At 41.8% G+C, this 144179-nt stretch overlaps 2 protein-coding genes across 6 annotated transcripts; one reads left to right on the top strand and one right to left on the bottom strand.

Moving 5' to 3' along the window:
* Window positions 1-68357: 68357 nt before the first annotated feature.
* MFAP3 (microfibril associated protein 3) lies at window positions 68358-88798 on the bottom strand. Of its 3 annotated transcripts, none has more exons than XM_023550896.2 (3): window positions 88715-88798; window positions 75751-76214; window positions 68358-71077 (listed from the first exon to the last, which is right to left on the bottom strand). In XM_023550896.2, exons 2-3 carry the CDS (start codon window positions 76043-76045, stop codon window positions 70284-70286), a joined length of 1089 nt encoding a protein of 362 aa, XP_023406664.1. In that variant the 5' UTR covers window positions 76046-76214; window positions 88715-88798; the 3' UTR covers window positions 68358-70283. The 3 variants fall into 3 exon arrangements, with proteins under 3 accessions (XP_023406664.1, XP_064134685.1, XP_064134688.1); XM_064278615.1 differs by lacking the exon at window positions 88715-88798 and adding an exon at window positions 88423-88708; XM_064278618.1 differs by lacking the exons at window positions 75751-76214; window positions 88715-88798 and adding an exon at window positions 73066-75734.
* A 3-nt stretch (window positions 88799-88801) lies between these two features.
* FAM114A2 (family with sequence similarity 114 member A2) lies at window positions 88802-129815 on the top strand. Of its 3 annotated transcripts, XM_064278594.1 has the most exons (14): window positions 88802-88848; window positions 94663-94907; window positions 95240-95339; window positions 95948-96040; window positions 106791-106882; window positions 108225-108359; window positions 108856-109014; window positions 109625-109748; window positions 117796-117875; window positions 122173-122295; window positions 123038-123177; window positions 124707-124779; window positions 125536-125589; window positions 128530-129815. In XM_064278594.1, exons 2-14 carry the CDS (start codon window positions 94677-94679, stop codon window positions 128629-128631), a joined length of 1506 nt encoding a protein of 501 aa, XP_064134664.1. In that variant the 5' UTR covers window positions 88802-88848; window positions 94663-94676; the 3' UTR covers window positions 128632-129815. The 3 variants fall into 3 exon arrangements, with proteins under 3 accessions (XP_064134664.1, XP_064134669.1, XP_064134677.1); XM_064278599.1 differs by lacking the exon at window positions 108225-108359; XM_064278607.1 differs by lacking the exons at window positions 88802-88848; window positions 94663-94907; window positions 95240-95339; window positions 95948-96040 and adding an exon at window positions 98337-100500.
* Window positions 129816-144179: the final 14364 nt, after the last annotated feature.

The following is a 144179-nucleotide window of genomic DNA, read 5'->3' as shown; positions in this document are numbered from 1 at the left end:
AACTGGTTTTTCACCGGTATATGCCAGGCATTGTGTCAAGAGCTCTACACAGTCCTACGGGGCTTAAGCACTTCTGTCTTTTGACTGCAGTCCAATGATCTTCCTACTGCCCCACTGGCTTCTCTACACTCCCATTCCTGATGCCTGCTGACCTGTGTGAAGCTGGTGGTCTCCTGCCCAGAGGATTGAACCTGGTTTGGGCAGGCCCTGTAGTGGGGGACCTGGGAGTGGTGTGAATCTTTGGGAAAGGAGAAGGGGGCTAGAAGCAGAGTATATGACTTTTCTCCCAGTCCCAGCTCATATCACCTGCTGCTGTGAGAGAAGGCGCTGACAGTTCAAAGGATGATTAATATCTCATTGTCTATAAATAAGTGAATAAGGTGTGCGCCGCATGCACTGCTCTGGTCTTTTCTTTCTGCTCTTTATTGATCCCACCGCTTGGGACTGCACTGGCCTCAGGACTTAAAGCTTCAAATTTTCAGCCACAGAGACTCTGCCAAACTACTTAGTTTGGCGCTCTTCCCTCTGCCCTCGGCTCATGCTGTGTAGACAACTGGACTCACCAGTTGTCTACACAGCCCTGCTTCCCAGTCGATCCACTACAACCACGTGATTAAGAGCATGGGTTCTGCAGTTAGCCACGTGTAGGTTCAAACCCCAGCTCTGCCACTTTGTTGGCTTTGTGACCATGGATAAGTTACTTCTTCCTGATCTTTAATCCCACACAGAATGGGAATGATGAAAACAGTGTATATCCTGCAATTTATATCCTGGTTGGGAAGACAGACAGTAAACAAGTAAGCAGTCACAGATGTAAGAATTTCGGTCAGTGATGATGAGTAATGCAAGAAGTGTAAAGGAGAGTAATTATGATGGAGAGTGATTGAGGGTGATCAAGGAGGTTTCTCTGAGGCGGTGACACTTGAGTTGAGAAGTTAATGACAACAAAGAGCTGGTCTAAAGAGGATATAAGAGCATCTGATGGAAACAGAGAGAGGGAACAGGGAGTGCAAACACGGCCCAGTGAGGAGTGGAGGTAACAGGTCCTGCGATCCTCACAGGTTCCTCATCTGCTCTCCCTCTAGCGCTGTGTGATTAACACACACAACATTAGGTCAGTAAGTACTCACGGGGCACCTACCACCTGTGAGGCAGTGGCACGGTGCTGAGTGCCACTCCTGAGAGGGTCCGTTTCAACCATTTATGCAGTGGAACGCTGGCAAGTGTTTAACAGCTAATTCTCAAAAAAAAAAAAAAGGTGCTGATTTGTAGGGTTTTTTTTTTTTTTGTCAGTTGCTGTGGTGTAAATACTCCCACCTTGGCCAACTTCAAGCTACCAATGTGATGTCTCTAATTGTGGAATTGGGAAGAGGGGCACCCAATCAGCTCTCATGATCTAGTAGGCACTGGCTCCAGCACCCCCTGATGACCCCTGAGTAATAATGACTAATATTTTTGAAGCACTTACTATGTGTCAGGTATTGCTGTAAGTACTTTTCACGTACTAACTCTCAACAACTCTATGAGGTAAGAACCTTTTATATCCCCATTTTACAGGTAAGAAATGCAGTCTCAGACAAGTTCAATTAAGTTGCCCAAGGTCATGCAGCTAGGAAATGGTGCAACTGAGATTAAACTCAGGGAGTGTGGCTCTAGAGTCTGGGCTCTTTTATTTTGCTTACTTTTAAAATTTTTAAAATATTTTTTATTAATATTTTATTGTATTTTTTGGTGAAAGTATATATAGCAAAACGGGTTTCCATTTCAACAATTTCTACACATAATGTTCAGTGACATTGGTTACATTCTTCAGTTTGTGTCGACATTCTCATTATTTCCATTCTAATTGTTCCACTCCCATTAATTTAGTCTCATGGTCCCAACCTTCTCATCTATGCTTTAGAGTAACTGTTGTCCATTTGGTCTCAGAGTGCAGTTTTCAAGCATAACTTTCTTTACTTTTTGGGCTCACCTGCTGTTTAGTTAAAAGGTAATTTCATGGGATAATTTCTGTTGAGATTTAATGAGTATCTCAGGGCAATAGTCTCAGGGATTCCTCCAGTCTCAATGGATTCAGTAAGCCTGGATTCTTTGAGAATTTGAAGTTCTGTTCCACATTTTTCCCCCTTTCTATCAGGATCCATCTATTGTGAACCTGATTAGAATGTTTGGTAATGGTAGCCAGGCACTACCTAGTTCTTCTGGTCTCAAGGTACAGAAGGTCATGGTTTATAGAGACAATTAGTTCTGTATTTTAGTTCCTTCTCTGATTCTTGGATTTTCTTCATTCTCTTCTACTCCAGATGAATACAGCCCAATAGTTGTATCTTAGATGGCCACTTTCAAGCTTTTAAGACCCTAGATGCTACTCACCAAACTAAAACATAGAACATGAAATTTTTGAACTATGTTATGCCAATTGACTGAACTGACCCATGAAGCTATGACCCTAAGTCTTCAAAGCAAGAAAACGAATCCCATGAGGTGATTTGTGATGTCCAGAAGTATCTGTAGCTATAGCTCCTATTTGATTCATTATATATAAATACATAAATTTGGTTGTTGTGAAATTATATATAACATAGCACTTACCAACACACCTTTTTCTTATGGACAACTTAGTGGCATCAACTACACTAGTCAAGTTATGCAAATTTCATCAATGCCACCTTTCCTATCGCCACACACAAAAAGTGACTATTACCTAGAGAATGATTACCCCTCCTTCTCCCCTCCTCCCCTGGTAACCACCAATGAACAGTGGTCTCTGTATATATACCTATTCTTGCCATTTGATGGAAGTAGGATCATACAATATTTGTCCTTTTGTGATTGACTTATTGTGCTCAGCATAATGTCTTCCAGGTTCATCCATGTTGCAAGATGATTTGGAAACTCATTTTTCTTTACGGCTGAGTAGTAGTCCATTGTACGTATGTACCACATTTTGTCTATCCATTCATCTGTTCATGGGCACTTAGGTTGTTTCCATCTTTTTGCTATTGTGAATAGTAGGTGTGCATGTTCGTGTCACTTCTATTAGGTCCCTAGGGTATATTCCTAGGAGTGGAGTTGCTGGGGCAATGAGTTTGGTTTTTGGTTTATGATAGATCTATTTTTAATTTTTTTGAAGAATTGTCATACTGTTTTCCATAGCAGTTGTACCATTTTACATTTCCATCGGCTGTGGATAAGTGTTCCAGTCTTCCCATATCCTCTCCAACATTCGTTGCTTTCTGTTTTTTTTCTTTAATCAATGGCATTTTAGCAGGGGTGAGGTGTTATCTAACTGTAGTTTTGATTTGCATCTCTCTAATGGCTAATGGAAGGAGCCCTGGTGGTGTAGTGGTTAAAGTGGTTGGCTGCTAACTGAAAGGTCAGTAGTTGGAACCCACCAGCTGCTCCCTGGGAGAAAGGTGTGACAGTCTGCTGCCATAAAGATTTACAGCCTTGGAAACCCTATGGGGCAGTTCTCCTCTGCCCTATAGGGTTCCTATGAGTCAGAATCAACTCCATGGCAACAGATTTGGGTTTTTTTTGGGGGGGGGGGTTTAATGGCTAATGGAAGGAGCCCTGGTGGTGCAGTGGTTAAGTGCATGACTGCTAACCAAAAGGTTGGCAGTTTGAACTCACGAGCCACTCAGCGAGAGATAGATATGTCAGTCTGCTTCCATAAAAAGTACAGCCTTGGAAACCCTCTGGCTTATATATAGTGTCACTATAAGTCAGAATCGACTTGATGGCAACAACAACAACAGTTAATCACAGTGAGCATCTTTTCATGTGTTTGTTGGCTGCTTGAATGTACTCTTTGGTGATTCATTTACTTTTTAAATTTTTTACTGTTTAAACTTTTTTTTATTGAGGCGTAACTTACATAGAGTGAACAAATCCTACATATACAGCTGGATGAATTTTTACCTATGCATATATCCATGTAACGAGATCAAGATATAGACATTTCAGGCCCCAGCCAGATCTTCGTGCCCCCTTTCTTTGCTACTCCCCCAAAGGTAACCACCATTCTGAGCTTTATCACCATAGATTCTTTTTGTTTGTGCGTGAATTTTGTGTTGATGGAATCATTTAGTACATAATTTGTGTCTGGCTTCATTCTCTTCCATGGTATGTCTGTGAGATTCATACATGCCATCGCACATAGCAGAAGTTTGTTCTTTTGCACTTTCATTTAGTATTTCTTTGGATGAATACACCACGTTTTTGTACACTCTCCTGTGGATGGGCGTTGAGCGTGAGCGTAATCACTATGATATACTGCCACTCAAGTATGAATGGGACTCCCTGAATCTTCCTGTCTCTGGGGTTTTGTATCCTTAGCATGGAGGGTGGGGGCGGTCAATGGTATCACTGGATGTATTAGTTTCCAATTGCTGTTGTAACAGATTACCACAAATTTGTTGGCTTAAAGCAACACAAAATTTATTATCTTTAAAGTTCTGGGGGTCGGAATTCTAAAAAATTGGAGGCACAAGGCTCAGAATGAGAGATATGAGAACGACACAGGATGAAAGGATTTGGGCAGCTTCTAGAAGCTGGAAAAGGCAAGGAGAGGGATTTTCCTTGGAGTGAGGCTCTTAAAAGGATCCTTGGGCCCACCCATTTATTTCTGGATAATCTTCTCATCTCGAAACCTGTAATTCAATCATATCTGCAAAGTCTCGTTTGCCATGTAAGGTCATATATCCATAGGTTCTAGGGATTAGGGTGTGGACATCTTTGGGGGAGAGGGCAAGGAAGGTATAATAATACCTTTCTTGCAGGGTGCTTTATTCTCCTGTCACGCTGAACCTTGTACTGAGTAAGGAACCTTGATATAATGAAATGAGCCCTGGGGTGCGAATCAGGGGACCCAGGTCCTAGTCTGGGCCCTGCATTGATTCCTTGTGGGACTTTGGACTGATGCTTTCCCTCTCTGGGCTTTGGTTAGACATATAATGAAGGGCTGGACCAAATCATTCCTCTTTTAGGTCTTTTTTAGTCTCCATTTTATATGATTCTAGAGACAAAGCTTTAAACTTGGGGTTTTAGTTCAGCTACATTTTTAATCTGCATTTACCCATTTTGCCCCACCCCCAAAATGATCATATCTTCTGAGAACAAATGGCCTGGGAGGCCTGCGGGGATGCCTCATGGTCCTGGCCCTTCCTCCTCCCTTCCACCATATGGCCTCTGGGCCTTTCATCCAGAATGACTTTGAAACCCTGCTATTGATTTCGCTGTCACCTCAGGCCATACTCTTCCACTCTCCAACTTCCTTTAAGTGGAAGTTTGAAAATCCAATTTGAAAAAAAAAAAAAAAATGATTGCCCACATGATTTCACGGGATGGGCTGATAAGAGTAGTTCTTCCAGGAGGCTGAGCTCAAAGTGCTGGGGAAGAAGTAATAGAAATGCCCTTAATTACTCATTTCTGCTAAGAGCTGATCTGCAGTTTTATTCGCATTTGATGGTGTTTAAGCCATGGGCTTCCAGTAGCTACTGAAAAGAGAAAGTGGGAAACCAAATTATCTTCTTTCTTGCCAAACAGGAAGCCTGCTTTGTTGGAAAGTGAGCCAGCAGTGTGTTGGTCTTTCCAGCTGACATCTTGTGGCTGATCCTCTCTTTTGTCTATTCTCTCATTGATGTAACCACTTATTAACATTTACTTTTCAGAGTTGCATGGCAGTTAGAGCATGTGCTTTGAAGTCAGGCATTTATTCATTCAATAAGTGCTTACTGGATGCCTACTGTGTGTTGAGGAGCCCTGGTGGTGCAGTGGTTAAGTGCTTATCTGCTAACCAAAAGGTCTGTGGTTCAAACCCACCAGCTCTTCCACGAGAGAAAGATGTGGCAGTCTGCTTCTGTAAAAATTACAGCCTTAGAAACCCTATAGGACAGTTCTACTCTGTCCTGCTGGGTGCCTATAAGTTGAAATTGACTCATTGGAAACGGGTTTGGGTTTTGGACTGCAAGTTGAGTGCTGTGCCAGGCATTGGGGACTGAGAAAAATAGATGAGGTGCTGGTCCTCACAGAGCTTATATTGGTTGAGGAGATAGATAGTAATCAAATAATCCCCCAACAACATTGAATGTAATTGTCATGAAGGAAAATTTGGGGAAGCTGTGGGAGCTTATTATGAGAGAGTATGACCTAGTTTGACGGTTAGGAGAGGCTGCCCTGAGGGAAAACTTTTGAGCCAAGATCTGAAGTGTGAACTGTGGGGGTGTGATGCAGGCAGAGGAAGTTGCTCAGAGAAAGGCCCTGAGGCAGGAGAAAGTGGGACAGGTTTGAGGGTCTTGGAAAAATTCAGAGGGTGAAGGGAGGTGGGAGGGAGAAGCAACACCTTGGGGTGTTTCGAATTTCTTGTTCTGTGGTTAAGTTTGTGAGCAGGTTAATTCTCATTGACTTTATCCACAAAAATGGGCATAATAATACCTTCCTTGCAGGGTGGTTTTCAAGATTGATTGAAATAAAGTATGCAAGTGAATAGCCCAGAACTTGGCATATGACAATCCTTGAATAAATGATAACAACTACTTATATGACTTTGTGTAAGACACTACAACGTGGAGCTTGGGGAAGATGAAGGTGAAGCAAATTAGGCCCTTGGGGATACCCGCTAAGGTCGGCAGTAGCTGGTCCACCACCACAGCACTGGTTGCTGTAGAATGGATTCTAACTCAGGGTGACCTCGCGTGTCAGAGGAGAACTGTACATCACGGGGTTTTCAGTGGCTGATTCTTCAGAAGTAGACCACTAGGCCTTTCTTCTGAGGCACCTCTGAGTGGACTTGAACCTCCAGCTTTAGTTTAGCAGTTGAGCTCTTAAGAGTTTGCACCACTCAGGGCCCCCATTCTATGTGTTATATAAGAGCCTCGACTTAATTCAACCCAACGTCTGAAATACCTGCTATACCTAAGGTCTAAGGGGAAGTTTATTAGGGGAAAGAGCATAGACTGGGATCATATACCCAAATCCTAAGCCTGCCTCATCCACCACCTGTAACCTGGTTTTCTGCAGGCCCCTTCCCCTCTGGACCTCTTCTGTGAAATAAGATGATGTCTGAGGGGCCACCAGGAGTCCCTGGGCGGCAACGTCCTTAGTTAAGCACTTGACTACTAATTGAAAGGCAGGCAGTTCAAACCTATCCGGAGGAGCCTCCGAAGAAAGGCCTGAGATCTGTTCTGAAAGGTCACAACCTTGAAAAAAGTTCTACTCTGCACGCATAGAGCTGCCGTGGTCAGAACCGACTGAACGGCAGCAGGTTTACTTTACAGGAAGAGGCCGCCACCGCAAGCTAATCCACAGGTGGGCCCTAAAAGTTTCTCTGCCGAGGACGCGCGGCAGTAAGTTCAGAGGAAGGCTGATGACTCCTGTGGGGAGCTGGGGAGGGCTGCTGGGAGGGGAGGCGCGGGCCACGCTCTGTCGATGTGAACCACATATCATTGTATCAGGCAGGAGAGCAAGGAACATCTTCCCCTCCCCGGAAGCATCTGGGTGCAGAGAGAGAAAACAGCTGCGTTCCCTGCCCTCCTGCCGAAGTGAAGGAACTCGGAGGTGTTGCTTCTCCTATTAATCCAGCTGTGAGCATTTTTTAGACCAGCTGTCCTCCCATCCCTGAGCCCCTGAGGATTGAGAAGCGCTGCCTCCGAATAACATCATTAAAATGCTTCCCAGGAAGAGACTCAAGCTGAACAGGTGAGAAAGGTAACAGGGAGGTGGGTGGGCACAAAGTAGCCTGGGCAGGCAGAGGACACAGAGACGCTGGAGGGGAGGCAGGGAATGGTCCCAGTCCATTCCTCACCAGCTGGTGGGGCAGTTTTAGACAAATTCTCTCACCTCTGGGCCTTGGTTTTCTCACCCACAAAGTGAAAAGATTGGCCTAGAGGACTTCTGAGACGGTTGTTTGACGTCCCATGCTCCTGAAAGGAAATCATGTGAATGGGCTACATTACCCTCTTGCTAAGATTTTGGGGACAACTTCACCGCTAGAGCAAAGGAGAAAATGGAGGTGACTCCCCAGATAATTCCGACACCTCCAAAACCATTTAAAAATATTTACTGTGATAAAATATATATAACATAAAATTAGCCATTTTAACCATTTTAAGTATACAATTTGGTGACATTAATTACACTCACCATGTGCAACCATCACCATTATCTATTTCCAAAAGATTTTCATCATTCCATACAGGAACTTAGTACCCTAAGCAATAACTCCCCATTCTCCCCTGCCTCCAGCCCCTGGTAACTACTAATAACCTTTTGTCTCTATGCATTTTCCTATCCTAGATTTTTCACACAAGTGGGATCATACAAGATTTGTCCTTTTGTGTTGGACAAAAAACCTCTTTACATGTAAAATCTACACAATTGCAACTTAAGTGAGTTTGTGGGCCTACAATACACCTGGCTAGTCATTAACTTCTTCACTTCATTTTCCTAACCTTGGTGCCTTTGCACTGATATTTCTAAGAAAGATGTGATCATAAGCAAGTCACTTAACCTTTCTGAGTCTCTGTTTTCCTGTCTAAAATTGAAGATGTTGGACAGAATCATCTCTTTGGGGCCCCTTCGGCTCTCATTTTCTCTGCTCCTGTTTATTCATGGCTTTGATCTTTGTGCAGGTCTCTTATCTCCACAAATGAGTTAGATGTGGAAAAAGCAACCCAGGCAGGCTACTATCTCCTCAAAGCTCAGTGTCATGATTTGAATAAAGCCACGTGTTTCATGGTGCTTTTCACAGACCAGCAGAACAGCAGGGTAGTTTTAAGCATGGGCTTTGAGGCAGACAGCCGGGGATTGAATCTGATCTCTGCCACTTACTAGCAGTGTGACCTTGAGCAAATGTCAGTCAATGTGACCCGTGTATAATTCTTTTTAGGCAGAAAAGCAAAAAGACTCAGTTTCCTTATCTGTAAAATGAGAGTGAGGATATTATCTATTGCTTAGAGTTCTTATGTGGATTAAATATATGGTGTGTTCCAGGAAATTTCTATCTATTCTAAGATAAAAGATATTTTCTCTGATAAACAAGCAACTGACCCTTGGTCTTAGGGTTAGGGAAGTAGGAAGTAGTGGGGATTGTGACCGAGTAGACAGTGTATATTTGCTCTAAATGGGGCAGCTCTACTCCAGCTGACTGCAGCATTGTAGGTCCCAGTGTTGCCAGATATTCCGATTTTTTTTTTTTTTTAAAGAGAAGCCAGAAATCTAGATTTTATGTGGAAATTGCCAGATTATAAAATTTTGGCTCACTAGTGTTTTATAATATTGCGAAGAATGAGAATTCAAGAACACTTAATTGCGCTCATGAGGTACCTGTACATAGACCAAGAGGCAGTCATTCGAACAGAACAACGGGATACTGCATGGTTTAAAGTCAGGAAAGGTGTGTGTCAGGGTTGTATCTTTTCACCATGCCTATCCAATCTGTAAGCTGAGCAAACAATCCAAGAAGCTGGACTATGTGAAGAAGAACGCAGCATCAGGATTGGAGGAAGACTCATTAACAGCCTGTTATGTGGATGACACAACTTTGCTTGCAGAAAGTGAAGAGTACTTGAAGCACTTACTGACGAAGAGCAAGGATCACAACCTTCAGTATGGATTACACCTCAACATAAAGAAAACAAAAACCCACACAACTGGACCAATAAGCAACATCGTGATAAATGGGGATAAGATTGAAGTTGACAGATTTCATTTTACTTGGATCCACAATCAACGCCCATGGAAGCAGCAATCAAGAAATCAAAAGACGCATTGCGTTGGGCAAATCTGCTGCAAAAGACCTCTTTAAAGTGTTGAAAAGCAAAGATGTCACCTTGAAGACTAAGGTGCACCTGACCCAAGCCGTGGTGTTTTCAATTGCCTCCTATGCATGTGAAAGCTGGACAATGAATAAAGAAGACCAAAGAAGAATTGATGCCTTTGAATTGTGGTGCTGGAGAAGAATATTGAATATACCATGGACTGCCAAAAGAACAAACAAATCTGTCTTGGAAGAGGTACAACCAGAATGTTCCTTAGAAGCAAGGATGGAGAGTCTATGTCTCACGTACTTTGGACATGTTGTCAGGAGGGATCAGTCCTTGAAGAAGGACATCATGCCTGGCAGAGTACAGGGTCAGCGGAAAAGAGGAAGATCCTCAAGAAATGGATTGATGCAGTGGGTGCAACAATGGGTTTAAACATAACAATGATTATGAGGACGGCAGAGGACCAGGTAGTGTTTCTTTCTCTTGTACATAGGGTTGCTATGAGTAGGAACCGACTTGAGGGCACCTAACAATAACAACAGTGTTTTACAACAGTGTGAAGGCCAAACATGACTTCAGGTAGGACACAACCCACAGTTTGCCAGTTTGTAACCTCTATTAAGTGCTCAGTGAATAGAATTAAAAATCCTGGTCATCTACCTTAGCTCTCTCAGTAACCCCATTTTATAGGTGTGGCAACTGAGGCAAAGGCAAACAGTTAAAATGACTTCCCCAGCATTATATGGCTAGATCATATTAGAGCCAGAACTCTAACTCAGGTCTTTTGACTCCTTGTCTGGTGTTCTTTTCTGCCAAGCCAGAAGAATCCTTCTAGAGGCTCACAGTATCTAAATTAAGCTGCTTGGGTCTGACTAGAAGCCTGTGAGAGCTCAGGGACTGTAAACACAGTGCCCTTCCCCGCTCTTATCTTTTTCTGGAGTGCTTGCTAATAACAGCGGTTTACGGTTATCCACAGGCCCTGGGACCCTGTAGCCTGCATGTAACACCTGCAGCCCAGTGGTGGCTCAAGGCAGGGGCTTGGGGCGTGAGTCAAACCTTCCAGGCACCAGAATCGTCTCAGTTATTCCCACTCACCCTAAACTTCCCAGGCGTGCTCACTTCCTCTGAGATTGGAACCTGGAAATATCTTTTAGTTGCAGGCTGTTTTAAAAGGTCATAGACAAAATAATCCTCAATACAATAGAGTTATTAGATATAATCTCTTGTGGTTAAATACTTGAGCTTTAGCAAATTTTAAGTTAAAAATGGATGATTGTTTATTTTTAACAAAACAAGATTAGCATGATGAAAATCTATTATCATTCTTACTAGAAAGAGCTAAAGCCTCTAATTGAGCTTTCCAAACCACCTTTCCCAACTCCTGCCTTTGGGGAGCCCAATTGATGGATCTATATGGCCTTCTAAAATCTCCCACTTGGGCCCCAATGTTCAACCTTCATTTCCAACATTTTAAATTCTAGTGCAAACCATCTCAGCCCTCCAATCAGCTCCCTCAGCTTCTACAGGCTCTCTGCCCATCAGGCAGTCTGCTCTGCTCCATTCTAAGAAGCTTGTTAGGGGTGACTAGGATGTGTAACCATCAGCAAATTGCTTCTGGAAACTGATTTTCCACTTTGGCAGGAGATGGAGCAGGGACAGTCCTGCTGGGGGAACTGAGTAGGTTATCAGGCTTAGCCCTAACTCTGTGTTCTTTACTGGGGTTTTTATAATTTCTTTTCCCTCAATTGCTTCCTCTCAAAGGTATTTGCATTTAAACAAGAGTTTGCTCCCCTGCTGGTTATTTTCCCCCTCTTTGATTCCATTGCAAAGGCAGGCAAAGCTGCTAGCACGTTGGTGTCTGGGTGGGTTCCATGGCAACAGCCTGGGAGTTGAATGGTGAGAACTTCACCTTTCTCCTTTCGCAGATACAGTTGGCAGAATAGGCAGGTTTGGAAAAAAATTCAAGGAAGTGAAAACGGAACTATTTGTCACCTCTGGGTCCCCTGGGCCTGCGTTGACAACCTCTGGCTTGATTGCAATGAGTAAGGTGTCTTAGAGAGGAGGAGTAACCTCCTTGGGTGATGTTTTAACGCCAAGGGTACAGGGTCTATCAAGGGAGAATGCTGCAAGAAGCGGGGAGAGCAAGGTTCCACGGTCTGCCCTGACACTAACCCATGTCATGACTCTGGGCAGACAGGTGGCCTCTGAGTAACTTGGGTGCTTTGTACACTGCCAGGTGGGTGAGGAGCCCCTGAAGGCTGAACTCTAGGACCCCCAGCCCTTACACAGAGGAGTTAAGTGTAGTAAGCATACAAGCTCTGGTGTCAGACAAAACTGAGTCCAAAACCGAGCAGCATCACATACAAGCCTTGTGAGTACAAGCAAATAGGCCAACAGGTTTCAACCTTAGCTTCCTCATGGAGTAAAATGGAGTTGTAGTAGGTGGGATTGTTGTTCCCAATTCTTCACGCCCTCTCTCTTCCACATGACCCCGTAGGGTACACACGAGTGAGCAGGAGTATATTTCTCATCCTATAGATGGTGGACTTGGTCGTGTGACTTACTTGGGCCAATGCAATATTATGGATTTGGTGAGAGCAGGGGCCATAAATGTGCTCCCAAGGTTTGGTTCAGTTCTTATGCACCTATTGTCCATCCTCAGAAGAATATGCACCTCGTAGTGTCTACTCTAAGAAGAATGAAGACACATATGGAATAGATTGGAACCCACTCATTAGCCTGGAGCCAATCTACGACTTGAAGCTAACTAAACTGCCCCAGACTGACAGGCAGACCTGTTAGCTAGAAAATGAAATGCTTTTTATTATAAGCTACTGAGTTTTGGGAGTGATTTGTTATGCAGAATTATTGTGGCTATAGCTGACTAATACAGAGAAGCTAAATATTGAGAATTAGATGACAATATGCATGTGGTCTACTCTGTCCTGTAGAGTGTCTATGAGCCAGAATTGACTCGATGGCACACAACACACACATGCATGTAGTATCCCATTGTTGGCTGTCTCCGTGTCACTGCTTTGTTCAGTCTGCACCAGCCCCAAAGTAGGACTCTGAGCTTTATCAATTCTCCCTGCCTTTCCCCTCACCAACTCCACCCCTGTGCCCAAATCCAGTACATGACCTCGAGAAGAAACATACATTTTACTAAAAATTTTGTTGGGCAGATGAAGAGGATGGCTTACACTATGCAACACACAGCAGTTTACATCAAATCCTCTACAGATACCTCTTTTTCCATTCAAAGATTGTCCTGAACTACTAATTGTCTGGTCATCACTCTCTATCTTCCCCCAAGCCGCATGTTCCCTGGGAGGCTCTTGTCCTTACCCCCTGTATTCTGCAGACAGATGAAGTTAACTTTAGCCCACCTCCTCTAGTCTTGTACCCTATGCCCATCACTCAATGATGTCTTCATGTATACCCAAGGTCAGCAGCAACTGAGACTTCAGTTGCCAAGATTCACCCCCTTAGATGGTGGGGCAGATACTATCATTGCTCTGTTTATATTCCTTTGGCACTCATTGTCCCAAACCTGCCACTTCTGCTTCTTCATGAAAGTGCATGTGGCTTTGTCTGAAGACATTGCTCAGCCTACACATGGGCAAGCCAGAAATGCCAGGGAGTTGACTCTATTGGGTCAAGAACTGGAGTTAGTTGATAAATATATCAGCTTCCTTACCCCTTGGGTGGGTCAACTGTGAGGCATGTTCTACGCTGTCTCCCAGCAGACTTGAGCCAAGTTGTCACAGCAGTAACTCTCTCAGTATTAAACCCTCTATTGATTTCTGTCCATTCCCTATCTTTCTTAACCTACTCCCTTACCATTGCTTCCTGGAATCACCTCCCAAATACATTACTTGCACCCTGGCCTTTGTCTCAGTGTCTGCTGAGACAACCTCAGATAGATGGTGTGTGTGTATGTGCATACACCATTGCAAGGGTACATTCATATGCATGTGTAGATGATATAAAGAGTAATAAATATTTTTATTGTTGTAAATAATTTTTTCCTTCTTTTAATGAAGTGCCAGGCAGACAGTTCGCATTCAATAAATGGTAAAAATGATGATTACTCTGGCAAGGACAAAACTCTGTTAACTTTAGCTGGGTATACTTGGCACTACTCCCTGCCCCCCAATTTTCTTGGTAGAGTCTTCTTGCTTATTCCTGAAACACGTGAACTCATGGGTACTTGTTCTATTGGCAGCTCTTGGTTTGGCTATAATAGTATCAGTAACCCATAACTTTTATGTTAGTTACCAAGTGCTGATGTAACAGAAATATCACAAGTGGGTGGCTTTAAAGAACAGAAATTTATTTTCTCACAGTTCTGGAGGCTACAGTCCAAATCAGGGTCTTGGCCATGTTGATTCCTTCCGTGAGCCTCTCTCCTAGTTTCTGGTGTCTGCTGGTGATCCTTGGCATCTGTCTTTCCCTGTGTGTGTCTCTGTGTCTATTCTGCTCTTTTGATAACTCAGAGGTAATTAGGTTTAGGACCTACCCTACTCTGGTAGGAAACCCTGGTGGCGTAGTGGTTAAGTGCTATGGCTGCTAACCAAAGTGTCGGGAGTTAGAATCTGCCAGGCGCTCCTTGGAAACTCTATGGGGCAGTTCTAGTCTGTCCTATAGGGTCGCTGTGAGTTGGAATTGACTCGACGGCACTGGGTTTGGTTTTGGTTTGGTCTACTCTGGTATGACCTCATTAACATAACAAAAGAAAATCCTTATTTCCAACAGGGTCATATTTATAGGTACAGGGGTTAAGATTTCAACACATATTTTTAGGGGACACGATTTAATCCCTAACAACTTCTAAGGAGCATTTTAAAGTTTATAAAATTATTTAATATTCATTCATTCATTCGGTCATTCAACCATAATTTTTTAAATACTCACTATGGAGCCCTGGTGGAACAGTAGTTAAGCGCTCAGCTGCTAACCAAAAGTTGGGAGTTTGAATTAACCAGCCGCTCCTTGGAAAACCTGTGGGGGGAGTTTTACTCTGTCATTATGAGTCAGAATCTACTCGATGGCAAGGGGTCAAAAGGTATATGCCAGAAGTTGTCAAGAATTTCATTTTACTTGGATCCACAATCAATACTCATGGAAGCAGTAGTCAAGAAATCAAATGACATATTGCACTGGGCAAATCTGCTCCAAAAGATCTCTTTCAAGTGTTAAAAAGCAAAGATGTCACTTTGAGAACTAAGGCGCACCTGACCCAAGCCATGGTATTTTCAGTTGTCTCATATACATGTGAAAGCTGGACAATGAATAAGGAAGACTGAAGAAGAATTGATGCCTTTAAATTATGATGTTGACAAATAATATTGAATATACCACAGACTGCCAAAAGAACAAAAAAATCTGTCTTGGAAGAAGTATGTTCCTTAGAAGTGAGGATGGTGAGACTTTTTGTCGCACGTACTTTGGACATGTTATTAGGAGGGACCAGTCCCTGGAGAAGGACATCATGCTTGGTAAAGTAGAAGGTCAGCAAAAAAGAGGTACATCCCCACGAGATGGATTGGCACAGTGGCTGCAATGATGGGCTCAAACATAGCAACATTTGTGAGCGTGGTACAGGACTGGGCAGAGTTTCATTCCTTTGTACATAGGGTTGCTATGAGTCAGAACCAACTCAACGACACCTAACAACGACAACAACAACAACTATATGCCAGGCATTGCCCAAGGTACTGGAAGACAGCAGGGGCCAAGACTGGCAAGGTCTGTACCCTCACAGAATTTATGCTCTAATCAGGGGGAGGCACACATTTAACACTTAATTACTTAATACTCTAAACAAATATTTTAAAATATAAAATTGTATAAACAAATCATTAATATAATAAGAGCTTAATTAAATAGACTAGGGTAAGTAATACACAGAAAATAGAACAAGACAGTGTGATAGGAAGAGATTTAGGGGGCACTTTATTTTTATTTTTATTTTTAGATGGAGTAATCAGGGCCAGTGACTGCAGAGAGAACAGGTACTGAGGAGTTCAGGTGTTTAGCTAGAATATGGAGATGATACACTCCATCCTGATTTCTTAAAGCAACTTTAAACCCACTGCCATCGAGCTGATTCTGACTCATAGCCACCCTACAGGACAGAGTAGAACTGCCCCATAGGGTTTCCAAGGCTGTAATCTTTATGGAAGCTGATTGCCACATCTTTCTCCCATGGAGTGGCTGGCAGGTTCGAACTGCCAGCTTTTCGGTTAGTAGCCAAGCACTTAATCACTGCACCACCAGGGCTCCTCTAAAGCAACTTTACCAGGTATCTATTCTTGTCCCCCCCTCCTTTTTTTTCCTGTGTGGAAACCCATGGCTAAGAGAAATCAGGTATCTTGCCTTAGGTCACACAGGAACTGGGATTGAAGCCAGTTTTTTGGAGGTTACCCAGAGGGAACTGAGCAGCAGAAAACTGCACAAAACAGGCAACAGGGATCCAGATGACTGCCCCCCCATCCTATCCCCCAACTCCTGAGTCGTAAACATGATCAGCTTTAAGACAAGTGGCATTGATGACCGCCCCCCCCCCCCCCGCGCCGCCTTCTCAGGATTACTGGCCAAGACACCCAGCAGGAACAAGGCAGCCCTTTTCCAACAGAGTCAGCTGGGTGCCTGGAGCAACAGATGCTGCCTGGTCCACTGTGGCAGCCAAAGATGCCAGCTGCCACCTGGCAGCTTTTGGATGATGCTAACTCAATCACACCTCCCCACTGCATGTGGCAGCCACAGAACCACAGCATGGGCACTGAGGACAGGCTTTCACTTCCAGACGCTGCCCACAGTGGGCAGGGGATGGGGCAGGCTCCTTCCTGCATGCATCTTAGCATGCATCCTAGCACGCATGCCTTTACTTCCTGGGGTATGAGACTGGGGTTCCGTAGATCAACCTTTTCTGAGTTTACCACTACTCTGACAACTAACCAGTGATGCCTGCTGTCTAAGTTTTCCTTTTTGGGGAAACAGAGGCACAGATAAGGCAGTGACTTGCTCATAATTATTGTGAGTATGAGCTCTGGCTAGAGCTTAAGGACTTTTCTAAGGCTTGGTTTTCAACCAAGTGTTGAGCGGCTGCCATGTGCTGGCGTTCTGCTAGGTGCCGACAAGCTCACTTCCACTGAGGAAGACAGAAATGTGAAGTTATGAGAATTACATTAGGAGTGATGTGATAGAGATAGGTGTGGGGCATCTCCATGGGGATCCCAACGTAGGGAGTCAACACTTCTCCAGTGGTGGGGAGAACTGGCAGGGTGTGTGTGATAGTACTCCAGCTGTTTCCTGCTCTTTCCAATAAGATTTCTTGGAGTTTTCCATTTGTTTAAACTCATTTTATTGAAAATAAAAAATATGCACTAATTTTCAACTTCAGTTTTATTTAAGTTTGAGCATTTAATCATGCAAAAAAAAAAAGCAGTACAGTTTCTGATATAGGATTCTAATTTTGCTTTGGAGTTATCACAAAAGGGACAAATAACACCATCTCTGTTGGAGTTCAGAGACTGGGTCTGGCACTTAATACCCATGTGACCTTGGGTGGCTTCACCTCTCTAAGCATCAGTTTCATCATCGGTAAACGTGGGAGTTGTATTAGCATGAACCTTATATAGGGTTGTTGCAAGCATTAAATGAGATAGTACAGGAAAAATGCTGTGAACAGGAAGTGCCCAGTCCATGTTAGCAAAGCTGCTGCTGCTTCTGATGAAGATGGAAGCTTCTAAGAATCGTTATTAAAAAAAAAAAAAAAGTACCAGAACGCAAATGCCTGGGTTGAAATCATGGCTCTTTCACCATAGGCTGTGTGAGCTTTTCAGTAGGCCCCTAAACCTCTCTGTGTATCTGTTTCTTCAAAGGGTCCTTGGGAAGATTGAATGAGTTAAACCACATGAAGTGCTTAGAACAAGGCCTGGCATTCACTATATTCCACCCATGAAGGCACCATCAGATGGAAATTGGGCATGAATGAGCCTCTGTAGCCACGCAGACACTTGCAAGCTTCCATCCCTGCCCTTGGAAGCTACAAGTGTCACCTTCCACCTCCGTGAGCAGGGGCCTGTGGGTGAACTCTACAACACCGTGAACTCTGCAGAACTGCTGTGAAGATTGTTGCAAGCTATCATTTTGGTGTATGAACATGATGCTTATTGTTTCTCATAAGGCAACCATGTGGCCTGTGGGCTTGCTTTTGTTTGCCACAGGCCAGCATCTGTCTCATTTGCTGAAACATACATATAAACAAACCAACAAAGAAGACTACACTGCGAAGTATTCCTATTGAGAGGCGAGACACATGCAGAAGAAAATCAGGGGAAAAAAATTTCCATCACATCAATTTTCAAAGCCTGCTGGGCTTGTGGCTGGGCTTGGAGAGGTTCTGCACAAAGAAATAACGCCCCTGTGCAGTCATCTGCCCTTTGTTATTTGCTGGGAAACTTGCAGAACAAACTACTACCTAGCATCATATGGGAACAGTAAAAATCAGTTGCTGTCAACTTGACCCTGACTCATGGTGACACCATGTGTGTCAGAGGAGAACTGTGCTCCTTAGGAGTTTCAATGGCTAATTTTTCAGAAGTAGATCGCCAGGCCTTTCTTGCAAGGTATCTTTGGGTAGACTTGATACTCCAATCTTTTAGTTAGCAGCCAAGCACGTTAACTGTTTACATCACTCAGAGACTTGATAGGAGACATTTGCAGAGGCAAGGACAGGTTAGCTATGTGAGGAAGTTTGTATTTCAGAACAGAGCAACAGATGAGAACTTACAGGAGAAACTTCACTCCCAAGGAGGCTCCAGCACAATTGGAGACCAACAAAGAAACATCTAGGGTGCTGGGACCAACAACCAGCTAGTCCTAGGTGTTGGGGGAGGGTGCATACAAGCTGACAAGGAAAACAAGCGGCATTTTTCTGGCGTTCAGGATACAGGAGTCTCCAAGCCCTCACAGCCTGGGGGAGGCAGGAGAAAGCTCAGTGTCTGGGACATGCCAAGTCAAAGGTGAGTTCAAAACTCCACTTTGGTGTCCACTGGAACACAGTAGACTCTGCAGTTGCTCTGACTTTGTGTCTTCAAGGATGCCACGGTAGCAACCTGATTTTATATTGGTAAGCATCCTCCACCATTCTCAGTCTACCCTCTATGCTTCTGGTGAAGCTGATCCTACCTGTTGCCTCGGACTCCAGGGATGGCCAGTCAGTGTACCTCTGGCCACCAGGATGGGCATATGACTCAAGACAGCCAAGATGGGATTTTTGTTGGAAGTCTTAGAAAAATGATGCCCTCTTTCCACTGAGGTTGCTAAAATGTTAGTCTTGAATGGCTGGTAGTAATCTTGCCACGCTGAGGGAAAGCCTGCCTGAGAATACAGAAGAGAGAAGAACTGAGAGACAAAAAGTGAGTCCTACAGACATCACATAACCCACTTTTGCAGACATCACATGTGCCCATGGATTTACCCATGCCTGCACTCCTCTCTCTCCCTGGAATTTTCAGTTATAGAAGAAAAAAAATTCTGTATTTCTGCTTAAGTCAGTATGAATTGGGTTTCTGTAATTTACAACCAAAAATTTCTGACTGATACAACACTCCAATTCTACTTTCTCCAAGAAAACTTTCCTTGTCTTCCAGTAAGAATGGAGGTTCCCATAGGTTTTTGGTCAACAACACCAATTTTGAATCAGAGAAACCCTGGGTTTGCCATATTTACAGCCCCGGGAAAGCAACTTAACATCTCCAAGCCTGGATTACATGGCTGCTTTAATATTACATGGCTTACAGGGTTTTTGTAAAATATTACAAGACCTAAGTGTATAAACTACTTCATACATTAGTAATTGCTATTATTTAAAAATATATATATTTTATTGTTCCCTATTCCTGATGGCAAGCATAGTGGCCCTTTATACTTTATTTAATATGTCTTATTTTTCTTTCTGTTCTCAGTGCCCTGCATAGGGCTTTAAACACAGTAGATGCATATATTTTCATATGTGGGTTTCTCAGGCAGGATGACAAGTAACCTGTCCTCTCATCAGAGCATCCCCAGTGACTTTCTTTCCGGTCATCCAATCAACCCAAGGTAGGAAAAGGACTGATTTTGAGAAGGTGTCAGGTTGGAGTCTCAATTATGTAGCATCATTTTGGAAACCAACAGGAAAATAAAATATTATTTCTGCTAGAAGTATGGCTTGGTCCCAAAGCAGCAGCCTGATAAAGCACATGGTGTGCACCAGGCACTGTGCTAAGTGATTTTCACATGTGAGAGTGGAAAGAAGGTAGACTGTGCAGTTACCCAGATCTGGTTTCAAACCCCCATTTGGACACTTGTTAGAAGTGTGACTAAAATGGACTTTGGTTTTTGTTGCCTGCCCAGCATCCTTTCTTCCCTCTTTTAAAGCTGCAAATCAAATTTCATTAAGAAATTGCCCCTGCTCTGCCTCTCAGTTCATGTGATATTGGAGGTGTGGGCCTTCCCCCAGCTCCAGCTGTGGGCCCTTGTATCAAGCCTGGTCAATAAGAGTCCACCATCTCCCCGACCACAGAGCTTCTTTGGAGATAGGACATGATCCATGCCAGTCCAGTGGGTGTCAGTCCTGTGACTTTTACTTTACTATTGAAGAGAACCTCTCTCTCCACTGGGGTTGCTAGGCTAGAAGGATGAGGCCAGGAGTTTGTGGTCCTTATGTAACAACCAAAAGATTGGGTGATGGCAACATAAAGGAAAGCCAAGACAAGAGATGGGAAGTCACAATATCTTTGAGCTCCTCTATCTAGCCATACCTGAAGACCAGCTTACTCCTAGATGTTTCAGTTACTTGAGCCAATATATTCCCTTTTTTATTTAAGGCCGTTAAAATTGGCTTTCTGTCACTGAAAGAGTCCTAAACAACTTTTTCTGAGCCTCAGTTTTGTTTTCTACTGAATGGGATTTAATGTTACCTCTCCCACACACATAAGATGTCTAACAGTACCTGGTAACTTTCCTCCTTCCTCTGAGCTCTGGGAGTGAGTGGCTGTGCCCCTCTCTTTCTTGTAAGAATTTCCTCCTCTGTTGGTCAGCTGACTGGAAATTGCCCAGAAGGCCAACACTGGGGCTGGCAGCCTTCTTTTCTTGTCTCCTTAAACAGATGCAAATAGCATCACTCCATCTGGGCAAATGGAGGAGCTCAGTGGAATATGTATTTGTCCCTGAGCTCTGGTTTTTTATTGCCACCTGGGATGTGCCCAGGAGGCAGCCTGCTGTGTTCTGTGCACCACAGCCAGATGATAACCCTTTGATTTTTGCTCTTCTCTGCTTCTTGAGAATAATGGGCCCATAATGAATTACAACCCCAAGAATAGCTGTAATTGTAACAATGCCACAGAGAGGGAGCTGGCAAATCAGCCGGTCTCATGAAATGTGCCTACCTTGTTCAAACCACTCTCCTTGAAATGGCTACCAACCTTTTTGGTTTTTTATTTCATTCCAAACTTTTAATAAGTAGTGGGCTTTCTGTGGGAAGTGGAGAATGGGAGCCGTACATCTGGAAGATTTTATTCTTGGTTTGTTTGCTTTATTCCCTTGTCCATACAATTTCCCTTGGAATTTGGTCTCAGGAAAAAATTTCTGCAACACTTCTTGCCAAATATCTTAGCTGCCACCAGCCTGGCATCATGTCAAGGAATTGATACCTCCCTGACACCTGGAAAGGCACCCTGGTGGTGCAGTGGTTAAGCGCTTGGCTGCTAACCAAAAGATTGGTGGTTTGAACCCGCCAGCCACGCCATGGGAGAAATATATGGCCATCTGCTTCCATAAAGATTCACAGACTTGGAAATCCTATGGGGGCAGTTCTCCTGTGTTCTGTACGGTTGCTGTGAGTTGGAATCTACTCCATGGCGGTGAGTTTTTTGGTCAACACCTGGAGATGAGGAATCATTGTGTGCTGTCCGAGGTGCTGATAAGTGGTAAAAAAAAAAAAAAAAAAAGCGGTAGGTTTATGGTCAAAGGTTGCACTGTGCACCATGAGGGAGATGGGCAGTTGGTGGGGGCGGGGAGGGGAGCTGCATGAGTTGGTAAGGAGAGAAGGTTCCTGGCTCCTCTGAGTTGGCATGTGTTCTTAAAGTCCATAGTCTCGGAGATTCTGGGATCCACGCAGAGTCAAATGATGAGCAAGCAGTGGAGTTGGGATGGCAAAAGTGGCTCTTTAATGTTCAAGTGGGGTTGTAGGTAAATATAGCAGGATCAATATTAATTATACTTAGTATCTACCATTATTGAGCACTTGCTATACTCTAGGCTCTGTGCCAAGTATTTGGTATCCACTTTCTCATTTAATCCCTATGACAACCCAGTGAGTTAGGTACTATTACTGTTCCTAGGTTGTAGTCAAGAAAACTGAGACTTAAAAACAACATGGCTTGACCCAGGCAAGGGCTGAGATTTGCTCTTAGGTCTGTCTGACATCATCAGAACTCACCCTTTAACCACTATGTTATGCCCAGTGAACATGCTCAGACTGGGTTCTAGAAGATCTGGAAGGTCAGCCCCTGAATTACTTGGTGACTTGGAGCAAGCCACTGCTGCCATTTAGACTTTGAATTGCCAAGCTATAAAATTAGTGGATTATCTGTAATTAGTGGAGATAGAGAGAGCTGCCTGGTTTAGTGGTGAGCTTCCTGTCAATGGAAGTAAGCTCGGATTGTAGCTGGGGAATGACATGGCACCAAAGTCACATGCGGATTCAATCATGAGATGGCAAGATTGGTCCACATGATCTTTACAGTTCCTCCTCCTATGACAGTCTGTGATGCCAATATGTTTTTTTCAGTTATTTTCAAATCTAAAAGGCCAACATTTGTCCTCCCTGGGGAATGGTCTTGTCAATTGCAAGGCAAAACCCATTGCCGTCGAGTCAACTCTGACTCATAGCGACCCTACAGGACAGAGTAGAATTGTCCCACAGAGTTTCCAAGGGGTGCCTGGTGGATTTGAACTGCTGACCTTTTGGTTAGCAGCTGTAGCACTTAACCACTACGCCACCAGGGTTTCAAGACATATATATATATATATCTTTTTTTTTTTTTTGCTGCTACTTGCTTCTGTGACTCAGTAGAAGGTGAGCACGAAGCATCCATCTCCTCAGCCTTCCTCCTGGAGATCTTGCTTGGCTGAGCACGGGGACACTGGGTGGGAGGGCACCAAGATAACTGCTTGAAATATATGTGTTGCTGATGTTCCCTTTGTCTTCTGCAGGCACCAGATTTTTCCACCCCTAGCAGGGTTCTCACTTCGTTGAACACTCAAACGCCCATTAGGGAAGCTTGTCACTTTCTTATTTGTGGGAAATGTCTGACACAGAAGGGCAGGTACCACTTAAAATGTCAAGACAGCAGTGCAGCTGACAGGTAAATTTCTGTGTAAAAATCCACTTTCTGCTTTGGAGCAGGGGAATGATGTAGGATCCTCTGATGGCAGTTGGACATGAGGACTGTCTTCAGCCAGAGAGGAAGGGGTAAACAATCCCAGTGATCCAGCTTGTTCTTTCACCAGCTTAGGACTCAGAGTGCTGGTTCCTTTTCACATTTCCGGTCTTCACTTAAGGCATCCCATCCCCCACCCAAGGCCCCCTCTCCATTCCCCACTGATCAACATCTCCTCCATCATTTCCTCCCCTCCATCTCTTCTGCCATGCCCACATTCCTCTTGGAATAATGCCCTAATTTATCATCCTGCCCTCCAATCTCTGTATGACAATCAATTCTGCAGGCAGCTGCCATGTGAAGACTATTGAAAGGAGTTCTGGGCTGCAGCTTCCCAGAATATAAAATGCCAATGGCTTCTTGAGTGTTTATAGAGAACAAATAATTAAACAAACTGAGCAGTTCAAACCTACCAGCAGTGCCACTGGAGAAAAGATCTGGCAATCTGCTCCCGTACAGAGTACAGTTTAGGAAACCTTATGGGGCAGCTCTGCTTTGTCCAGTATGGTCGACAGAATAGACTTCATGGCACACAACAACAAAAACCCTCCCTGCCACCCCCTCATCAAGTACTTGCTGCATGATGCTAGGAACTACACTAAGCATTTCATGCCTTAACTTATTTTTCTCAACAACTTAATGAGGTGGGTATTAATAACCTCAGGAACCCCTGGGTGGTACAATTGGTTAAGCAACTGACTACAAACTGAAAGATTGGTGGTGTGAACCCACCCAGAGGCACCTCAGAAGAAAGCCCTGGCAATGTGCTTCTGAAAGAGCACACCCTTGAAAACCCTATGAAGTAGTTCTACTCTGCACATATGGAGTTGCCAGGAGTCAGAATCCACTTGATGGCAACTAACAACAACAACACTAAACTATAGTCATGTGAGTCAGCAAATTCCTTTTTGTTCAAGCTGTTTGGCTTGAGTTTTCTAACATTTGCCCCTAGACAGGTAGAGAATGGTAGGCGCCACAAGGACTGCGTGGTTAAAGTTTTTCAACATATGGTCTGGGGAGTCTTTATTCATTAAGGAAATATTTGTTGTGTATCACTGTGTGTCAGGTGCTGTGCTAGGTGCTGGCCACTGGGAAGGACTAAGGGGGCTTTCTGAGGTCCCAGAGAGACTGAACAATTGCAGATCTGTTATCCAGGCACACAAGGGTCCCATCTGCACTTATCCACGTGCTCCATTAGCAAATGGCTATTATAAGACATGCAAGGGCAGTGGGAGGGGTGTTTGAGGGCAGCAGTAGCTCCGAGCATCACTCCAGAACCAGTGGCCTGAGGCCCTAGCTCCTTTGACTCCCTGGTGGAATAATGCAGGAAAGAATCTAACAAAGCCAGGCCCTTCCCTTACCCCCACTGGCAGGAAGGGGCTTCTACTGATCAGGCCTGGTTCTTATTGGGCTTGTGAACAGTGGCTGGGCTTGGGGCGATGAGACTGATGCATCCTTAGCAGAGTCAGAGACTTCAGCATAAGGAGCAGGTGGTGGGATGTGGCAGTAAAGAGCTGTCAGGTCTGGGCCTCGGGCTGTGAGGGGTGCATAATGTTTGCTGCTTCTGTCTGAGGCAAACATATCTATGACTTGATCTTCAGAATAGTGCCCCCTCCTCAACCAAGTATGTAGCTCAATGTTTTTCAAACCTGAATATGCATACAGTTGCCTGAGTATCTTGTTAAAATATGGACCCTGATGCAGTAGGTTTGGGGTAAGCCCCGAGATTCTGCATTTCTAACAAGCACCCAGGTGATGCTGAGGGTAGTAAGGGTGTAACCAGTTGTCCTTGAGTGGACACTGACTCATAGCGACCCCGTGAGTGTCAGAGTAGAGCTGTGCTCCATAGGGTTTTCAATGGCTGATTTTTTGGAAGTGGATCACCAGGCCTTTCTTCCGAGGCATCTCAGGGTGGACTCAAACCTCCAACTTTTTGGTTAGCAGCCAAGCACATTAACAGTTTGTACTACCCAGGGACTCCCAGCAAGGGGGTAGGAAACAGGAAATACTTTTCTTTTAGGCACACAATGCCCGTCTTGTCACTGGGCTTGGTGCCTAATTTCCTTAAAACCCATGATTGTTGCTTGTGTTTCAGAGAAATACTTGTACCTGGCTGGGTTCAATTCTAAATTCCACCATTACAAAGGGACATTTCAACCTGAAATATGCTCAGATGAGGACTTCCAGGATAGTGAGGCCAGTTACCCAATTATTTAGTCATTCAGTAAACATCTGCCAAGCTCCTACAATGAGCCTGATACCGTGCTCTGTCCCATGGTGACAGCCATGAATGACAGAGATGTAACACTATCCTCCGGGGACTTCCAGTCTAGAGCTAAAGGGACCTGAGCTAAGCAAACAAACAGTCAAATAAAATGATTTAAGTTGTGGTGAGGGCATGGAAGGATGCAAAAAAAGGGCTAAGTCTGAGACTAATGAGGAGTTATGGAGAATTTCAGAATAAGTGGTTGTATTAGTTTCCTACTGCTGCTGTAACAAATTACTACAAACTTAGTCCCTTAAAACAACACAGATTTATTATCATACAGTTCTGGAGGTCTGAAGTCGAAAATCAGTCTCACTAGGGTAAAGTTAAGGTGTTGGTGGGGCAGTGTTCCTTCTGGAGGCTCTAGGGGAGAATCCATTTCTTGCCTTTCCTGGCTTATAGATGCTGCCCACATTCCTTAGCTCGTGGTCCCTTTCTTGTGTCATGCCAACCTCTGTGTCTGTTTTCACATTTCCTTCTCTGACTCTACCTTCCTGCCTCCCTCTATAAGGATCCTTGGACCCACCCAGAAAATCCAAGATAATCTTCCCATTTCAAAATTCTTAACGTAATCACATCTGTGAAGTCCCCTTTGCCATGTAAGGTCACCGAATCACAGGTTCTGGGGATTAGGACGTGGACATCTTTGGGGGCTACTATTCTACCTCCCACAGTGCCTCTCCACAAGGCCTCTCTGAGGAAGTGATCCCTGAAGGTTCAGCACAAGTAAGACATGAGAAGAGTAGAGGAAACCACTTTCCCTGATCTAGAAAACAGCAAGGGCAAAAGTCCTGAGGAAGAAGAGAGCTTTGTAAGCCCAAGTGCTGGAGAGAACCCCAGCATGGTGGAGCGCAGAGAGTTAGATAAGGTGAGGGTGGAGTGGAAGGCAGGGGCCAGGCATGCGGGCCCTATGGACTATGGCTAAGACTTTGGATTTCACTTCAGGTGCAAGTAGGAGCCACTGGAAAGCTGAAACAGGTTACTGACGTGATCTGATTTGAATCCAAAGAGGCAGCCACTCCTCAGCTCCAGGCCATGCTTGCCATGTAGCAACACCAGTCCTTTGTGGCCAGGCCTTCCAACACTTCAGGGAAAGCTAGAAATTCGGATTTTTTAAATGTCATACTTCCAGTTTCAAATTATTGGCAATGTACTCAAAAATTTTAAAGCACATGTGTGGGTCAGTTTGGCCAAGAGCTGTCAGGCTACCATCTCTGAAGAGGCTTTGCTACATACTTGCTGAGTGATGGGAACTTCTGAGGCTCAGGCTCATGGTCTGCACAGCAGAAAGAAGAGTGGCTACCTCGGAGGATTGTTGTGAAGATTAAAAGTAGTATCTCAATGTGAAAATCTATTTAAAATACTTATCCCGGTGTCTGTAAGACCATACAAATGTATATATACTTTTTAATTTGAAGGGATTAGATGAAGGTTTGAAATAGATGACCTTTAAAATTGCTTCTGGCTCTGAGAGTCTAAGATGATAAAAGATTTCTCATTAATCAGACCATATATTTAATAGCAGGAGAGTTGAGTTGTCTTTCTTAGCCTGGATTTAATTTCCGTACCCCGTATGCTCTGCACAGAATGCGTCTTTGGTAAAAATGACAGTGGGCTCCAAGACAACTCTACTTGATGGCAAAAACCACTGCGGTGGAGAACAACCTGCTGTGGCTGATTGTGTACAACATCAAGGGGTCTGTGATCTAGCAATCAAGGGGTTACCAAAAACAAAAACAAACCCACTGAGTCAATTCCAAATCAGAGTGGCCCTATAGGACACACAGTAAAACTGCCCCATAGGGCTTCCCAGGCTGTAAATCTTTACGGAAGCAGGCTGCCACATCTTTCTCCCATGGAGCCGCTGGTAGGTTCGAATTGCCAACCTTCCGGTTAACCTTCCGGTTAGCAGCTGAGTGCTTAACCACTGTGCCATCAGGGCTTCTCTATCAAGGGTTAGAGACCCAGCATCTGCTTGATTTTCTCCTTTCCTCAAGGGCTTTGAAGTTGATATCTCTTATGCTTCTGGGCATCCATGTGTTGTACCTTCCTTCTTTTTACCCAGTGGAGTGAAATTTGGGGAGTGGATGGGAATGTACAGCTTGTTGCCTGGTTCTAGGCAGGTGAGCCTGAAGATTAAAGGTTTTGCTCAGGGAGGGTCTCCTCCAAGGGCCATGGTAGGTGTCTCTCCACCTCCGATACCCTGCTTGGAGAAGCCCAGAGCAGAGTTAGGCAAGCCTGATCCCAGGCAGAGCTTCCAGAAAGGACTGGTTGTGAACAGGCTTTGGGAGCATGCACTAGCTTTGGATTTTATCAATAAGAGCAGCACTCACAAATGACAACAGCAAATAAATTGCACGGCTTTTTGGATTACCATCCATGGACAGTTCAGCACAGAAACACTGATGTGCACACAGCACACAGAACTTTGATTTCTTTATCAAGCTCTGGAGGCAGTGTGGAGTTGGAAAGATAAAGAGCCTTTCTAATCACCAATACCTCTCACTAATCAAATACCCTGAAAGGAGTCTGAGGTTATAGTACTAGATTGGGTGGTCTCCAATTCTCTGAATATCAACTTTCAGCATCTCTAAGGTGGGCAGAATGCTCCACTTTGCCACCTAAGGTTGTGAGGATACTGCACAGCACCATGCAGACATAAGGCATTGATTCTAATGTTACTCTGGAAAGCCGCTCACTTAATAAGCCTCAGCCTGATGTCGAAGGCCGTCCACTAGGGCCCAAAGAAGGCCTAATGGAAGGTGGTGGGGCTGCTCACAAGATCGAAGGAAAGGCTGAGGCCTCAGGCAGGACAGGCAGAGGCAGCTCTAGGATCCAGGGCAGGACCAATTCACTCGTTGGGGACTCCAGCCAGGGAATTGATGCCAGTGGAATTCGGTTGTATGTCATTTTGCTCAGGATCGAAATCCCTGGGAGATTCTGATGGCTGGGGTTAGCTATCTCCTTGACCAGGGAGTGGCCAAGACTGACAGGCCCACCAGACTGCATGCTGAGCTCTTAACCACTTTGCCACCAGGGCTCTTATGGGGAAAGAGGTTCCCACAAAGAAATATTGATGTAGCGTTACCAGAAGAAGGCCCCTGGGTGGCGCAAGCAGGTTGAAGTTGGCTGCTAATCTAAAGATTGGTGGTTCAAACACAAGAAGTGGCTCCACAGAAGAAAGTCCTGGCAATCTGCTTCCATAAATATTACAGCCAAGAAAACCCAATGGAACACAAAGGGTCTCTCTGAGTTGCAACTGACTAGATGACAGCAGGTTTGAATTTTTCTTTGGTTACCAGAAGAAGGGTGTAAAAATAATGAGGGGGTGGCGTCTGACCGCCTCTAACTTCACAAAGTAGAAAGAGAATCAAGGTCAACAGCCCAAGGCTGGTTTCCATGAGGTGGAAGTCAGACATGCCTCTTCATTCCGCCATCTTTCAATTCTGACACCAACTGTCCCTCCCACGGCACTCTCTACTTCTCTGCTGTGTTTGATAATTCATTGCAATGGCCACACAGAGGCTACAGACAGTACTTATGATTATGGGGTTTATTAGGGAAGTAACAGGTTACAGTTCAGGCTCAGGAACACTCAGGACTCAGTTTTTCCATCAGGACAGGCTCTTCCCAGCTGTGGTGCAGGCACACCTCTCTCTGGCCCCTTGGCCTCTACTCTGCTCGGGCAAGTGTAAAACTCTTTAGCTCTGCCAGTAAGTGTACAAAGGCACCCCACTCCGCCAGTAAGCCTCAGCTGAAGGTGCACAGCTCTAGCTCCACAGGTCAGCAAACCTAGCTCTGCCAAGTGCCTGGAGACAACCTACTCCACCAGCAAGCCTCCTGCCCGACGGCACTCAGCTTTCTCACTCCCTGGGCCTGGAAGCCCACCATGCCATCTCCTGCTGCCGGTCTCTGCTGCTGCCATTTCTCTGCCACTGCTTCTCGCCATCTTTAGTGCTACAGCTCTCTCTCCCTCAGTCTCCTGGTTGCAGGAACTTCTCAGTGCAGGGATCTCAGGTCCAAAGTACACACTTCACTCTTGGCTGTTCTCTCTCGGTAGTGGTGGGATCCTCTCTTTGCTCTGGAATTAGCTCTCTTTTTAAGCCTAGTGGGATGGCAAAACTGACCATCCCCTCAGTAGTGTTCCATATATCTTATTAGCATAGCCCCACCCAATCATTTGGTGGGAGTTACAAGCCATGGCGAGAAAAGCCACACGAAAGCATTCTATCACATCACCAAGGGGGAGAAGGCAGGTCGGCAGATGCCTTCCACAAAGCCCTGCATAAAGCGGTTCCAGCTTCTCTCCTGGCCCACTTTCCATGGCTCCCCAGTGAACCCCTTCCCTCTTCTTTACTACGTTCCCCGTTTCCTCCAGTCCACACTCTGCTCACTCTGGTCTCTCCTCTGCAGATGCCCCTCCTGCTTATCTCTGCATGTTCCTCAAGCCCACGTCATGGAGATGGACACCTTCTGGGTCTCGGCCTGTCACACATCAGGGCTTGGGTTGAATTCCTCATGGGCTAAGAACTAGGCTTTATTGGGAAAAGGGAAAACTTACAAAGCTGGTGCGTCCATATCCCATGGAGAGAAGCTACTGCTGGGCCTGCAGTGAGGGTCTGATTTCCAGCAGAGACCCACTGCCTGCCACTCTTCTCCCATGCATAGGGCAAAAGTGAGAAAGCAACTTTGGTGGATGGGGAAACACACAGGCTATTTGGTTGCCATTAGTTCAGACTTGGAGTGCCAACCATTTATAGGAGTAGCCTGGGGACACCAGTTGCCCACACTTGATCTTGGGGTCTATGGAAAGTTACGGCAGATGAAGGAAGCCATCAGTTGCATAGAAAGCTGAGTTTGGGTGTAGCCCCTCTATTTGGGAGAAGGCGGTCCTGGTCCTAACTAGCTCGTTCCCAGGTATTCCAGAATGAACCCCAGGGTCACTTTTGGACAGTGCTGCTCACTGCATACTACACGTACCCAGCTCCAATACTACTCCTTTTGTAGTTCTTTTACTGGTCCATACCCCCAAGCCCCAACACACCCACAGACTAGACATCTCTCATTTCTCTCAACTCCTTCCCTTAGGACATTTGCCCTCTATTTCCTGTTTCCTTCTTTACTCATCTCTACTCAGGCTCATTATCCTTGATTTTAGACGACCATGTCCCTGTCTCCTCTATTAGATTGTAATCTCTTCAAGGGCATCACCCATGTTTCTTATCTTTACATTCCTGTCACTAATTCAGAGCTTGGCCCGAATAGGCCTACCATGCATCATAGGATTGATGAATGAATGATTTCAGCTGCAACACCGAGAACTACTCAGAGATGAAATAGGGATGGATCATCCGACGTAGTTCTCTAAGAAGCCTGAGGAGGCAGTGTGGATGAAAACAGTGCCAGGCATGGACTAGCGGGGAGACACCTTGTGTGGTGTGGGGAAGGAGGGGTAGAGATGGGGTTGTCAAACCCACCTGTAGTAGTGGTAGAGCATCTACTACTACACATCGGGCACCGAGCCAAACTGTGGAATACACCAGTGAGTAAAGCCTTTAGGGTTTCCACCCTGACAGAGGTAACTGATATTCTTTAACTTCCTCTACACCCTGGGAGTGAATTTTCTTTGCTTCACTAAATCCTTAATACTTCAAGATAAGCTGGGCCCTTCTCAGATCCAGATTTATTGGTGTCTGACATTGAATCAGAGGGAAAACTGGGCTAAAAGGTTCCTGCGTTTTTTAAGGATTCCAAAAAAATGAACTCTTCTCTCTCTTTTTCTCCCTCTCTCTCCTTTAATCCCCACATTCACATGGTCACATAAAAGTTGAGTCAAGATTTGCCCTGCTCAAACCTGTTATTATGCCTGAGACACAGCAGGAGGTGGCATTGTTTTGACAGACTTAAAAGGCATCAAAACGTAAATGGCTTAAATATAACATCCTGTCTCTCAGCTGTCACTCAGAAACTGCTCCAACTATTGATCTGTCAGGAGTGAGAACAGATCAATGGTTGGGGCATGGGGGTGTAGAGGATATCAGGCTTTCAAGTCAAGGCACAGGCTTTTGAGTGAAAATGCTCCTTTTACTTGCCAGCTCTGTGCTTGGGAAAGGGATAGGGGAGAGAAGGCATTGGGTTATTTTGAGAACCTTGGCTTAATTACAAAGAATAAACCTTGGAGACTGTAAAGTATAGGGTCCTCATTCTAGATTTATGGATGAAGAGCTGTATTAGCGACCTTCCCAATCATGCCACCGGGCTTGCCACAGCTCACTTCTTTATCCACCCCCACCTTAGTCACCCATTTGGATTAAGGAGCCCAAAGGAAAGGAAGCTCTTTTTCCTGCTGGGTCACCAACATACTGAGGAAGGAAAGTTGAGGTTCATACATATGTCAAAAACAACTCAATTAGTTGGTTTAGGAATTCTAGCTTCTGTCTGATAAATGCATGTTTAAGTCACAGCTGTTTGAATGAAGACCACGAACTACAACTGACCAAATGATTGTCGTTGTTAGGTGCGGTCAAGTCGATTCTAACTCATAGTGACCCTATAGGGCAGAGCAGAACTGCCTCCTAGGGTATCCAAGGAGTGGCTGCTGGATTCGAACTCCCGACCTTTTGGTTAGCAGCCAAGCTTAAAACCTAGACTTATCCCTCATGTTTCGGCCCAGCATCTGCTCCTCTGCAGTAGTTTATTCTGCTCCACCCAGACAGAATTTGGCACCTCTGGAATAAGCCCACTCCCCGTACTTCTAGAATGGCATTTGTAGTATCCTTCGGGAAAGCATTTGGTGAAGCATATTGTAATTGTTTGGAAGTGAGTATCTTCCATTGTTTTATTCTTTCATCTCCTTGAGAACAAGGGTCCCATCTTATTCTTTTCTAAACCCTTAACACCTAGTAAGTATGCAGTGAATGTTCCCTGCACAAAGAAGGAACAAATACTCAATTATACATGCACCGCATTATGGGATACTATGAGAGAAAGAGGTGAAAGAAGTGGCGGAAAGTTCTGAGAGCCAGAGGGGAGCAGGGAGGTAGACAATGGGAAAAGGATAGAGGAGCAGACAACAAAAGAGAAGAGGGAAGGCACCCTCCAGGAGGGAGACACAAACTTAAGAGGGAAGGAGCTCAGTAACTGAGTATAATTCGAGGAAAACTACATTGATCAGGCGCTGCTGCTGTTCCCTGGAGCTTAGTGCTGAGACTGATTTCCTGTTACACTTCTCTCTGAAGTGCTAATTAGAGGATTAGCCATTGTTCAGAGCTCTTTAGCCACTCTTTATCTTCCTCAGCTCCACTCTGAAGGGGGAAGACTTCAGGGGAACTGATTTTCTGTACTGCAACCCAAAAGAAAGACTACTACTATGAGAGCTGGATAAAACCAGATTTGGCTCCTTGAGCTTGCTACAGGGTCCTTTGTCTCTCTGGTTAAAAAGCAAGGTTTTTTTGCATCTATTCTGATCATCCATAGAACTGGATCTCATTCTCCCCTGTCAGCCACAGCTTTCAGCAAAAGAGAAAGAGGTGCAGAGAAAGAAAAGGAGGGGGAGACAAAGGGAGATTTTGGGGCACCAGAGCTAACAGTAACAACAACATCTCTCATTTATTGAGCTCTTACTGTGTGCAAGGTGCCACCATCAGCAAGTTCCACGCATTGTGTCACTTAATCCTCACCTTTGAAGCAGACATTTTTATTATTCCCATTTACATACATGAGAACTGAAGCTCAGAATAAATAATTTGCCGTGGTCACAAACTTGATTCCCATTAGAGTCCATATCTGAAACCAGGATGGTCTGACTCCACAACCCATTCCCTTCACTGTGATGTTATTTAACCACCACCCTGCAGAAGGCACAGAATCACTGGTGGGTATGGGATGATGATGATGATGGTACATGGTAGCTAACTTGCAATTGGGCCCTTGGGTGGTGCAAATGGTTAACAGCTTGGCTGCTAACTGAAAGGTTGGAGGTTCAAGTCCACTGAGAGATGTCTCAGAAGAAAGGCCTGGTAATCTACTTCTGAAAAATCAACTACTGAAAACCCTATGGAGCCCAGTTCTACTCTGACATGGGGTCACCGTAAATTGGAGTTGACTTGATGGCAACTGTTATGTTGTTGTTGTTGTTACTGAGCACTTAATTTGTGCCAGGCGCTGTACAAATACAGTTCACATACATTGTCCTATTGAAACCTCTCAATATCCTAGTGAGGTAGGTTATACAATTCATTTGTAGATGAGAAACTTGAGGCCCAAAGAGATTTAGGGTCTCAATCAAAGTTCTCCAGTGAGTTGTGCAGTGGTAGGGCTCAGAATTGAAGAAAATGTCTGTTTGGCTCTAAAGCTGATACAAAGGCTAGGAAGAGTTAAACCAAATGATTTCTTCACTGATTGGATTTTTCTCTGAAGGAAGGTGTCTCCAGGGACTTTTGATTCATTCTTCTGCCTTTGGGTAGCTAAGCCATTATTATCTCTTTTGATAGTTGCAAGGGGGTCTGAGAGGTAAAAGGGGGCATCCAAGGTTGTGCAGCTTGGACACTCAGAAATATATCTGATATCGTCACTAGTCCTTCTAAGATTATTGGGTGGGTTAGACTTGTCTAGGAGCCCTGGCTGCACAGAGGTAAAGCACTTAGCTGCTAACTGAAAGGTCAGTTGTTTGACCCCACCAGCTGCTCTGAAGGCCAAAGATGTGGTAATCTTCTTGTAAAGATTACAGCCTTGGAAACCCTATGGGGCAGCTTTCTTCCATCCTACAGGGTTTCTATGAGTTGGAATCAGCTTGATGGCAACAGGTAAGGCTTGTCTGCTCCATTTCTCCTTATTGTCTTGGCCTTCATCCATTTCATTCCCCCTCCTGGTGCCCAATGCCCATTCATTGCTTCTGGGTCCTGGGGTCCTTATTACTACTGCCTTTGCTGCCATATTATTATCATTATTTTTAAACCAATAGGCTATTTTTTAGAGCAGCTCTAGGTTTACAAAAAATTGAGCAGAAAGAACAGAGAGTTCCCATAAGCCTCCTACCACCTCCCAAGCACACATATTTTCCCCTATTATTAACATCTTGTTTTGGTGTAGTACGTTTGTTACAATTGATGAATGAATATTGATACATTATTATTAACTAGAGGGCAGTGGTGGCTCAGTTATAGAATTCTTGCCTTTCTTGAGGGAGACCTGGGTTTGATTCCCAGCCAACGTACCTCATGCTTAGCCACCATCCATCTATAAGTGGTGGCTTCTGTTTTGCTATGATGGCAAACAGGTTTCAGAGGAGCTTACAGACTAAGACAGTCTAGGAAGAAGGGCCTGGTGACCTGCTTTCAAAACTCAGCCAATGAAAGCCTTATGGATCACAACAGTCCAATCCTGTTGTGCATCGGGTTGCCATGAGTTAGGGGCTGACTTGATGGCAGTTAACAACAACGTCATTATTAACTAAAGTCCACAGTTTACAGTAGGGTTCACTCTTTGTGTTGCACAGTTCTACAGGTTTGGACAAATGCATAATGTCATGTATCCACCATTGTTTGCAGTACAGAATAGTTTTACTGCTCTAAAAATGCCTTGGTGCCTGATATCCATTTGCTGTTCCTAGGGTCCTGGGGCCCTTATTACTACTGCCTTTGCTGCCTTTTTGAACCTCTTTCCCTAACTTGTGGAACAGTGCTTAAGTGTTTGGCAGCTGACCAAAAGGATGGCAGTTTGAATCCACCAGCTGCTCCTTGGGCCAGTTCTACTCTGTCCTATAGGGTTGCTATGAGTCAGAATCAACTGGATGGCAATGAGTTTTGCTTTAGTTTTCCCTCACTAGAATTTATCTCTGTGTCCCTCCTGACCCTCAGGTGGCTGAAGTCAATTTGATCAAATTTATTTGCACTAAAGCATTAATGGCTTATTATAGCCATCCTTCCAGGTAAGTGCTGCATTTGAGAAAGTCCCATCTAAATCATGGACCAATGCTGTACACTACAGTGCAGTAGCAGGCAGCCTGAGAGAGGTCTCGGTGAGGTTGTCTTTCTGTTTAGGCAAATCACTTGATCTACACGTGAAGGCAAGTCTCCCCAGCACTTCCAGCTCAGAGAAGTCCTCCCTGGCAGAGCATGGGTTGCCTTAATCTGCAAAATGGGGGTGGGGGTTTCTGCCTGGAAGAAGGGAGTGGGTCTGCTGCTCTCTTGCAGAATTAAGATTAGTCTAATTCCAGAAATCTAATCCGGGGAGGCAGAGGCTGCTAGGCAGCCAGCAAAAATTAATGAGAAAATTGGAGTAAACACAATGTGTGTCGCGTCGGTGCAGGTTAGGAGAAGGTGACTCAGTGCTAGTCTGCAGAGCTGGGCTCTCCAGGGTATGTATACTCGGTGTACGTGCCTCTTTGGAGGTGCTGTGTGCTCTGGAGCTAATGAATTCAAAGGCACGGCTGAGGGCTTAGAAGGGAATGCCTCTACTTAGATAGCTTCTGAAGAACATTCCATTTACTTGAATCACATCTTAGATCTGCCCTCTGTGATCAAATAATGAGGAGTAGCACACGCACAAAGCCCTTCGGTGTGGGATAAAAAAGACATCATGCTCAATAGGAATGGCAAGAGGGAGGAAGCAGTAAGAGATTGAAGAGCCTCTGTGATTCACTGCCTGGGCATAAGCTTCACAAAGTGCATTTTCTTCTTTTCTCTGTACTCGGAGGTGCGAACATCAGGAACGAGAGAAAGTTGCCATTTGATTAAGTCCTTTGTTATAGGGAGATCCTATAAAGGCTGTACACAGGAGGAGCTGCTGTTTCCTGACAACCCATTTGCTTTCATCGATCAAATACTTTTATGCCTGGTTCATTCCTTTGAGGGGAAATTTGCTCGGCAGAAAACAGGTACAGGATGGGCAGTGGGGCCCCAGCTCACGGGTCTGTGCTCAGAGGATCAGAGCAGAGTCAGGGACAGGTGTAGTTCACGTTAAGAGCTGTCTGTCCAGATTGTCTTAATGACTTGAGGGTTTTTGGTGACTTGAGAAGTGAATTAGAAGGACATGGTTGCCCTTTTGATAATAAACCCATCACCTGTTGCTGTGGAGTCAATTCTGACTCACAGTGACCCTTTAGGACAGAGTAGAACTGCCCCATGGGGTTTCCAAGGCTGTGACCTTTACAGAGGCAAACTGCCACATCTTCCTCCTGCAGAGCCGCTGGTGGATTCCATTCACTGACCTTTGTGGTTAGTAGCTGAGTGCTTTAACCACTGTGCCACCAGGGCTCCTTTTTAATAACAAAGGAGAGGAATTACAGCATAGTGCAAGGTTGCAAAGGCAATGACCTCAGAGGGAAAATAGGTAATATAAATATAAATGAATAAACGTGTGTAAGAAAGTTAACGGGATAAGCCTAAAGACAAACAGCACTCATCCTCAGTGTTTGGGAGTAACGGGGTGCTGAGGACTGTGGTGAGCTGCAAAGCTCTTACACTGTCAGGGACTGACCTCTGGGTAGTGGCTGAAAGCACAAGCTGTGGAATCAGAAAGACCTGGAGTTGGATTCCAAGTTCTCTCTCTTATTGGCTTGGTGACCACGGATAAGTTATTTGACTCCATAAAGTGAAAATAGGAGGCTGAAAAAAAAAAAAAAACCTGAGAAGATCCTTGTATTGGTCAGTAAAGGCTAAAATATGCTGTTGTAACAAAAATCCACTGACTCCCAATAGCTTAAGCCAACAGTTTACTTCTTGCATGTCCATTTTGGGTCAGCAGGGGACTATCACTGTCACTCAGGTACCCAGGCTGATGGAGTAGCCACCATCTCAACTTGAGGCTTCAAGGTTCACCTCAGCAAGGGAAGAGGGTATGGAAAATGGCACAAAGAAAGAAAAAACAACCAAACCAGTTGTTGTCAAGCTGATTCTGACTCATGTGTGTCCAACTAGAACTGTGCTCCATAGCGCTTTCCATGGCTAATTTTTTGGAAGTAGATTGCCAGACCTTTCTTACAAGGCATCTCTGAGTGGATTTGAATCACCAAACTTTTGGTTAGTAGCTGAGCACTTAGTTGTTTGCATGACCTCTTCAATACACTACTCACATTTCATTGGTCAGAGCAAATCAGGTGACTATTGCTAATGTCTAGGAGGAAAAACCTCATTGTCTCATGCTCCATGGAAGAAGGAAACCAGATAAGGAACACAAGGGTTATCTATCACGGGTATTTTAAAATCTCTGCATGAAAAAAAAAATTGAGCGAAAATTTACCAAAAAGCAGTAATTGATATTAGGGTGCCTGGATTATTGTTAAAATTTTCCACAAAGAACATATATTAAGCAAAAAGAAAAACATACTTTTTCTTTGGTAAATAAAATAAAGATTAGGTTGGTTACCTAAGGCGGTGGTTGTTGTCTGCCATTGCATCCCTTCAGACTCATAGTGACGCCATGTGACAGGGCAGAAATTCCCCATAGGGTTTTCTTGGCTATAATCTTTACAGGAACAGATTGCTAGGTCTTTCTCCTGAGGAGCTGCTGGGTGGGTTCAAACTGCCAACCTTTCAGTTAGGAGCTGAGCACAACCGTTCCATCACCAGGGCTCTTTCTTGGGTGTCTAGGGTTCCAGTTTCCTAGACATTCCGTAGGTTACTCAGTTAATAGGTGGAAGGCCCAGGATAAACTCAACACTATTTTTTTTCTTCTTCCTCCTAAAGAAACGGGATAAGGTCAACATTGTGTATAGTGAAATTCTCTTACCCAGAAGGCTTTACATATAAAATGGATATGGGCACCACTATAAACTTGCTGACACGGTAGATAACTTTGAACAGTGACCTTCGCATTTTCCACATCCACGTCCATAAAACAAACTTCCATAAGGGGAACTGATTCAGGAGATGATGGGGAAGGGGGATGTATTCAAGGGAAGAGAGTCTGGAAAAGAAGGTAGCGAGTTGAGGATGAGAGGTGGTGTCTCAGGCCAGGTTCCCCAGAAGGAGCTCCTGAGATGATAATGTATTTGCATGAGATTTATTAAGGGAGGGTTCCCAGGAGAAACTGGTGAGAGACTGGGGATAAAGAACAGGATGGGGAAGAAAGCAGGCAAAGCTGTAATTTTAGGCTAAATCTCAGCCTCAGCTTGATTTCATGGGGAGCTCTAGAGTGTAAATTACACCTCAGAGTTTGCCCTGACTTGAGGCAAGACAGCTGAGCTTTTGTACGCCTGCCCCAGTCAGTCCTTGGGTCCCAGGCACCTCCAGGTCTCTGGAAGTGAGAGCAGAGCAGATCCAGTGGCCAGAGCATGAAGCTGGAGGGATGGGCAGAAGTGATAAATGGGATCTGAGGGGACATTATCCTCCACAGATGGAGACTCCCTGAAGATAGAGATTCCAGCCCCTCAGATAACTAGTGCTTCACAGACTGGATATGGGGCTAAGTAAAAGCCTGGGGGAAAGGATTTTAATCATGACAGAAAAGGAGGCTCCTTGCTTGTACTGCACCGCTGGTACTAGTGGGAGAGGCCCAGGTGGCTTTCACCACAAACACTTCCATCAGCTGTCTTTGGGAAGGACTGACAGATGGTTCCAAATCTACGTGGACGGCTGGAAAAAAAGTTCATCATATTGACAGGTAAGAATTCTTGACACACAGTGAGGAATGAAAAGTGATAATGTTGTTGAGTAGAGGTTGGTGCCATTATGAGGATTTACAGGTGCGGGAAATTCCCCTGCTCCTTCGCCACATATGCTTTATCATGTGATCTTCTTCTTTGGAATCAAGCCTGCCTGCTTCCCTCCCTCCCTCCCTCCCTTTTCTCTGCTCAGTGCTAGAAGGCATTAAGACAGAGGTTTCCTGAGGGCTGCACGAGAGGAAGCACAGGGAAAAGACTTGGAGATAGATAGAACAGGGTTCAAATCCAACACTACAATTTATGAGTTAGGTGAATTAACCTCCCTGAATCTCAAGTTTCTTACATGTAAAATAACAAAATGAAATCAAAATAACCAAACCAAACCAAAACCAATTCAGCTCCCTCACGCAATTTGAACTCATGGCAACCCCACATGCATCAGAATAGAACTGTGTTCTATAGTGCTTCCAATAGCTTTGACCCTTCAGAAGTAGATCACCAGGTTTTTCTTCCAAGGTGCCTCTGGGTGGGTTTGAACTGCCAACCTTTTGGTTAGTAGCTGAGTGCTACTAACACCACCCAGGGACTCCTACATATATAAATCTCATCATATATATAATAACCCACTAATAAAAAAAATTTTTTTTTAATAAGGAATGATAATTACAGACTAAGACAAAGAAGAAAGGCCTGGCGATCTACTTTCAAAAAATTAACCAACGAAAATCCTATGGATCACAATAGTCCAATTCCTTTGCTCATAGGTTTGCCATGAGTTGGGGGCTAACTGACACTTAACAACAACGATAACACCTACACCTATAATGATTGTATTTAGGTTAGAGGGGGCTGTAACCTTTCTGAGTCTCGATTTCTTCATGTATACCATGAAATGTAAAATTATTTTGTTGCTGACGATGGAGATGATGATAATTCCTACCTCTCAGGATTGATGTGGGGCTAAAGAACTAAATATAGCAGATTTACAGCACAGTGTGCTGTAGTAGTATACTGTACTTAGCCCATCCTGGGTTCCTCTCCACCCCTCAAGTCTCCTTAAAGGCAAAAAAAGAGTGGGTCTTTGCACTCCTGCCGCTTCTACCCAAAAAAACCAAACCCACTGCCATCGAGTTGATTCTGGCTCATAGCGACCCTAAAGGACAGAGTAGGACTGCCCCAAAGAGCTTCCAAGGAGTACCTGGTGGATTCAAACTGCCGACCTTTTGGTTAGCAGCTGAACCCTTAACCACTATGCCACCAGGGTTTCTGCCTGCCGCTTCTGATCGGGTTATTTTTCATGTAGACTTGGAACCCCTTTGGAGCACTGCATCTGGTGTTTTCTAATAAAAATTTTTATCTTTTTCTCCCAGCCAGGGTGAGTTTATGACCATGGTTGTCTCTGGGTGAGCAGACACAGAGCCCTCCAGAGAGAGAGGAACCCTATCAGGCCTGCTCAGCCAAGGTGGAAATAACTATGAATGAGAAAATGTAAGGAGCGTCTCTTTCTCCTGGCAGATGCCCTGGACCCCGCTGGACCTGTATAATTTGTAGGAGAGAAGCACAAGCTGAGTCTTACACCACGTGCATTTATCTCCTCACTTTTTTCTGCAGGAATCTAGATGGGGTTTAATAGGCTCGCTCGAAGAGGGGGCGACGCAGGGTATGCCATCGAGCCCTTTGTGTTTACAGGGTTTGAAAGGATGGACCGTTAACAAGTCTAATTTGATCTTGGCTCAAGTTAAAGAACGGTGAATTCCAAGCCAGGAAGAATAAGCTGGGATGCCACAGAATGCTAGAGATAATTTAACTCCCTCACTCAATAGATAAGGAAGCTGAGGCTCAGGAGGGGGACTGATGTGTCCACAGCCATGTACTAAACTGCTGTTGGGCTGGTCCTTCAGCCAGGCCACCTGACTCCTGGGCCAGTGCTCTGGGCACAGTTTCCCACCACTGTCATTCATTTCTATGTCACAGTCATGATTTTTTGTCATATCTATGTATCATCACTACCATTATTAACATGGTTTCCTTAATACTTCAAGCAACTCTTTTTTTTTTTAAATCCTAAATAAATTTGTTTTGAAAGGGAACTGCTGTAAAAGGAAAACAAGGATCCTTTGTCACAAATAGAAGGCAGCCATAAAAATAGATGCTATGAAACAAAACAGTACAAAAAGTTAAGTGTTAGCATCGTAGTGGTATGTGAGGAGACAGCTCATTTTTCTCTGCTAAAAGGCAGATTTGTAACATGAAAGAAGTATTAAAACAGAATTTAAAAGTGAATAGCTGGGGAGGGGTGGGGAGGGAAATATACTAACTAGACAATAAAAAAGCGGTAACTTTGGTGAAGGGTAAGACAATACACAACACTGGGGAAGCCAGCAGAACTTGTACGCGGCAAAGTCATAGAAGCTCCATAGACATATCCAAACTCTCTGAGGGATTGAGTTACTGTGCTGAGGGCTGGGGACCATGGCCTCAGGGGACATCTAGTTCAATTGGCATAGCATAGTTTATAAAGAAGATGTTCTACATCCTACTTTGGTGAGTAGTGTCTGGGGTCTTAAAAGCCTGTGAGCAGTCATCTGATATACATCTACTGGTCTCACCCCATCTGGAGCAAAGGAGAATGAAGAAAACCAAAGACACAAGGGAAAGATTAGTCCAAAGGACTCATGGACCACAACTACCACAGCCTGCACCAGACTGAGTCCAACACAACTAGATGGTGCCTGGCTACCACCACCAACTGCTCTGACAGGGATCACAATGGAGGATCCCAGACAGAGCTGGAGAAAAATGTAGAACAAAATTCAAACTCACAAAAAAAAGACCAGACTTACTAGTCTGATAGAGACTGGAAAAACCCTGAGACTATGAATACCCCCAGGGTACCCTTTTAACTAAGTATTGAAGTCACTCCTGAGGTTTACCCTCAGCCATAGGTTTTTTTTTTTTTTTTTATAGATTAGACAGGCCTATAAAACAAACAATAACATACGTAGTTCAACCATGTATACAAGACTAAATGGGCACACCTGCCCCAAAACAAAGATGAGAATAGGAAGGGACAGGAAAACTGGACAAATGGGAATGGGGAACCCTAAGTTGAGAAGGGGAGAGTGTTGATACATCGTGGAGTTGGCAACCAATGTTGCTAAACAATTTGTATATTATTTAATGAGAAATTAATTTGCTCTGTAAACTTTCACCTAAATCACAATTAAAAAAAAGAGAATAGCTTTCTCACCATAGGAGTAGATTTTTTTTTAATATAATTTTTATTCTACTTTAAGTGAAAGTTTACAAATCAAGTCAGTCTCCCACATAAAAACTTATATACACCTTGCTACATACTCCCAGTTACTCTCCGCCTAATGAGACAGCCCACTCTCTCCTTCCACTCTCTCTTTTTGTGTCTATTTCGCCAGCTTCTAACCCCCTCTACCCTCTCATCTCCCCTCCAGGCAGGAGATGCCAACATAGTCTCAAGCATCTACCTGATCCAAGAAGCTCACTCCTCACCAGCATCCCTCTCCAACCCATTGTCCAGTCCAATCCCTGTCTGATGAGTTGGCTTTGGGAATGGTTCCTGTCCTGGGCCAACAGAAGGTCTGGGGGCCATGACCACCAGGGTCCTTCCAGTCTCAGTCAGACCATTAAATCTGGTCTTTTTATGAGAATTTGGGGTCTGCATCCCACTGCTCTCCTGCTCCCTCAGGGATTCTCTGTTGTGCTCCCTGTCAGGGCAGTCATCGGTTGTAGCCGGGCACCATCTAGTTCTTCTGTTCTCAGGATGAGGTAGTCTCTAGTTCATGTGTCCCTTTCTGTCTCTTGGGCTCGTAATTACCTTGTGTCCTTGGTGGTCTTCATTCTCCTTTGATCCAGGTGGGTTGAGACCAATTGATGCATCTTAGATGGCTGCTTGCGCTAGCATTTAAGACCTCAGACGCCACTCTTCAAAGTGGGTTGCAGAATGTTTTGTTAATAGATTTTATTATGCCAATTGACTTAGATATCCCCGGAAATCACGGTCCCCAAACCCCTGCCCCTGCTACACTGGCCTTCGAAGCATTCAGTTTATTCAGGAAACTTGTTTGCTTTTGGTTTAGTCCAGTTGTGCTGACCTCCCCTGTATTGTGTGTTCTCTTTCCCTTCACCTAAAGTAGTTCTTATCTACCAACTAATTAGTGAATACCCCTCTCCCACCTTCCCACCCTCCCTCCTCTTGTAACCACAAAAGAATGTTTTCTTCTCAGTTTAAACTATTTCTCAAATTCTTATAATAGTGGTCTTATGCAATATTTGTCCTTTTGCAACTGAGTAATTTCACTTAGCATAATGCCTTCCAGGTTCCTCCATGTTATGAAATGTTTCACAGATTCCTCACTATTCTTTATTGATTCGTAGTATTCCACTGTGTGAATATACCATAATTTATTTATCCATTCATCCATTGATGGGCATCTTGGTTGCTTCCATCTTTTTACTATTGTAAACAGTTCTGCAATAAACATGGGTGTGCATTTATCTGTTCATGTAAAGGTTCTTATTTCTCTAGAATATATTCCAAGGAGTGGGATTGCTGGTTCATATGGTAGTTTTATTTCTAGCTTTTTAAGGAAGCGCCAAATAGATTTCCAGAGTGGTTGTACCATTTGACATTCCCACTAGCAGTGTATAAGTGTTCCAATCTCTCCACAGCCTCTCCAACGTTTATTATTTTGTGTTTGTTGGATTAATGCCAGCCTTGTTGGAGTGAGATGAAATCTCATTGTAGTTTTGGTCTGCATTTCTCTAATGGCTAATGATTGTGAACATTTCCTTATGTATCTGTTAGCTACCTGAATGTCTTCTTTAGTGAAGTGTCTATTCATATCTTTTGCCCATTTTTTAATTGGGTTATTTGTCTTTTTGTAGTTGAGTTTTTGCAGTATCGTGTAGATTTTAGAGATCAGACACTGATCGGAAATGTCATAGCTAAAGACTTTTTCCCAGTCTGTAGGTAATCTTTTTACTCTTTTGGTGAATTCTTTGGATGAGCATAGGTGTTTGATTTTTAGGTGCTCCCAGTTATCTAGTTTTTCTTCTGCATTCTTAATAATGTTTTATATACTATTTATGCCATGTATTAGGGCTCCTAATGTTCTCCCTATTTTTTCTTCCATGATTTTTATCGTTTTAGATTTTATATTTAGGTCTTTGATCCATTTTGAGCTCGTTTTTGTGCATGCAGTGAGGTATGGGTCTTGTTTCGTTTTTTTCCAGATGGATATCCAGTTATGCCAGCACCATTTGTTAAAAAGACTGTCTTTTCCCCATTTAACTGTTTTGGGGCCTTTGTCAAGTATCAACTGCTCATATGTGGATGGATTTATGTCTGGATTCTCACTTCTGTTCCATTGGTCTATGTATCTGTTGTTGTACCAGTACCAGGCTGTTTTGACTACTGTGGCGGTATAATAGGTTCTAAAATCAGGTAAAGTAAGACCTCCCACTTTGTTCTTCTTTCTCAGTAATGCCTTATTTATCCAGGGCCTCTTTCCCTTCCCTATGAAGCTGGCGATTTGTTTCTCCATCTCATTAAAGAATGTCGTTGGGATTTGGATCGGAATTGCATTAAATGTATGCATCGCTCTTGGTAGAATAGACATTTTTATGATGTTAAGTCTTCCTATCCATGAACAAGGTATGTTTTTCCACTAATGTAAGTCTCTTTTGCTTTGTTGCAGTAGTGTACTGTAGTTTTCTTTGTATAAGTCTTTTACATCTCTGGTAAGGTTTATTCCTAAGTATTTTACCTTCTTGGGGGCTACTGTAAATGGCATTGATTTGGTGATTTCCTCTTCAATGTCCTTTTTGTTGGTGTAGAGGAATCCAATTGGTTTTTGTATGTTTATCTTGTATCCTGATACTCTGCTGAACTCTTCTATTAGTTTCAGTAGTTTTCTGGAGGGTTCCTTAGGGTTTTCTGTGTATAAGATCATGTCATCTGCAAATAGAGATACTTTTACTTCTTCCTTGCCAATCTGGATGTCTTTTATTTCTTTATCTAGCCTAATTGCTCTGGCTAGGACTTCCAGCACAATGTTGAATAAGAGTGGTGATAAAGGGCATCCTTGTCTGGTTCCCGATCTCAATGGGAATGCTTTCAGGCTCTCTCCATTTAGGGTGATATTGGCTGTTGGCGTTGTATAAATGCTCTTTATTATGTTGAGGAATTTTCCTTCTATTCCTATTTTGCTGAGAGTTTTTGTCATGAATGTTGTTGAACTTTGTCAAATGCCTTTTCTGCATCAATTGATAAAATCATGTAATTCTTATCTTTTGTCTTATTTATGTGGTAAAAAAAAATTTTTTTTTTGCTAGATTACATTAATTGTTTTTCTAACGTTGAACCATCCTGGTATGAATCCCGCTTGGTCATGGTGAATTATTTTTTTGATATGTCATTGAATTCTTTTGGCTAGAATTTTGTTGAGGATTTTTGCATCTACGTTCATGAGGGATATAGGTCCATAATTTTCTTTTCTTGTGGTGTCTTTACCTGGTTTTGGTATCAGGGATATGGTGGCTTCATAGAATGAGTTTGGTAGTATTCCGTCCTTTTCTATGCTCTAAAATACCTTTAGTAGTAGTGGTGTTAACTCTTCTCTGAAGGTTTGGTACAACTCTGCCGTGAAGCCATCTGGACCAGGGCTTTTTTTTGTTGGGAGTTTTTTGATTACCTTTTCAATCTCTTCTTTTGTTATGGGTCTTTTTAGTTGTTCTACCTCTGTTTGTGTTAGTTTAGGTAAGTAGCGTGTTTCTAGGAATTCACCCATTTCTTCTAGGTTTTCAAATTTGTTAGAGTACAATTTTTCATAGTAATCTGATTTGATTCTTTTAATTTCAGTTGGGTCTGTTGTAATACCACCCATCTCATTTCTCATTTGGGTTGTTTGTTTCCTCTCCTGTTCTTCTTTTGTCAGTTTGGCCAGGAGTAGGTGTTTTTTAATGCTCTGTTTGTGGGCCAGGAATCTCTGGGTGGTGCAAAGAGTTAACACACTTGGCTGCGAACTGAAGGACTGGAGGTTTGAGTCCACCCTGAGGCACCTCAGAAGAAAGACCCAGCAACCTACTTCTGAAAAATCAGCCATTGAAAATCCTATGGAGCACAGTTCTACTCTGACACATATGGGGTCATCATGAGTCAGAATTGACGGCAACTGGTTTCTGGTTTATGGACCACCTAAAATCACCTCTCATACTGTGAGTGGTTAAGTCTGTCTCGGAAGCAAGGATGGCAGGACTTCATCTTACGTACTTTGGACATGTTGTCATAAGGGACCCATCGCTGGAGAAGGACATCATGCTTGGTAAAGTAGAGGGTCTGCGAATGAGAGGAAGACTGTTAACGAGATGAATTGACACAGTGGCTGCAACGATGGGCTCCAGTATAACAATGATTGTGAGGGCGGGGTAGGACCAGGCAGTGTTTTGTTCTGTTGTACATAGGGTCGCTATGAGTGGGAACTGACTTGATGGCACCTAACAACAAGAAGTTGATCAGGAAAAGAAAATGGGTGTGAAAGTTTCTAAGGAAATTAATACTTTATACCAGCTGGGTTTGAGTCCCATCTGTGCCAGTTACTAGCTATGGGACCCTGAACAAGTTAGTAAGCTCGTTCTGTCTCAGTTTCCTCCCTCATAAGATGGGAATAATAGTAGATAAAGATATACAGGCATATAGATACATGTTTCATGGGGCTACTGCAAGTATTAAATAAGATAGTACATATAAACAGCCCTTAGAACAGCACTTGGTGCAGCGTAAACACAGAGTTGCATCAGATATTATTGTAATTATCATCATTAAAATTGTAAGTGGTATTATGCCATGTAGCAGGCATTGAAAACTATTTGTAAAGGGCCACAAAGTAAATAGTTGAGTCCTTGTGGTCCATGTGGCCACTGTTGCAACTACTCCACTCTGCCATAGGAGCGAGAAGGCAGCCATGGACAACAGTAAATGAATGGGCAGGGCTGTGTTCTCATAAAACTTTATTTACAAAAATAGGCCACAAGCCAGAATTGGCCTGCAGACTGTAGTTCACCTTAAAGGGTTGTGGGCATGGAAAACAATAGCAGGCCAAATGCTTCATAAACTATTCTGCAGACTTTGTAGACTACTTATGTACACCAGGTAGGTCATATCGCATATCTAAGCGCAAATCTCAACTTTTGAATTCAATCACACACACCTGAAATGTAGGTTCTATGCCAGAAACTCTAGTCAAGTAGTAACTTGACATCATCTTATCTGTCCCCCAAATGGCCATGGGACTGAACAGCTCCAGAACTTGAGGCAGAATCGAGGCTAAAAGCATGGGCTTGGTAGTCAGAACAACGTGGGTTTGCCACTCACCCTGCAAGAGGTGATATTTCCTTTTCATGCAGGAGGAAATTGCAGCTCAGTGGGTGGGTAATTTGCCCAATGTCCCACACCCAGCAAGCTGACATCAATTCCACAAACATGAAATTTGGTTCTAATCAGGAAACCCACAGGCCAGCTGTCTGTCAGCATGACGCTTCCTTTTCCTATTACTAATTTCCATCATAAAGAAGGGGGGAGCTTGAAAACAATTGGTTTAGAGTTGGAAATGATGCTGATGGCTTAGGACACAATTTTGACCCAAGGAGGTAGTCCTTATATATAAAAAAAAAGTCCTTATAAATTATAGAGACCACAAAATAGAATGAAAAGTACACAGGACCAGAACTTCGGAGACCTGCTTCTGTCCTAAACTGGTAAACCCTACTTGTGTACCTGGGCAGGCCTTCTCACCTCTCTGCACATCACTTTTCCCAAATGTAATAAGAGGAAACACTTATTTTGTACAAAGGGCACAGTGCTTTCCAATACTTTATCTCAGTTTATCCTCACAACAGCCCTGAGATTTTTATCCCCATTGCATATATGAGGAAGGTGAGGCTCAGAAAGGTCAATTAAATTGCCCAGGTTCACAGAGCTAGTAATTGGTGTGGCTGGGATCTGAGCGCTAGTCTGTCTGGTTACAAGCCCAGGTGATAAGCCCAATGCAAAAGTACATTCCTGCCAAGGTGAGTCCACAAATGAGGAGGCTGTACATGGACGTTCTGTAATTCTAGAATGAGAGATGCCTCATGTTGCACTCTTACCCGGTGCTTGGCACTGTGCAAAGCCAGTCCTTACACAAGACTCTATGAACTAGAGGCTAATAGTTTTGGACACTGAGGTTCATAGATCTTGAGTACTTGTCCAAGGTCAGTCAGCTAGTAAGAGCAAGGCTAGGGTTTAAATCCAAGTCAGACTTACTCCAAAGCCATGGTCTTAATAGGGTGACCATAAAGTTATCGTGTAAACCAGGACACCTTGAGAGTGAAAGGGTACTATTAATAATTAAGCCAGGACAGCAGGCATAAGCCAGGATGTTATGTGACCCCAGCTTTTGACCTCTGTGCTCCTCCATACTTGGTTCTCCCCACCCCTCAGGACCACTGTCAATCATGACGCCATGGAGAGGAAATCTCTTACAGCTAGCACCACCACTATTTTTATTATTGCAATGAACACATTGATCTTAGGAAGCTTTTTAGGAAAGAGGTAAAGTCCTGTAGAAATGAGGCATTTGGGATTTGGTGCTTGGAACTTTTAGAAAGGAGTGGATTTAATTGCTTCTGGAGTTGCTACAAGAGGTAGTACAAGGGCAGCAGGCACCCTCCCCACCTCTCCTTCACCCTCTGACTGTGGGCGCTGCGTGAAAAGGAGAGATGTATTAAAGGAGTGTTCCAGGGAAATGGAGATAAATGACTTTAGACTCTGGTATGATAAGAAGACCGAGGAACTTCTTAGATTAGAAAAGAGACCAGAACATTACCAGATATTGCTTGAAACCACACATACCTCTAACTCAGGGCGAGGATCAGTATGGGTAATGTGGGTGCTATCCCCACCATATACTTGGAGTGGTCTCAGGGAGGATTTTCTGTTTCACAATTCCCAGAATTCTCCCCAAAAGACTTTATCCCTTTGGTAAAGTTTCGTCCCTCTAGGGAACCAGTTTTTTTTTTTTTAAATAATTTTTATTGTGCTTTAAGTGAGTTTACAAATCAAGTCAGTCTGTCACATATAAGCTTATATACACACCTTACTCCATACTCCCACTTACTCTCCCCTTAATGAGTCAGCCCACTCCCTCCTTCCAGTCTCTCCTTTCATGACAGTTTTGCCAGTTTCTAACCCTCTCTACCCTCCCATCTCCCCTTCAGACTGGAGATGCCAACACAGTCTCAAGTGTCCACCTGATACAAGTAGCTCACTCTTCATCAGCATCTCTCTCCAACCCATTGTCCAGTCCCTTCCATGTCTGATGAGTTGTCTTCGGGAATGCAGGAACCAGTTTTAAGAGTAAACAACTGTATAGCCATTTCAGTCTATTATCAGTCTTAAACATTGCATAGCTTATTACTTAGCAGATTTCCTCTTGAGTTTTATAGTTGGCTGAGACATAGGAAAGGTAAGGTTTGGCAGAGAAATGGGCAGAAGGGAAGCTTCAGGTTATGGGTTTTTGCCGAAGGAGGGTATCTTAGTGTGGGGTCCTAAGCAGCCAGGAGGCAGCCAAAAGTCTTCAGGGCCTAAGTGGTACCCAGTAGGGCAACAGTGCTGGTGGAGAAGATGTCCCTAGGAGGGCAAAGTCTACCACTGCAGCCTTGACCGCGCCAAGCACAAGGATCAGTACCTCTGTAGAAAGTGCTGGGTGGTGGGAGTCAGAGCACTACAATGCAAAGATGACTGGGAGCCAGGACCCTGGGGTTCTGGGCTGGTTCTGCTAACATGAGACTCTGAGCCAGCTAATCACCCTGTGGTGCCCCATCTACCAAGCATGAAGCTTGGCTGAAAATGAAATAATCTCTAAGGTCTTTTTGGCTCTGACACCAAATGTTATTCTAGACCGTGTCGCTAAGTGAATCTTGCTGTGCCTAAGTGGGTGGCTTAGAGCTAAGAGGCTCTTGACTGGAGAGCAGGCGTGACCCAAGCTACTGAGCTCTCCCCCTCCACATTATCCTTCTCCTTGTGTTCATTCTCTTGATGGCAAAGGGAGTTTTAACCCTCTCCTTGTCCCACTTCCTCTTTCAACCTACGGACAGGGTGCAGGAAAGAAGGGTCAGCAAAGGGGGAAAAGCTTTTGGAAGGCTCTGTCCTCCAGGCTCTCACTTTGGTGGAATCAGGGATTGGCTAAGAGGGAACTGTGAAGGAAAAAGTCAAGATCCTGGATTATCAGTTGCAGCAAAGATAAATCTTACCTGGGAGATGGCCTGAAACTGACCACACAAAACCTAAGTGAACACACTGGGTAGCCTTGACCAAGACATTTAGCCACTCAGAGCTTTGGTTTTTGCATCTTTAATGGGAGATTTGGGATGAATGACAGGAACTAGGTTGGCTGCTTTAAGTGCTATCTCATTTAATCCTTACAATGACCCTTCAAGGGAAATATTATCTTCATTTTACAGAGAAAGAAATACCAGCTGAGAAATGATAAATCACTTGGCCAAGTGCATGGAGCTCAGAAGTAGCAGGTCTGGGATGCGTACCCCAGGCCCATCTGACCTTAAGGCCAAGTCTGGTTCACAACTTGTGTTACCACTTTACAAAGGAATCAGATTTTCTATTCCTCTGGCTCACTCAGCAGGCTCTGATGGGGGAGGAGGAGGACTTGGGGGCAGACTAAACCAAAAAAACCAAACCCGTTGCCACTGAGTTGATTCTGACACATGGCAACCCTATACGACAGAGTAGAACTGCCCCATAGGGTTTCCAGGGAGCAGCTGGTGGATTCTAGCTGCTGACCTTTGGTTAGCAGCCCAAATCTCATCATTTATTAGGATGTCATTTGGGGCAAGTTTCTTAACTTTCTGAGCCTTAGTTTCCTCATCTGTATAACGGGGGATTAAAATAGTTTTTACCTCTTAGGATTATTTTAAGAATTAAATAACTATGGAATGGGGTTACAGGTCAAACTTTCTAGCTATTTTTTTTTTCTTTTTCAATTTTTTTTTATTGTGCTTTAAGTGAAAGTTTACAAACCAAGTCAGTCTCTCATACAAAAACTTATATACACCTTGCTATATACTCCCAGTTGTTCTTCCTCTGAGACAGCACACTCCTTCCCTCCACTCTCTATTTTTGTGTCCATTTGGCCAGCTTCTGACCACCTCTGCCCTCTCATCTCCCCTCCAGACAGGAGCTGCCACAGTCTCATGTGTCTACTTGATCCAAGATGCCCACTATCACTAGGATCATTTTATAACCCATAGTCCAGTGCAATCCCTATCTGAACAGCTGGCTTTGGGAATGGTTCCTGTCTTGGGCTAACAGAAGGTCTGGGGACCATGACCTCCGGGGCCCCTCCAGTCTCAGTCAGACCATTAAGTCTGGTCTTTTTACAAGAATTTCGGGTCTGCATCCGATTGCTCTCCTGCTCCCCCAGGGGTTCTCTGTTGTGTTTCCTGTCAGGGCAGTCATTGATTGTAGCCGAGCACCATCTAGTTCTTCTGGTCTCAGGCTGATATAGTCTCTGGTTTATGTGGCCCATTCTGTCTCTTGGGCTCATAATTACCTTGTGTTTTTGGTGTTCTTCATTTTCCTTTGCTCCAACTGGGTTGAGACCAATTGATGCATCTTAGATGGCCACTTCCTAGCGTTTAAGACCCCAGACACCACTCTCCGAGGTGGGATGCAGAATGTTTTCTTAATAGATTTTATTATGTCAATTGACTTACATGTGCCCTGGAACCATGGTCCCCAAACCCCTGCCCCTGCTACACTGGCCTTCAAAGCGTTCAGTTTATTCAGGAAACTTCTTTGCTTTTGTTTTAGTCCAGTTGTGCTGACCTCTCCTGTATTGTGTGTCATCTTTCCCTTCACCTGAAATAGTTCTTATCTACTATTTAATTAGTGAAAACCCCTCTCCCTCCCTCCTTCCCCGCTTTCATAACCAAAGAATATTTTCTTCTCTGTTTAAACTATTTCTTGAGTTCTTATAATAGTGGTCTTATACAATACTTGTCCTTTTGAAATTGACTAATTTCACTCAACGTAATGCCTTCCAGATTCCTCCATGTTATGAAATGTTTCACGGATTCATCATTGTTCTTTATTGATGTGTAGTATTCCATTGTGTGAATATACCACGATTTATTTATCCATTCAACCATTGGTGGGCACCTTGGTTGGTTCCATCTTTTTGCTATCGTAAACAATGCTGCAATGAACATGGGTGTGCATATATCTGTTCGTGTAAAGGGTATTATTTCTCTAGGATATATTCCAAGGAGTGGGATTGCTGGGTCGTTTGGTAGTTCTATTTCTAGCTTTTTGAGGCAGTGCCAAATCAATTTCTAAAGTGGTTGTACCATGTGACATTCCCACCAGCAGTGTATAAGTGTTCCAGTCTCTCCACAACCTCCCCAACATTTATTATTTTGTTTTTTTTGGATTAATGCCAGCCTTGTTAGAGTGAGATAGAATCTCATTGTAGTTTTGATTTGCATTTCTCTAATGGCTAATGACTGTGAACGTTTTCTCATGTATCTGGTAGCTACCTGAATGTCTTCTTTAGTGAAGTGCCTGTTTGTATCTTTTGCCCATTTTTTAATTGGGTTATTTGTCTTTTTGTAGTTGAGTTTTTGCAGTATCGTGTAGATTTTAGAGATCAGATGGCGACTGGAAATGTCATAGCTAAAAACTTTTTCCCAGTCTGTAGGTAATCTTTTTACTCTTTTGGTGAATTCTTTGGATGAGCATAGGTGTTTGATTTTTAGGAGCTCCCAGTTATCTAGTTTCTTTTCGGTATTGTTAGTAATGTTTTGTATACTGTTTATGCCATGTATCAGGGCTCCTAGCATTGTCTCTATTTTTCTTCCATGATTTTTATCATTTTAGATTTTATATTTAGGTCTTTGATCCATTTTGAGTTCATTTTTGTGCATGGTGTGAGGTATGGGTCTTGTTTCATTTTTTTCCAGATGGATATCCAGTTATGCCAGCACCATTTGTTAAAGAGACTGTCTTTTCCCCATTTTACTGACTGGGCCTTTGCCAAATATCAGCTGCTCATATGTGGATGGATTTATGTCTGGATTCTCACTTCTGTTCCATTGGTCTATATATCTGTTGTTGTACCAGTACCAGGCTGTTTTGACTACTGTGGTGGTATAACAGGTTCTCAAATTAGATAGAGTGAGGCCTCCTGCTTTGTTCTTTTTTCAGTATAGCTTTACTTATCTGGCATCTAGCTATTATTATTATTAATTTGTATGCAAAACACTTGCAAATAAACCTGTGGCTCCCCTGAATTCTACAGCTGGTGGTGGTGGTGGTAGTGCCTTCTGATAAATCCCTTCTGGCTTCAAGTGCCATCTGTGAAAGGTAAGAAGTCATTCTCTCCATCATCAGAACAACTGCTGACATTTGGATGGTTCACAAGAAACCTTCTCAATATCCATCATTTGATTAGCACAACTGACCCGTGAGGTAAGGAGCACAGCAAATGTGCTGCCCACTTTTTATAGGTAAGACTTGAGTGACACAGCTGAAAGTGGGACTGAGCCTTTTTTTTTTTTTTTATTCTCAAGCCTGGAGCTTTTATCTACTGTGCCATAGAGAATGAGAATGGGTGAGTTTTAAAGAGAATGGGTTCCATTCTCTTGGAGCCTACAGATGTATAAATGTGTACATGGATGGACAGATAAATGGCTATATGTGAAGGAGGGAAGCGCAAAGAGCTGGCTTTGGAGTGTGCCAGATGCAGGCAAAGAGGCACCCAAGCCTGGCTCCTGTTCTGTTGTCTCTGGAATTCTTGGGAACTCGGTTTCCAGACTAGAACTTGGAGCGACCACCCTACTCTATCTAATTCAGACCTTGTGCTCTGTCTACTTGAACCAGACAAGTTCATTCCTTCCCTTCAGCCTTACCCAAGGAGCTACATCCATCAAAGCCCTCTGGGGACTTATTGAAATGCCCACACTGTGATGTGTTCCCTTCTAAAATTTTACTGGATAAGGGCTGCAGCTGATCTCCAGGAAACTTGGCTTGGTGTCAAGGCTTTATAAAAGGGGGTGATAAACACGTTTCCCAGTTCCAGCTGGGCCTGCTTGGCCATAGAGGTGTCTCCCGCTGTTTACCACCCCAAACTCAATGTTAGGTGGCTGATTGCAGGAGGAAGAGGATCTGTGAACCCTCCGTTCAGTCTGCGATGCGTCTGCGCCCTCTGGTGGCCTTCACCAGAACTACACACACTTTTGTCTCCGTCTCTTGGCAGGTTTTAAGGTGTTTTTTTCATTCTTTCAATTTCTATTTATTGAGACCCACTGGGTGCCAGGCATGGCTATAGGTACTGGACACAGCAGTGAACAAAACAAACACCTTGCCCTTATTAAGTTTACACTTCAGCGTGTGAAGGGTGGGGGCAGAAAATATACATATTGTGTGTGTGTACCTGTAAGTTGGATGTTCATCTGCATTACGGGAAAAATAAAGCAGGGAAGAGGGACAGGGATAATGATGAAGATAATAATTTTCAATAAAGCGGTCAGAAAAGCCTCACTGATTAGGTGACATCCAAGCAGGAGCTGAGCGAGGTGGAAGCAACAGCAAGGTAAAGGCCTGGAGGTGAGAGGGTGCCCGGCCTGTATTAGGAACAATGAGGCCAGTGTGGCTGGAATGGCCTGAGTGAGGGGAAAGTAGTGGGAGATACTTTCTGAGAGGCAGTGGGGCCAGGTCATGTAAGGCTCCCTAGATATTCAAAATAAAGTGCTTTAACCACTGTGCCACCAGAGAAAGAGAGAGAGAACAAGCCCTGGTGGCACAATGGTTAAGTGCTCAGCTGCTAGCCAAAAGGTTGGTGGTTTGAACTCACTGAGTGGCTCCACAGGAGAAACTCCTGGCAATCTGCCCCTGTAAAGATTACAGTCTAGAAAACCCTACGGGGCAGCTCTGCTCTGTCACATGGGGTCACTATGAATGGAAAATTGACTTGATGGCACCTAACAACAACAACAAATATATACATATATAGTTTTTGTCTTTTTTTTTGGTTTGACAGCAACAACAAGAACAAATATATACATACATATGGAATAGACATAAATAAAACAACAGCATGTTTCTGTCTTTGTTGAGAAAGATCCTCCAGGGAAAAATCAGTAGATGTATTAACAATAACAAACATTTATTAAGCACATTTTAATGCTCTAGGCACTGTGCTAAATGTCCCATATGAGTTATTTTCCTCACATTTCCTCCTTACCACGATCCTATGAGGAGATGCTATTATTATTCCCAACTTATAGATGAGGGAGCCTGGGTTCTGAGAAATGAATTAATGTTCCCAAAGACACACAGCCCCAAAGATGAGTGAGCAGATCTTCCACCCTGGAACCACCTCCCAAGTTCAAGCCCTTAACCACTGCTCTGCACAGCCAGCCACCAGACTTCCTGCATGTGGGACATCCTTTTAAAGACTTGAATTTTTGGTACTCTGCAATGAAGGACAAAATGTCTCAAAACATCATGGAAGAACTCAACAGTCAATGAAAAGTGATCATGACTACAGCACCACATTATAAACATTGCCCAGTGTCTAGAAAAGTTCCCACAGTTATCTCACTCTTTACTCCATCACCTCCAACACGGGTGGCTGTTGTGCAGAACTGTTTGCTGCTCAGAACATCCTGGGTGCTCAACCTGACTATGCTCGTGGTGTCTTACAAGACACAGGTTTCACAAACATGTGCCCTTCCCCTGTTGCTAGCCTTGATGCTCAGCTATACTCTCTACCTCTTCCTCACAGTCATGCCTCTCTCTGTACCAGGCTGCATGACCCTATTGTGACAGTCCACATCCTCAGTAGAAGCAAAAAAAAAAAAAAAAAGTACCCATTGGTCAGAACTTGGCAGCACACCCATAAAGGGCTTTGTGGGACCCTCATGTATCATGTACATCAGTTAGTGCTGCACTGGATCGAGATCACCATGAAGGACACATCAAGGAGAGTCATAGAATGATAGAGCTGGTAGGGTCCTTGGAGATAACACAGCTCAGTCAGCTTATTTACAGACATGGAGAGTAAAGTCCAAGAAAGGCAAGGTCACAGGGCTACTTAACTGCAGGTTGTATATCTGTTTGGTTCACCTGGCATCTCCTGTACCTGGAACACTGCCTGGTACCTGGCAGGTGGTCAATCAACATTTGGTGAATAAATGAATGGATGAATGACTAGAACCCAATGCCTGATCGCAGCTCAGCGTTCTTTCCAATAATGTTCTCATGGCTTGATAAGATTGGAACCAACATTGATTTGTTTAAGTTGGTAGTTCTTTTCTCCAGGTGCTCAGGTTAACACCCACCACCTATGGACTGATTTCATGTTGTTGAAAATGTCCAGACTTGGAAGTTTAGGCAGAGAAAATTTCTAATATTGAAGCAGAATGCTTTGTAGGTTTTTTTTAACCACCTAAAAAAGGACTTTCCTGTGGCATTGGACATTCCTCTTAAACAAATGGCCGAGTTTCCTAAAAACAGGGCCACCTAAAAATCTACCATTTTTATATCAACCACTTTACTCTAGTCATATTTAACTCCAGGCCTTGGAGATGAATTCTTGGCTGATTGGTTCACAAGGATAAAGGCAAAATGACTAATAGCTACCATTGACTGGGTAACTATGGCGTGCCAGGTTATTTGTTAAGCAGTCTGCTACATTATCACCAATCTTCACAATAGAGATTAATGATACTTTTCAAGGTATTGATTGTACCGGCGTTGGCCAATAAGGCAGGCTGTAGCCTTAGAAGGAGCTCTTTTGGGAGATTTGACATTAGCAATAAGTGACATGCTGATGGCTTGATGAACATATAAACAAACAAAAACAAACCCACTGCCATTGAGTCAATTCTGACTCATAGCAACCCCATGGGGTTTCCAAGGCTATAAATCTCTATGGAAGCAGACTGACACATCTTTCTCCTGAGGAGCTGTTTGTGGTTTTGAACCACCGATCTTTTGGTTGGCAGTCCATAGCTTTAACCACTGTGCCACCAGGGCTCCCTTGATAAGCAAATAAGAGGATTTTATTTTGAGTTTTAAAACATCTGGGACTTTATCTTACAGATAGCTTACAGATGAAGTTCCTCAAGTGTGTGAAAATATATGGTCAGAGATGTTTGTTGTAGAGCTGTTTGTAAAAGCAAAAGATTGGAAAAATCTACAATGTCTATCAGTAGGGGTTGGTTAAACAGTACATTCCATTGATAGAATGTCAGAAAGCTACTAAAAAGAATGAGGTGGATCTGTAGGCACTGGTATGGAAAAGTATTCAAAACATAGCAGCTAAGTAGCATGCTCCCATTTCTGTAAAATAAATACAATTAAATAGAATATATATAGAAAGGAAGGCAGGAAAGAAAGGAAGTATAATCTTATTTGTGTAAAATAAAGACAATTATGTAGAATATATATAGAAAGAAAAGAAGGAAGGAAAGGAGGGAGAAAATTTCTGGAACAATATATAAAACAGCGGTTAAGAGCTTGACTGCTAACCAAAAGGTCAGCAGTTTGAATCCACCAGTCACTCCTTGGAAACCCTATGGGGCAGTTCTACTCGTCCTATGGGGTTGCTATGAATTGGAATTGACTCGATGCCAGTGGGTTTGGTTTTTCTTTTTTTTTGATAACCAGCAGATGGTAGGGAGGCAAAGTTTTTTTTTTTTTTTAACCTAAAACCTTCTATACTGTTTGTATTTTTAAATAATATGTATGTATTAAACTAATAACTTAAAACCCAGTCATTTAAAAATAATCAGAAAAATAGAGGGTATCTGACTGGTTATTAACACCCTTGGAGTCTGTAAAGGCACCACAAAGCTACCATGCAAGCTTTTTCTGCACTGATGCTCAGAGACTGAGAAAAAGTTGGCTCTTAGCAGAATATATACTGATACATGGAAGCTCAGGTTAATAACATGCTCAGAATAGACCAGGGATGGCAGCACCGAACATATTCAAAACAGAGTTGGGCAAGCTGTTAGAGGAAAGATATTCCAGAGCACAAATACTGGACAGGTGGATGGCGTGAGGTGCTTCCTAAAATGTTACTAAGTCTCAAAAAAATACAGAAAATTTTAATATGTCACGTGAGTTCTTAATTCAGAAGGGGCCTCTTTTTTTCTTAAGGAAACATTCATTTCCAAAGTCTGCTTTAGCCGGCTAGTATGTGCCATAAAATCACAGACCGATCCTTCCTATTTACTGATTGCTCTCTCTGTGCCAGGCATTTTAGTCCTCACAACAACTCAGCGAGGTAGGGTTTTCACAAATAGGTAAACTGATATTCAAAGAAGTTACACAACTTGCCCAAGGTCACTTGGTGAGTATGTGACGGAGCTGCCCTTTGAACCTCCTGCCTGTTAAGTGCATCTCAGCATTCTGCAGAGAGGCCCCTTAGACATCAAGTTATTCTACAGGAGAAAGAAAGCTGAGGTCTATAGGGGCAGAAATCACCCTGGGTGGCACAAACGGTTTGCACTTGACTGCTAACTGAAAGGTTAGTGGTTTGAACTCACCCAGTGGCACGTCAGAAGAAAAGCCTGGTGATCTGCTTCCATAAAGATTACAGCCAAGAGAACTCTATGGAGATCAGTTCTACTCTAACACTTGGGGTCACTATGAGTCGGAATCATTTCCACAGCAGGGGCTTGGTTTTGGTTTCTAGGAGAAGACGCCTGCCCTAGGCCAGGTTATAGGTAGTGGATGAGGCAGGCCTGGAACTCAGGTGTCTTCTCCCAGTCCCTGCTCTCTCCCTAATGAACTTCCCCTTGTGGCTTGGGTATATAGCAAGTATTTTGGACAATGCTGGGCTGAATTAAATTGGGGCACTTACACATACAGTATTGTAATAGGAATCCGATGAGCTTCCTTTCTGAAACCTGCACTTCCCAAACCTGAGTACCCGCTTCTTGATTTTTGCACAATCCCCACGCCCCTGAGCACCACCTGCCAATTCCACAGTCTGTGGAAAGTGGAAAACTGTGGCACCACCGACTTTAACTTTGTCTACAGCAAAAATGTGCATGAAAGCACAGGCTTACTGATTACTTAATTTTCTTCTAACACATATTCTGAGGTGCAACACAGACCATGTCACTTCTCTCTTTAAAGCCATTTAATTTGTTCTTAGAATGAAGACTAAATTCCTAGCCTCAGCCTATGGGGGCTCTGCAATCTGGACCCTACCAACTCTGCAGCATCATGGGGGGCCTTGCTGTTTTTCTGTCTGTTCAATTGTACCTAGGTTTTCACCTCTTACAGTCTTTGCACATGCTTTTCCATCTACTTGGAACATTCTTCCCCTGAGCATGCTTACTGCCTCAGTGCCTTGTCTTCCTCAGCATGTTGTAGGCTCCATGAGGGCAGGGACCCCATCTATCCTGTTTACCACCCTGGGGATATGTAGTCCTCAGCAGCCCGCCTGCATGTGCTAGATGTCCTACAAATCCTTGTTGATTAAATAAGTGAGGAGGAAAAAAAAAAAAAAAAAACCCTGTACAATACCCGTAAGAGATCTCGAAAAGCAGAACAGTTCTATACATTCACGATTCCAGAGCTTATCACTATTTTATATCCAAATATAATAACATATGCTTATAATGATATCCCCAAGTTATTGCCAAAGGTTCTGTTCAGTGTGCTGTCTGAGAAGGTGGCATTAAAAATTATTTAAAAACTATTTCCATTAAAATGGTCTAACTGAAAACTCTTCTTATGATGGGAACATTACTTACCTGGAAAAAAACACAACAAAACAGCTAGCAAGGTACCTATTGATGCCAGATAAAGTGTTACATTACTTTGAATTAAACTGTATTTATGAATGTTTATATTGCAAATGTGTACGTTTTGTTTTCCCCTGTCTTAGTCCCCAGGAGGTTCACCGGCAATAAAACAAATGAATTTCTTTTTCCATTAGCCTGACATTGCCACTTTCCAATGGCTCCTTGCCCATACACTCCAATATTTTTCTCATAATAAGTGGCAAAGCCTTCAAGCCTTCTCATTTATCTTAACCACCTCCTTTGTGTTCCAGAAGAGACACGTAATATAGTATCTTCGTCTATATTAGGAGAGGAGGTAAATCAAGGCAAAGATGTGAGATGATTAATTTTACACAAATAATCAGTGTTCACCCACCCATTTATATCAATGATGCAACAAGTATTTAGTGATTGCGCACTTAGTGCCAGGCTTTGCTTTAGGTGCTGAGACTATAACAGGAAGTAAGACAGACAGGTCCCTGTTTCCTTGGAGCTGATGTGCAAGGTGGGAGATAGAGATAACAGGCAAGTAATTAAATAAGTAAAATTAATATCAAATGAAATAGAGGTATTTAACCCCGGCCCTAACTCCAACCCTGGGAGCAGCTATGTTAGTTAGTGTTCAGGAAGGCCTCTCTGAGACGGTGACTGAATGGGAAGAAGCCAGTGAAGGGAACAGAGGTGAAAGATCATTCTCGGGAGAAAGAACAGAACAGCAAGAACGAAAGTTCTGAGGTGGGGTCTGGTTTGATGTGTCAGAGAACAGCAAGGAGGCCAGGGTGGCTAGGACATAGTGAGGGGAGAGTTGCGGCAACGGGCTCAGAGAAACAGGAAGGAAACAGAACACATGAGATCTTGTAGGTCAGGGTAAAAAAACAAAAACCAACTGCCGTTGAGCCAACTCCAACTCATGGTGACCCCACTTGTGTCAGAGTGGAGTTGTACTCCCTACAGTTTTCAGTGGCTGATTTTCGGAAGTAGATCATCAGGCCTTTCTTCCAAGACGCATCTGGATGGCCTCAAACCTCCAGTCTTCCGGTTAGCAGTGGGCGCAGTAACCATCTGCACCATCCAGGGACTCCAGATCAGATGAGGAGTGTGGATTTTCTTCTAGTGATGGGAAACATTGCGGATTATAAGCAGAGGGTGACACGATGTGATTTATGTTTTTAAAAGTTCATTCTGGTTGCAGCATGGAGAATGGAGGAGTGCAAGCAGGGAGCTCAGTGGGGACCATCAAACAGTACAGGTGAGAGAGAGATGACAGTGCCTTGGGTTAGTCAAGAGTAGTGGAAGAATTGAGTATATTTATTTTTAAGTGAGACAATAGGACTTGCTGATCTACTGGACATAGGGAGTAAGGCAAATAGAGGACCCAAGGATGACACAGGTTTTTGGCTTCAACAGATAAGTCATTTACTAAGAGATAATGGGGGTGGTGGTGGGGGGAACTGATAGGTTCTTTTGTCATCAGGGAAAGGATTAAAAAAATTCTGTTTTGAACACATTAGTTTCGAGATGCCTTTTTAGAGATGCCTGGCCAAGTGGAGATGTCAGGTAGAGAGGTATTAGATCCATAGTCTGGAGGGGGTAATTTGGAGCTGGAAATATACATTTGGGAGTCATCAGTGTGAGGATGGTATTGAAAACTTTGGGAGGGGGTGATGTCACCAAGGAAGAGAGTGCTGTTGGAGAAGCAGCAGCCACACTTCCCAAACCCTCATCCCTAACTCCCATACTTACCAATAAACATGGTCATCTACCACAGCACAACAATTCTGCCCCTCCATTTCCATTAAATTCAACAGACAGGCATTGGCTTTTCTATATAAAAAGCATTACCCTAAGCAATAAGGGACTACAAAGTCAGGTGACTAATACATGATGCCATCCCTCAAGTTGCTCACAAACTGATAAATAAAGATTAACTATAATAGGTAGAATATGTTAAGATATTTCCAAGAGAGTGAAGGGGATGCTCAAAAGATGAATTTGGGGAGATAGGCTAGGAGCAGATCATGGAGGGTCAAGGAACTGTTTTTTTTTTCTGCTTAGGCAACTGAGCACCATTGGAGATGTCTGAATTCCATCACCAGATGAACACCTTTCCTTCTCGATCCGTGGTCTATTTATCCTCCAGTGACTAGCTCAAATCTCACCCAATCCACAAAGTATTGCCCATCCTCTGCTCACATTCACGTTTGATCTTCAAGTTCTTCTGCATTTATTATCTAGTGCTAACTCATTTAGCACTTGACTGCACAGTCACTTTTTCAGATGGTTATTGTAGGAACATCTTATTTTTTCAACTGGTCTGTAAATTCCTTCTCAACAGGATAAAAAAAAAAAAGTAGCCCCTGGCTCAGGACTAGGAACATCATAGCCCTCAAACAACGCCTATTTCTTCAAACATCACTTCTTTAGGCACTTTTGTTCTAGGCTGTCATAGAATCATTTCCTCTAGTATACTTCTCGGCTGTTAATTACACACCCTATGTGTGACTATTTTAATTGGATCTGTCTTCCTCACAGGCTGTAAGTTCACCAAGAGCAGGGCTCACCCTCTGGTTTTCCTCATGGTAGGTCACCCCAGTCTGTGTTGAAAAATTGGATGAATAGGCATGGCCTTAGGTGTTTGATGGGTCAAGGCACTGGGAGTGGAGTGGCCTCTGAGCGGAGAGGCCTAAGGAATGGCCAGACTGCCTGCCTGCAGTTTCTGAGACAGCAATGAACTTCACTCGGCCAAACTACCCCACAGAGGGAGCCTCCTGATGAACTTCTGCTTAGGGACAAACCACCTCTCAGAGGGTGGCACTTCTCTCAGGAGGCCCCTTGGAAGCTGATTTATCATCACTCAGGACCCTTGAGTCCTCCCTTTCGCACAGCTGAGCAGGATGCAAAGCAGAGTGTTCCCAACTGTCAGGAAGAATAAGCCCGCTGGCAGCAGCCTTGGATGCTCTAGGCAGACGGAGCGACATATGCATATTTACATATATATTTCCTAATCAATAGGTTCCAGCAAAAATATGAACACTCAAGAACATGATTGGAATTTGAGAGGCCTGAAGGAGTTTAATTCCTTAAAGAAAATTAGCACAATCATTTTTCAGCTTTGGACAATTTCAGGAGAAAACTAATGGTACTGTTGAATGATCAGATGTTCCCTTAAAAACGTAAATCTCCTCTTCCAAATTAGCTACTTCTAGTATTTCTTCTAAGAAATGCATTTCTGGGGCCAGCGAAAAAACAGCTTCGAAATGTTTTCACTATCTTCTGGCCCCTGCCAGCTTCTCCGACTGTCTCCCCCCACTACCACACAGGCTTTCTATTTCTCTAGCAGGTCAACCTTGCTCTCCCCCAGGGCCTTTGCCTCTGCCTGAGCGTTCCTCGGCACCTGGGTCTCAGCACAATGCCCTTCCTGGAGAGGCCTCCCTGACCTCAATTAAAGATATACCCTGGCAGTCACTGTCTGTAACTGTGCAGTCCCTGGATCCTTGAAGAGCACTTGGCACACAGCAGGTGGTCAGTAAATACCTGTTAATGAATAAACAGGATAACATAAGCTAATCACATCTCAGCAGAATCCTGCAACTGTCTGCTGTTTGAACCAAGTATACTGGAGACATCATAAGTGACAGCTTGAAGATTTAGCCTAAGATTTATTGCTTCTGATTCATGCTTTGTTAATGCATGTGAATATCTTTGAAGAATATGGTTTGCAATTTTATCCACTACAGAACCGTAATTTATTCCCCCAGTCACATGAAGACACCCTTGTCGTACATTACCAGTTGCCCACAGCTTCCATTCTTTTCTTTTTTCTTAATAACAGAACCCAAACTTGGGGACAATACGTCCAGTTAATCTCCACAGATTTTCTTACAACTGCAGAAGGTAGCCATGTGACCTAGTTCTGGTTGCTGAGAAGCAGAAGTCAGGTGAGAGTTCAAGAAAGCTATTGCTTTCTTGATAAAAAGATAGACTCTGCCGCTATCTGTTTTTTGTCCTTTGACGTATTCTTCTCCCTGCCTGTAACACAGCCACAATGCTGGAGGCGAATGAGTTGTCCTGTGTAACAGTTAGTGCTCTGCCCATACCCCTCGACACTCATCATTCCTGTAGTCACCACAGGCTTCCTCTTGTCAGCACCTGTGAGTGTCTGCCAGAGGGCTTTCACTGGCTGCAGAAGCATGCTCTGCCCATATGCGGAAGACTGGAAGGGCCAAGGAGTTAATGGCCCTGGAAGGAGCCCTCAACTAACGACAGATGGGAATTCGTACATAAATACCCCAGTTCCTTGGCCCTTACGTGGGACAACTCTGAGGCATGAGTTACACTGCCTCCCTAAAGTCCTCAGCAGGACTGAATACCAGTTACCCACTGCCTTAGTTACCTAGTGCTGCTATAATACAAATACCACAAGTGGATGGCTTTAACAAGCAGAAATTTATTCTCTCAGTCTAGGAGGCTAGAAGTATGAATTTAGGGCACCAGCTCCAGAAGAAGGCTCTCTCTCTGTCGGTTCTAGGGGAAGGTCCTTGTCATCTATCTCCTGGTCTAGGAGATTCTCAGTGCAGAGACGTGCTCTTCTTCTGCCTCTTCCTTCCTGGGGTATAAGGCCCCTCTCTTCCTTGCTCATTTCTCTTTTATCTCAAAAGAGACTGACTTAAGATACAACCTAATCCTATAGATTGTGTCCTGCCTCATTAACATCATAGAGCTTAGGATTTACAACATATAAGACAATTACATCAGATCACAAAATGGAGGACAACCACACATTAGTGGGCATCATGGCCTAACCAAGTTGAAACACGTTTTGGGGGGACACAATTTAATCCATAATACCCACAGCAGCAACTCACTTATGAATGCATTCTATAGTGGCTTCTTTTCCCTGTCTCACTTCCCTACTCAACCATTGCTTCCTGGTATACTACATGTACAGGAATACTTGTCTCAGGAACTGTTTCTGGGGAAGCCATCTTGTGACCATGATGATGAAAGCCACATGCTAAGAATGGAGAGCAATCTAGAAGGAGCCCAAGTCCTTGATGACTGCCTGGACTTCTGTTTCTTTGATAAAAATAAAACTCTTATTTCATTAAGACACCATAATTGAGTTTCTACAGCATGAAACCAATTATAACTCTGAGAGATGTGGAGAAAAATTTTAGTTGACTATGAACACAATCCATAGTCATCAGGTGGACATGAATGCTAACAAAGCTGATGACAACTCTGGTTGCATTATTACTAGCCCCTTAAATGCTACAGCTAACATAGTTTGCTTACACACTGCCATATTTGATCCTCATGTTAATTACATGAGGTAGGTGTTATCAACTCTGTTTCACTCAAGCCCAGAGAGGTTAAGTCACTTGCCCATAGTTACAGTGGAATCAATAAAGTTCTGTGACCTTTTGCTATAGGGATGTTGTTGTTGTTAGTTGTTTTTGAGTTGGCCTCAACTCATGGCAGCTGTATGTATAAAAGAATGGAATGCTGCCTGGTCCTGGCCCATCTTTATGATCGTTGGTATGTTGAATCCATTGTTGCAGCTCCTACAGGGAGGTACAGTCTAGGTTTTCATTCGAAGGAGTCCGTGATATTCAAGTCACAGTCATACCTCTCACCTGTTCCTGTGCCTTTCTCCCAAGATCCTGTGCTTTTCCCATTTCCCATTATTACCTTTCATTCCCAGGGGACTGCAGACTTTCACTTTTACCACTGCTCCTCCCACCTGCCAAATTTCATCACAAATTTTACACACTAATCATATGATCTCCAAAACGTGCTAACTCCTCCTAACTCTAGGCCTTTTCTCAATCTGTTGCCATTGTCAAGAATGCTTTACTTTGAAGGGGTAAACTGCTGTTTTTGAGCCTAGGGAGGACAGTCTGGTAATGCAGTTTATTGTGGGCAGGGCACCCATCTTAGCATGGCCTATACCATAAAAAACTTACAGATGCTTAAGAAATATTTGTAAGTTGAAATGGGTAGCGTTGGTGGAATCCGAGCTGAATTCGTATTTACTCTTGTTTAAAATAATTAACATCAAATTCTGTTACACAAAAATGAAATATACTCCATAGAACATTCTGACAAATATACTCCATTGACTATTTATTACAGTCAAGTATGATGTTAAAAAAAAGGGCATTAAAATACAAGTATTTATTAAAATGCTGACCATTTAAACATAAATTGAACCATACCAAATTCATTTATTTTTATGAAATGTGTTAATGACAATCAAGGAGTTTACGCATAAGGCTGAACATTTTTAACATTCCTGGCCTAGATGAGAAGATTGTGCTCTCTCACTAGTGACTCAGGAAATAGAATACACTTCCATTACAGCTGCTGGTATGTGGAGACAAGGCTAGCACCAATGACTTGCTGAACTCTAGAAAACAAGCATGCAGTGCTCCTGTGCTGCTCTCGGTTCCAGGAGACAAAGCCTGATCCAGCGTGAAACTACATGCAGTGTATGGAGAGAGATGGACAGAAGGGGCTCACGGTGGCTGGAAGAGTGAAGGGACAGTAGTATGCACACATTATTCTGACCTTAAAACACAAGTGAAGTGAGGCAAAGAAGCAGGCAGGAATGCTGATCCATTCCAGGTCTGCAATTCTCAAGATATTTATCAAGGTAGTTGAAAAAAAAAAAAGTTGGTAGGAAATATAAATGCTCCCTGGGCCTTACTCAAGAATTAAGCCATCATAACAGATGCAACTTCAAGGATAATCAAACTGCGGATAAACTCAAGTCGCATATTGGCTCAAAAGATGCCTGTTTACCTGATTTCAGCTGGTAAGCAATCTATAGAGATTTTTAAATAAATATATTTCACAAAGCTACCACTTCATTTCATAAGGACAATAAGGTTCATTAAATCACAATATGAGACAAAATTTATAAATGAGATGACAGAACTATTGCAAATACATTTTGCTGGATAAAGGTATTTTTCACTAAGTATAAAATCCAGTGAGACATAAGAATAATTAAACCACAGTCATTATTAAAAGGCTTTAGGCTGTATTTTAAGTTCAAAAGGTTAAGGATTTTACAAAAAGATAATATCGGCTGTTAGTTATATATGAAGAGTATTTGATTAAATACAGAAAATATGAAGTGTGGTTTCCTTCCTCTTAAAAAGTAGCTTTAGAAAGTAATACCAACTCTGATTAAGTTTTGACTTACTAATCCTGTATCAACGGCACCATAACCCACAAAACATAGAAAAAGTAAACCGGTCATTTTGTCCCCCAAACCAAGACACGGTTGTTTTTATAATTTATCAAGGATATATAGGAGTAGGTTATATTTATTATGATATAGTACTCTGCAAACTAATTTTTTTCAGTATTTCCTATATTTTTCAAAAGTCCTATCTCCTAAGACTTTGATCATTAAATATGTCCACCTTAGAGTCCTGAACACTAATTTCCACCATGAAAATAATACGGAGTAAAACCATACTCTTTAATGTGATAAGCTACATTCTAAAAGATGATCTCAAACCTGCTATACTGAGATGGGGCTGGAGGTACCATGTGAAGATCTGAGAGATATTAAGGGGATATTGACAAATGATTTTATTCTTTTTTTAATTTTAATTTTTTCAAGAGAAATGCTGAGGGAAAGATGTATTCTGTAATCTAAGGTATGTTCAAGAACCTCTGCTCTCATAGCCCAATGTGTGAGAGAGTTTTCCTTAAAGAAACAGGTCTATGAGCCAAGCCAAGCTTTAGCTAAATGATTGGTAGCTTTTGTTTGGCTCTGGAGGTTTCCATGGAAACAGCCTGAGAGACAGAAAAGGCAGCATTATCATCTTTATCTGTTGTTATGGATTTAATTGTGTCCCCCCAAAATATGTGTTGTAAATCCTAACCTCTATGCCTGTGGTTATAATCCCATTTAGGAACGGGTTGTTTTTGTTATGTTAATGAGGTAGGATTAGGGTAGGGTGTGTTTTGAGTCAATCTTTTTTGAGATATAAAAGGTATTAAACAAGCAAGTGAGCAGAGATGGGGGAAGGCTGATGCCAAGCCACATGGCGATCTCCAAGAAACCAGGAACCAAGCTGAAGAGACAAGGACCTTCTCCCAGAGCTGTTCGGGAGAGAAAGCTTTCCCCTAGAGCCAGCATCCTGAATTCAGACTTCTAGCCTCCTAAACTGTGAGAAAATAAATTTGTTTGTTAAAGCCACCCATTTGTGGTATTTCTGTTACAGCAGCTCTAGATAACGAAGATATCTGTAAGGCCATCTGATAAAACTGCACATTGATTCATTCATGCTATCCAGAGCAGATGTATTACTTCTGATAAAAAAAAAAAAAAATTTTTTTTTTTTTATAGGCCTGGATAAAGGCAGGGATGAGTTCTCCCAGATGACACTTTGAATTTCCTGCCTTCCTCCATTTAAAACCTTAAATTAAAATCCTGATAAAATCTCCTCTGAATATTTCCCTTAGGAACCTCTAGTTCAAGTAATGCTTCAATGCTTAGAAGCCAAATGAAGAAACTTGAAGCACCAAATGTTGCTCCGTTGCCAAGTTCTTAAAATTATATGGCACCAAGCTTCCTGTAGTTGAAGAAATTATTCTGAAGAGTTACTTACAACTCCATTACACCAGATCTCAGCCAGGCAAGAAATGCTATCTTAAGTGTTTATTATACACAGTTGAACCAGGTGGCATCATCCATAATTTTCCTTCCTCTTTATGTTTAGATTATATATATGGTGGCACAGTGGTTAAAGTACTTGGTTGCTAACTGGAAGGTCAGCGGTTCAAACCCACCAGCAGCTTTGTGGGAGAAAGACACAGATGTTTGCTTCTGTAAATATCTACAGCCTTGGAAACCCTATGGGGCAAACGCTATGCTTTTATAGGGTCGCTATGAGCTGGAATCGACTTGACGCCAATGGGTTAACATGTCACATACTATTATCTAATCTTATTTCAGGTAGTGACTTCTCAGAAAGGCCACAGAAGCATCCCTACCTCAGAATCCTGAATCTGATGTACATAAAAATAACAACAAGCTCAACAACCATAAACCAAACAAGATATGGAGGCATGCAACCTTGAGCACCATATTTAAGACCACAAAGGGCAAGAGTGTAGGCAGGGGTCTAAAGAGGAATCTAGGTCTGGGTTTTTCCCTGGGATGGGATCCCAAACACACAGCCCACTAGTAGAGCCCAGTACTTTTAAAAAGGAAAAGCCTGAGAAATTGTATTAGCAGAAATGCCAAAATCCATGATTTACCAGAGACAGACTGGTTTCTTATTTGACACCATTTCTTATTCTAAAGTTATTGAAGACATTATTTCTTAGGAACAAACTACTAACTTCGGGAGGCCAGTTGGGAAATCAGTGAATGAACTTCAATGAACTAGATAAATGATGCCTCATTAAGTTAAAAAGACATGATATACCCTCAAATAGGACCAATTTACTCATGGTAAGTAGTTTACTAATGAGCAGTTAGCTCTCTGATGTGTGCACATACAACTGAATGCTCCATAAGACAAAACAGCTGAAAAACGCACATACATTTACCCATTATGGTACTGGTACGGATATCTAAATCACAGAAAAGTCTCAGCTTGGTCCCTTCTATAAAAGGGGACTTAAAGTCTCAGGCAGGGTTTACTTGAGATGTGCTGAAGAAGTTAGAGTGTCAGAAACAATTTAGATATCATCTAATGCAAATCCTCCATTTTACTGATGGGAAAATGAGGCCTCAAGAGAGCTGTCAGACCTAACCAATGAAAGAATCATGACTAGAAGAGAAGCCATGGGACTCCTAATTTGGTACTTTTCGCATCTTGTTTCTCTCTCAGGCTCCGTTAAATCTTAATGCCTATTTTATCATTTACTCTGGAAACCCTGGTGGCATAGTGGTTAAGAGCTACGGCTGCTAACCAAAAGGTTGGCAGTTTGAATCCACCAGGCTCTCCTTGGGAACTCCACGGGGCAGTTCTCCCCAGTCCTATACGGTCACTATGAGTCGGAATTGACTTGACAGCAAAGGGGTGGGGGATCATTTACTCAGCCTTGGGGGAAATGACTGAGATAGATATCAGATAGGAAAAACGCTGCATTTTTACAATGATTTTGGCAATTCATGTTCTGATGTTCTGTCAACAAGGGAGAAAACCCTAGTCATTATTTGGTAAAATTGTTATTCCCTAAAAACAAGTTCCTTTTCTGAGAGTTGTCTTTTTTGTAGGTACTGGCATGGTTCACAGCTGGCAGTTTTCATATGCTCCATCTTTGTAGTTAGAGTTAGATTCAGCAGATCCCACATTGTCAGATGGGCTGAAATGGCTGCTGTCTTGAGAATCAGTATCAATACTTTTAGTCTCTGACTGAAGATGGACAGAGACCTGAACCGCTATCTCCTGGCCTTGCTCATTCAGAGAACCATCATCTGAATCTCCTCCTGGTGAATTACTCCGCCCCATCTCTGGGTTAATGACATAGATGCCACCTTGAGCATCCAAGGCAGGTCTCTCTTTAATTCTTTCTCCCATGTCATCAGGGTCATCCACTCGCACAGCTTCAAACATCTCCTCAACAAAGGCCCGGCAGTTTAGAATAAGAGGTGGCAGAGGAACACTTCTTGCCAGTTCTTCGATGTAACGAGCAAATTCCATGGTCTTAAATTGTGTGACTTTGGCAAGCTCCAGGGTCTTGGCTGAGGTGATGATGGGAATGCGTTTTGCAATCTCAAAGGCTTTCTGAAGTTTCTCAGCTCCTTCAGTTCTGAAGAATTCATTGATGGCTTTCTCAGTCTTGCGAAGATGGCTACTCATCATGCACAGCCTTGTGACATTCAAGATGAGCGTGATTGTAAAGGCAATCAAGCAAACAATCATGTAGTAGACACTCATGTCTCCCGAGGTGAAGATAACACGTAGGGTGACAGAATAGGAGGCATGAGTTGGAGAGGTGACGAAACACGTATAGAGCCCACGGTCATCAAAGGCTACGCTGGTGATATTCAGGAAGTTATCAGAAACCAACCATTTTCCACCTGATAAGCCAACAGAAATTTAAAAAAATTATAGCATAAAGAATACTGTTACTAAAAATGCCAATTGTCTGATCAATATTCCACCTCTTCATGAAAGTACTTTAAATTTAACTCATCTGTTAGGATTTACTATTTGTTTAAATCATGTAAGAAAGGGCAGATTGTAATGTTCTGAGTCAGAATTTAACTAGCCTGGAACTTAAAAAGGAAATCAAGATCTTCCTTCCTGACACTAATGATCATCATAGCTACCTTTTTACTCCTAGATATAAAAACCCTTTCGGTGAAAATAATGACTGTAGGACTAACCTTTATAAAAATGTTTATATGTACATGTGTGTGTCTATGCCACCATCTCTACCTATATACTTTCATACACTAGCAGGACATGCATCGAAAATGAAAAACAATGGTTATTTCTGGGGTGACAGGAGTAATTTTTATTTTCTTCTTTTTATTTAGCTGTATTGGTTAACTTTCCACAATAAACTTACATTAATAAAAAACAAAAGTTATTACAAAAAAAAAAAAAACCTAGCAATTTAACGCATCTTTTCAATTACTAAGTGGCTAATCTGGCATGCCTTGCACATGTTAATTTGTTTTGCTAGGAAAGACTTGTTGATGACGATCTTGATTTTCTGGCAAGAGTAACTAAAGCAAACGCCAAAAGATGTGTCTCAGAAGTCAGGGTAAATGAACAGCTTAACAAAGAGAATAAAGTTGCCATTAAGATATCTATGCTTCTGTGTAAAGCCTAAGACATGCTGCGCCTCTCCCATTCGGGAAACACGTATACAATAGTGTACAAGGGTATAAAAAGCAAAGTGCATTGGCCACTTCCTTGACTCAACATCCTTCAATAACTTGGCTCTGTCTGCACAATTCTCTCCTTTGTGGTAATTTCCCAAAGTACTCTGTGCTTTAACATGGAATTCATTCAAAGATGAGATGGATGGGCTAACCTGGGGTGTGAGTGAGTTTTTATGACTATAGCTGGTGTCTCTGGGGAGAAAGGGTGACTGCTTGTTAAGTATCACTCCAGTGCCTAATCTTCAAAATCTCTTTCGTCCTTGAGATTCTATGGTTCTGGATTATTTCAGTGGCATGTACATTAATAACAACTCTGGATTTTCGCCATTTTTATCATCATCAAAATTCATTTAAATGCTTTATATTTAAGAACCATCACTTCGCTAATGCAAAAAAGAGAAAGATAATATGTAGTATGAATACAGCCATTATTCCATATGCTTCTGTTCTATGAACTTGGGAACTATGAAAAGGATACCCTATGATCCAAGGTATTATAAACTTCACAGGCTCCCATTATCAACCACTGTACAACTACTACCTAAACTCTCTAGCTTGCTTGCTGATAATAGCTCAAGATTTATGAACCTTATACTAGACTGACATGCTCTTTAAACTCTTCTCACTTGAGATTCATAAAATCTAATACAATTTTCCAGAGCTGCTGCTGAAAGCATCAATGATAGATGTTAGTGGTTTTCAAAGTAAAGACAAATAGGAAAATGAAACTGCCATTCCATTTGGCTGATCTCGTCCTAGCCTGCAGCTTTGTTTATATATCAGCTGTCTATACCAATCCCATTGATTGAATAATTCAAATTTTAGTTGTGTTTGGTCAAGATATTCTAGAGCCAGAGAGATGAGTCTAGATGAGTCTAGTTCAGTGGGTCCCAAATGTGGAAACCCAAATCATGTTCAAAATATACATTCTGGGCACTACTCCAGAGATTCTGATTCAATAGGTCTGTATTTTTAACTAGCTGATGGGAACCACGGATTTAGCTTGGTCTTTGCTAATCCATTTCATTCCGAGACACATATACAGATGTCAAAAACGGTATTAGAACAGTGATATAGTTAGGTGAACGAATGTCTGAGGAGAAGAGGAGGGTGCTTGAAAAGGAGGCCTGGATGAGATAAGGAAGAAAGACAGGGGTAGTCTAAGTCGACAATACCTGTTGCTGTTGAATCCATTCGACTCATGGCAACCGCATGTTTTACAGAGTAGAGTTACTCCATGGGATTTGCTTGGCTAAAATCTTCACAGAAGCAGATCATCAGGCCTTTCTTCTGAGGCACCACTGGGTGGGTTCGAACCCCCAGCCTTTAGGTTAGTAGTTGATCGCAAACTGTTTGCGCCACCCAGGGACCTCAATAGTGGTTCATCGGGTGAGTGAGTGAGTGGATGGGAAAACAGGGCTGTAAGCATTGTGGAAGGGCAAAGAGGGCAGATAGGAATAAAGGAGGAGAGGAAAAGACAAGCAAGCTGGATAGTTTTGTTCAGCCTACCTTCTCAAACTGTTTTGACAACTAGTTTGTAGATTCACTGACAAGTGCATGGAAGAAGAAACTCATTATCATTTCAATGCTGTTTCTTCAGAGCAGTGTTTCTCAAAGTGGGATCAAAGGCTAACTTCAGAAGAATTATCCAGAGCGCTTGTTATAGATATGGACTCCTGAAGCAGAAACTTTCGTGGGGTGCCTGGAAATCTGCACTGTGACTGATACTTCTTAAGCATTGTATCAATCATAAAAGTCACAAACTGTTTGAGAACCAATGCTTTGGAATGCACTTGCCTAGGGACAATGAAGAAACCCCAGCTACACAGGAGCTAGATGAACAATTCAGACTCAACCTTAACTAGTTTTGTGCAAAAGGGAAGAGGTGACGTTCTAAAATAGTGCTGTCCATTAGAAATACAATGGGAGCCAAAAAAGTAAGTCATGGACTTAACAAAATTTTCTAATAGACATATTTAGAAAAAGTAAAAAGAAACAGGTGGAATTAATTTTAATAACATATTTTATTTAACCCAATATTTAAAAAATATCATCTCAACATGTACTCAACTCACTAAAACAACATGTAGTCAATATAAAAAGATTATCAATGAGTTTTTAAAATATATTTTTTCCATACTAAAGCTTTGAATTCAGTGTGTATTTTACATACTTACTGCCCATCTCAGTTTGTACTATCAACATTTCAAGTGCTCAATAGTCGTATGTCTACTGCGTTGGGTAGCGATCCTATAGGACAGAGTAGAACTGCCCCATAGTTTCCAAGGAGCGCCTGGTGGATTCAAACTGCTATCTTTTGGTTAGCAGCTGTAGCATTTAACCACTACACCACCAGGGTTTCCCTTTATTGGACAGTGAAGTGAAAATTATCCCTAAGGAAAAAATTTCAGAAGGCTCTATCTTGGACCCAATAGCAAAATTCAGATTAAATAAGAATTTAGTATTTTAATTGAGCTTTAGAGAGATCTTTTATTTGTCTTTGGCTTCTTTATTCTGGAGTTACTTAAACTTATGCCAGTTTGCAGCAATTCTTATTCTGTTCTAACAACTCTAACTCTTCAATCTCTTGGTAACCAGTTATTCTCTTTGCAGAAGACTAAAATGTTTAGTGTATATTTCCAAAGGGAATACCATTTGCTTCCTTTTCTGTTTTCCATCCTAATAAAACAGCTAAAAATCCTTTATATTTCAGGAGGTTAGACTATCTTTCTAACAAAAAAAGATAAGGGGGCCTTTTCTGAAAGTGTAGCTTGTGGGGATCGCAGAATTTAATCTTCATCCCACTGGCTTTTCATGGTGATTTCTTTTTGAGGTGTTATAACTCAAAAGTACTCATTAAACATATCTAACAAAATACTGGGTAAGGAAATAGTGTGGGTTCATTGTGTTTACAGGTCCACAAATAGAAAAATTAAATAAAAACCTGTCAGGAAGTAGACCCTGGTCACATTACAGTTAAGTTTGTGTGACTTTGAAGAGTAGCTCTCCTGTTTTTAAATAAAGTAAGGCGTAGAATAGAAAAAAATAGCTAGAAGGGCCTATGGAGCTCCTCCTCCATGTTCTTCCAATTCTCAGAAGGGCTCAGAGTTTTCTGCATTAATCTCTCATTTTAAAAACATCCTGGATTTTCTCCAACATTTGTAGTAACGCGTTTCAGAACAAATTTTTTTTAATTATGACAATTTACCTAAGTCTAACCCAAACACTTCCCGCTGTATTGTCACAGGGCCACCATACTGCGCCATTCACACTGTGGTCTAGTGAATGGTGCTACTGCAAGTGAGCAGTGCACAGCTTGCCCTGCTGTATGCAGCAGCTCTGATGTAGTCTACCTTCAGTGAAGAAGGAAACCAACTCACAAAAAGGAGGGAAAACAGCTCACTGTCAACATGTGAATACCTTTTTTATTTATAACTATTCTTTATATTTTTCTTCTTCTGGCAAGGAATTAAAATTGTTTTGCTTTTTCTGATAGGTTTGCTACTCCATGACTTTTAAAGGTTTTAACTCTTCATCTTGGTACCTCATCTTTGAGAGTTCTTACTGAATACACCGTGAAACCAAGAAGACACCATTAGCAGGAAATGAATAACCTTGATTAATTATATCCTAGCACAGTTAACTCAAGGAGCCCTGGTACTGCAACTGTTAAGTGCTCAGCTGCTAACCAAAAGATTGGTGTCTGAACCCACCAGCCACTCCTCAGGAGAAAACATCTGGAGATCTGCTCCAGTAAAGATTTCAGCCTCGGAAACCCTGTGGGGCAGTTTTATTCTGTTCTATAGGGTCGCTATTAGTTGGAATCAACTTGATGGCACACAACAACAAAAACAAGTTACCTCTGCCTCTATCACCCAGTTGCTGTCCTCTTGAGTTGCACCAACGGACATCTTGATGATAGCTAACTGTGAGAAGACACTCGATTGAAATATTAGCTCCCTCTTTGGCTATGATGACATCATCACCTGAATGGGAACATGCTGAGAGTTCAAAGCTCGGCGGAAACGATGCGTTGGAAGAACTGTGATTTGCTTCCAGTGGGGCCGTTTGGTTGGAGCCTGCATCTTCCAAAACAAAAGCAGCTGGCACAATAACACTTACCACCAAAGTGAATAAGCAACAATGTGGCTTCATGGGAAAATGTGAGAAAATCTTGTTTGGACTTGGAAAACTCAAAAGTTTCTGTACTATAACAAGATCACAGTGGCAAATTTATTGTTTGATATTGAAGTTTTCTGAAAAAGTGGTAGATCCAGCTGTACTTTGAAGTCTCGAATATTAAAAGATGTGAGTGGAGACCAACCTAAAAGAAAGCCAGATAGAAAATTTAACCAACCAAGACTCATAATGGGGTGAAAGCGTGTATGATTTAGAAATGAACAGATGTGAAATTGATTAGGATAGTGGATGCTGACGTCAGGGAGCTGAATGAAAAGCGATATAGAGAAAATACCGCTTAAAAATCTCAAATAAGAACGGGGAAACAGCACTTAATAAGGCAATGGCAGACCTAGATCCTGGTCCTAGCTTTGCTACTAACTAGTTGTATGACCTTAGCAAGTAGCATTCTCTCTGGGCCTCTGTTTTCTCATTTGTCAAATGAGGGACTGGATGAGACAATCTCTAAGGGCTCTTCCAGTTCTGAACTGCTGTGATTCTATTTCACTCTGACAAATTCTATGCAACAGGGCGCCAACGCAGGCTAAAATATTTAGCTTAACGATCCTGTATTTCAACCTGTACCATTACCATCTGTTGTTATATCAATAATGTAAATCAACTGGTACATCATAATCATAACCGTGCAGCTCAAAATTTGAGTATTCAAGTACATGGATATATCAGATATAAATAATGCAAGGACACTGGAGATAGTTCTTTTGTTTTTGTTTCAACATTAGAAAAAAAATTGCACTTATTGCTATATATATATATATATATATATATATATAAAATTATCAACTCCTGAGACTACAGAACCCCCCTCTTGGCAAGAATGTTAGTAAAAAGAATTTTCCTTTAATAGTTTCTTCAATACCAAGAGAGAAAACACAGTATATCTAACAGTTTGTAAGAATACCAAATTCCAGCTCAAAGTCTGTAAAGTCAGCTACTGAAGGAAATGACATCTTAAGTATCTAGTTGGTAGAAATGTGATTATAAACCCACAGGGGAAGATTGTCAGACAAACTTAAAGGGGGCAAAGTATCATGAATAAAATGCAAAATAACATCCCAGTGTAAGAGTCTATGAGATTTTGACCATCTTCCTGGTGATGTGATCCCCCTTTTAAATCACTGACTCTCAAAGAAAATTTTCAACGTCTATTTCTATAAAATATGGGATGAAATGCCTAGTTTTATTTCTAATCAAGGCCCAAGATAATTAGTTTTGGAAATGGCATTTACTCTCCCTTATACTTACACGAAGGCTGCTTAATCATAGAACGTAAAAAGCAATGGATCATTATATTTTCTCATTAAGTTCCTCAAAGTCTGAATTACAATAAGTTCTAAATGTTATTTAATTTTCACTAGTCCTTGAAAGGATGTTTGAATGATGACAGTAAATAATTTTCTAAATCTTTAAAATTTAAGGATGGACTATTTAGAGTAAAACAAAGAACTCTGGTCATACATGATAAATCAAACACATATTTATCTCCATTTCTTCCCCAAACCCCACGAAAATGACACTAAAGGAAACAAAGAATTTGAGCACTGGAGGGAGTTCAGAAATGATGTTATTTAACCTACTCACTTCACAATGACTTGTTCCTTAAGAAAATGCTGTAAGTTAGTAGGAGAACCTAGTTTCTCTTTTCAGGACGGGGTAGGGGGTGGAAACAATGAAAATAACATTTGCTGAATGACTACCATAAGCCAGGCACTCTGCTACGGGCTTGATATGTGTAAGTTCCTGAGTTCCTTTTCACTATAAGATGTACAACAATTGGTGGACACGATTCTGTCCTTTATTCTAGACTAGTGGTTCTCAGTGGTGATAGGATATGAATGTGCTGGAAAAGTGCTCCAGGTTATTTTTCCTGCTTTTCCCCCTTCCCCAGGCCTTGGATAAATGGTTTATGTGGAGCCCTGGGGGTATAGCGGTTAAGAGCTATGGCTGCTAGCCAAAAGGTCAGCAGTTCATATCTACCAGCTGCTCCTTGGAAACCCCATGGGTCAGTTCTACTCTGTCCTACAGGGTCCTGTAAGTCGGAATTGACTTGATGGCAACTGGTTTGGTTTTCTTTTGGTTTGGTGGGTTCATCTAAGTCAGTGTTTCCCAAGCTTTATTTATTCCTTCTACTGTCATGTTTTGTTTTTTGCTATATTTATGTGCCATTTTAGAAGTCCTGGTTGCACAGTGGTTAAGAGCTTGGCTGCTAACCAAAAGGTTTGAATCTATTAGCTGTTCCTTAGAAGCCCTGTGGGGCAGTTCTACTCTGTCCTATAGGGTCGCTATGAGTTGGAATCAACTTGAGAGCAGTGGGGATGTACCATATTATTATTCACTTATTCTTTTTCTTTAGATCAATTTACTCACAATCATTTATTTTTAAAGATAAGCTTTATACCCCTTCATTGGATAAAGGTAACTGTACACAAAAACAAAGCAGTGTTATTAACTTCTAGAGGTACTGCTGCCTGATAAAGGCTTTGAGGTGGAGACCGGCTCTCTTTTACAGGCCAACAGCAGAATTGCAGGTGGGCTTTCAAATCAGAGTAGGAGTGTAAACTGAGTGAAGATTCTTGTTCAAAATAAAGAGGTCAAAGAAATGAGAAGCTCAGGAGTAGTACAGATCACTTGTGGGGATAGAGATGTCCCCACAGTATTGAGGGAGCAAAGGTGGAAGAAATAGGAAACAAGAGAAGAAAAGGACTTACTCTCCCTGGCAGGAGATGTAGGAGATATGGAAGCATGAACAGCCTCCACATGAGCAGTGTCCCTGGAATCCCTGCTTTATGCAGCTTCTCTGAGCCCAAGCCCACCCTCCTTTCAGGGCCTGGCTCTTTTTCCCACATGGATCCAGGGTACACCTCTGGATACTAAATGGCTTCCCCTGACCTTCCACAGCCCTCACCACCTACACTAGTCATTTGGCTCTGGTATATTGCGCTATACTGGTAGACAGTATATTCATTCTCACCTACGAGCCCCTTAAGCACAGGCACTACATTTTTATTGTTATTCCTCATAACCAGCATTTGCTTGATGTATATTTATAGATGAAGATTAGTTTAAATTTGATAAAGTATGTGATGGAGCTTTGTAAAGCGAGGAATGTTATGCAAAAGGGATCATAATTATTCAAAGCAACATGCAATTACTGAGCACCTATTATCTTCTCTGAGACAAAAAGCTCCAATGCTAACAACTTCAAAAGATCTTAAAGGTATCTACCTAAAGGCACTCTTCAAATGAGCCCCTAGCCCCCTAAGTTTCCATTTACCATATTGTCCTAGAAGATATGAATGGGAATAAAAGATCACCAATTCCAGAGCTTCCAAACCAGGTTGAATATCACAATCACCTGGACAGCTTGTTACAAATGCAGATTCCTGGGTCGCCACCTCTGATTCAGTGAATCAGAGCCTCTGGGTTTCAGCCTTGGAATTTATGGCCTTTCATTAGCTCCCTGGGTGATTCTGGAAGTGAGTCTGTGGATTGGCACCCGGGGACCACTGATACAGTTCCTAGTTTCCTTTGCAACAACTTGCCTAATGGTGGTTCAACTGTTTGACAGATCCAATAAGAGAGGACTAATCAGTTACATTCCACTGTGTATTCAGATTATTCTAGAACAGTGTCATTGTAGGCCTCTGATAAATGCATTGGCAGAGAGGTTCATAGTACCGACTCTGGAGTTAGATTTCCTGGATTCAAATCCTGATTCTGCCTCTAACCAGCCTTTTGTAAAAAATAAAAACAAAAAAACACAGCATGGGAGCAGAGTCTAAGTCCCTCCAACTTCACAGGGGGTAAGGAGACTCAAGATCAACAGTCCAGGGCTGCTTCCCGTAAGGCGGGGGTCAGACATGCCCTCTCCCTCTGCCGTCTTTACCAATTCTGACACCAACCATCCCTTCCATAGCACTCTACTTCTCTGCCGGGTTCGATAATTCATTGCAATGGCCACACAGAACTCAAAGATAATACTCTGGATTATGGGGTTTATTAGGGAAGTAACAGTTACAAGTTTGGCTGAGGAACACTCAGGATACAGTTCTTCCCTCACAGCAGCCTCTTCCCAGCTGTGGTCACAGGCATGCCTCTCCCTGGCCCTGGGCCTCTGCCCAAAGGCATTTATTCAGCTTTCTCTCTGTGGGCCAAGAAGCCCACCACGTCATCTCCTGCTGCAGGGTCTCTGCCTCGGTTTCTTACTGCCTTCAGTGTTAACAGCTTTCTGTTTGTCTCCTGGTTCCAGGAGGTTCTCAGCACAGGGATCTGGGGTCCAAAGGATGTGCTGGCTCCTGGCTGCTCTTCCTTGGTGGCGGTAGGATCCTCCCTCTCCCACCTCTGGGATGGCTCATTTCAAACCCAGCAGGATGACAAAACTGACCAATCCCTTTGGTGGGCCACAATTACCCTATCACATAGTCCCGCCCAATCACTTGGGTGGGAGTTACAAGACCATGCCTAGAAAGGCCACACAAAAGTGATCCATTGCACCACACCTTGCAACTTTTGTTAATGATTTATTCTGACTCAGTCCCCTCATCTTTAAAATGGGGGAAGTAACAGGAAGGAGCCCTGGTGGCAAAATGGTTAAGCACTCAGCTTGCTAACTGAAAGGTCAGCAGTTTGAGCCCACCAGCGGTTCCACAGGAGAAAAGACCTCGAGATCTGTTCCTATAAAGATTAAAGCCTAAGAAACCCTATGGGTCAGTTTTACTCTGTCCTGCAGTGTCACTGTGAGTCAGAATCAACTCAGTGGCACAACTCACATCCTCAGAGGATTATCTGAGGTCTGAATGAGACAGTACACGTGAAGCACAGAGTCTCGCAACAGTAATCACTGAGTACGTTGACGTTATTACTGTTGTTGATGGTTCTTTCGGATACTGTGCTAATGTCTACACCTGATAGTTAAACCACTATTTAAGATAAAAAACACTTCTACTCAGACTACCATGCAATCATTTAAAATGCTCGGGGGAGGGGAGATACCATTATGTAATTCCAATCTTTAATTTTAAATTTCACAGTTTTCTTTTTCATTGCAAATATATATTCTGTTATAATATGGATTAAATAAGTACCCATAATCTGTTACATTATTTTTCTGTGTCCTGAGTTTTTGGTAGGGAATCTTTCTTGGGATCTACCCAGCCTATGTCTGCCTTTTAGAGCCTTGCCTCTATCTTCTCGGGTCCAGGAGGAAGCCAACCCATTTGCTGTCTCAGCTAATCCGAATTGTTGTCCTTGCAATTTGGAATTGAGACACTTGTGGATTAATGGACATTTAAGAGGACATCTAGGAGGCTGAGGCAGCCAGGTGTGAGCCACATACAAGAAGCAGAAAGAAACGACAACAGAGATGGCGGTGGGGGAGAGAAAAAAGAGAGGAGGGGGAAGTGGAACAGAATAAGACAGAGACTCACACATGCTGCCCTGCCTCTTCACAACATCCTACTTCCTAGCTCCAATATAATTTTTTTGAAAAAACATAAACATCTTTACTTAATTTTATTTAAAATTAAAATCACAAAAATGAAGACTGAATGCACAAGCAAGAAAGCGGGTGGGAAGATGGCTAGGTAGGGAAAAAAAGGGCAGAAATAACTGAACTGTGGCTATCACTGTTACTACCCGGCAGTCCTTGCCAGCGATCTCCAGCTCCTCTCTTCCTTATACACTGGAATGTGGCAAGCGTACTGCCTCTGTGGCCAAGACTTGTGGCTTCTGTTCTGTGCACAGCACAGCTAACCACTAGAAGTTTAGAGAAACCTATAAGACAGGGTCTAGAAAAACACAATGAACACCCTTCAACTGCTCTTAGATCAAGGGTGGCAGAAGTAGCCTGATTTCATGCGGAAGAGCGACGCATCCTGTAGCATCCTTTTATGTCTAGTCAATTGAGGCAGGCTGAGCCCAGCCACTTCATACTCATTCCATGGGCATCCTAAACACAAAGGACTCCTGATCTGAGCTACTAAGTTACTAAGAGACAACCCCTTGTGAATAAGGCTGTTGAGCAGTTGTGAGAGAAAACGCTAGCAAAGGCCTGTGTCCAAGAAGATTAAGAGAAGCAGAGAATAGAGTGACAGAACAAACTGCTCCTGAGATCAAGGATGCCCCTGACATATCTCCTTACACTACATCTCCTTTTGCTTAAGTCAGTTTAAGTGGGTTTCTACTATTTGCAACAAAAACTATGAGGATTTTACTCTTTCTGGCCTAATGACTTTAAAACAGCTCAGGTAAATCAGGGCCCTTCATGCACAAGGTGATATACCAGGTACTGCAAGGGATGCTCAGGTGAACAGGACACTGTCCCAGATTCTCAGGAGTTTACAAACCATCCTGGAAAGCAAGGGCAGAAACATCTAAATATATATAAGACAGAGTGAGAAGTGCTGAGAAGTATAATTGTGCTGTGAATGCAAAAGAGAAATGAGAAATTTACAAATTTTTGGAACACAATTCATTTTTAAGTTTGGGACTTGCTATAATAATTTCATGCCTGCTATTTTCAATGCAGCAACTGACGTTGGTAGCAAAAGAATAGCTTTTGAGAAGGAGAATCGAAGTGCCACTTTCCTGTAAATAGTTAAAAAGGGCGATGCTATGCTTGCAGATGAAGTTACTCAGAAGAATTTCATATTACCTTTCTTTGACATTAATAACAGGTAAGTTATACTCAAGTTTAATGGAACTCCTTTTTCATCTTTTAGGGAGAATAGAATGTAAGCTTTGCTAGGATCATGAATAATCAAAAATGCAGATGATTTTACCCTAAAGAATCATTCTGAATATTGACTAAATTATTTAAAAAAAGAAAGAAAAGAGCCTATAGCTGTCATCCCTAACAGACTGCCTTACTGCCGTTCCTGCCAACTTCTGAGAGAAGGAGTATTTCCATTCTGTGCCAATTCTCAACAGAAGTAAATAAGGAAGTAATGTGGCTGACTGCAGTTCTGGTGGCTCAACATTAAGCTGGCTGAGGAAATTGCTGTTTGCAGAAATAGCTCGGGAAGAACTCAAAGAGGGGGGATGGGGGTGGGGAACTAATGCCCAGATGGTACTGTTTTTTTGCACCAATTACACTCAAATATTAATTGCTTCATTCTCCATAATTAAACGTGTTCCAGGCTGTATTTACAGCTCATCCACTTGTCTCTGCCTGTACTATCACACTTGGAAAATGGAGGCGCTCCCACACACCCAGCACATAAACGGTCAAAGTGGCATTCTGAACAGGCAAGGGGGAGAAAAGGCAAGTAGCACTCCTTCTCCTTTGCAAAGAACAAACAGAAAACTTTTCCGCTTAGATGCAAACATTATGATACAGATCTGTAATATAAAAACAGGTTAGTAATACTCAAACAGATATCACCATTTTCAGGGCCATTTTCTTAAAAGTTTCTAATTAAAATGGTCCTTATGCTCCCATCAGTATCTTGGAGCATCATGTACCTCTTAACTGGCATTTGGGCAGTCTCAGCTCAAGCTTCAGTGTATTTTCTGGCCCAGTGAAAAACATCTTCTGTATTTACCTTTATTGGAGCTTTCCTTTACTCAGGGTTATTTCAGTTATACCTGTGATTTTTATCCTACTGGATATAAATGATAAAGACATCAATGTAACAGACTTAGATTTGTGATCTCCTCACTCAAGTTTTTTTTTTTTCTTTATAATCTGAAACATCTCCGAGTATCTCAAACTCAGTATGACTAAAACAAAACTCGTCATTCTTGCCCTCAGATCTACTTGTCCAGCACCTGCATAGCTTAGATGGTAGTCAAAACCATTTTTCCTGTTTTGCAAAATCAGAATCACACAATCATCATGGTTTGGTGGTTAGGAACCTGGGCTCTGGAGCGCAGTGCCTGATCCCATTTCTGTGTGAGATCACGTGCTTGCTATGCCTTAATTTTCCTACCTGTTGAATAGTAACCACCTCACAGGGTAGATGTGAGGACTGGATGAGCCAATGGGGGTGATACAGAAATGCACGCTATTGTTATTATTAGTCTACCTCCTAGAAAACGTTTTTTAATTAAGCTCTACTAAAAAAAAAAAAATTTTTTTTTTTTATCCCTGCCTTAAGGAGCCCTAGTGATGCAATGGTTAAGTGATAGCTAACCCGAAAGGCTGGTGGTTTGACCCCGCAAGTTGTTTCATGGGAGGTAAGATCTGGCGATCAGCTCCTAAAGGTTACACCCTAGGAAACCCTATGGGGCGGTTCTACTCTGTCATATAGGGTCACTATGAGTCGGAATTGGCTCGATGGCACACAACAACAGCCCTGCCGTAAGTCACAGTCCTTTTATCTCACCTGGCTACCATCTGTTGCTGTTGTTAGGTGCCATCAAGTTCAGCTGTGACCCACAGCGACCCTATGTACAACAGAACGAAACAATGCCCAGTCTTACGCCGTCCTCATAATTGTTGCTATGCTTCAGCCCATCCTTGCAGCCATTGTGTCAATCAATTTCATTGAGGGCCTTCCTCTTTTTTGCTGACCTTCTACTTTACCAAGCATGATGTCCTTCTCCAGGGACTGGTCCCTCCTGATAATATGTCTAAAATATGCAAGACAAAGTCTCACCATCCTCGTTTCTAATGGTACCACACTATCCTTTCAATTTCTAAATGAGTCTAATTCCAATCCTACCCCTCTAACATATCACAGATATGCTCTTGGAATTGGTCCTAAATGCAAATCCAAGCACGTCACGGCAACTTTAAAATCTTTTCGTGACTTCCTACTATCCATGAGATAAATCCTCCAGGAACAGATTCAGGTGGTAGAACAGATGAACTAGATGTGCGTGAATTGCTTGCTGAGGGAGTCAAATCTGGCCTTTAGTTGCACTTCTGTAACTAATCAGCCAGGACCTCATCTGGACACTATCATTACCGTTCCTAAAGTTCTGGTTCCAGTTGCTCCTTTTGCTTGAAGCTTACTGCCTCTACCAACCAGTGTCTTCCTCTGGAAATACTACCCTCTCTACATCTTTTTTTGGTCTACAACATTCAACTTTAATTTCACTTATTCAAGAAGCCTTCTCACCTACACTCTCACCCCCACACTGTTAATTTTGGATGAGTTTCTTTGCTCTATCAGCCCCCTAGTACACTGAGGGTATTCTAGGACTTATCACAGTTTTCCTCCTGTATCAGTCATCTATCTGTTCAAAAGATTGTAAACTGACAGTGTCTAAAAATCTTCTGTCCTTGGCATAGGGCCACAGCTTGTGGCAAGTCCTCAACATTTTGAATTCAGACACTCATCAACTTGATAGGTGCCTGCTGCCAACTTTTTTCTTCTTACTAATTTAAACTTTGCAGACTGGAGTCTCAGGCAAAAGGAACAACTAGAACCAGGACTTTATGGTGAAAAGTGTAGCTGAAGCTTTGAAACTGCTGATGGAGTGATATAAAGTAATGCAACACAGCTTTTTAAATTTTAGTAGGCAGGACACTAGATTGGAGAATTTGATCTACGACTGGTTTTCTCAAACTATAAATTTTGGACTACCTACATCAAATCAATCTGTGGTGCTTGTTAAAGACACAGATTTCTTGGGTCCACTCAGACTTACTGATTTAGCATCTGTAGGAGAGAGGCCTGGGCATCTGCATTTTTATCATTCATCCAGTTTTAATGACTTACAAATCAAGTCCATATTTCTTCTGATTGTCATGACAGTATTATAGTTCAGCAATTTGCCAAGTGTGGTGCACAAAGCCCTGAGGGCTCCCTGAGACTTTTTCAAGACTATTTTCATAGTGGAAACCCTGGTGGCACAGTGGTTAAGTGCTACGGCTGCTAACTAAAGGGTCAGCAGTTCGAATCTGCCAGGCACTCCTTGGAAACTCTATGGGGCAGTTCTACTCTGTCCTGTAGGGTCGCTATGAGTCGGAATCGACTTGATGGCACTGGGTTTGGTTTGGTTTTGGTTATCTTCATAGTAATACTAGGGTATCGTTTGCCTTTTTCACGGTCATTCTCATTCAACATTTTGAAGTTTTACATCATGAGTGATAGTGCAAGAAAAAGAATATAGAAGTAGACATGAGAACATTAAGCCAGACATTAAAGAGATTTGTAAAAATGTAAAATAATGCCATTCTTCTCCAAACCAAACCTGCTGCCGCTGAGTTGATTCCAACTCATAGCAATCCTATAGGACACAGTAAAACTGTCCCATAGGGCTTCCAAGGAGCTGCTGGTGGATTTGAACTGCCGATCTTTTGGTTAGCAGTCGAGCTCTTAACCACTGTCACCAGGGCTCCACTGCCATTCTTCCCAAGAATTATTTCTGTTTTGGAAAATATTCTTCATAAAAATGTCCTCTAGGGTCGCTATGAGTTGGAATCGACTCGACGGCACTGGGTAATAAATTTGTTATAATTTATAAATGAATTAGTAATTATTTTTTAAAAGTTCTCAGTTTTGTTTTCAAAAAATGGTAAATATAATATATATAACCTACATTGGAGGTTCTCAACAAGTTTTAAAAGTGTAAAGGGATCCTAAGTTCAAAATGTTTGAGACCTGCTGCTATAATTATTGTTAGCTGCACTTTAAAAATGAGAAAATTAAGACAGTTAAGTGGCTTACCAAGATTCCATACATAAGTCCCAATTTTTATGCACCTTCCATTAAACCAAAAAAGCCCCAAGCATGTTGCCGTTGAGTCAATTCCAACTCATAGCTACCCTATAGGAGAAGGTGGAATTGCCCCATAGGATTTCCAAGGAGCAGCTGGTGGATTCAAACTGCCAACCTTTTGGTTAGCAGCTGAATGCTTAACCATTGTGCCACCGGTGCCCCACACCTTCCATTACAACAGAAATCAGAGGAAATTATCCATTTTATACTCTTAATTTTATTGCTTTTTTTTGGATTAGGCATTTTTAACAAGTTGATGCACCTAAATTTAGAGAACTACCCTTCAAAAGTAATGGAAATTCTCTGAGGGATTTTAGAAAGTGACAATTATTTTATTTGTACATCAAAATGATAATCCTGAAGGCATCATACGGCAGCATGAGAAGACCTGGGCTCTTAAAAGGATAAGTTCCCATGTTCCTTCCTCTCTCTGGGACTCAGATTTTTCACATCTGTACAACAAAGGTGTCTCTAATGCCTTTCTGGCTCTGTCAGTATGGGTTTTATGCATTCCCACTGCTCACAGACAACTGAAGAAATGCATCTTTCTGATAAGGGGTCTGGAGTTACCTTAAAATCATAAATCAGAGCATGTCATTCTTCTGCTTATTGGTGTGTGCCCTGGAGTTGACACCAGCTCATAGTAACTGTATACGACATTGCAAAACTGTCCCATAGGGTTTCCAAGGCTGTAATCTTTACAGAAGCAGATCACCAGGTCTTTTCTTCCATGGAGTGGCTGGTGGGCTCAAGTGACCCATCCTTCTGTTAGCAGCTGAGTGCTTAAACACAGCACCACCAGGGCTCCTCCTTCTTCTGCTTAGAAACTGTTATGGATTGATCTGTGTCCCCCCAAAAATATGTGTGTCAATTTGGCTTAGCCATGATTCCCAGCATGATTGTTCACCATTTTGTCATTGATATGATTTTCCAATGTGTTGTAAAATCCTATCTCTATGATGTTTGGCTTAGGGGCAGTTATGTTAATGGAGCATGACTCAACCTGCAAGATTGTGTTTTAAGCCAATCTCTTCTGAGATATAAAAGAGAGAAGCAAGCAGAGAGACAGGAGGATCTCATACTACCAAGAAACAAGAGCCAGGAGACTAGTGTGTCCTTTGGACCTGGGGTCCCTGAGCTGAGAAGCTCCTCGACCAGAGAAGATTGATGACAAAGACCTCCCCCGAGAGCTGACAGAGAGAGAAAGCCTTCCCCTGGAGCTGACACCCTGAATTCAGACATCGAGCCTCCTAAACTGTGAATAAATTTCTCTTTGTTAAAGCCATGTACCTGTGATATTTCTGTTACAGCAGCACTAGATAACTAAAACAAAATTCTTCAATGATTTTTCATTGCTTTCCAAACAAAAGTCAAACTCTTTCTCTCAGCTCATAGGGCGTACAGGATTTGGCCATTACCTAAGTCTCTTGCCTCATCTCCCTCCATTCTCACCTTGCCCTTACTGTTCCATCCATAATGGCCTTTTTCTTTTTTTCTTGATCTTTCTAAATTGTTCCCACTATATGGCTTTTGCATTGCTGTTTCCTCTGCTCGAAATGCTCTTCTACAGATCTTCCTGTGACTTACTTCCTCACTTCATTAAAAAACAAAACACTTCATTAGGTCGCATTAATTACCCTGTTTAATTTTCTCAAAAGCACTTACTACCATCTTGATAATGCTGTTTGTTTGTTGAGTTGTTTATGTTCGGCCTTGCCCCACCAGAATGTCAGCTTCTGGAGAGCAGGGTCTTTGCCTTGGTAGCTCACCAGTGTCCCCAATGCCCAGGGTACTGCCCGGCAAGTAACTGGCGCTAAGTAAACGTCCGAAGACTTAGCCCCTGCGACCCAGGCCACATCTTCAAAAGGGCAGCGGGTATCTCAGCCTTCTTCACAGCTGACCCCACCGCCGGCCTTGGAACCAAGCCTCGGTGCCAGCAGACCGAAGCCGCACTCACCTGATCGTCGCCGAGCTCCTTCCGGCTGGGTCGGAGACTCGACCCGGAAGTGCTCTCGGGCAGGCGAGGCTGCGTCTGCGCGGACGGAGTACTTCCGGGACAGTAGGAGAGGCGCGGCGGCTGTGGCTGCGACGGTGAGGATGGAGGCTTACTGGGTGCGGGGCTTCCTGGGAGAAGGGAGGAGAGGCGTGGTGGTCCCGGGCCGGCTCCGTCAGCCGAGGACACCGGGGGAGAGGCCGGAGGCGGCCTGGCAGTGGGCCTCGGGCGTCTCACATCTGGATGAGGAGGCTCTGAAAGCGCTTTGGTTATTGCCGCGCTACGTTTGTGTGAGGAATTTTCGTCATTGTCAGGGTCAGAAAACTTAGTTACTCGCGCATGTTTACGTCTGGTCTCTCTTTTGATTCTTGTTTTTGTAAGTGGGAAGAAGTGAGAGCGCGTATTTGCCGGCCTAGAGACCATGAGATAGTAAGATAACGATATTGCTGACAGTGGTAATATAAACAAACACCATCACAAACATGAGCAGGTTATATGCCAGTCAAATATCTCAGTTTTACGGACGAGGAAACATGCAAATGGGTAAACTAACTTTCCCGCAATCACTGCAGTACAGGGTTGTTAAGAAAGTCTAACTTCAGAGCCACTCTTAGCCACTAAGTTATGCCAGCTTCCATTTTGGTCACTGCAGCTGGAAGTGTGTGCATTTTTACTTTTTAAAAATATCACTCAGCCATTTAGTTTTACTTTTAATGTTCCAGTTGCCTGCATCTTTCTCCTCACTTATGAAAATGACACATGCTTACTAGAGGAAATCGGAAAGTTATAAAAAACATCAAATACAGGCATTTCCGTGTGTGTGTGTGTGTGTTTTGTCATTCCTCCTAGCTTATAAGTCCCTTGAGGACAAGGATGGTACAGCCATTCTAATAACGATGGTGATGGTAATGAGAACCTAAACAGCCGTCACCACAAAATATTCTATTCTGGCCTAGCTCAGCATCTGACACACCCTAGATGCTCATTAAATCTTTGTTGCACAGAGTACAGATAACCAATATTCAACGTTTTGGTGTGTGTCCTAGTATTTTATAAAATTATATGAATTATGTGTATATCATGTGTTGTATATCATAACCTGGAGAGAGCATAAGGAGAGTAAAAAGTTTTTTTTTTTTTTTTTTTAAATACCGTATTTATTCAACTCCACAAAACATTCATTGATCTTTGTGGGAGAACTGTGTAGTCTTTTCTGTTGATAGGCATTTGGAGTGAGAGTGGCAGAAATTGTGTCTTAAATTAGTTCTCTATTTCCAGAGCTTCGTACATAGTAAGTACTCAAAAAATGTTGGCACGCGAGTTAATAAATGAGTATTTCAGAGCTGGTTTATATGTCTATGGGTGGTTGTACCTGGATTGTTTTTCTCTATGTGCTTTAGGGATGTGTAATGTAAGTACCAGTATGTCATATACCCATATGGTCTAGGCCCCATGTTGTTTTCATTTCTAGCCTGTTGCCTCCCCACCATCCTTCTCCCTGCAATACTAACTTCTTGTTATCTGTCTGTATCCCATACTGTCACACTTAAGATCTTTGAGCCTTCCCATGTGCTCTTTCCACACTCTTGAATTCTCTCCACACTCTTGAATTCTCTCCTTGTCATCTTCATCTGTCAAAATCCTGTGTACCCTTAAAGGCAGATTGCTTAACAAACTCAGGTGCCCACAGATGCTAATTGTTGTTGGGTGCCTTAAAGTTGATTTTGACTCATAGTGACCCATGTTACAGAGTAGAACTGCCCCATAGGGTTTATTTGGCTGTAATCTTTATGGAAGCAGACTGCTTCATCTTTCTCCCAGGGAGCTGGTGGGTAGGTCGAAACCACCAAGCTTTTGGTTAGCAGCCCAGCACTTAACAATTTGTACCACCAGGGCTCCTCACAGAGACTAATCAGCTTACTAAAAGAGAGAAATGGATTTGGGTGCAGATTGTGGGGAAATGACGAGCGCTGCCCCTGTTAAAGGGCCTAGCAGCTATTTGGCACCAGCTAGGTTTGGTTTTGGTTTAGTTATTACCAGACAAGGAGCCCTGCTAGGGCACAGTGGTTAAGCGCTCGACTCCTAACTGAAAGGTTGGCGATTTGAACCCACCAGCTGCTTCGCTGGAAAATGACGTGGTAGTCTGCTCGCATAAACATTATAGCTTTGGAAATTCTATGGGGCAGTTCTGCTCTGCCCTATAAGGTTGCTAGGAGTTGGAATCAACTCGACAGCAACGGGTAGTTATTACCAGGAGTCTGTGGGCAGTGTGAAGAGTTAAGCACTGGGCTACTAACTGAAAGGTTGGTGGTTTGAATCCACCTGGCAGCACCTCAGAGGAAAATCCTTGTGATCTGCTTCTGAAAGATCACAGCCATTGAAAGCCCTATGGAGTACAATTCTACTCTGACGCATGTGGGGTTGCCATGTATCAAAATCGACTCCATGGCAACTGGTTTAGTTATTACCAAGTCAGCTATGGGCCTAGTGTTGCCAGGTCTTTATTTGTACATGAAATCTGATTTTTAAATGTTAGCAACTAATTTTTTAAAGACCTTTAAGTATAGTGTAAGCCAAATAAAAACACCTGTTGCCTAGATTCGGCATTCAGATTCCTAATTTGTGACCACTGCTCTAGGCTTATTTCATATACAGTAAAACCCGTGAAAGCCAGAAACTGTGTAAGGCAGAAACCTGTCAGAGAAGAAAAACTAAAATATTTTCCACTAATAGAGAGTGACAGGAAAATGGTAAGACTGCACCCTGTCAAAGGCAGAAAACTTGGGAGACCTGGAAAAACAAGGTAGCCTCTTTGAGTTCCGGCCCTCACAGGTTTCATTGTACTCTGTCTATGAATCTTATTCCCTGATTCTAACTGGCTCAGTGGTTGATGGGTCAGCTGCTAACCGAAAGGCTGGCGCTTTGAACACCCGGGTGTTCCGTGGAAGAAAGATGTGCAGTCTGCTTCTGTAAAGATTATAACCTAGGAAACTGTATGGGGCAGTTCTACTCTGTCCTATAGGGTCACTATGAATCAAAACCTACTTGATGGCAATGGATTTCATTCTGACTTCTCTTTCCTATATGTTGTTCCAGCAATTTATGCATACTTCAATTATAATGCCTCTTCCAGACTGCCTTAATTGTTAATATGTCTGTTTTCCAGTATGTTAGAAATACTTTGATGGCATGGATTAGGTCTAATTTCTGCTTAGATTTGTATAGTGCCTTGCACATAGTAGATATAGAGTTTGAAACATATGTGTGTGTTTATATATACCTAAGTCCTTGGTGTGTGTATGTGTGTGTGAATATGTGTGTATGTGTGAGATATATTTATTTCTCCTTTGGTAATAATTGGATTATCCTGGAAACCGGTGTCTGCTCTGTGCAGAAACACCAATAGTATTGTGACTTTAATGTATTAAAGAACTATACTTCTGGAAGGAATTGAATTGGTTACCCTTGCTCTTCAGAAGCTATTTGACTTAAATCTTATCTGATGCCTTAAATTTCCTAATCTTGTCTTTTTGAAAAATTGAAGTGAAAAACCAAACCAAACCAAACCTGTTGCCATCTAGTCGATTCTCACTCATAGTGACTTTACAGGACATAATAGAACTGCCCCATAGGGTTTCCAAGGCTGGTTAATCTTTACTGAAGCAACTCACCACATCTTTATTCTACAGAGTCACTCGTGAGTTTGAACCATTAACCTTTGGGTTAGCAGCTGAATGCTTAACCACTGCACTACCAGGGAGGAATGATTAATGATTAACAAGTTTTTTTTTTTTTTAGCTTTAATGTGGTTTTGGTGAACTTTTACAGTGCAAATTAATTTCTCATTCAAAAATTTATACACAAATTGTTTTGTGACATTGGTTGCAATCCCTGCAATATGTCAACACTGTCCTCCTTTCCACCCCTGGTTTCTCGTGTCTGTTCATCCAGTTTTCCTGTCCCTTTCTTTTTGCTTTTGGGCGGGTGTTGCCCATTTGGTCTCGTATACTTGACTGAATCAAGAGCATGTTCCTCACATGTATTATTGTTTGTTTTATATGCCTGTCTAATCTTTGGCTGAAAGGTGAACTTTGGGAGTGGCTTCATATCTGAGTTAGGGTGTCAGGGGGCCATAGTCTCGGAGGCCCCTCCGGTATCTTTCAGACTGGTAAGTCTGGTCTTTTTTTAGTGAATGTGTATCTTGTTCTACATTTTTCTCACACTCTGCCCCGGGCCCTCCATTGTGATGCCTGTGAGAGTGGTGGGGGTCAGGCTGGTGGACACTGTGGTTCATGGTGGACCATTAGGCCTTTGGGCTAATATTTTCCTTGTGTCTTTGGTTTTCTTCCTTCTCCTTTGCTCTGGATGGATGGGACCAATAGAGGAATCTTAGATGGCCACTCGCAAGCTCTTAAGACCCCAGATGCCACTCATCAAAGTAGGATGCAGAACATTTTCATTATGAACTCTGCTATGCCAATTAACCTAGATGTTCCCTGAGACCATGGTCCCCAGCCCTCAACCCCAGTAACTCGGTCCCTCAAAGTGTTTGAATGTGTCTAGGAAGCTTCTGTGGCTTTGCCTGGGTCAAGTGGTGCTGACTTCCCATATATTGTATATTGTCTTGATTAAAAAGACTCTTAAAGCAAAATTAATAAAAGAAAAAATTGATAAATTGGACCACATCAAAGTGAAAAGCTTTTGGTCTGTGGAAGACGTTGTGAAGAGCATGAAGCTACAGACTAGGAGAAAATATTTGCAAACCATGTATCTGACAAAGGACTTGTATCTAAAATATATAAAGAGCTCTTGAAACTCAACAGTAAAAAAACCAAACAACCCATTAAAAAATGAGTAAAAGAGATGATTGATACTTCTCTGAAGAGGATATATAGATGGCAAAGAAGCACATGAAAAAATGTTCAGCATCATGAACCATTAGAGAGATGTGAGTTAAAACCACAATGATATATCACTACATATGTATTATAATGGCTCAGATAAAAAATGTTAACATCAAATACTGGCCAGAATACAGAGAAACTTGATCATTCATGTGTTGCTGGTGGGAATGTAAAGGGTTACAGCCACTCTGGGAGAGTGCGAGTGTTGCAGTTCCTTACAAAACTATACATGTACTTACCATGTGACCCAGCAATTGCACTCTTAAGTGTTTATCCTAGAGAAATGGAAGCTTTGTTCACACAAAAACCTGTACATGAATGTTCCTAGCTGTTTTATTTGTAATAGCCTCCAACTGAAAACAGCTCAGATATCCGTCAATTGGTAAATAAACTATTATACATCCATACCATGGAATAGTACTCAGCAATGAAAAGGAAGGACATATTGATACATGCAACAACTTGGATAGATCTTGAGGGAGTTATACTGATTCAAAAAAGTCAATCTCAAAAGGTTATTTACTATATGGTTCTATTTATATAACATTTTTGAAGTGACAACATTACAGAGATAGAGAACAAATCAGTGGTTGCTGTGGGTTGAGGAAAAGGATGGGAGGTGGCTATGGCTCAGAGAGTAACATGAGACATCCTGTGATTGAACTGTATCTTGTCTGTGGTGATGGTCACATGAATCTATACATGTGACAAAATTGCATAGAACTAAATACGTACGTGCATATATCGCATTCACACACACAAACTTGAGTGTATGTAAAACTGGTGAAACCTGAGTAAGGTCGTTGGATTATATCATTGTCAATTTCTGGTTGTGGTATGGCATATAAGATACTACTATTGGGAAAACTATGTGAAGGGTATACGGCTTGTTTCTGTATTATTATATCTGCATGTGAATCTATGATAATCTCAAAAAAGTTTAAAAGCATGACTCATGACAAAAAAGCCTATACAAATACATTTTTTCTTTGGCATTTTTTTTACCAGGCGATGTTCTAATCATGTCGGATAAAGATGATAGTGAGACTCCAGTGACAACTGAAGTAACCCCCATTCTTGGGGATGGGAACTGTGAGCCAGCAAAGAATTCTAAGTCTTTTGACCAAAGCACTGAGCCAGGGAGTAAATCAGGACCTGTAGCTTCCACTCGGAAAAGACCAGAGGCCAGGTGTTCCAATGACCCTAAGGCTGCAGAAGTTCTCCCTGTACAGGCATCACAGGCTGCAGGCAAAGTAGAGTATCTATTAAAATATTGGGGTCAAAAAATGTTGGGGAATTTAGAATCAGTGCTAATTCAGTATTACATGTATTTCTTTCCCTTTATGATTATAAAACACAGTTTTCTCAGTTCTAATAGATGCCTTTATGAGTAGCTGCCTTTGCTACATGGTACTTAAATGCTGGTAACATATGTCTCTCAGTCAAGCAATACATTTCTTTAGCCAAATAATATTTGTTCACCCATACGTTTGACTAATAATTAGACACCATGTTTATACACTCTGATTCTCTACTAATTTTTCCATTTCCTTCCCCCCGCCGCCCGTCTATTGCTAAAAAATAGGAGCCTGTTTCCAAAGAGGTACCGCAGACTGGATGGGGCTACTGGGGCAGCTGGGGCAAGTCTTTACTGTCCTCAGCCTCAGCTACAGTAGCCACAGTAGGTAAGGTTGTTAGTCTTTTTATTAATTTTTGTGTGTATTTAGTTCCAGATCTGTGTTAAAAATGATTTTGTTATTAATTCCTCTTCCTTCCTTGCTTACTCAAAGGCTTTGTAGTTTGAGGATGCATTAGCAATGGTGGGCTGGTTTATACTGTCACTAGAGTTTGTAGCATTTCCTCATTAAAAAGCTGAAGTCTAGGAATTGTTAATGTAAAACTATGGTGATGACAAAACATGACTCAGTTTTATTGTTTTTTTATAAGGTGACAGTTTGACAGCCTAAGGGTTAGTTACATATGGTTCAAAATAACACTTCTTGTCGTTATAATGGGGAAACCCTGGTGGTGTAGTGGTTAAGAGCCACAGCTGCTAACCAAAAAAAGATCAGGAGTTTGAATCCACCAGGTACTCCTTGGACACCCTATGGGGCAGTTCTGCTCTGTTCTATAGGGTCTCTATGAGTTGGAATCAACTTGATGGCAATGGGTTTGGTTTGGTTTTTTGTTGTTACAATGATTTTAAAAATCTGCAGGTTTGATTTTTTATTAGTTTAGGCGACTAATAGCAAATAATATTCAGATATAAAAATGTTGCCATTTTTCTCATTAGGACAAGGTATTTCAAATGTCATTGAGAAGGCAGAGACTTCCTTAGGAATCCCAAGTCCCAGTGAAATTTCAACTCAAGTTCAGTACGCATCAGGTGAGTATATGGAAATATTAAGACCTAGAATTATGTATCAAAATGGAACATTTGAGCTCATTTTTCACTATATATTTATTGAGTGTCTGTGATATTCAGGGCATCATCAGGGGATTGTGGTGATAAAGAAGATTAGGAATCCTTACTGCCAGTTAGAGGACTGTGTCCTTCAACCATTCATGTTTTTGTGCTTTACTTTCCTCATCTATGAAATGGGATGACATTTTATATCTGTTTTAAACATTAAATAAATAAGGCCATGTGCCTGGCACGATTGAGTAAAAACCTAATAAGAGTTAGTTGAATTTGAAACTATTGGGGCACAAGAAAATATTTTAATGTATTGGTTTTGGGGGTGTATTTTTTTGTGTTTGGATTTTTATTAAGGTGACGTTCATTTCTGGAAGTCTACCTTGATCAAACAGGAACCTACTCTAACTTAAACCATAAAGGGCAAGATTAGAATCAGGGATCAAGAGGGCCTGACATCAGAAAATAAAATGCTTCTCAGGGCCTGGGTTTACTTTTTCCATCTCTCAGGGGCCTTGTCCCCTACTCGTGCCCCTCTCTCTGTTCATCTGTATCATTTTTCTGAGCAGGCTGACTTTCCCGCTCTTTTTTCCCCAACTCTAGCTTTATATTGAGTCCTGGTATGAGTGCCCATAAGAGACTAACTAACAAAGCAAAACAAACAACCATTGCTGTTGAGTCAATTCTGACTCATAGCGACCCTATAGGACAGAGTAGAACTACCCCATGGGGTTTCCAAGGAGTGGCTGGTGGATTCAAACACTTGACCTTTTGGTTTGCAACCATGGTTCTTAACCACTGTGCCACCAGGGCTCCAAGAGACTAACTAGCACCAGTTAGTTCCACTTTTAAATTCCCAGGACAGATCAGCCAAGCTGATCTCCTCCTCTCCCTGGGAGTTTTGAAGTGGAAATAACTGGCGCTAGTTAATGTTTGACGAGCTCTTATACCTAGACTTGGGTCAGAGTCCCTGGATATAGCAAATGGTTGACATGCTTGGCTGTTAACCAAAAGGTTGGTGGTTTGAGTACACCCAGAGATGCCTGGGAGAAAGTCACGGTGAGCTATTTCTGAAAAATCAGCCATTGAAAACCCAATAGAACACAATTTACTCTGATACACATAGGGCTGCCTTGAGTTGAAATTGACTCAGTGGCAACTTTTTGTTTTAAAACTTAGGTCATGTTCCACTCCTGAGCCAGGGAATAAAGTCATATTAGGCAAACATGGCTGCATCTGTGTGAGTTGGGACACCATTATTATTGATGCCTGCATCAATTAGTCTACATCGGTTACAAGTAATAGAATATGCCACCATTTATCTGTCAGTTTATCGTACTGTGGTGGCTTGCATGTTTGCTGTGATGCTAGAAGCTATGTGTCATGGATCGAATTATGTCCCCCCCAAAAATGTATCAACTTGATTAAGCCATGATTATGGACATATAACCTACTAGACAGAGAGAGAATAAATTTCTCTTTGTTAAAGCCATCCACTTGTGGTATTTCTGTTCTGGCTGCACTAGATGACTGAGACACTATGCCACTGGTATTTCAAATACCAGCAGGATCACTTATGGTGGACAGGTTTCAGGGGAGCTTCCAGAATAAGACAGAATAGGAAGAAGAACCTGACAATCTACTTCTGAAAAAATTGACCAGTAAAAACCTTATGGATAACAGTGGAACATTGTCTGATATAGTACTGGAAGTTGAGCCTCTTAGGTTAGAAGGCACTCAAAGTACCATTAGGAAAGAGCTGCCTCTTCAAATTAGAGTTGACCTTAATGATGTGAATGGAGTAAGCTTTCGGGATCTTCATTTGCTGATGTGGTACCACTCGAAAAGAAACAGCTACAAACATCCATTAGTAATCAAAACATGAAAAGTACAAAGTATGAATCTAGGAAAATTGGAAGTTGTCAAAAATGAAATGGAGTGCTTGTAGATCGATCCTAGGCATTAGTGAGCTGAAATGGACTGGTATTGACCATTTTGAATCAGACAGTCATATGGTCTACTATGTTGGGAATAACAAATTGGAGAGGAATGGTGTCATAGTCATTGTCAAAAAGAACATTTCAAGATCTACCCTGGAGTACAGTGCTGTCAGTGACAGGATAATGTGCATACACCTAGAAGGAAGACCAGTTAATATGACTGCTATTCAAATTTAATCACCAACTACCGATGCCAAAGACTAAGAAATTGAAGATTTTTTTCTTTTTTTACCAACTTCTGCAGTGTGAAATTGATCAGATATACAATCAAGATGCATTCATAATTACTGGTGATTGGATTGCAAAAGTTGGAAATAAAGAAGAAGGATCAGTAGTTGGAAAATATGGCCTTGGTGATAGAAATGACCCTGGCGATTACATGATAGAATTTTGCAAGACCAATGATTTATTCTTTGAAAATACCTTTTCTCAACAACATAAATGGTGACCATACACATGGATCTTGCCAGATAGCATACACACGAATCAAATTGACTATGTCTGTGGAAAGAGATGATGGAGAAACTCAGTATCATCTGTTAGAACAAGGCCAGGGGCCAATAGTGAAACAGACCATCAATTGCTCATATGCAAGCTCAAGTCGAAGCTGAAGAAAAGTAAATCAGGTCCACGAGAGCCAAAGTACGACCTTGAGCATATCCTACCTTAATTTAGAGACCATTTCAAGAAGAGATTTGACACCAGGAACACTAATGACAGAAGACCAGGTGAGTTGTGGGAAGACCTCAAGGATATCATACATGAAGAAAGCAAAAGGTCATTAAAAAGATCAGAAAGAAAAGACCAAAACAGATGTCAGAAGTGACTGTGAAACTTGCTTTTGAACGTAGAGTAGCTAAAGTGATGGAAGAATGATGAAGTAAAACAGCTGAGCAGAAGATTTCAAAGGGTAACTTGAGAAGACAAAGTAAAGTGTTACAATGAAGTGTGCAAAGAGCTGGAGTTAGAAAACCAAAAAGGAAGAACACACACGGTATTTCTCAAGCTGAAAGGACTGAAGAAAAAATTTAAACCTCGAGTTGCAATATTAAAGGATTGTATGGGCAACAAGTTAAACAGTGCAGAATGCTTCAAAAGAAGATGGAAGGAATACACAGAGTCACTGTACCAAAAAGAATTGGTCAGTGTTCAGGTATTTCAGGAAGTAGCATATGATTAAGAACTGATGGTACTGGAGGAAAAAAATTCAAGCTGCTCTGAAGGCATTGGCAAAAAACAAGGCTCCAGGAGTTGATGGAATACCAATTGAGACGTTTCATCGAATGGATGCAATTCTGGAAGCACCCACTTGTTTATGCCACGAAATTTGGAAGACAGCTACCTGGCCAAGTGACTGGAAGAGATCCATATTTGTCTCCATTCCATAGAAAGGTGATCCAGCGGAATGTGGAAATTATTGAACAATATCATTAATATCACATGCAAATGAAGTTTTGCTGAAGATCATTCAAAAATGGTTGCAGCAGTACATGGACAGGGAACTGCCAAAAATTCAAGTTGGATTCAGATGAGGGCATGGAATGAGGGGTATCGTTGCTGATATCAGATGGATCTTGGCTGAAAGCAGGGAATACCAGACAGATGTTTACCTGTGTTTTATTGACTATGATAAGGCATTCAGCTGCATGGATCATAAAATTATGGATGACATTGCAAAGGATGGGAATTCAGAACACTTAATTGTGCTAATGTGGAACCTATACATTGACCGAGAGGTAGTCATTCAAACAGAACAAGGTGATACTGCATGGTTTAAAATCTGGAAAGATGTGTGTCAGGTTTGTATCTTTTCACTATACTTATTCAATCTGTATGCTGAACAGATAATCCAAGAAGCTGGATTATATGAAGAAGAACACAGCATCAGGATTGGAGGAAGACTCATTAACAACCTGCGATATGCAGATGACAGAACCTTGCTTGGTGCAAGTGAAGAGCACTTGAAGCACTTACTGATGAAAATTAAAGACTACAGCCTTCAGTATGAATTACACCTCAACATAAAGAAAACAAAAGTCCTCACAGCTGGACCAATAAGCAACATCATGATAAATGGAGAAAAGATTGAAGTTGTTAAGGATTTCATTTTACTTGGATCCACAGTCGATGCCCATGGAAGCAGCAGTCAAGAAATCAAATGACGTATCTGCTGCAAACAACCTCTTTAAAGTGTTAAAAAGCAAAGACGTCACCTTGAGGATGAAGGTGTGCCTGACCCAAGCCATGATATTTTCAGTCACTTAATGTGCATGTGAAAGCTGGACAATGAAGAAGGAAGACTGAAGAAGAATTGATGCATTTGACTTATGTAGCTGGTGAAGAATATTGACTATACCATGGACTGCCAGAAGAATGAACAAATGTGTTGTGGAGGAAGCACAGCTAGAATGCTGCTTAGAAGCGAGGATGGTGAGACTTTGTTTCACGTACTTTGGGCGTGGTATTAGGAGGGACCAGTCCTTGGAGAGGGACATCATGCTTGGCCTCAACGAGATGACTTGACACAGTGGCTGTCACGATGGGCCCAAACATAGCAATGATTGCGAGGATGGTGCAGACTAGGCAGTGTTTTGTTCTGTGGTACGTAGGGTCACTATGAGTCAGAACTACGTGATACCTAACAACAGCAGCAGTAACTAAGAGAGAGTTGATTGGTTACAAATAATAGAACATGTGACTATGAAAAAGTTGATTTTTCTTACGTAACAAGAGCTCCGGAGATAGGTTGCTCTAGAGTTAGCTTAGTGTCTCATTGGTATTAGCATTCTTGGCTGGCTTCTGTACAATTTAGTTTGCTATCTCTTCATAGTTGCCAGATAACTGCCTCAGTTCCACTGTAGTATTTTAATACACTTGTGCTCAAAGTCAAGAAGTATGTCACTGGGAAGTGTCATTTCTTCTCATGCATCTCCCTTTAAATAGAGGAAATTTTTCCCCAGCAGTTCTTAGCATATTTGTCTTCAGATTCAATAACTAGAACAGGATCTAATGTTTATGCTATAGAAGTAAGAGATGCTGGGAGAGTGAGTTTTAGCATTATCAGCAATCTCTATATTGGAGATGGACTCAGTAGGCAGGAAGAAGAAGATTAGAAGGGCCTCGAATAGGTAAATAGCAGTGTCTTCCACAATACCTAAAAGACATACGCCATACAGAGCCATGCTTTAAGAAAGGCATTGAAAAAGTGGAGTGAATCCTGAAGAGTGACCTAGATACCAGCGAAATATCTAGAATTAATTTCTTACGAGAGAAATTTGAAGGTACCGTAAATGTTAAATCGGGAAATCTGGGGAAGGGAGATTGGGGGAATATGCCAGTTCTCTTCACATATCTGAAGACTGGCATAGGGGGGAGAGCTTAGGTTTATTCTTTGTGACTGATGAGGAGAGAACTAGTACCACTTAGTGGAAATTACAAGGACTTAGGTTTTAGTTCAATAAAGAGTTTAACAGTGAGAACCTTCCAAAATTAGAATGGAGTGCCTTATGATAATAAGCCCCCTCTCCAAAATCTCCTCAAGTTCCTGAGGGAAGGTGGAACAGAACTTGAGGTAAGCAGAGGCCTCCAGGGAAATCATTCTATTATCTTTCAGGAATGGGGCAGGAGGTAGAGTGATTCAAAGATGGCGTCTGAATATACTTTTTAATGACAGAGAAGATCAGTAATAGAGGGACTAAGAAGAAATAGCCTGGGTCAAGATTCAGACTGGTATTACACAGAAGGATTTGTTGAGGGTTTACCTTTCAAGTGCCTATCTTTTTGCTTTTATGCTGTGAGTCCCACAGTCCTTTGCAGTTTATAAAACTGAGGGAAAATGCTACGTGAGTACATTAGTAGGTTGAAGAGTAAAGCATGTTTAATGCTTGTGCTTGCATCAAATGCTCATTTCCTTCTTAAAGTAGTTATATATTGTCTCTGGCTTCAGAAATCAAAGGTAGTGTATTTTCTAAATGAAATCTTAACAGGTTAATTCCAACAAAAATTTATTGAGTGCCTACCCAGTGCCAGGCACTGTTTTAAGTGCTGGGAAGATAGCAGTGAACACAATCAAAAAGGTCTTTATCTCAACAATAAAGTGAAATGAAGAAAATAAGGTGAGAGAATAGAGTACCTACCATGGCAAAGCACAGTGCCTGGTGATATGAGAACTTTGAAATGAGTTAGACACAGAACCAACCCTCAGGGTATTTTGGATCTAGTGGGTAAAACCCTTCAGGAAAGAACTATCCAGAGCACAAAACCAGTTGCCCTTGAATTGATTCCAACTCGTTGTGACCCTGTGGGTTTTCAGTGGCTGATTTTTGGGAATATATCACCAGGCCTTTCTTCTCAGGCTCCCCTGGGTGGACTTGAACACCAGTCTTTCAGCTGCTAGCTTTTTGCTAAACTATTTGCACCACCTATGGACTAACCAGAGCACAAATCAGGTCAAACTAAATGTTGTAGTGGAGGTTCAAGCAAAGGGCTGTGGGAACTCCAAGCAGTTGTCTTTGTGAAGAAAAATGTTTAAGTTGAGTCTTGAAAACGGGTATGGTTTTGATAGATGGAGAAGCTAGGGTGCAGGGATTTTGAGGTAAGGAAACAGCATGAATAAAAAACGTAGAAGGGCATAAGGATGTTGGCAAAGAGTGAGGCTCAGGATTTGTGCAGGCACAGAGAGACAGAGAGAGAGAGCTAAGCCTGGAAAGTGGATTCCATGTCTGATTTTTTTTGTTTTTAAAATGAAAATAGCATTTTTTTTCAGATTTGGAAAATAATAATGCTTATTGTAGAAAAAAATTGACAAAAAGTAAAAGCCTATAAATAAGTAAATGAAAAATCTTCTGATTCTACCCAGAAATAACGTTTTGGTATTTTTTGTTTTTATATATTATTCCAGATATTTTTGTGGATGCACACACACACAACTGGAATCATACTTCGCATGTTTTTTGTAACATAACTTTTTTTTAATGACTTCAGACAATTCCATTTATATAGATATATTTTAAATGTATTTAAATACATTTTTTACCATTAAGAACACCACTGCATTTGACATTCTTACACATATGTCCTTGTGTCATTCTTTAGTAGAAAATATTGAACATGGAATTGCTGAGTTATAGAGCACTCACAGATAAAATTTAGATACAATTTGCCAGATTACTGTCTAAACAATTTTCTTTTAGGAGCAAAAAGGAAAAGCCTTTTTCTCATTTCTGCCCCATGAAATGTGAAAAAGGGGGTGGGGGGGCAGAAGGGACAGGAAGTCTTTTTTGTTTATTCATATTATTACCATTTTTGGTGCTCTTCATTCCTTTGTGTAGATCCAAGTTGTCATCTGGCATCATTTTCATCAACTTTAAGAATTTCTTTTAATAGTTCTTATTACTGCAGATGTGTTGGCAGTGAATTCTCTAAGCTTTAGTTTGACCAAAATGTTATTTTGCTTTCATTTTTGAAGAGTATTTTCTTACAGAATTCTAGGTTGGCGTTTTTTTTTTTTTTCCTTTTAGCGCTTTAAAAATGTCATTCCATTGTGTTGTAACTTGTATTCTTTTTGATGAGAAGTCAGAAGTTTTCTTTTCTTTCTTTCTCTGCATGTAATGAGTCTTTTTCTATGGGTGCTTTTACAGTTTTCTCTTTATCATTGCTTTTCACTCTTTCTTTGTGTTTGTCCTGCTTGAGATTTGTTGAACTTCTTAATTTGTGGTTTTATCATTTTAATCAGATTTGAAAAATTTCAGTCATTATTTCTTTAAATAATTAAAAAAAAAAATTTTGTGTACCCCACTATTTTTCTCCTGGTACTCAACTTGCATGTATCTTAGACGGCTTGATATTGTTTCACAGACCACTTAGGCTTTGTTCGTTTGTTTTTGGCCTTTTTTGTCTTTCTGTTTCAATTCGTATAGCTTTTACTGCCACTGATCCTCTGCTGTGTCTAATACTGGTAAATCTACTCCACGGCTTTTTAAATTAGATAGTGTCTTTTCAATTCCAGAAATTCCATTCTTTTTTTATATATCTTCTATTTCTCACCTCATTATATTCATGTTTTCCAGTCTCTTATCCTTGTCATTTCTGGGTCTGCTTCTGTTAACTAAGTTTTTTCCCCCTTAGTTATGGATCACATTTTTTCAGTTTCTTTGATTGAATGCTAGATATTACGAGTGTTACATAGTTGAGTTCATTTTGTTATCTTTCTTTGAAGAGTATAAATTTTGTTTCGGGAGGCAGTTAAGGTATTTGTAAGTTAGATTGATTCAAGGCTTATTTTTAAGCTTCCTTAGGGTGAGCCTCATTGACACAGTGACTGCAATAATGGGCTCAAACATAACAAAGATTGTGAGGATGGCACAGGACCAGGCAGTGTTTCTTTCTGTTGTACTAGGGTTGCTGTGAGTTGGAACCAACTGGATAGCACCTAACAACAACAACAGGGTGAGTCTAGAGTAGCCTAACTGTCAGGGCTGGTTTAGCTCTACTGCTTAGGCCTGACCCTTCTGAGGGCTCTGCCTAATCCCCTGGCCTTTAATGAGGTGACCCCACTCTGGTTAGCTGTAAGTCATATGTCTTTCAGCCTAGTATGAGCTCTGGGGATTGTTTAGCATACAGCTCTCTGGTAGTTGTTTGCCCAGCGTTGTACAGCTTCTCTGTGCATGAGCAGCTTGGTATTCAGCCAAAGACTCAAGGGCATTCCTAGGTTTCTGAACCTCTTTACCGATGTGGCTCCCTCCTCTCCAGTACTCTGATCTGCAAACTCCATCTTCCCCAGGTTTTCTGGATGTCAGTGTCTGTCTCTTCAACTCCACGAGACTGCCATGATATGCTTGGGTTTCATATCCTCTGCGATTGTCTTAGTTTTCGAGTGCTGCTGTAAAAGAAATACCACAAGTGGATGGCTTCAAAACCCCAAAACCCAGTGCTGTCGAGTTGATTTCGACTCATAGCGACCCTATAGGACAGACTAGAACTGCCCCATAGAGTTTCCAAGGAGTGCCCGGTGGATTCAAACTGCCGACCCTTTGGTTAGCAGCCGTAGCACTTAACTACTATGCCTCCAGGGTTTCCAGATGGCTTCTACAAACAGTTTATTCTCTCACAGTTTAACAGGTCAGAAGTCCAAATTCAGGGCGTCAACTCCAGGGGAAGGCTTTCTCTCTCTGTCAGCTCCAGAAGAAGGTCCTTGTCATCAGTCTTCCCCTGGACTAGGAGCTTCTCAGTGCAGGGACCCCGGGTGGTTCTCCTGGTTTTTGTTTCTTGGTGGTCTGAAGCCCTCCGTCTCTCTGCTCGATTCTCTTACATCTGAAAAGAGATTGACTCAATACACAATCCAATCTTGTAGATTGAGTCCTGCTTCATTAACATAACTGCCACTAATCCCATCTCATCAACATCACAGAGATAGGATTTATAACATAGGAAAATCACATTAGATCACAAAACGGTGGGCAATCACACAATACTGGGAATCTTGGCCTAGCAAAAAAGTAGGTACAAATTTTTGGGGAACACAATTCAATCCATAACAGCTGTTATCTGTCAAGTTCCTTTACACAGAAAGCCAGGGCTATTGTAGGATTCACCTTGTTTCTTTCTCTTCTCATATGAATCGTCCTGTACTGCCTGTTGTTCATTGCCCGAAGACGGTTGTTTCTTATCTTGTCTAGTTTTCTAGATGCTATGGCTGGAGGGTAAGTCCAGTAACAGTTAATCCATCATAGCTGGAAGTGAAAGCCCTTCCCATAACAATTAGATTCTCTGTTGATCACTTACAACACATTACAAAGTTAATAAAATAGAACAGATAATAAACATACCTTTTTATCTTTGTAATGCATATCTGTTTGATTTCTGCTAAAAATAGAATTTTCTAGAATAAAACTTAAAATAGACTGGATTTTTAAAGATCAGGTTTGTTGGCGTATAATTTACATACAGTAAAATTTACCCTTTTTAGGAGTACAGTTTTATATGTTTTGAGAAATATACGAAGTCTTGTTTACATTCCATAATCATAGTATATTGTGATTATACAGATATAGAATACTTTCTTTATCTGTATAGAAAATCAAGATACAGAGTATTTTTCATTACCCCCCCAAAATTTCCTCATGCACCTTGTAGGCAATCCCATCTCCCTACTCCCAACTCTTGGCAACCACTGATCTATTTTCCAGCCCTACAGTTTTGCCTTGGAAACCCTGGTGGCATAGTGGTTAAGTGATACAGCTGCTAACCAAAAGGTCGGCAGTTCAAATCCACCAGGCGCTCCATGGGAACTCTCTGGGGCAGTTAGTTCTACTCTGTCTTGTGGGGTCGCTATGAGTCAGAGCTGACTTGATGGCAATGGGTTTTTTTATGGTAGTTTTGCCTTTTGCAGGTCACGTAAATGGAATCAAAAAATACATTGCCTTTCAAGCCTTGCTTCTTTCACTTGGCACTGTGTTTTTGAGATTCATCCATGTTGTTGTATATATCAGTTTGTTCAAAAGACTACATTTCATTTGGAAATGAAATGTAAATGAAAAAGCTGCCTATCTTAGTTTTCATTTAAACATAGGCAAATGGTTTAAAATAACAGAAGAAGGGCTAAGACCTTGTATAGGAAAGCAAAGTCTAATTCTTAAAAATTCAGGTAGATACTAATAAAGCAAAAATGATTAATGGACCTCCCCTTTATGTTTACGCTATGCACCCCCTCCCTCCTATAGGAGAAACAAATGGCAAAGAGAATGGAAATGCCTCTCCAGTGTCTGGACCTTTTGGCATATTCTCGACCATCTCTACTGCTGTTCAGAGCACAGTGAGTAAAAAGTGACGGGTGGCCTGTTCCCTGCCATTATTGTCATGAGTTTGCTTATGTTCAGTCATTTCTCCCTCCTTTATTTGAAAAGCAATGGGGACTGATTACTCATGTCCGAGTCCAAATCACTGGTAACCGATCACTTTGATCTTACAGTAGAGTGAGAGTGACTTGAAAATTTTCTTTAAAGGAATACAAGAGGGAGTAGGAGATGAAGAGTAACAGAGGGGCAACATACATATTTTATGGACTAGGAATTCTTAGCTTGGTGCTCCTAGAAAACGTTTTTGCTTTACAAAAATATTTTTCTCATAATTGCATCTTTTAAGCAAAAGGAAAAGTGTAATCTTTATGATACTTGTAAAAGTGTAGATGATTACCTGAAAACCCATTGCCGTCGAGTCGATTCCAACTCCTAGCTACCCTGTAGGACAGGGTGGAACTGCCCCATGGAGTTCCCAAGGAGTGCCTGGTGGATTCGAACTGCTGACCCTTTGGTTATCAGCCGTAGTGCTTAGCCACTGTGCCACCAGGGTTTCCTGCAGATGACTAGAAACATTTTTAAAAGGAATGTATAGGAAGCTTAATAGCTTTATTATATGAGGATAGATAGGTAGTACTTTTTTATTTTAACATTTTTTTGAAGAGTAAGATACATACAGAAAAGTGAAATCATGTTTGAATTTTCTTTTCACAAAGTGAGCACACCAAACTAAGAAACAGAACATTACAGCACCTCAGATGCCCCCTTGTGCCCTTTCCCAGTTATTGCACCCCCCTCAGCCAAGATAACAATTCTGATTTCTCTCATCATAAATTAATTTTTCTTGCTTTTGAATGTTATATAAGTGGAATAATACAGTATGTACTCTTTTGTGTCTGGCTTCTTTCATTTGACATTGTGTTTGAACTTTATCCATGTTGTGTGTGGTGTAGTTCGTTCATTTTCTTTGCTATATTCCATTGTGTGATTATGTCACAATTTATCTGTTGCATGGTTGATGAGTATTGGGACAGTTTCCAGTTTTTAGCTATTACAAATAGTGCTGCTACAAATATTCTTGTACACGTCTTTTGATGAACCTGTATATGCATTTCTTTTGGATATATGACTATGTGTGAAATTGCTGAGTCATAGGACATGCATATGTTCAGCTGTAGTAGGTATTGACAGTTTTCCAGGGAGGTTGTACCTGTTTACATTCCCACAAGCAGTTTATGAGTGTTTCATTTACTCCACATTCTTGCCAGTGCTTGATATTGTTAGCTACTACTTTTATATAATCAAAACATACAGACATTTTCTCAATATTATTATAATGAGGTTCCATGTGTTTTCTAGGGAAAGAGCGTTATCAGTGGGGGTTTGGATGCCTTAGAATTCATTGGGAAAAAGACAATGGATGTAATAGCAGAGGGAGATCCTGGATATAAAAAAACCAAGGGTCTAATGAACCGGAATTCTACATTGTCTCAGGTACTATTTGTCTTTATGAGTTTACTTCCTGTTTCTGTTTTGTTATAAATTTTTGCCTACTCTAACTTAGGACCTTGTTAGTATTTCCTTTTGAAGAATTCTCAATGTGTTTTTATTAAGAGAGTTTTTGTTTTTTGACAGAGCACTAATGCTTAGGAAAATGCTAGGCTCTTTTTTTTCCTCCTCTTTCCTTTCTGCAAGAGTCTCTTGGCATTTCAAGATGCCAAGTCCTGTCGGAGTTGCTTATTTAGATTAATGTTTAAACCACTTTTGGAGAAACACCTGGTTTCCTGGGTGTTATTTATGCTGTCTAGGATCAAACTGTGTGGGATCATTTTTATCCTGTAGCTCCTGAGCCTGTCAGATTTGAATTGGAATGCCAAGAATGATAGGGCAGTGCTCTCTACTGTAACTCAGCTTTGCTTCTCTCAACTCCGAAAACCCACCCATGAGCTCTCATTATTTGCTGCAATGTAATGCTTCCATCTCTTTTCAGGTTTTACGTGAGGCAAAGAAGAAAGAAGAGCTGTGGACCTCCAGTGAGGTTACCATGGAAACAGACAAGAAAACTCATTATGGGCTACTCTTTGATGAATTTCAAGGCCTTTCTCATCTAGAAGCTCTGGAGATGCTTTCCCGAGAAAGTGAAATAAAGGTAATTCCAAACCAAAAATTTCAACTGTAAAAAGTCTTCAAGCAAAAGAATGCTGCATAGTTTCTTTTCTCTTTATAGAGTTAGAAGGTGAAATGCATTTCAGATATGGAGGCTTGAGACTCTCTGGAAATACTGTACTGAAACAGAAAATAAACTAATTGTTAGAAATAGAGTGAGTTAAGTGGTATTTCTCTAAATTTAAACAAAAAGGGCAAATTAACAAAGTGGCCTTAATAGCACATCTGTTACTTTACCTTGGCCTTCTGTTTAGTTTCTTTGGCTTAATTTGCCAATTTGGATCCAGTTGCCTGTTAGCTTTCTGTTGATTCAAGTCTATTTCATTTCCTCCTCATTTCTAAGCTGTTATTAAGCACTAATAATTTCCATACATTTCTGACTTGTGTTATTTTAAGAAGTACAAATTCTCCCTGATTATCACTTTTCTTTAACAGCCACTCTTTTGTGTTAAGATTCTTGCAAGCAATCTTTGTTGACTGGTGAGCTAATAATCTTGATTTCAGTTTGATCTACAATCTCTTTTCCAGTTGAGAATGTTTTCCTTTTTCTTTCGTACTCCAACACGTTTTATTATTATCTTAAATCCATCCAGGTGAAATCTATTCTTAATTCTCTGAGTGGACAAGAATTAGAGACTCTAAAACTTGAATTGGAGCAACTCAAAGAAGCGTTTTCCCTAGCAGAGTTCTGTGAGGAAGAAGAAGAAGAGAAAAAAGGTAATATGGAAATTCATTATCTGAGTGGGGAAGAGGCATTGTGTTTTGTATGCAGTACATTGCTTTTGAAATAAATTGTATTCCCTCTAATGACACTAGCCAGATTTTACTTTTCTCAGGGGACTATTCACACAAAATTCTCTGCAGCCTCATCCCTGAGTACACATTGATATGAGCTGTCAGCCTTATGCCCATGTCTCCTCACCCCGCAACTCTTTGTAGCTTCTCCAAGTCTAATCTTGCAACTCATATCTTTTGCCCATTTTTGCAGTTAGAGAGCTGCCCTTGTGAGATTCCTGCTTCAATTCTAACCGGTCATTCCCGTGAGCTTTTATAACCCTAGATCTGTACTTCCCTGACTCATGCGTGATCCCTGACCCTGTCTTGAATTGAGCCATACAGAGTGGCAGTTATCCAAAATGTAGATGATGGTTCGCCCCACAGCAAGAGTTTTTTTATCCCACATTTCAATATCTGCATCCCTCAGAAAATGTAAATGTAGTAACTACTCATTTTTGCAGAATTATAAGGGAATGAGGTAGTTTACATGAAACATTTTCTAGGTAGTGGAATCTTAATCGCTAAGGGCTGTTTTATTTGAACATTTTAGCTGGAAATATATCTAAGATATATTGCACACTTGCTGGCCTTTTTAAAAATAGAATCTAATGAATACAGTTTTGCTTTTTCTTGATGAAACAATCATCAGTTATAAAAAGTAAATAGAAAAATTCCCTCAGGGTCTATTAAGACGAACAGGATCGGTCGCTTGTGTGGTAGATTAAATCAGTGGTTCTCAACGTACAGTCCGCAGATCCCTGGGTCCCTAAAACCCTTTTAGGGAATCTATGAAGTCAAAACTTTTTGCATAATAATACCACGGTGTTATTTGTTTTTTTCACTGTGTTGACATTTGTGCTCAGGGTGCAGGAGCAAGCCTAGGTAAAACTTCTGGTGCCTTAGTAGGAATCAAGGCAGTGGCACTGAACTGTGGTCCTAGTAGTCATTGTATTGTCATTATTACTGTATTTTCACTGTCATACTCGCATAGTAAAATAAAAAAGTGCCAGTTTTGTTGATGAAGCAGTAGACATGATTTAATTTTACTAAATTAATAAATAATTTTACTAAAACTATTAATTTCTTATTGCCTTTGTTAATTTTATTAAAGTTAATTTTAAACATTTTATTTTACTGTTAATTTTATGAAATTAATTAAACACTTCTTTTTAATATTCAGTGTGATCTATACTGAAATGTTATGGTTATCTCAAGGAAAAGCATCTGTGCTACTGTTTGAACTGTAAGCTGAACTTCCTTCCTGCTTTTTTCATGGAACACCATTTTAACTTGAAAGATAACAGTCACACAAACTATTCAGAGTAGCATATTTGCTAAACATTTTCTTGAAAAGGAGTGAAGTGACACTGTCACTTCAAGGAAAACAACTGAAAGTATTGGTAGCTAATGAGACAATTTGATCTTCAAGCATAAATCAGAATTTTACAGACTCACATTTGCTGCTGTGATGACTTTGACATCCTCCCAGTGCTTATAGACTTTTCTGATGAAATTGGTAGTGATAATAAAAAATATGATTTTTTTTTTTGTGTGTGGATATTTTGTAATGAAATGTGTCAGTATTAGGAAGATCTATGTAACTTAGTGAGCCGGTGTTTTCCAAATTGCGAGTGAATGATATTACAAAATCATGCATGAGCAAAAGATCCTTTCAAAGTACTAGATAGACTAATGGATTTTAATTTAATGTAACTGAGTACTTTGTTCACAATATGGCTTCAGACTCCACGCTGCGACTAAGCTTTAAGAAATGACTGCTTGTTGAATTTTGGTGTAGTTTTAAGGAAAACTATCCACAGTTATCTGAAAAGGCTACTAAAATACTTCTCCCCTTTGCAACTATCTTTACAGGGCTGAATTTTCTTCATACAATTAAACAATACAAGGTATCACAACAGATTGAGTGCAGAAGCAGATAAAAGAATCTATCAAGCCAGACATCATAAAGATTTGCAAAGATGTAAAACAATGGCATACTTCTCGCTAATTTTTTTAAAATGTAGTTATTTTTTCTTAAAAAATAGGCTATTTACCCCCTGAGACTATGGCCTCCAGATACCTTTTTGACTCAGAACTGAAGCCATTCCCAAAGCCCACCTTCCAGCCAAAGATTAGACAATAACACGTATCAGGAACGTGCTTCTTAGCTCAGTCAAGGATTTGAGACCAAAGGGGCAACACCTGCCCAAAAGCAAAGATGAGAATGCAGGAAGGGATAGGAAAACTGGATGAACGGAACAAGAAACCCAGGATGGAAAGGGAAAGGAGGAGAGTGCTGACACATTGCAGGGATTGCAACTAATGTCATAAAACAATTTGTGTATAAAATTTTTGAATGAAAAACTAATTTGCACTGTAAACTTTCACCCAAAACATGTACACACACACACACACAAAGGTTATTTAGGTTAAGTAATAAGCTTATTTGAGGAGCCCTGGTGACAGCAGTTAAGAGCCACAGTGAGCTATGGCTGCTAACCAAAAGGTTGGCAGTTCAAATCCACCAGCCGCTCCTAGGAAACCCTACGGGGCAGTTCTACTCCATCCTATAGGGTCGCCATGAGTTGGAATTGACTCCATGACAATGGGTTTGGTTTTTGGTTTGGTTTGGTGGTGCAGTGGTTAAGCCCTTGGCTGCTAATGGAAAGGTCAGTAGTTCAAACCCACCAGCCGTTCCATGGAACAAAGACATGGCAGTCTGCTTCCATAAAGATTTACAGCCTTGGAAACCCTGTGGGGGCAGTTCTGCTCTGCCTTACGGGATTGCTCTGAGTTGAAATTGACTAAAGAGCAATGGGTTTTTGGTTTAATGAGCTTATTATTATTTTTAATGAATTGATAAATACTTAAAACATTTCAGTTCTCATTTTTAATATGATAAATATTGATAGATACAACTTATGTAAACAAAAGCTCTTTGAGATTCTTAAAAGTTTTAAGTGTGTAAAGGGGTTCTGAGGCCAAAAAGTTGGAGAACTGCAAGATTAAATTATCCTGGACTGCTATGCTCTTAAAAATGTCTCTAATTGTGTTTTAGATTGTGCATCTTTATTTCCTCCTGTGCATTTATCTGTCTCTTTACTTTTTGCAACTGTCAGTGAGCTTCCTTCTGATATTCCCTGAACCTCATTTAGTTTTCTTTCCCTAATCTGCTGTGGGTGGAAAACCAGAGAACTAGTCTTAATTGAAGTTGTGTATTAAGAGCAAAGAGCTCTGAGTAAGGGTCTTAGGATCTCTCCTTTGAGAGAAGGACATAAACTTTGAGTGTGTGGATTCTGCACAAAGATTTTTTCTTTTTCTCATTTGTGTTCTGCACTGTGTTTTAAAAAGTCAAACTGCCTGGCTATATAACATCTTACTAAATGACATCTTATTGTATGTAAAGGTCTGTTCCTGATTAGAAAATCATTCTTGAATATAGATTTTTAAAGCTTAGATATATTATAGTATTTTAAATTTCAATATCCTTTTCTGAGGTATAGAGAAGGTAGTATACCACGGTGGATAAAAGCATGGGTTTTGGAGTTAGACCTGGGTTCCAAATCAAGCTCTGCCATTGACTAGCCATGTGACCTTGGGAGGTTACTAAACATTGAGCTTCAGTTTCCTCATCTGTAAAAAGGATGGTAATTCCTCTCAGGTTATAAGGAGTAAATGAAATACTATATTAATGTATGGCACCTTGTAAGCACTCAACAAATGGATATTATTTTCATTATTAGGAAGGCATAAGTAAATAGATAAAGATTTGCATTTTAAATATCTTGTTTAGAAGGTAACCCATAAATTAATTTTGATTTGTTTAAGTTGCTCCATTATTCCTAACTAAACCCTGGTGTGACAATCCCCAGTTATTTATAAACTTGTTATTTATACATGGTGCCATTAACAATATTTATTCAATTTAGTCAACACCTGGCTTTGCATAAGTAATCAGAAATCCTGATCTTTAAATACCATTCAGAGGACTCTAAGGGGTTTTGTAAGCAGATGGATTTGTGTCTGTGATTTTTATTTCCCCTACCTGTTTGCCAGGGATCAGGACTCAAAAAAAGATAACACTAGGTCTACCCTTCACTCCCCCGCCTCCACATACCCCCATATCCTGCCAAAATTCTCCCCAATGATTTCAGTTGAGAATGCAACAGTGATCTTGGTATTTAGTTACATCTCAATAAAGCTGTTAAAGGAGTCCTGGTGGCACAGTGGTTAAGAGCTATGACTGCAAACCAGAAGATAGGCAGTTTGAGTCTACCAGGCACTCCTTGGAAATCCTATGGAGGAGTTCTACTCTGTCGTATAGGGTTGCTCTGAGTCAGAACTGACTCTATGGCAATGGGTTTGGTTTGGTTAAAGCTGTTAAAAAAAAGTGGTAGCAGAAGGGAGAGAAAACCATAGAATGTGGTTCAGGTGACATTGGTCGTCATCATTTTCCAGGAGTATCCTCAGCTCTTGCCCATCTATCTTATGTACCTGGTTCCTTAGCCTTGGAAGGAGACTTCTTGCTTAAGGAAACTCCAGCCTTGCTCCTGAGCCCCTCCAAAGCACTAGCCCTTTCTTGGACAGTTGTATTCTAATGCAACAACTACTTTTTTCTTAAAGAGCTTTATTGTGATATAGTTCGCATACAATACAACTCACCCATTTAAAGAGTACAATTTAATGGTTTTTAGTGTATTCCCAGATGTGTGCAACCATCACCGCAGTCAATTTTAGAACATTTTCATCACTTCAAAAAGAAATCTTGTATCCTTTAGCTATCATTCCCCTAATCTCCCCACTCTCCTCCTCCCAGCCTTAGATAACTACTAGTCTACTTTCTGTCTCTACAGATTTCCCTATTCTGGACCTTCATATAATTTGTTGACTTTTGTGACTGACTTCTCTTACTTCATGTGTGTTTAAGGTCCATCCAGTGTTTTGATACATTCATCCGTCATGTATCAGTACTTCATTCGCTTTTATGATGGAGTAGAATTCCCTATGGATATACCACATTTTTATCCATTCATCCATTGATGTCTGTTTGAGTTGTTTCCACCTTCTGGCTATTATAAATAATGCTGCTGTAAGCATTCATGGACAAGTCTTTGTATGGACATACATTTTTATTTCTCTTGGGTATATATGCTTGATGATATACTTAGGAATGGAAATTGCTGGGTCATGTGAGTTGAGATGGTAACTCTGTGTTTAACTGCCAGATTGTTTTCCATACATTTTATACTCCCGCCAATGATATATGAGGGTTCAGATTTCTTCACATCCTTGCCAACACTTGTTATTACCTGACTTAATTTTTTTTTTTTTTTTTTGACTACCTGACTTTCTGTTTCTAGCCATCGTAGTGATTGTGAAGTGGTACTTCACGTGGTTTTGATATGCATTTCCCTGATGACTGGTGGTGTGGAGCATCTTTTCGTGTGCCTATTGGCTGTTTGTACATCATCCTGAGAGAAATATCTATTCATTTTCTAATTGGGTTGTCTTTTTATAATTAGATTATAAGAGTTCTTTATATATTCTAGATACAGGTCCCTTATCAGATACATGATTTGCAAATATACCATTCTGTGGGTTGTCTTTTTACTTCCTTTGAAGCACAAAAGTTTTTAATTTTGATGAAGTGTAATTTATTTTTTCTTTTGTTGCTGCTGCTTTTAGTGTCACATCTAAGAATCCTTTGCCAAATCCAAGGTCATGAAGATTTGTCCCTGTATTTTCTTCTAAAGTGTAGTTTTAGCTGTCATATTTAGGTCTTTGATCCATTTTGACTAATTTTTGTATATGGTGTGTGAGATAAGGGAACAATTCCTTTTTATACTCAGGACTGTAGAAAGGTAAGTACTGTTTGAAAACTGTGATCTTCAAACAGTTTTGATCACAAACCCTTAGCAGTAAAAGTTTTTTGAGTTCTCAGACCTAATATATGTATATTTGAATACTTATAAATTATGCACATGTAGTATTGTAAATATGTATTCTGTAAATTCTAAAATAGAATTTTTTAAAGAGTGACAGAAATGTCTACAAATAAAAGTTACATCTTTTTTCCTGCATCCGTTGGATCATTTTTTGAATCCTTTAGGATGCCGGCATCTCACTAAAGATTCAGATTCATCTCCTGTGCCCAAATAATTTAGAGCTTTGTTGGGAAAATAAAATGCCTGCCTAAATGTCAGGTTTTACATTTCAGATAATAGGGTATGATTATGTTTAGATGAGTTATATATGTCAGAGTTGTTATAAGTTAGTGAGATCAGCTTTTCCCAAACTGTGTGGTTCCTGGGATTTAAAACTTTTGAATTCTCTGCCTCAAATGCTGAGAGAGAGGGAAAAAAGGATAGCAGGAGAGAGAGGTGCCATGATAGAATTGTATTTTTTTCTGGGGATTTTGGGAAGGAAACAGATATGAAGCAGTAGAAATTTGTCCTGGCACGCTATGGATGGGTGATTAAGAAATAGTCACAGGGTGGCATTGTAAGTGGTAAACATTTCTGTGCATAAGAGTTCTTGTCTACATCCCAGCTTGCAGAGAAGCCTTGGGCTGTGCCTCAAAGGGTCGGGAGGGAGATAGGATAGAATTTAGCTGCGTGGAGAGGAAAAGTACATTTCCTGCCAATTTGTGTGGATGTGTTGGTTGTTTGGTCCTGACTCACAGGTATTCTGTGTGTTCCCCATCATCTCTTACCAGGCTTACACTAAAAGCTTCCTTACCATCCTTCCAACATTCTGGAATCTCCTTTCCATCTTTCTTCTTTTCCACCATTATATCCATCCTAGATTATTGCCTCAGCTGCCTTCTTCCCTTCTTGTTCCCCCTTCCAATACATTTTCCATCCAGCAGCCAAAATGATCTTTCTAAAATTGAAATTTGATCATATAAGTCTCTGCCTAAAGTCATTCAGTGGCTCCACACTCTTTCAGTATAAAGTTTGAATTCCTTATCATAGTTTTAAGACCTATTATTATTTGGATGCTGCTGACCTTCCTGGGAAACCCTGCTGCTGTAGTGATTAAGAGCTACGGCTGCTAACAAAAAGGTTGGCAGTTCGAATCCACCAGGCCCTGTGGGTGCAGTTTTACTCTGTTCTATAGGGTCGCTATGAGTTGGAATCGACTCAATGGCAACGGGTTTTGGACTAACCTTTCTAGAGTATCTGGGTGATGCAAAAGGTTAATGCACTCAACTGCTAACCAAAAGGTTGGAAGTTTGAGTCTCTACTCAGAAGTGCCTCGGAAGAAAGGCCTAATGATCTGCTTCTGAAGATCATCCATTGAAAACCCTGTGAAGCACAGTCCTACTCCGATACACATGGGGTCATCATGAGTTGGAGCGGACTCGACGGCAACTGGTTACTCATCTTTTTTAGCACCGTTCCACTCCTCTTCTCCCCCTTACACTAGACATTTCTAACCAAATTAAAATTATTACCATGTTCTCCTTCACCTTTGGGTCTTTGTACTTGTTTCCTCTGTTGGAAGCTCTGTTCCATCCTCTTAGCTAATTTGTACTCATCTTTTAGGTCCTGAGTTAAATTCCACTTCCTTGGAAACACACGCATAGTACCTGTTTAATACTTGGCCTTCACCAGTTCTCCATCCATGCTTCTTGGATGTAATGCAAACAGCACCGGGCTTGGAGTAAGGGTAGGAGGGCCAAGCTTTGACTCCTAAGCTTTGCTGTGCAATCTCAGGGAAATCCCTTAATATCTCTAAGCTGTAGTTTTTGCATCTCTAAAATTGGATAACACCATTTTTGTTCTAGAACCATTGAAAGAATGCCTTGATACAATGTACATAAAATGATTCTAGAAGCACTGATGTACCATGCTCCTGTAAATTGCTGCTGTTGTTACTACCACTGCTACTACTACTAACACTGTCCCACCACTCCTCCTCCTCCCATGACCTCATGATCTCACCAGTGTTTCTAGAGTGTTTTACATGGTATTTATTTTTTCAGGGGATGAAGACTTTACCAAAGAAATAACAGACCTGTTTTCCCAGCTACACATCTCCACCAAACCAGAGAAACTGGCCAGAGTAAGTTATTATTTCTGGGTGATTTTCATTATTTTACTTGTATGGATTTAGGGGATAAAGAGTGTAAGATTCTAAATTCCTGGCAAGGGTGTCACCAAAATTGAGGGTATATTCTGAGTTCCACACCTTCTCCCTACCTTCTCCTCCCCCAGGTTAGCATGTTAAACTCACATCTGCCTTCTTCCCCCCAACACATCTCCCATCCTTACCAATTTCCTTTTGAATTTGCTTGTCTTAGAGCTTAATTTAGGCTACAGTGTTGGTCAGTTAAAGTTGGTGAAGCTGACCAGCCTTCATGATGCCAGTAGACACGCGTCTACTGAGGTCGCACTGCTCAGGGCTCTGAGTAATTCAGAGATCATGGGATGTGGCCCTTGCTTTTAGGGAGCTGGAGGTTGCCTTTTCCCAGAGCCCAACAACTTAGGTAATGGCTGTTTAGCATGTGGAAATGAGAGTTTCGTGGCCCAGGTCTTCATTTTTGGTAATGACTCCTGAACTGTCTTCATGCATTTGGCACATGGAGAGGCTTTAGTCAGAACTCAGAGTGAATAGGGAGGGCCTGTTTCAGATCAGTATCCAATAGTATATACGCTAGTGCCACACATGGGACGGTATTCACTGGGTCATGGGGTGCTTGCTGCCTCTGTACCTTCCTCTCGCAAACTGGAGGAGCATTTCAGGACCAGAGTCAGCAGCAGGTAACATGGCCTCCTGGCGGGGCAGAGCTGATAGCCACTGCGTAGTTAGCACAGTTGACTCCGCTGTCCCCACCCCCGCCCTGATGCCCTAGCCCCAGCATGAGGAATACGGTGCTTGGTTTGTTATCCCCCTCTCTAAAAGTGCTATATTCTCCGAGAAGGCTTTTCAGGCCACACTCCAGCAGCTTATTCCTCTCATCTGAGCTGTAGCACTTTACCACAACACTGTCTATCTTGAATCATAATTTTTCTGTTTGTTTTAGGAAATGTTCCCTTTATACAGATTTACTTATTGTTACAGTTTTACCTCATTTGCTTAATTGTTTGTGTTTGTACACATGTGTATGTATTCTCTCTTTATATATGGATATTTGTGTGTGTGTTTATATACACACTATTATTATTTTTGGAACCATTTGAGAGTAAGTTGTAAATATTACAGTCCTTTACCCCTAAACACTTTAATATGAATATCCTAAAGGAATACAAGTATTCCTTTACATAGTCACAGTACAGTTATCCACTTCAGTAAATGTAACATTAATACCATACTTTTATTACTCAACGTCTGTATTCCAGTTCTGTCAATTCACCCAACAATGCCCCTTATAGCGAATTTTCGCTTCTGACAGTGGACCCAGTGCGTAATCGCAAATTGTATTTAGTTGTCATATGCTTTTAGTCTCCTTTAATCTGCAGTAGTTCCTCAGCCTTTCTTTGTCTTTTAGGACATGGACATTCTTTGAAAAATATACACCCCCTCTTCCTTTTATAAAATTAGAACATTCCTCATTTGGAGTTTGTCTGGTGTTTTGTCATAATTAGAGCCAAGCTATGTGTTCCCGGCCAAAATACTCCATAAGAGATGATGCGTCCTGCTCAGGGTATCAAGTGTAAAGGCATATGATGCCCGTCTGCCCCCGTTGGCCATGTGTTGTGGGATTTCTCACTGTACAGTTACTGTGTTGTCCTGTGCTACTGTGGGAAGAAGACACTTCGAGACCATACAAATATCCTGCCCCTCATCATCATTTCCCTCCTAGATTTAACATTGAATCATGATTCCTGCTGAACGAGTCTTTACTGTGATGGTTGCAAAATGGTGATTATTTCCAACCCCAGCCCTCCTACCACATTTACTGGTTGGCTTTTGGCATTCTACTGTAGTCAAGAGTTTTCCTTTCTCCACTCTTTCTTTCTTTATCTCTTTGTTATCAGTATGACCTTATGGGCTTCTTTTTTTTTCCTCAGTGGTTTATAGTTTATCACTGTCCTTAATTATTTTAATGTTCAAATTGTTCTTCAAGCGGGCTCCTGTGTCCTTGTAGCATGCCCCCAACAATTTTTGAGCACTTCTTTACTTTCTGCATAGCAAGATACTCCATGGTTCTTATTCTGCATGTTGTGTGATTTTGGGCAAAGTCCATTTCTTCTCCAGGTCTTCTTTTGTTCAACTGGAAACAAATAAGTTATTGGAATGGCTAAGCTCAAAGATGCCTTTTAATTTCTACATCCAGATCTCACCAATGGGAAGTTCTAGGCTGAATGATGGGAGAGCGAGAGTTACAATTTTGGAAAGGGATGATGAATTGCCTTGAGTTGACACAGTGGTTCGTGGTAACTTCTCTTAGTGTATTTGTTACAGGAGAGGTCACTTTGTATATGCCATATGCCTACTAAAATATCTTGTTTAAAGTACATTAAATTTATAGTATCAGTTTTCTTTTATTTGGCCTTATATCTCCCCATATTTCTTTCTTTTTTATATCAGATAATTCAATTCCTGGTTTTTCTCTCATTTTATCTCTTCAAAGGAATTGTAAACTTTTCATACTTTTTGGACTATTAGTCAATTGTTAACGATTCTTGCTAGCTTCATATCTCACTATATACTCTTCTATAAACCTCACCACTCCATCTTCATCTCCTGTCTTGCTCCCGTACTCTCTATATTCTTCCCATATGGGCCTTCGTCAATTTCTTCAAATACACCAAGCTAATTTCCCTCTGCTTACAACTGTCTTTGCCTATATATTTGTATGGCTGACTCCTTTTTATCCTTTAGATTTCAGCTCAGATATGCTCCTCAGAGATCCTCGTCAATCGTCCAAACTAAAGCTGCCCTCTGTCCACCCATTCTGCACTCTTCATCACTCTGTTTCATTTTCTTCATGCATTTATTTACTCATTTGCTTCTTAATTGTCTTTCCTACTACAATAAAGAAGATCAGGGCCCCAGTGTGTACCCACGATTGTATCCCCAACACCTAGCACAGCATGCAGTAAATAATTGCAGTATATAAACGGATTAATAAATTCCTGCACCTAATGCTCTGCTCTTGCCAGATATCTCACAGCTTCCTCAGCGTACCCTGCATTTTCCTACTTCTGAGCCTTTATATTGTTCATTCTGGTTTTTTTTTTTTCATAAGGCATAAGTAGTAGGAAGGTTACAGATGAGAGCCAGATTGTTCCTGAGGGATTTTGTGGGAGACCATATGTTATAGGGAAAAGAACCCTGCAGTGAATGTCTGGGTATACAGGTTCTGCTCTAACTCATTCATGTTGTAACCTTGGGTGAAAACTCACCTGTTGACCCCTAAAGGCCCAACTCTAATTCCATATATAATAAAACCCGTGATTCTTTTAGACTGAATGACCTAATGTTTTCTGTAGACTCCTAATGCTTGCTTACAGCTTTGAACACATTCTGTTTTGTATGAAGTTATTCAAGTGGATACCTTCATTTCATGGCAATAAACGTTTCCTTAGAAACCAGTACTCTCTCAGTTATAAATAATAGAAACTTAAGTCAGGCTGACTTAAGGGAAGAAAGGAATTTATTAGCTTAAGAAACTAAAAAGTCAAGGGGCAAGGCTAGCTTTAGTCATGGTTCTACCCAGGATCTGATCTCCCTCCATCTCTTGGCTCTGCTTTCTTCTGTTTTGGCTTCATTCCCAGGGAAGATTTTCCAGGGTAGTAGTGTTAAAAAAGCCAAACAGAACTAGAAACAACCCAAAGGTCTGTTAGCAGGAGAATGGATAAATTATGGTATGTGCATAAAATGGTACACTGCACAGCAATAAAGAAGAATGAACTATTGATACATGCAACAATCTGCATGAATCTCATAAACATTCTGCTGAGCAAAAGAAGCCAGACGCAGCATAGAACGTACTTACGGTTCCATTATATGCATTTTAAGAACAGGTAAAATCTATAGTGAGACAGAAGAGTAGTTACCTTAGAGCAGAGGGAAGGAGACATAGTATTGACTGGGAAGGAGCATGAGAGGACCTTCTGGGTTATTGAGATGTTCTGTATCTTGATCTGCCAGTTACACAGGCATATATATATGAACTCTGGAGATTTGTGCACTATACTGTATGTAAGTTATATTTCAGTGTTTTAAAAAAGCCAAAGGACTAGAACTTCAAGGAATGAATGGATAGCAGTAAGTGACATTGAGAGGTCTAGTAAGCTAAGGACTGAAAGGCTACATGATATGTTTGGGTAAGAGTATTAGCACTGAATTCCACAAGACTAGCATAATCTGAGGTTAGAGGAATTGAATGGACAATAATCTTATTTTTGTTCAGGCAAGAAATACTGCCTACGAATGGATCGGGACATCTCTGACCAAGCCCTTAGCAGAGAAAGAAGAAGGGGAAAAATATTTGGAAGTGGAAAGTACTGAGCAAGTCAATAAAAATTCAATAGAGGTAACCAAACAACAAAGCCGTATTCTGCAGATTTGAGATGTGGGTACCATGATCAGGGACCCAGGTTCCTTCTGTTTCGTTACACTGCTATGCATAGTTACAACCTTATAGTCCAAGATAATAGCATCTTAGTTCCAGGCTATAGGATGAAAGAAGGCATGAAGAAAAGGAGATAAAGGGTGCATTTGTTGTGTCATAAGGAAAGATTCCCAGACGGTATCACAAGATGCTTTCTATCTAAATCTCTTTGGCCAAAACTTAGTTACGTGACACCACCTGATTTCAGGGAAGCCTTTGTTTCTGCAGCTATGAGCCCAAATGCAAAATTACTATGGGAGAAAAGGAAAATGTTTATTTAGGGATAACTCTCACTGTCTGCAAAGAGCCCCGGTGGCACAATGGTCAGGTACTCAGCTGCTGACCGAAAGGTTGGTGGTTAGAACTCATCAGCAGTGCCGTGGGAGAAAAGACCTGGCAACCTGCTCCTGTAAAGATTAAACCCAGTAACCCAGTGCCGTCGAGTCGATTCAGCTTGGAAAACCCTCTGGGGGCAGTTCTTTTCTGTCCTATAGGGTCACTGTGAGTCTGAATTGACTTGACAGCACACAACAACAACATTAGTGTCAGTGACCTTAGAGATACTGAATTCTTCAGAATGAGAGAAGCACAGTTGGGTCATTTCATAGAGGATAAAAAAAACAATATTTTGTTTTTTTAGTCTTTGTTTTGTTTTTCCTACCAGGATATCCATGCGTTTGCAATCCGGAGTCTAGCAGAACTGACTGCATGCTCAATTGAACTGTTCCACAAAACAGCAGCGTTGGTCCTGCATGGTCAGAAGCAGGAAGTGACAGCCGTAGAGAGGAGCAGAACCCTTTCCCAGTAAGTGTAATGAGCATCCCTCTAACTGATGGAAATTGCTGAAAGAGTTTTCTCAGCATATTTTCAGAAACTTAGGAACTTGCCTCTCAGCAAGCTCTATTCACATTGCACCTACGTATTAGAGGTTTGTTCATTTTGGGTTTTAGTTAGTAAGCAGCCAAGGATGTTTCTTTTGATTGAATCTTGATAAATCTAAATTATAAATCTGCCCTTTCTGATTAAGCAACTCATGTTTGGCAAACTAGTTCATTTTATCAGTCTTAGTAGCCACCTAGTGGTTCTGCAGGAGAAAGACCTGGTTATCTGCTTCCGTGAATATTTCGGCCTAGGGAAGAGTTCTACTCTGTCACATGGGGTTACTATGAGTTGGAATGGACTCAGTGGTTTACAATGATAATACACACACGCACGCACGCACACGCACACGAACACATAGATGTATACTTGTGTGTATATACCTGTATATATGCCTGAAATATATATGTATATTTAATTTCATTTGCGCATAGTCTTCCCCTTAGTTAGCAAATTAAATTAGAATCCATGAAAACTGGGATTTTGCTTATTCACTGATGTATCCCCAGTGCCCTAGAACAGTACCTGGCACATAAAAGACTTTCAGTAAATATTTGTTGAATAAATGAATTAATGACTATATTTTAAATATACTCCTAAATGGAATGTAGGGTCTTTTAAGTACTGTGTTTTCTCCTTAAAGTGTATCTTAGTTATTTCCTTTGATTAAACTTGAAAGTATATAATACTTTCTAGAGGATTTTGTAGAAAAATGTTTTCTGAGGGCTGAACCACCTCTTCCTTGTAGCATGAAACCTGCTCACATGGGTCCTGAAATACATTAGGTCCCTAAGTACTTTAGCTGATTTGGGCGTATTTACTCCCTTTGAAAGCATTCCTCTTTCACATAAAGTACCTGGAGTGGTGTCTTAGCCATCTAGTGCTGCTATAATAGAAATACCACAAGTGGATGGCTTTAACAAAGAAATTTATTTCCTCACAGTAACGTAGGCTAAAATTCCAAATTCAGGGTGTCAGCTCCAGGGGAAGGCTTTCCCTCTCTGTTGCCCTGCCCTTCTCGTCAATCTTCCCCCGACTAAGAGCTTCTCTGCACTGGGGCCCTGGGTCCAAAAGACTCCGCTCTGCTCCCAGCATTGCTTTCTTGGTGATGTGAGGTCCCCCTGTCCCTCTGCTGGCTTCCCTCTTTTATATCTCAAGAAATTGCCTCAAGATACAATTCAGCCTTACAGATTGAGTCCTGCCTCACTAAAACAATTGCCGCCCATCCTCCCTCATTAACATCAGAGAGGCAGGATTTACAACATACAGGAAAATCACACAGTACCGGAAATCATGGCCCAGTGAAATTGATAAACACATTTTTTGGGGGGACATAATTCAATCCTTGACAAGTGGTTTGTTTTCTTCCAACAATTGTTAAATATAGCTTATTAAAAACAGAGGAAGAAAAAGATAAAAAAGAACCCTACTGACACTTCTCCCATCTTTCCCAGGGTAACAGTTGTGTTATGCAAAGAATTGTCTGTTCTGTCTAAAGAGTTCACCACCTGCCTAACAACTGCTGGGGTAAGAGTTCATGTCTCTTATTGGGCTAATGCCTGTTTTTTTAATAGCTTTATTGAGATATAATTTACATATCAAGCAAATGAAAATCACTTTGTAGTAAGTGTATCAGTGCCAATGCAGCGGTAGTTACTCTAGCCCTTAAATTTGTTTTAATTAAGACCATGGCCTAAATTAATCTTTCTTACTTTGAGTTTAGATTATTCCTGTAAGGGATAATCCTGTGATACAGCTTCTCTTTTCCTATTAGTATTTTCTTTAAAAGAGCTCCTAGGTTTCTTCTGAGGCCAAATCTTTCCACATGTTCCATAAAGATACTTTAACCCAGCAAATCTACTGTAAGGTGCTAACAGGTGGGAGTATTAAATTTGAATTTTTATTTCCAGGAAATGAGAATTTTCTAAACAGCCACTCTTAAAAACTATTGAGTTTTTTGAGCACATGTTCCATATATGCGTAATTTGTTTTAAAGTATTCTGGTCAAATGTGCCTTTCTTCCATAAAGTGAAGACATTTCTCGAAAGTCAGTAAAAAACCACAAAGCAATGCTCAGTTCAGATAACATAGAAAGGAATAAAGGAAGCTGAAGTTTCATCTTTCAGTTATGTCCAAAATGCTTGTATTTATGTATGGTTGTAAGTGTGTGTGTGTTTCCAGTGGGATCATAAAGCCTAGTTACTGTTTTTTAACCTGCTGTGTTCATTTAACACTGTATAATAATAATATAATATATATATTATTATCATATCTTTGTTCTAGGTCAAAGAAAATGCAGATGTCCTTAACCCGTTAATTACTGCAGTATTTCTAGAGGTTAGTGGCGATTGTTTTTAAGCCTCTGACTCCTATGGCATTATGGATTAATGAACTCTTCCTAAGTCTTTAGTCTCTGACTTTCTTTGATTTTTTTTTTTTGTTACCATGTTGATGCAAATATGACCACAGTGCTGTGTATTTGATGCATACCCCTGTTCATTAATTACAAAACTATAGGGTAAAGTAGAAATGAAGAAGCAGTAAGCTGTCATTACTTGGTATTGTCCCTTGGCAGCTTAAAAAACCAAAAACTTGTTGCTGTCGAGTCGATTCCGACTCATAGTGACCCCACAGGACAGAGTAGAACTGTTCCATAGGGCTTCCAAGGAGCACCTGGTAGATTTGAACTACTGACCTTCTCTTAGCAGCCGAGCTCTTAACTACTGAGCCACCAGGGTTCCACTTGGCAGCTTAGTGGACAGTTTTCAGTAATGAAACACCTTCTGGAGACCAGCTGGTAAACATGAAGGGCTGGAAATTTACAAACAGGCAAGCACAGCTTTCTAAAGGACTAAGGTTTTACACACAGGAGATTGGTTAAAAAACAAAACAAAACGTTTTGTCATATCCTTGGTAAGAAATTTTGCTTTGTTTTGCCCAGGGCTTCTGACTGCTGGTTCAAGCCCCTGCTGAGAACTTGCATTTCTAACAAGTTCCCAAAAAACAAGTGATCCTATGGGACAGAGTAGAACTCCCGCATAGGGTTTCCAAGAACAGTTGGTGGGTTCAAACTGGTGACCTTTTGGTTAGCAGCCAAGCTCTTAACCACTTTGCCTCCAGGGCTCCAACAAGTTCTCAGGTGATGCTAATGCTGCAGGTTAGGGACCGATTAGGAGAACCTCTAGTAGAGCAATGGTTCTCAAAATTTATCATATGTAAGAATCACCAGGGGACCTTGTTAAAATGTAGATCCTGATTCAGTATATCTGAGATGGAAAGGCAAATCTTTAGCAAGGGTTCGAACCAGAACAAACTGGTTGGCAGTCCTGGTTTTGTCAAAGAGGTACCTGCATTTATATACTCTTTGTCAGTTTATTAGATTTAGGGAGGTGGAAGATTAAGTCAATGGAAGAAGGGGGTGCAGGACTATCCCATGACCAATTAATTATATTGCCTCCCTATGTGATGCTTTCTGGATTCCATGCTTTAAGAACTCTATTTTTACAATTTAAACTTTTGATGGTCTGTTTAAACGTATTTATTTCAAGTCTGAGTGGAGAAAATATATTTGATAATTGGTTAGGTTTTAAATAGGAATTAAATTTTTAACTACTGGACTTTTATCTTTCTAGTTTTAAATTAAAAAGAAAAAAATTACCATCAAGGAAATGCTTTTAATTCCTTAACTGCATAGTTTTTCTTAAATAGTCAGGTCAGGGAAACTCCTGATGATTTAAACAAAATTTTTTTTGCATTATATATGCAAATATATATCTATATCTGTATATGTATCTGTTTGTGATTTAGTAGATGACAGAGTGGTATAGTTGAAAGAGACTTGTATTGAAAACCAGGAGTCCAGTCTTGTCCTGGATCTGCCCTGATTTGCTTATAACCCTGGACCTAACATTTGCCTTCTTGGCAATCTCATTATCTTCAAATACAAAGTAGGAAACTTAACTAGATCGCTTCTAAGGTCTCTCTTGGGTATATTTGGTATGTCACGCTGACGTTTAAAAAAGAGTAAGTACTTGCCATTGCTAAATCCAAAAAAGGTCATCTCACTTGATGTGGGTTCCTTATTGCTATTTCATGCCTAAATGATGTTCATGCTTAACAGATTTGAACACTCTTGTCCTTACAATTATACGCTTTTAATGTAATGGACTGTCTGTTGTTAGGCTCCTGGAAGGTGAGAGAGCCTGTCCGGTGTAAATGAAATCTGGCAAACTCTGAGCATAATTATTCTATAATGCTTTTCATAAATATGTCTGCTATGCCAGATAGAAGTGTATCTATACCATTTCATCTTTGAAAGTGGTATTCCTTGTTTATGTTTGTGAGCAGCCAATCACAATGGACTGGAAATCCGACAGGTAGAGCCTTCTGAAATCATTCTGTAACCGAATGCCACTCAGGTTCTTGTCCTGTTTTATTAGCCAGTTGAAATAAGATGGACACTAATTGCAAGAGAAACAAAGTGGCAAGTTTATTGTCTGCACATACAAGAAGGAACACAGGGTCTAGCAACCCTAAGGCCAGGTGCTTCCTGTCTGAGGGGGCAGGGGAGCTTTTTGTTTCCAGTGGCATCGGGGGTTGGGTTTGGTACCCGGAACTCTCTGCCCTTAGCCCTCCCATGCCCATACTTGGAGGTCCAGGTATTAAATCATCTTCTGTCAGATGTGTGTGTAGTGGGACCCCTCGGTTCTAAAATGAAATTGGGTGAAATCATGGGCTGGGGAAACATCGTTCTTTCCCGTGACCGTCAGGTCCGGGGTCCGTTGAAGGACTTGAGCTCTTCAATCTGTGCATGCTTTAAGGTGTAGCTTGGGCTAGTTCAATGGACGGAGCCACTACCTGCTGCGACTTCCTGAAAAATGTTGCTCAAAACAAGCTTGTGGTTAGCAAAACAAAGAAATGGGGGAGGACGGGTGTTGATTGGGGTTTTCAATTCTTCAGTAATTGTAAAATGCTGGGGTGGAATTGACCCACTCAGGCAGGGACTAAATAAGCTTTGAATGCTGAGTTTGAGCAGGATGCAAGGAACAGCTATCATATTTGATGGGCAAGTGGACAAAATGTAGACATTCATTTTTGGTACTGTTGTATCATTTTAAGAGCTACGTCTTTTTCCCCCTATAATGGAGTTTATTGAGATGGTTGAGTGTGTGTTCTTATTTGTCAGGCTTAATCTATTGCTTTGTTGTATTACAGAATATTTCCTCTTTTATGGTGACTGTGATACTGTATTTTTCTTGCTTTCTTTAATCCTGGCAGGCATCAAACAGTGCTTCCTACATCCAGGATGCCTTTCAGCTGCTCTTACCCATGCTGGAGATCTCCCTCATTGAGAGCAAGACTGAATCACCGCAGGCATGAGCTACAGGTCCGGCAGCCTTTGTTAGAACCTTGAAGGACAGAGGAGATTTGACCTGGACTTGTGGCAAGGCCAAGAAGTGCCACTGTCTTCTGGATACCCTTGCAGAAGTGAGGGAAGAGAGTTATTTTAGTATTATTGAAAAATTCAGTTAGGAGAGCAAGCTTTAAGAGGAAACTGGTTGCCTTACTACTTGGCTGAAGTAGTCAGGCCCTCACACTACCGTTCCCAATTGTTGTAATTAAATTTGAAAAATATCTTTCATAGAAAGTCCAAGGATAATGGCTCTAGATAAAGGTGAGTAGGGCACTCAGGCAAAAATACTGTTCTTTCTTTGACATGATGCAAAACAGTAACAATTTTGCCATGAATATAATTGGTTGTTATCCAAAAGAGAAATGACTTAATTTGCATTCTAGAATTCATGTGTTTGGCCTAGTAATGGCACTTCCTTTCTCCTTTCTAGAATAAAATCTATGCCTGTAAGAAAACTGAGTGTGTATAAGCTCCCTGATGATTACTGTTTATCTCATGAATTTTTGGAAATGGTTAGGAAGTTGCATCTGCTCTTTTATTCTTAGCAGATATTTGGCATTAAGGAGAAAGTTGTAGAATATTGTATTTGTAGCCACATAAATTAACTATTGCAACATGCCTTTGACTTCAAATAGCCCCCAAACCCCCACCCTGCGATGGTAAGCCTCAAGTTATAACTGACCCTCACTTAACTAGATTAAGACCAGTAAGTGCAATTTATAGAAATGGTTTCCTGTTTGCAGATATTCTGCGTCTCCAGGATATTTTTCATGCATACCCTATATGCAGGATAAATTCTATAACAGCCGACTCCAAAGGAGTGTTGAAGTACTTTCAGTAACGGGGTTTTTATTGCTTGAATATGGTTGAAGTGGACTGTAGAGTCCCACAGAAATGGTGTTTATTGATAACAGGACTTAACCTATAAAACACAATGTATTTTTTCCTTTTAATGTATTCTTTAGCATGTTTAGTCTTAAGTTTTTTTGGCTCAGTTAAGAGGCTATTAAGAGACATCTTCCTAAAGGCTATTTTCGTATCCACTTTTTGTAAAAAGTTCTCAAACTTTGTTGTTTTTAATGATTCATTAAATTTTGTGAGCTCTCCCACTCATCTTCTAAAACCTTTAAAATAAAATTGAATAATTGTGTCCATTGATCCTTTCATTTACCCTTCCAAACATGAGCCCCAGTATCTTTCTGAAGCCAAGAACAGAGCAAAGCAGAGCTATAACATAGATTGATATCAAGACAGTTTCTATGTAATCTTACTCGGTAGGGGCAGTTTGTAAGCAAGGAGGAAAATAAATAGATTTGGATTAAAAAGGTATACCAGTAGTACTAAAGTATTATTTATTCTGCATATGCTCTCTTTTAATATGGTCATATTTAATATGAGTATTTCTTTTTAGAGACAAATTTCACCCTTCCCTCCCCCACCTAATAACCTGAGTAATTCTGAAATTCGGAAAAACACTTGGCTTATGGTTAATAAGGCTGGCATCCCCCAGTCCCAATTTGTTGCCTCAGGCTCAGTTGCTGTGTTTGAACTTGTATCCCTTGAGCAAGATATTCCTGGAAGCTGTCATGCTGCCTACTTTCTGTTCATCTTCATGTGCAATGGCAGTGTGGCATCTTTTACTCTTTGATCTAGAAACATTAAGCTTTATTCAAGACGAGGGATATAGGTATTTTAGGACAAAGCAGTATGTCCTTATGTACCTAACCAGATTGCAGCCCTTAATTGAGCAAATTTTAGATTAAACAACAACAACAAAAAAATCAAACCCGTTGCCATAGAGTCGATTCCAGCTCATAGCGACCCTATGGGAGAGAGTAGAACTGCCCCACTGGGTTTCCAAGGTACAGCTGGTGGATTTGAACTGCTGACCTTTTGGGTAGCAGCCAAACATTTAACCACTGTACCACACTCCATCCCTCTCTCTCTATTTTCATGTCCATTCAGCCAGCATCTGACCCCCACTGCCCTCTCATCTCCCCTCCAGACAGGAGCTGCCCACATAGTCTCATGTGTCTACTTGATCCAAGAAGCTCACTCTTCACCAGTATCATTTTCTATCCCATAGTCCAGTCCAATCCCTATCTGAAGAGCTGACTTTGGGAATGGTTCCATTCTTGGGCTAACAGAAGGTCTGGGGACCATGACCTCTGGGGTCCTTCTAGTCTCTGTCAGACCATTAAGTCTGGTCTTATTATGAGAATTTGAGGTCTGTATCCCACTACTCTCCTGGTCCCTCAGGGGTTCTCTGCTGTGTTCCCTGTCAGCCTGCTCAAAGTTTTTTTTTTGTTGTTGTTCATAATATTCTTATTTATTTATATTTATTTTTATTGTTGAGAATATACACAGCAGAACATACACCAGTTCAACAATAAGTGTACAATTCAGTGACATTGATTACATTCTTCTAGTGGTGCAGGCATTGTCACCCTCCTTTTCCAAATTGTTCCTCCCCCATTAACCTAAACTGGCTGCCCCCTAAGCTTGCTATCTAACCTTTCAAATTCCTGTTGTCATTTTGCTCCCATATAGATAGTTCTTAAAGGAGCACAGTGCTCAAGGCAGACATTCTTTACTGATTAACTAAACTACTGTTTAGTTTAAAGGAGACTTTGGGGGATATTTTTGGTTTAAGGTTTAAAGGTTAACTCAGGGCAATTGTTTCAGGGGTTCATCCAGCTTCAATGGCTCTAGAAAGCCTGGATTCCATGAGAATTTGGAATTCTATTCTGCATTTTCCCCCTTTTGATCAGACTTCTTCTATAAATCTTTGATCAAAACATTCAGTAACGATAACCAGGCACCATCCAGTTCTCCTGGTCTCAAGGCAAAGGAAGCAGTTGTTCGTGGAGGCAATTAGCTACACATTCCATATCCTCCTCCTATTCTTTTTTTTTTTTTTTAATTAACTTTTATTAAGCTTCAAGCGAACATTTACAATTCCAATCACTGCTCAAAGTTTTTTAATGAAGTTGGGGACCATTGATAAAATGATGAAAGCACTATTAATTCAGAATTAATTAATTCCAAACAATAATTGTCTACCCTCAACTTAGAATATAATGAGAAAAGAATTAAAGTTCCTTTATTTAGTAGAGAGAGAAATAAAAGCATAAACATTCACTGACAGATTCAGGGGTCATTCTGGAACCTGTTAGATTACGGTGATGGTTTTTGGTTGGTGGTTGCTTCATTATTCTATTTGGAATAGGTACATTATGTAGTTACTTGATGATACCCTTTTGGCACTATTTTCCTTTCAAGTTTCTGGTATCTGAAATTTACCACTAATTCTTAAAATGTGCCACTCCCCTTCCCAATTCACTTAATACCTGGATAGGTAAAATGTTTGGTTATTATTGGTGTGAATGTTTCTTTTCATACAGCTGAGGTCTTTAAAGACTGTGATTAAAAGATGCCTTATTAATTTGATCTAAAAGGAGTAGAAACCTCTGTGCTAATTCTTGTTTTCTTTTATATGTTACATTGGGAATGTGTTAAAGACAAGCTATATTTTCCTTATTTGGTTTTGCTACAGGTTTTTTTTTTTTTAAACAGATATCCAGGTTCACAGACTTGAAATTTGAAATTGTAATTCATATGGGTTGTATTACTAAGACCCTGATACACAGATGTACAAATGTGAATTTTCTAATCCTATAATCAGGAAACAAGGTCCTGTGGGTTCCTACTTCTGAATAACACTCTTTTATATTAGTTTTCACCTAAAGATCTGTTTGAGGGAGAGATACAGGAAGTTGCTATTGATGTCATTCTTTAAGAAATAAACATTTCTCTATATTTTCAGATGTGCTCTGAATTTTAAAGATGAGAATAATCTTCAGGTTGGAAAAGCCCAGAATAAAATTGTACGCACAATGAGCAGTCAATAAGCATGGCATTTCACAAATGTTAAATATTGAAACCTCTTATGTCTTCACAGTGTAACATGACGTCTGCTTTCTTAAAAGATTTATTATTAAGCATTTGAGAAGTGGGGAAATTCTAAAAATAATGAGTCTCTTAATATGTCATCAAAGCCTCTGGCGAATATATGAGGAAGCTTTTGAAAACGTGCCCACTGGTGTCACTCTCCAGCTGCATCCTGATGTTCCCCCGGCACCAGTCTGCTCATTTCTTCTGTTTTACTTGCAACCCCGTCTTTGCTTTTTATTACATAGCCTGGCAAAATCCCAAAGTCCCTTCGTATCTATCACTTCCCCAGTTCTTCAGGGAATTACAAAAACAAGAACAATAACAAACACCAAAAACTCCTGAATATTCTCTCAATTCACTTGTCCTTGAGCTAAAAACAAAGAAAGGCAATAGTGATCTCTTCACCTGTCCAAATCATTGTTGAACTTTGCAGACATGAAAGTTCCTGACTGGCCTACCCATGTAAGAGGCAGGTACAGAGATGGAAAATCAAATGAAATCATCATCTATTTCTACCCGTCACCCCCACATTCCTTTCTGTACATACTAGCCATTGCTAAGCTGGTACTGAAGGGGAAGTAATCTTTCCCAGCTTGATTGAATGCTCCAATATACTTGATTTTTGTTAACGCACATTTGTAAGTTGGAATGAGGGTAAAGATTGTCACAGAGTTCCTACCAGCCAGTCTCAACTGGGTAACAGGTGTAATGACCTTGGCAATTTCACCCCAAACCTGTTTAAGTATGAATTGTCTACATAATAATTGTAGCTGCTTATGTCAGAATTGAAGAACTTAAGTCTTCAGTGAGGAGCCCCAGTGGTGCAAAGCTTAAGCGCTTGGCTGCTAACGAAAGGTTAGTTGGTTGACCCACTCAGAGGATCCGCAAGGGGAAAGACCTGCCAAGCTCTTGTAAAGATAATAGCCTAGAAAACCCTTTGGGGCAGTTCTCTGCCACATAGGATTGCCATGAGTTGAAATTGACTCGAAGGCATCTAAAAACTACAAGTGTTTAGTACAACTGGATCATTCTTTACCTCTCCCACGCATATCATTGAGAGTAATACAAACTGTATATTTAGCTTCTATGTTGAAGCAAAAGATACAAAATAAGAATTGAATATTGTTTGTGACAGCATTCAGTGAATCAGCAAAAACTTATTAAGTACCTTTCTTCTGTATTTATTTTGCTCACCATTGAGTTCCCAACTTATGGCATAGGATCTGGCACATGGCAGAAAATATTTGTTGGCTGACTGAAAGAAGAAAAAAGAAAAGAAAGGAGGGAGGAGGAGAAAAAAAAAAAAAGGGTGGCTCAGTGTTCTGCTACCGGTAGAGAATACAGAGCTTGAAGGGATTCTAAAGCACATATAATTGAAACCTTTCATTCACAGCTAGGGACATTGAGGCCTCAAAAGAAGAAATGACTCCCTCAAAGTCACATAGCTGGTAGGAAGCTCATCTGGGACCTTAGCTCAGGTCCTTGGATCCCCAGCACAGGACTGCCTTTGTTATACCAGAGCGTCACTGGGGTTCCTTACATACTCCGCGAGGACACTCCCTCCCAAACGCTGGGTTAGGTGCTGGGGGCACAAGACGCAGAACGTGTGACCCTCATCCCCTAGGAGCTCACGCTGTTGTCCCTGGCTGGCAGTCTCGTTGCATTGTTGATGCAAAGCCCTCTGAGACAGGTGTGACAGCCGCTCCGTTGCTGTGAATTGTGGCTTAGTTGGATGGACTTGTCCCAAACCTGGTTGTGATTGTTAAGTCAGCACTGCAGATGTTTGCAGATGCATCCAACAGTATCTCAAATTGCTGCTTTTGTTGTAGTGGTTTGCTGCTTGTCTCAAGGGGCTACTTTCTGCTGTATGTTGAACTTCAGAATCATCTATTGTCCACCAACCATCAAAGCTAATTAAAAGAGGAAGGCAACACTGTGGAGCAGCCTGAGTACCAGGTACCGTGGAATGAGTACGCTTTTCTCTGTAACCCTCACGACTGCTCTGCAAGGCTGGGCAATAACATCCTGTTTATGGGCTGCAGAATGATACAGAAGTTAGGAGCAAAGATAGACTCAAAAATGAATCTCAGCTCCGTCTTCTAACCTAATGACCATGAGCAAGTGCCTTAACGCCCTAAACGGCAGTTAGGCCATCTGTAAAATGGATCTCATTACATACCTTTTTAATAAAGTCATAGAGAGGAGTCAGTAAAATAGTCTGTGTGAAGTGCTTAGAACAGTGCCTGCCACACAGCAGTACGAAGTAATGCTTAATGAACACTATGTGCCAGGCTGTGTTCTGTCTTATGTGTATTTAAACCCCACAGCAGCACTGGGAGATAGGTTCTATAAGCATGTCCGTTTACAGATGGAAAAACTGAGGTACAGAAATGTAAATTGCCTGGAGTCATATAACCAACTAGTGGTAGAGTCAGGATTCAAACCCAGGCCACCTGGTACCAGGATTCCTGCATTGAACCATTACATTATACTTCTATTGTAAGCCCTCAATAAAGAAACCTCAGCAACTGCTTTATTATGATGGTTATGAAACAGATTCAGAGAGTTCAGTGACTTGCTCAAGATTTCGCAGCTATAAATGGCAGAGCTGCTGCAGCGTGAGCCCAGGCGGGCTTGTTCTACTTGATTTCTTTAAGGAGAAGCACCTGGAGGTGTCGATCCTAGTGGTGGATATCTGTAGGGGAGCATCCGGGCACATTATCCAGAGCCACTAGGAGTTGGCATAGTAAGGACTGTGTGGTGACAAATTGTGTTTGCAACAGCAGGAACAAAACCTTCAGTGAAGTAAGGGCATCTGTATCAATTAGTGATCCACGAGGAAGGAGTACACGGATGTTCGTTGTGGCTTTATTTGTCATAACCAAAGACTGGAATGTTCTTCGGTGGGCCAATGGTTAAACTGTGGTACCTCCATACACTGGGTTACTTACTCAGCAACTAAAAGGAACAAACTATTAATACATGCAAGGAGTTGGACGGATCACAAGGAAATTATGCCAAATGGAAAAATCCAATTCCAAAAGGTTATATACTGTATAATTCCATTTATATAAAATTCTTGAAATGACAAAATTATAGAAATAAAGATCACATTCATGGTTGCCAGAGGTCAGAAATGGGGGTGGGGAGGGGGTGGAGGTAGGACTGGTTTTAAAAGGGTAATAATTTGAGGGGTCCCTATGGTGATGGAACCATTCTGTGTGTTGACTATGGTGGTGGATACATAGACATATGCATGATAAACTGTATAGAACTAAATGCATACACACACACAAATAAGTATAAGTAAAATTGGGGAAATTAATATCTATGGATTGTATCAATGACAATATCATGGTAGTGATATTGTACCATTGGGGAAAACTGGGTAAAGGGTACACAGGATCTCTCTGAACTATTTCTTATACCTGCATATGAATCTACAATTACCTCAATAAATATCTCAATTAAAAAAATGAAGGAGGAAGGCTTTGGGCCAAGGGACCAAAGGGTTAGGAAATGTTGTGCACTCCCCGTGAGGATTTGGCGACCAGTGGGCCCACTTGCCCGTGTGCAAATCCCTGTTGTGGACACTCAGAGCAGGATGGTGGAAAACGTGGCCCGATCTGGCTCCTCTCAACAAGCAGGTGCTTTGGTAGCAGGTTCTGAAATGGGGTGATTGGATTGCAGGTGGGGTTTGAAAGATATTCTGGAGGACTCTGATCCATCCTTCTCAGTTAAGTCCACATATTTATGGAATCCCTGTGTTATGGATTGAATTGTCTCTTCCACAAATGTGTGTCAGCTTGGCTAGGCCATGATTGCCAGCATTATGTGATTGTCCACCAGTTTGTCATCTGATGTGATTTTCCTATGCTTTGTAAATCCTACCTGTATCATGATAATGAGGCAGGATTAAAGGCAGTTATGTTCATGAGGCAGGACTCAATCTACAAGATTAGGTTGTGTTTTAAGCCAATCTCTTTTGAGATATAAGAGAGAGAACTGAGCAGAGAGACATGGGGACCTCATACCACCAAGAAACAAAAGCCAGGAGAATAGCACATCCTTTGGACACAGGGCCCCTGCACTGAGAAACTCCTCAACCAGGGAAGATTGATGACAAGGACCTTTTCCCAGAGCCAACAGAGAGAAAGCCTTCCCTTGGAGCTGGAACCCTAAATTTGGACTTCTAGCCTCTAGACTGTGAAAGAATAAATTTCTCTTTGTTGAAGCCATCCATTTGTGGTATTTTCTGTCATAACAGCACTAGATGCGTCAAACAGGTAAAGGAAGCTCTACAAATTAAATGAAAACCATATGTAAACAAAGGGTTTTAACACAGCTTCTCCAGCAGGAGTGGGCCGTGGTAGTTCAGTGGTGGAATTCTCGCCTTCCATGCAGGAGACCGGGGTTTGATTCCTGGCCAATGCACCTCGAGTGTAGCCACCACCCATCTGTCAGTGAAGGCTTGTGTGTTGCTATGATACTGAACAGGTTTCAGCAGAGCTTCCAAACTAAGATGGACTAGGAAGAAAGGCCTGGTGACCAATTTCTGAAAATTAGCCAGCAAAAACCCTATGGGTCACAGTAGTCTGATCCTGTTGTGCATGGGGTTGCCATGTGTCAGGGGCCAACTGGATGGCAGCTAACAATAACAACAACATTGTACCAGGTTTCAGGATAGCTGGGTTCTAATTCTGCCGTAGCCCCAACTCACAAGATTTACATTGAGACACCTCTGATCTATTAGTAATAATAGCATTAATATAAAAAAATTTTTTTATAGCTAATATTAATTGAGTAGTTACTATATGCCAGGCCACTGTACTGAAGATTTTAAATATATTATCCCTTTTATCTTCACAACAGCCCCATAAAGCTAGGACTGTTCTAACCCCTCTTCTACAGATGAGGGCACTTGTAGCCTGCAGAGGTTGAGAAATTAGCTTAAGATCACACAGTGAGAAGGTGGTGGAGCAAGGATTCAAACCCTATTCTTTCTGTACTCGGAGCTGCTTCTTGATTCACAGTCATAAAAAGAGGAGATTAGGCCTAGAGCTTTGGATTTTCCGTGGTTTGAATGGATGCTGAGCCAATTAGATAATTCTGACCTGAGTTTAACAGGGGCAGTAAAGAAACACATAATTTAAGAACTGCCAATCTTGCCCTACAAGGAAGAAGTTAAGCATGGGCAGGGTGAGGGACAGAGGCAGCCACCACAGAGAGGGTGACGGAATGATTTTCACCCTTTTAAAGGATGTGACTTACTTGGGACTTTCTGCTATATTCTTACTAAATGTGAAAAATAAGTCCTTTCTCTCTGATAGAGTTAAGCTCCCTGAAGAGTCCTGTTGGTTAAACACGTGTTGTAGCCTGTCTCTTTTGATTACCTAGAGACAGAAGGAAGATAAATATGTGTGTGGGCCTATACAAGTTCATAGGAAGCCCACCTGGAAAAGCCAATTGGTGCCGTGAATAAGCCCTAGAAGAGAAACCAGGAGAGGCTGCACCAAAGGTCGATGTTGAAGAGAAATGCCAAGATCCAACCTGAGAGAGAATGCAGAATAGCACAAAGAGATAACTATTGCTGAGGGTTTTCTTCTGCATTTCATGGTTCTTCGGGTTTAAGGAGGAGACTTTTGGTGGTTCTTGGTTCTCCTTTATCTTCATGATTGGCCTGCCATGAAAAGAGACCACTCAAATGGGGTTGAGGTGAGGGACCGTTGCTACCTGGTATAGACAGCCCAGGTCAGCAGTCAGTGGCAGTTTTAAATCCACCCCGGCTTACAGTCCTTTCCCTGCTCATTTCTCCTTAGAAGGAAGAACAGCAAAATGTTTTAAGAGTGAGGAGGCTGAGCTCTGAGCTAGACAGTCTCTGTTCAAGTCCCGGCTCCACCTCTTAGTGGCTATGTGACCTGGCAAGTCATTCAATCTCTCTGTACCTCAGTTTCATTAAACTGTAAAATGGAGGTGCCCCTCACTTCACAGTGTTGGATGAGGTGAGGCACACTTGTGCCTGGCACAGTGCCTGGGATATAGTAATCACTCCCTAAATATTAGCTATGCTGATTATGACTATGAGATAATCATATCAGGGGATATTATGAAGTCCCAAAGCTTCCTGATATTGTTTCCAAATTCCTTGCGTGGCTACTTATGGAGGCTGAGAGTAGAGAAAGTGGGCTTCTTGCCTTGGTCTTTTATCCTTTCTTTTTGAGCCAGCTTCCTCACCCATAAAAAAGGAATAAAAACATCTACCTTTCTCTGCCTTACCTAGCATCTTGTAAATCTCCAATGAAAGCACTTCACAGAGAATAAAGCACCATAAGGTATGAAATGTTGAAAAAAAAAACGCTTGAGTAAATGATGATCACTCAGAGACTGTTTTCTCCTCTGTAAAATGTAAATGGTTCCGTCTGCCTCTGGGTGGTACAAATGGCTTGCCACTTGACTACTTACCTGAAGGATGATGGATCAAACCCACCTAATGGCGTTGCTGAAGAATATCAAACCAAAATCTAACCTGTTGTTGTCAAGTCCATTCAGACTCATAGCCACCCTAAAGGAAAGACTAGAACTTCCCATAGGGTTTCTAAGGAGCAGCTGGTGGATTCAAACTGCTAACCTTTTGGTGAGCAGCCAAGTGCTTAACTATGGGGCTACCGTAGGCCTGGGGATTTGCTTCCATAAAGGTCACAGCCACTGAGAACCCTGCGGAGCAGTTTTACTCTGTAACACATGGGGTCGCCATGAGTCAGAACTGACTCGACAGCAATAGGCTTGGTTTTTGATTTTGGTCTCCCAGACTGAGGATGAAGGTGACGAAGCCCTTGGAGCGAAATCCCAGTCCAGAATCTGATCCCCCTGCTTCCTTTGCTGTCTGTCTCACCCTGCGGTTGCATTTCTTAGTGAGGAACCCTAAATTTCTGGATCGGGAGTGTGAGAGATAGGACAGGGGAAGGGCACTTAAGTCCATGGTGGAGTGAGGTAAGCCCATGACCAAGTTTCATTCTGGCCACCCAACCAGTTTAAGCCTGCTAGATTCTGGTTATTTCCTTCATCCTGGAGCCAAAGCTACAGGTTGGACCTCATTTCCCCACCCTGATCCCATTCACTTTATGAGTAATAAGCTTAGAGATTTGATTTAGATAATGGCAGGAAAGGGTCTGGGATCTTGAACAAAGCATTTAGGGGTCAAATGATATTCCTTTGAAGACCAGGCTTCTCTCAAGACTCTTTCTTGCTGTCGCAGTCCCCCTTCTCCCATAGACACGGTTGCATCCAGAGTAACAGATCAACTCTTCCACGTCAATCGATTAAAACAGCTAATTTCTGGCCAATCCTTGCTGATGCAGGCAAGGTCTGATGGTACCCCATGTTCCATTGTTGTTGGTGGGGCTGGGTGTCATCCAGTCGAGTCTGACTCATAGCGACGCCAGGTGACGGAGTGGAAGTGGCAAGCACCAAACCCTCTCTGTGCTGGTACCCAAGCCCCCTTCAGGGGCAGAGCACAGAAGTGGGTGGCTGACAGCCGGTCTGGGAAGGTGGCTGAAGGCAGGTCACGAGTGAGCTGAAGCGCCAAGCCCCCAGTGCATTCTCCATGTTCCCATCGGTCCCTGTTACAAAACTCAAATTCGAAGATAAAATTAAGGAGTTCAAGATTTACATCTTGAAAGGGACTCAGTGGCATAAACTCAGAGAAAATGCGGTAGGATACTTGATGGCCTGAGGGGCAGATGAAAGGGTTTCGTTTCCAACCCCGCCACTTAACAGGTGGGAGACCTTGAGGAAACCTTTTACTGCTTCCGTGGCTTAGTTTCTGCATCTTTAACCCTGGAAATAAAAACTCAGGAAATGAGACTGTTTAGGATTCCACGGGCATTTGGCTCCATCTTCTGGTCAGTCCTGATTACTGCAGCTTTTTGTGGGGTTGCCACCCACGGTCGAGGTGGAGTGGGAGGGTTTGGGGAAGGTTTCCAGGAAACTTCACAGCAGTGGAGGGTGGGGTTTGGGGACAGACAGAGCTGTTCTGAAAGTCCAGAGACTTGCTGTGGGCCACGTTGGTGCTTATTGCCGGGCCCTCTGCTGCTGGGGGAGCCCTGGAGGCACAGTGGTTAAATGGTATGGCTGCTACCCAAAAGGTCAGCAGTTCAAATCTACCAGCTGCTCCTTGGAAACCCTATGGGGAAGTTCTACTCTGTTCTATAGGGTTGCTATGAGCTGGAATTGACCGGACAGCAAGGGATTTGTTTGTTTCTGCTGTTAAAAGCCAGGTGGAGGCTCAGAGAGGCAGCAGACAGGGGAGGAGCCTAAAACTCCGGAGCAGGAAGTGACATAGTAGTGTCTAACTCCCTAAATGTACAGATGGGGACACTAAGGCGTGGGGAGAAGCAGGCACTTGCTCCAGATCAAACACATAGGCTCTTGGTCTTCTGACACCCAGATCCACACCATCCTCCCCTCTGCCCTTCTGCCTCCCTGTTCTCCAAGGTCTCTATCCCAGCTGATCACTTCTCCTTGCTCCTGAGACAGGCCCATCTGCTTAATAAGGAAGGAGGTGAAGCTGGCACTACTCTCTCCACTCACCACCATGACAGCCCAGCCCCTCCTGGTCCCAGCTGCAGCCCTGTTTGGGTGGGGTGGTCCCTTGTCTCTAATGAAGAGCTTCCCTGGTGAAATAGAACGTAGAAGAAGAGGGAGGCAGAGATCTACATTCTCTTCCAACCAACCTTTCTGACCCTCAGTTTCCCCACCTGATACATTCCCAGCCAGCCCCACAAGATTATTAAGAGGAATAAATGGATCTTTGGTGTGGAGGTGCTTTGTGAATTCTTGCGCCCTCTATAAAACTATTATTTTTTTCTATTAAAGTATTAAATTTCCAGACGTGTCTGGGTCTCTCTGAAGCCACAAAGGGCCCCAGGTGCTAACTGCAGACCCAAGAGCTATGGGACCTCAGAGGCGTAGATGTCGGGAGTGGCTCAGTAATCATTGCAGGCTTCAGTGAGGAGGCAGTGCTTTATCTTCCAGCCCTGACAGAGGAGGACTAGCCACTTCCGTTCTTCTGATCGTCCAGCCTCAGCCTCTGGAGCCCCTGGCAGATTCTAGGGCTGAACTCCCACCTCCTCCCCAGATTCTGCTCTTTTCTGGAGATGAGTGAGCACAAAAAAGTACGAGAAAAAGCCTTACAGGCAATTCCAGTGGCCCACCCTCTAAAAGCCCAGGACCCACAATGGGAGAGGCAGAGGAGGAACAGTTGATTCTAGTATACCCTCTCTTCCCATTGTTTGAACATAAGATCTGTGGCCTCCAATTTAAATGAGTGAGGCCCAGGGATGTGGCCTGAGGAAGAAAGTGATGCCTTTCCCAGCTTGGGTCTTGAGCTCCCAATGTAGTCTTGATTCTGTTTGAACTTCAGAGAATTGGAAAAATAAGGGGCTGGAAGGGACAGTAGAGGTCATCCGGTGCAGCCCTGCCTTTCTCGTATGCTACCAAAGGTGGGGAGATCGCTACCTCCCCCAGGAAGCTAAGCTTCTCATAAGGCAGCTCTAACCCTTTGAAAAGTCCCACATGCACTATGGCACCTAACAACAACAACAACGATGCAGTGTTTCCAGAAGATGATCACTTCTCCCCCCTTCCTTCTGAGTCACCTGCATCAGAGTCACCTGGGGTGACTTGCTGAATCAGATCATTTGGGGACAGACTTGGGGATCTGCAGCTAAAGCAGCCTCTGCTGGTGAAGCACACTGAGCTTTGGCAAGCACTGGTCTACCTCTGTTGCATCCTGGGAATGACAACCTCCACTCTCTCCCCTTACCCTGGAGACGGTTCTATCAATTGTTTTTCACGGAACATGATCGTTTTTATTTTTTCACAACATTCTGTGCTTTTTGTCAATTTACATGTTCTCTCTAATAGGTATGCATCCCTATTCTGTAAACGGGATATCCTAGAATTTGGGGGCTAGAGGTGTTCTTAACAGAACAACTAGTCTAATTCCTCATTTAATAGAGTATTTGAGACCCAGAGAAGGGAGCTACTCCATGGGAGAGCTAACACAAGACTGAACCATCTGACTGTTCATTCAGTGTTCTTTCCATCGTACAATTCTGCCTTGCTGTCACTATCACATGTTAGGGTGAATGCCCATCCCAGACTCCTTCTCAGATAAAGGAATGGACCCCCAAAGCCATCTTGGTGTCATATGGCTCTCCCTGGCCAAAACTGATTGAACCAGGAATGGTCATCTGACCTCCGGGTTGGGCCAATCAGATAGTCTCTTGAAAGAGAATTATCACTAAGAATCACTAACACTATTGGGCATTGGAGCTGAGAGGTCAAGTAGACACCAGGATTGAGGTGGCAAATTTTGGACCTCGTATGCTGAGGAGCAGGCAGGGAGAGATGACCTGCAGAGAGAAGCAGGCCAGACATGGGAGAATGTACAGTCTGAGAGAGAGAAAGAGAGAGATAACACATACACACAGAGAAGAGATCAAGAGAGAGGTAATAGATATCTAGACAGATAGATAGACTCCGACTCATGGCGAACCTATGTACAACAGAAAAAATGTTGTCCAGTCCTGTGCCATCCTCATTATTAGCAGCATGTTCGAGTCCATTATTGCTGCTACTGTGCTAATCCATCTCATCGAGGGTCTCGCTCACCGTTGCTTGCCTTTACTTCGCCAAATACGATGTCTTCCTCTAGTGATCTATGTGTCCAAAGCAAGTGAGTCAGACAATGCTCTGTTATGATCCACAGGGTTTTCACTGCCTAATTTTCAGAGTAGATTGCCAGGCCTTTCTTCCTAGTCTGCCTTAGTCTGGAAGCTCTGCTGAAACCTGTACACCCTGGGTGACCCTGCTGGTATTTGAAATACCTGTGGCATAGCTTCCAGTATCATAGCAACATGCAAGCCACCACAGTACAACAAACTGACAGATGGGTGGTAGAAGAGAGAGATAGATATAAACAGAGAGAGAGAGAGAGAGAGAGACTGCAACAAAGATGAGAGACAGAGATCAAGAAAGAGAAAGACAGAGAGATAGAAACAGAGAGAGACAGAGACAAAGAATAGAGAAGAAATGAGACTGGGATATAGATAAAAAATAGAGACAGAAAGACAGAGTCCTTCCTTGATGCTCAGTACTTTTTCAGTTTATCCCAAGGTCCAGCTGACCTCCCGTCCTTGGCTTCCCTGAGGCACCCCCATACCTTCCCAATGACTCCCTTTACACTCGAGTGAGCTTCCGTGAGTTTCTGATTCTCGCAGAGACACCTTTCCCAACCAAGCTGGCCTGCAGGAGGCTTTTGGGCAACTTCTTACAGGCCCAACCAGTTAGCAAATGTTGCAAGCTGGGGAAGCAAACAGTTTTTTCTGCTCAGCAGACTATCTGTCACTTCTTGTTACCTCCCAGACATGGAGATGACTCTATTCCTCTGCAAAACATCAACAAAGCCACCAACTCCCAGTGGTTGGCTCTCTAGTCAGCAGCAATCTTCCTCAGAGCAAACTCCCTGCTCACATAGAGCCAGGTTAATAAGGCTCCT

This window comes from Loxodonta africana, chromosome 2, assembly GCF_030014295.1.
Source record: "Loxodonta africana isolate mLoxAfr1 chromosome 2, mLoxAfr1.hap2, whole genome shotgun sequence".
In the NCBI taxonomy this organism is placed as follows: domain Eukaryota; kingdom Metazoa; phylum Chordata; class Mammalia; order Proboscidea; family Elephantidae; genus Loxodonta; species Loxodonta africana.
This window is presented reverse-complemented; position numbering and strand designations above follow the sequence as displayed.

Bases quoted from the DNA above. Each gene is read 5' to 3' on its own strand.
- FAM114A2 (XM_064278594.1), top strand. From the start codon at position 94,677: ATGTCGGATAAAGATGATAGTGAGACTCCAGTGACAACTGAAGTAACC. The intron at 109,749-117,795 runs GTAATATGGAAA...TTATTTTTTCAG, and splicing joins AGAAGAAGAAGAGAAAAAAG to GGGATGAAGACTTTACCAAA. The intron at 124,780-125,535 runs GTAAGAGTTCAT...TCTTTGTTCTAG, and splicing joins CCTGCCTAACAACTGCTGGG to GTCAAAGAAAATGCAGATGT.
- MFAP3 (XM_023550896.2), bottom strand. From the start codon at position 76,045: ATGAAGCCACATTGTTGCTTATTCACTTTGGTGGTAAGTGTTATTGTG. The intron at 71,078-75,750 runs GTAACTTGTTTT...TTGGCTTATCAG, and splicing joins ACTGGGTGATAGAGGCAGAG to GTGGAAAATGGTTGGTTTCT.